Source organism: Marmota marmota, unplaced genomic scaffold, assembly GCF_001458135.2.
Source record: "Marmota marmota marmota unplaced genomic scaffold, marMar, whole genome shotgun sequence".
NCBI lineage: Eukaryota > Metazoa > Chordata > Mammalia > Rodentia > Sciuridae > Marmota > Marmota marmota.
This window is the reverse complement of record NW_025999949.1, coordinates 23,371,763-23,515,941: the sequence shown is the minus strand read 5'-3', so window position 1 is coordinate 23,515,941 and position 144,179 is coordinate 23,371,763. Positions and strand designations below refer to the sequence as shown.

At 47.5% G+C, this 144,179-nt stretch overlaps 2 long non-coding RNA genes and 1 pseudogene across 2 annotated transcripts; 1 reads left to right on the top strand and 2 right to left on the bottom strand.

Moving 5' to 3' along the window:
- Nucleotides 1–29,011: 29,011 nt before the first annotated feature.
- LOC107142788 lies at nucleotides 29,012–35,845 on the top strand (annotated as a pseudogene).
- A 62,623-nt stretch (nucleotides 35,846–98,468) lies between these two features.
- LOC125616549 lies at nucleotides 98,469–105,409 on the bottom strand. The gene is made up of 2 exons (XR_007347199.1): nucleotides 103,651–105,409; nucleotides 98,469–103,519 (listed from the first exon to the last, which is right to left on the bottom strand). It is a non-coding gene; the product is annotated as an uncharacterized LOC125616549 (long non-coding RNA).
- Nucleotides 105,410–133,436: 28,027 nt separating this feature from the next.
- LOC125616548 lies at nucleotides 133,437–137,306 on the bottom strand. Its single transcript, XR_007347198.1, has 2 exons — nucleotides 135,655–137,306; nucleotides 133,437–135,186 (listed from the first exon to the last, which is right to left on the bottom strand). It is a non-coding gene; the product is annotated as an uncharacterized LOC125616548 (long non-coding RNA).
- Between the last annotated feature and the right edge of the window lie 6,873 nt (nucleotides 137,307–144,179).

Genomic DNA, 144,179 nt, shown 5'->3' with positions numbered 1-144,179 from the left:
TGTCCCTTGACACAGCCTCTGATGGGCCTCTTCAACCCTCCTCCGTGTCTGGCCTCCAGAGCTCACTGCAGGGGTCACACCATCCCAATGATGTGAGGATGGGGAGGAGTCTGCACTAAACCCGTTTGGTAAGCTGTTTAGTGCACGTTGGAGAAATTTATGGTTTATTCAGAGCACACTGAAAGCTTGCCAGTGGTATTCATTTGAGGTTTATCTATTATTCTTTATCACATTCCCTGGGAAAATGAGGCATTATTCATATTAACATTATTACTGTATTCCCATGGACAAGATAAAAAAAAGTCAAGAAAAGCCAGCCTCTCCAGCCCCCACTGAGTCACCGTAACTTTCCTTCCCATCCCAGAACTCACCATTTCTCCATTAGTTAGAGTCAAATTATTCTTTCTGAAACACATTCTGATCATGTAACTTCATTAAAAAATAAAGAAAGATTTTAAAACCTAGCTAGGTGTGGTGGCCACACAGTCTATAATCCCAGCAACCTGGGAGGCTGAGACAGGAGGATCCAGAGTTCAAAGCCAGCCTCAGCAATGGCGAGGCACTAAGCAACTCAGTGAGACCCTGTTTCTAAATAAAGTACAAAAAAAGGTTGTGGGTATGGCTCAGTGTTTGAATGCCCCAAGTTCAATCCCTGGTACCCAAAAATAGATAGATGATAGATAGATAGATAGATAGATAGATAGATAGATAGATAGATAAAACAAATTAAAAAACTAACTCCTGGTATGTTCAGCTATGGTAATAGGAAGAGGTCAGCAAATCTTCTTCAAAGCAATGTATATATGAACAAAATCACTATAAAAAACTATTGCCATATTTTGAAGATCAAACACAACTTGAAAAGCATGTATTCATGAAAAATGCTAAAAGTTTAGGTAAGAAGAGCAGGAGTCTTTGTCCTTATTAACTGAAGGGCTCCTGGTCTTTTCTAGCTTCACAGAAATGGCAGTTTTACCAGGGAGGGGGAAAAACATCTTCAAATCCGGCAGCCATTCTGCCAGAGAAGGCAGACTTGATTTGGGACCCAAGGCAACAACCTCAGCAGATGATACCGAGTGAGAGACCCACCAGCTCTAAAGGCTGAGGTGAGAGACCTAATTAGAGTGGGCAACACCTCGGCAAGATATCTAACAGAGAGGAGGGAGAAATGAGACAGAAACAGAATGACTACAGCATCTCTCAACACAACCCCAACTGGGGCCAAAACTACAAACAGCCCAGGCAAAGCAACACAGACTCAATAACTACCTGAGCTTTGAACATGTCCCCCATGCCTAAAATACCCGTCAGCAGAAGGTGGGAACTTCAGGGACTGGGGTGGTCTGAGTAAAACCTCTTCCCAAAACACTGATTTACCACTAAGCAATACAGACACAGGGGTAAACCCATGCCCCACAGACATAAAGATAAGAACAAAATGTTGAGCAGACACACACAACCACACACCACAAGGAAAACAAGTTCCAAAGCTTAGGTCCAGGCAAGTTACCAAAATTATCAGATTTTAGAGCTGCTGCAACGTATTTCTAAAATGCACAATGTGCCATCTTTTTAAAAAGGCACATCACCTTCAAAGAAATAAGAAAGTGTGACCTATTCTCAGGGATAAAAAGAAAAGTAAATAAAACTGTCCCCGAAGGGGGCCTAGATGCTGAATTTAGCAAAAACGACAAAGTAGTTCATTCATACACATTCAAATAAGTAAGGAATTTACCTCAAAAATTTTAAAGAAAAACATGACAGTGATGAGTAGCTAAAATAAATCCAATTAAGAAATAGACACTATTTTAGAAAAGACCAAATGGAAATTCTAGAGTTAAATATTTCACTTTATGAACTAAGCAGCAGATTTAAAATAACAGAAGAAAATAATCTGTGAACTTGGATGCAAATCAATAGGTATTATCCAATCTCAAGTAAAAAAAAAAAAAATGTTGAAGAAAAACATAGCCTCAGAGACCATGAGACCATGCTCACAAGGACACCATCAAGTGCAACAACTGATGTGTCCCAGCAGTCACAGAAAGAGAAGAGAGAGAGAAGCGTGCAATATATGAAAAACTGCCACCCAAAGCTTTCCAAATTCTATGAAGGTTTATTAACCTATGGATCCAAAAAGCTCAACAAACAACAGGTATAATAAACATAAACAGATTCATGTCTAAACTGTAAAGATAAAGAGAAGATCTTGAAAGCACCCATCACCTGTGCTAGTTTCCTTTAGCTCCTATAACAAGGTATCACAATAAATAGTGAGTCTTCAGGAAACACAAAAGTATCTCTCACAGCCCCAGAGACCGGAACCTGGAAATCAGCAATTCATATCACTGGGCCACAATGCAGGTGTCAGTGGAACCACACTTCCTCCAGAGGTTCTAGGGGAGAATTCATCTCTTACATCTTTTAAGGATCTGGGGCTGACTGTGTTCCTTGGCTTGTGGCCAAATCACTCCAATCTTTGGACCAACAGCTTCAAATTTCTGTCTGATTTTCACAATCCCTTTCCCCCACCCTTTCTCTCTCATCTCTCTCTCTCTGCCTCCTTCTTCTTTTTCTTATAAGGATAACTGTGGTTTCATTTAGAGCCCCTCAGAAAACCGACATAATCTCTCCATTTTAGGACCCTGGAAAGAGTCACCTCTGCAAAGACTCTTTATTATGATCTAAAGTAACATTCTCAGGTTCCAGGGTCTCAGACATCAAGATCTTTTGAAGAGCCATTTTGCATGACCACACTACTCAATTCCAAAGCTGAAAATAAAGCTACAGTAGTCAGTACAGTGTGGCATTGGCATTAAAATAGACCTGAAGACCGTGGAACAGAATAGGCCCCAGAAATGACCCTACACTTATGGTCAATGTATTTTCAACATTTCCAATGAAATTCACTAATGAGATACAGACTTTCCAAGAAATGGTGCTTGGGATAATTGACTACCTATAAGAAATGAAAGAATTTAAGAAAACATAGACTCTTAGCTAATGCCATAAGCAAAAGTCAACCCCCAAACAGACAATATTGTAAAATGGATAATAGACTTCAATGTAAATTTATTTTTCCCGTCCCTGGCTAAAGTTACAAAGCCGCCTGAGCTGGGTCTTCCTGGCAACACTGCCAGGGAAGTTCATCCTTGTTACCTAAAGATATTTTCCTGAAAATCCTAACTGTGGCTCCAGTGCACATTTCTTCTGAGTATCAAATTGTTCTCACTTCTCTTAAGGAATAAATTTAACCAAAAAAAAGGGGTTTCCTAAAGAAAATAGACAGTATAGGAACAAACTGCTAAGAAGCAAAACCAAGAAGCAAAAAAAGAAGGCATGTGGACTTTAGTACAGATTCCAGCAGCCTAAAAGAGGTGAGCTATAGGACCATGGAGAAGGGATGATTGAATTACACTTAGAATAGTAAAGGAGGGAAGAGAAGTCAAGAAGAAAAAAGAAAAAAATATACTTAACACTTCAAATTCCCCCAAATGGGGCAGATTTTGAAGTGTTAAGTACATGCAGGACTTATTCAGTACAACTTTAAGGAGGAAAAAAAGAACTCACAATTATTTTCTCTGACGTGAACTTTGCATATGATAGCTCATCTACTTTCTGTATAACCCTCTGAAGCAGTCATCAGGATCATGGTTTTCAGGATGAGGAGGCTGAAGCCCAGATACCATATGGTAACAGAGCTAATAAATAGAACTGGAATCATTTCTAAGTATGCCTGACACGTTTTGCCTTCCTTTCAGATATTTGTGTTAATTAAAATCATGAACACCCATAAGCAAGAAGCAGAATGCCTGATATACCAAAATGCTTTTAAATCACACTCCATTTGTTCAAGACTGATACAGAATGCTTAAAGAGGCCATTTAGCAGCTACATCTTGTTGGTCACTATGCACAAACTCAGCCTGCAAATGCTGCTGCCCAAGGGGCACAGGGCAGAGAAGCGACCTGAGGCTTCAGAGGATTTGTCGTCAGGACAACAAATCCCTTTCAACAGAATGCATAGACCTCGGTGCACTGCAGAGGGGTTCTGTGGAATCACTATAATGCACACAAGAAGGACAGAAGTGGAAAGCAGATCAAAACATAAGGACAAAAGAAAGAAAGAAATCATTGACCTAAGGAGAGTCGATAGCCCCCAGAGGAACCAAGTTGAAATATTTAGCCCAACTCTTTAGCAAATCTGCATATGTTTATTCAGTCATTCCTGTTGATGTGAAGCTCCAATCAAAGACCAAAAGTGCACTAATTAATATAGAAATAGGAATCACGAGTGGCCTGAGAGGGACATCATTACCCCAAGTACATGTACAAAGACATGAATAATGTGACTTTGTGTACAACCGGAGATATGAAAATTTGTGCTCTATATGTGTACTATGAATTGCAATGCATTCTGCTGTCATGTATAACAAATTAGAATAAAAATATTTTTCTGTTTAATAAAAAGAGAAATAGGAATCACTACATGACATGCTGGTGATGAGACAGGAACGGATGGAGAGGCGCAGCAAGCTGCCTACCACTGCAGGGGAGAGACCCACAGGGAGAGCTGGGGCTGAACGGTGCTGGTGACTTGTCCTCAGTGACTGATAAAAGGAACACAGAGGCAATGAGGACAACTAACCGACACCTGACACTGGCCGCTGCTCTCCTGGTTCAGTTACTCATTCATTACTCAGTTTTAAGAGACGCCATGATCATCCCCATGAGAAAACGGAAGCTGAGAGCCACGGTTGCCTGTGTAGAGCCACACAGCTAGTAAACGGAAAATGCAGAATTAGAACTGAGTCTGTTTAACCTTAGAAATTAAGCCCCCAGCCGCAGCTCAACGTGTACTCTGATCCCCGCAAAAGTGGCCAAAGAACGCAACCTTCCTTCCTTCTCCTCCCAAAAAGAACCTGGCAGAATCGTGATACATAAATAATACAAATGTCTTTTGACTTTTCTGGCATTTCCTTAGAGGAGCTGCTGTTAGAATATTACAATCCCTCTCTTGAAAAGTGCATTAGTCACTATGGAAACAGTTAATTCATTGATAAGAAGGGATATCTTTTATTAATAAGGACACCACCAGTATATGTGATCCAGAATTTGTAGTTCTGCATACAGAGACATCTCAGGAGGAAATGTCTAGCGTTAGAGTATTACAACCTTCCCACAACCCACTACAGGACGGAAGTGCAGGACAGCAGCACGTGGGGAGTCCATTTGGCAAAGCTCCCGGGGATGATTAAGTACTGGTCTCCTCGGACCTCATTTTCCAAACCTGCCGCTCGCACAGCAGCAGCAAACAGCCTGCTGGGCACAAAGTGGCCCTGTGCTCTCCACCCCATCGTCCTGGAGGGCTTTCAAGCTAAGGTGAGGTGGCCAAACAGTCACTGGGCCTAATTAGTGCCCCCACGGACTGGAACACTCCCTCCCCTGGCCTTCCGCACAAAAGCTGCAAGCGCTTTCCAACCTTTGAAGCCTTCCCACCAAGCCCCAAGGAATAGCTTCCTAGCTGAGGCTTTAATGCCTGGCACCCTCTGATCAAAAGCCTGGGCAAAGGGCAAGAGAATCAGCCCCTGATGGGCAGGAGCTTTGGAGAGGGAGATGATGCCTGGAGCTAATCAGAGCCCGCTGTGGGGAGGACAAAGCGCCAGTGTGTAAAACCCAGCCTCGGTGTGCTTTTGTGCATCAGATGCAAGTCAACCCCAAAGCCAAGGGCCTAGATGCTCTTCCTCCTTCTCCTCCTTTTCCTCCTCCCCTTCTACCCCCAAGAGGCTTGGCTTTCATGCTCAAGAGTAGCAGAGTCAGGAACGGGGGAGCTTTCTGCATCAGGCTCAGTCCTGCATCTCCACCCCACCACTCCTCCTTGCACTGGGACTCTGGACTCTGGACCTCACTCTTGACTCGCTAAGCCTCAGCAGACCACAGAGTCTGCATACTAGCTCCTCTGCCCAATAGCTGGAGGTCTTGGGAAAGGAACTTCTCTCTGCACCTGGCTTTCCTTTGCCAAAGGAGGAAAGGAGTAGCCACTGTACTGAGGCAGGAGCTGGAGCCCCAGGGGGGCTACCTGTGATTCAGGGACCATGGTGGTAGAAACCAGCTCCATGAAAGAGACCCAGCTACTGCTGGTGACACCCCCTCTGGCCTGGCCGGCAGCCAGTAAGCAAGACGCATCACAGATTGCTGCTTCCTACAGTCAGTGGCCAGGTCATAACAGCTGCCATGTTGACACAAGTGGTGGCAGAATGCAGAGAGCCAACCTGGAGTCGGCGTGGTCCCTATCAGTCCTGGACAGCCTCCTCAGCCACTGCATTGCTGCCCTCCCAGGCCAGACTGCAGGACCCCCTCCCCAGCTCCAGCTGCAGTTAACCAACAACCCACAAGCCCAGAACATCCTCTCTCTAACTTTTTTCTGTTCTTGTTCTCAAAGGCCAAAGTATTGCTGAGAAGTATCACTGAAACATGCCACCAGGGTCATACAAGAAGGCTGCCACACCATGTGTCCCGAGACCATTGTTCTCACTGTGGCCTTCTCAGCGGCTCTTTCTCTGTATCAGGATCACACAAAATTCTTCTCCCTCTAACTCAGCCATGAGGGGCCGAACCGTGGTTAAGGGGACAAACCCTGCCATTGAACACTGAACACTGGTTCTCAGTGGACTGTCTGGGTGACCATAAACATGACTCCTAACATCGATGAGCCTCAGATTCCACATCTGTGACACAGATGATTCTAAAGATTAAAAGAGGGGATGCACGGGAAGCAATTAGTACATGAAGTTCCAAATAACGGTTAGTTATTATGCCCTGTGGTGTATCTGTGCCCCTTACCTGCCTGTCCTCTTCCATGCTTCTGTAAAAGATGTTCCTTCATCTTTACACGTGAAAACTTCCCTCATGTCCTTTGAGAGATTTTAAAAAATTTTTTTATTTGTTTTAATTAGTTATACATGACAGTAGAATGCATTTATGCACTTTGATATATCATACGTAGATGGAATATAATTTCTCATTTTTCTGAGTGTACATGCAGAATCATATTGGTCATGCAGTCACATACATACATACAGTAATAATGTCTGTTCATTCTACTATCCTTCCTTTCCCCACATCCCCTCCCCTTTCCTCCTTTCACTCCCCTCTACCTAATCTAAGGTAACACTATTCTTCCCTAGTGCCCCTGCCTTATTGTGAATTAACATCCGCATATTAGAGAAAACATTCAGCCTTTGGTTTTTGGGGATCGGATTATTTCACTTAACATGACATTCTCTAGCTCCATCCCTTTAAAGGCAAATACCATAATTTTATTCTTCTTTAAAGCTGAGTAATATTCCATTAAATCTATATACCACATTTTCTTTATCCATTCATCGATTGAAGGACCAACATAGGTTGATTTCATAGTCTAGCGATTGTGAATTGACCTGGTATACACATTGATGTGCCTGCATTACTTTAGAATCCTGATTTTAACTCCTTTGGGTATAAACCAAGTAGTGGGATAGCTGGGTCAAATGGTGGTTCCATTCCAAGTTTTCTGAGGAATCTCCATACTGCTTTCCTTATTGGTTGCACCAATTTGCAGTCCCACCAGCAGTGTTTGAGTGTGCCTTTTTCCACACATCCTTGCCAACATTTATTGTTGCTTATATTCTTGATGATTGCCATTCTGACAGGAGTAAGAGGACATCTTAGAGTAGTTTTGATTTGCAATTCTCTAATTGCTAGAGATTTTGAACACGTTTTCATATATTTGTTGATCAATTGTATTTCTTCTTCTGTGAAGTGTCTGTTCAGTTCCTTAGCCCATTTATTGGTTGGGTTATTTGTTGGTGTTAAGTTTTTTGAGTTCTTTATATATCCTAGAGATTAATGCTTTATCAAAGGTGCATGTGGTAAAGATTTTCTCCCAATCTGTAGGCGCTCTTTTAACATTATTTATTATTTTCTCTTTTCTGAGAAGAATCTTTTTAATTTGAATCCATCCCATTTATTGATTCTTGATTTTACTTCTTGCATTTTAGGAGTCTTATTAAGGAAGTCAGATCCTAGGCCAACGTAGTGAAGATTTGATCCTACTTTTTCCTCTGTTAGGCACTGAGTCTCTGTCCTAGTGCCTAAGTCTTTGGTTCACTTTGAGTTGATTTTTGTGCAGGTGAGAGATAGAGGTTTAATTTCATTTTGCTACATATGAATTTCCAGCATTGCCAGCACTATTTGCTGAACACCTTTTTTTCAGTGAATACAGGACCCCAAAGGTACAAAATTACAGCAGACCCATACCAAGACACATTATAATGAGAATTACCAATATAGAGGATAAATATAAAATCTTAAAAGCTGTGAGAGAAAAAAAGTCAAATTACATATAGGGGGAAACCAATTCAGATCTCAACTGATTTCTCAACGCAGACCCTCAAAGCTAGGAGGTCCTGGAATAATATATTTCAAGCTCTAAAAGAAAACAGATGCCAACCAAGAATCTTATACCTAGCAAAATTAAGCTTCAGATTTGATGATGAAATAAAAACTTTCCATGATAAATAAAAATTAAAAGAATCTTCAAAGAGAAAACCTGCACTACAGAATATTCCCAGCAAAATGTCCCATGAGGATGAAGTAGGAGGAAAAAAGTGAAAACCAGCAAAGGGAGGACCCACACTAAAGGAATATTCAATCAAAGGAGAAACTAAGTCAAATTAAAAACCAGAAAGAAATCAAATGACAGGGAACACAAATCAAATCTCAATAATAACCTTGAATGTTAATGGCTTAAACTCACCAATCAAAAGACACAGATTGGCAGGTTAAAAAGCAAGACCCAACAATATCCTGTCTTCAAGAGATGCACCTCATGGGCAAAGACATACACAGGCTGAAGGTGACAGGATGGGAAAAAAACTTCTCTCTCATATGGATTGCATAAACAAGCAGGGGTTTCCATTCTCATCTCAGATAAAGTAGACTTCAAACAAAAGTTAATCAGAAGAGACAAAGAAGGACATTTTATACTTCTTAAGGGAAGTATATATAAGCAGGACATTACAATTTTAAATACTTATGCCCCAAACAATGGAGCATCTATGTACATCAAATCCTTCTCAAATTCAAGAGTCAAACAGACCACAACACAATAATAATGGGTGACTTTAACACACCTCTCTCACTACCGGACAGATCTTCCAAACAAAAACTTAAAAAGGGAACTATAGAACTAAATTTTACAATCAATAATTTAGACTTCACCCATCAATGAGCAAATATACTTTCTTCTCAGCAGCACATGGCTCCTTCTCTAAAATAGACTATATCTTATGCCACAAAGCAACTCTTAGTAAATACAAAAAAAAAAAAATAACAGAGATAATACATGAATTCTATTGGATCATCATGGAATGAAATTAGAAATCAATGATAAAATAAAAAATACAAGCTACTATAACAAATGGAGACTAAATAATACACTATAGAATGATGGATGAATAGTAGAAGAAATCAAGGATGAAATTTTAAAAATTCTTAGAGGTAAATGAGAACACTAATACAATATATCAAAATCTCTGGGACACTATGAAGGCAGTACTAAGAGGAAAGTTTATTGCATTGAGTACATTCATTAAAAGAATAAAAAGTCAAAAATAAATGACCTAACACTATATCACAAAGCCCTAGAAAAAAGAAGAACAAATCAACACTAAAAGCAGTAGAAGACAGGAAATAATGAAAATCAGAGCTGAAATCAATGAAATTGAAACAAAAGAAACAATTAAAAAATATTGACAAAACAAAAAGTTGTTTCTTTGAAAAAATAAATAAAATAGATAAACCCCTGGCTAACGAAGAGAAAACTCAAATTACTAAAACACGAGAAGACAAAGGAAATATCATGATGGACATGTCTGAAATACAGAAGATAATTGGAAACTATTTTGAAAATTTATATTCCAACAAAATAGAAAATATCAAAGGCATAGACAAATTCCTAGAGACATATGACCTACTCAAACTGAATAAGGAAGTCATACTCGATTTAAACAGATCAATTTCAAGTAATGAAATAGAAAATTCCATCAAAAACCTACCAACCAAGAAAAGCCCAGGACCAGATGGATTCTCAGCCAAGTCCTATAAGACTTTCAAAGAAGAATTAACACCAATGCTCTTCAAAGTATTCCATGAAATAGAAAACAGGGGAACCCTTCCACACTCATTCTATGAGGCTAATATCACCCTGATACCAAAACCAGACAAAGACAAATCAAGGAAAGAAAATCTTAGACCAATATTCCTGATGAACATAGATGCAAAAGTTCTCAATAAAATTCTGGCAAATTAGATGTTGAGAGCCACAGCTGAGTCAGAATGGCCCCTGGCATTTTGCCAGAAGTAATGGTTGAGAGGCGAGCCATTAAGATGATGCTGGATTGATTCAATTGTATATAGATCCCTGCTGTCCGCCTCTGGCGCCCGCTACTTTGGAGTTCTCCCAGGGGTTTCCTGGGGAGTTCCCGTTGGTTGGGGAAGTTCTGGTGGAGGGAGTTCCGGTTGGTGTGGTGCTGAGAATCCAACCCAGGGCCTTTCACGTGCGAGGCGAGTGCTCTACCGCTGAACCACAAACATACTAAAACATATTAAAAAGATAGTGCACCATGATCAAGTGGGGTTCATGCCAGGGATGCAAGTTTGGTTCAACATAAGGAAATTAATAAAAGTAAAATCATATAAATAGACCTAAAAACAAGAATCATATGATCATCTCAATAGATGCAGAAAAAACATTAAACAAAATACTGCCCAACTTCATGTTTATAACATTAAGGAAAAAAAAAACTAGGGATAATAGGAACCTACTTCAACATTGTAAAAGCTATATATGCTAAACCTAAGGCCAGAATCATTCTAAATGGAGAAAAATTGAAAGAATTCCCACTAAAAACTGGAACAAGACAAGGATGTCCTCTCTCACCATGTCTATTCAACATCATCCTTGAAACTCTAGCCAGGGCAATTAGACAAAAGAAAGAAATTAAAGGGATACAAATAGGTAAAAAGAACTCAAACTATTACCATTTGGGAACTTTCTTGATTACTTTGTATCAACAATGTCAGCTTTTTTCTTTTCTTTTTTAATACTCAGGGATTGAACTCAGATTGACCACTGAGCCACATCCCCAACCCTATTTTGTATTTTATTTAGAGACAGGGTCTCACTGAGTTGCTTAGTGCCTTGCTTTTTGCTGAGGCTGGTTTGGAACTTGCAATCCTCCCATCTCAGCCTCTTGAGCCACTGGGATTACAGGCATGCACCACCATGACCGGCATCAGCTTTTTACACTATTAGTATTTACTGCTCTCTCCTACCTTCTAACTAAGGATAGCAGATAATGGACAGAAGAAAATACAAAGAGGAAACACAAGAAAATCCTCTTCCACGCTAATAATTAAAGAAATGGGCACTAAAATATTTCAAGCACCTACTTTGTATCTACCAGCGTCATCAATGTATATCCACTGTTTCTTTTTTTCAAATGGCAAAAAGCTATCAGGAAAGTTGAGAGAAAACAGATGTGGTGGTGGTGGCACTATAGAGTGGCATAATCTTTGCAGAAAGCAATTTAGAAGTGGTGACAAGAATCATAAAAAAATGTTTATACTCTTTGACCCAGGAATATCAGTTTGGAGAATTTATCCCAAGAAATTAATTCTCAGAGAGAAAAACACCAAGAGTGTGTGTGCTTGTGTTTTAGTTCTGCAAAGATGTTTATAGCCACCCTAAATATTATCACTTGAAACTGGAAACAGCTAGTCCTGGGAGACTGACTAACCTGCTTCAGCTCTGCACGTTCAGGAAGAGGACGCGGTCCTCAGATGGAGCAATTATGTCGGAGAAAGAAGAAAGTATTTACTGTGCATCACTGTTGTCATAACTGCCGCCAAGAACCCTGCACAGGCCTGAAATGGACCACACAGTGATGTGCGGCAAAAGGAGAATTTAGAACCAAACAGCCATAAAAACAACAAACAGTAAAACATTTGTCTTTTAAAGCTGTAAAATGGAAACAGGCAGTAGAATTTTGAAATAGTGCCACAACTGGCTGTGTTCTTTGCTCTTGCTTCATTCAGCTGATAGAAAATGATTGCAGTTCTATTAAGAGTCAGGCTAAGGAACCAGGACAAGAGACTTAAAAGACAATGGGCCCTGCCATCAAAACCTCAGCATCTAGAAAAGTGGGGCCCACAGAGGGAAGGGCAGACTGCTTGGAGGGCCTCCCAGTGGCTGGGTGGGGAGGGCTTTCTGGAGGAGGCAGTGCCTACACTAAAAGGAGGAGTTATCCCAGCAGAACGGCAGAGAGAGAGGAAATTTCAAGTCGGGAGAACAGTGCTAGGAGGCAGGTGATTTGTGTAAAAGAACCCAGTGGCTTCCAGAAGCTGCAGGTGGTTTAATAGCACTGAAGCCTAACATCCTAGAGGGTAGGTAGAGTCAGGGCTAGAGAAATAGGCAGGAGCCAGGTCAAGGGTGGTCATGTTGTGAACTGTAAACTGCTCACATAAAGTTCTGCAAAGTCCTGAAAGATTTGAAGAAGCAAGTGGATGTAGTGACACCCATTACAGAAGAGGGGCTAAGACCCTAATATTTAGTGACTGATTGCTTTATAGAGTGACTGTGTCATCAAAGAGAAAACAATCTGTGCTCAAGTGAAGTCCCTCAGCCATCGGTTCTGTACCTCAATAAACAATAATGCACTCGTTCATTTGTGCTGCCTATTTTAGCTGCTGCCATCCAATTTCTCGAACAGGTGCCTGGTGGGTCCCACTTCATTTCCATCCCAGACTTTCTCCTGAACCCACTTCAATGAGACTTCTGCCCCTGTGACCTTACTACACTCGTCCTCTCAAATACACACGTCAAGTAAGCCCTGTATTTATTGTCACTGTCAAGTGCAAACCACATGAGATTCTAGAGGTGGAAGGCGATAGAGTAGTCACAGTCTTTATTCCCCCAAAACAATATGGAATAGGAGAGAGGACACAAAACTCAGTGGTCAGTTGGGGCATGCCTGCCTCAGGAACAGTTAGATAAAGTGAGCTCCACAGACTCTGGAGGTTCAAATCCTCACCACAAAAGTTCTACAAAAGACTCCCCAGATCTCACTCCAAAATCATGACCTCTTCCACTCCCTGCAGCTCCAAGTTGTCTCTGTGCCTAGGTCCAAGGGGGCTCCCCAGATGGGAAATGACCTGTTTTATGAGACCTTCTTTTACCCAAAATAAAAAGAAAAAGAGCACAGGAAAGTTATGTTCAATTCATTCTACTGTCTTTCCTGTTCCCATCCCCCTCCCTTCCCTTCATTCTGTTTTGTCTAATCCACTGAACTTCTATTCTCACCCCTACCCTTATTGTGTTAGTATCCCCCTATCAGAGAGAACATTTGGCCTTTGGTGCTTTTTTTGGATTGGCTTATTTCACTTAGCACGATAGTTTCCAATTTCATCAATTTACCAGCAAATGTCATAATTTCATCCTTCTTTATGGCTGAGTAATATTCTATTGTGTATATATACCACATCTGTTAAAGGGCATCTAGGTTGGTTCCATAACTTTCTCATGTTCATATGTGAATACAGCACCAGCGAAACTCCACAGCATGCACAACCACAAGAATGAGATCCTAATTAGAATAAATTATATTCCATGTACGTATAATTTGTCAAAATACACTCTTCTGTCATGTATATCTAAAAAGAACAAATTAAGAAAAAGAGAAACTACTCAACACCAAGAATTTTCACATGGCATAAAATTCACTGCAAATGTACAGGGCCAGTAGGGCAGCCACAGTGTTGACGTGCACGTGTTTAGAAAATTAAAATGGGGGCAGGTGATGCAGGAAAGGAGGAATCTCCCTAACTTTCACGGTGTCTGCCCTCTGTATTTTATCCCTCTTCTAACTTCTCCCTTAACTTGCTCCTTCCCTGGGAACTCCCAATTTTTATTCCTCCATTAGGCAGAACCTTTCAACATTCCACAACATCCCCTTGAATTCAATGGCTGGTTCCGAGATTTCAATCTTGCCTCTGCCATTTATTAGCTGTGAGCTGGGAAAGTCACTTAGTTTTCCTGAGCCTCAGATTCTTCTTCCATAAAATAAAGATAATTATCAGGGTAATATTTTAAAGCCATTAATGAGCTTTTCTCTTTTGCATTTCAGTGTACATAATCTGTGTAATCAATCTAAATCGCCCATCTGCCTTGCCTGGGCTGAAGGTAAGAACATTAAGATACGTCTTCAAGGAATAAAGAAATGAATTATTATTGCTGGGTGGTTATGCAAATCAGGAATTTGCAACCAGGCAATAGTATCAAAATGCAGGTTTGGTCAAGGAAGAGATTTGGGGAAATTTCTTTCTCTCTCTCTTTTAGTATTATCTAGAGTCTGTCCTAGCATAATTGAGATCATGCTTTTGCACAAAGGAGATCACAGCCCAATAAAGAAAAGAATTGAAGAAACTTGTCCTTTCCATCCAAGTGGAACGCAGAAAGTAGAAAAAGGGGAGGGGCTTGTTCATCAGGAGGCTCCCTGTCACCTCTCCCCAAGCCAAAGGCCCAGAGCAGAAGAGATGCATTCACCAGGTTGGGGTGTTTCTGGAGACCCTTGGTAGTAATTTAGGAAGAGTCCCTGAACACCTGGACATTGGTGACAGTCGATAGGGATTTAGAGAGAGAGATGGAACCTACAAATGTTAAGGGGGTCGCAGGACCAAGACTTGATGGTTAATTAGGTCTCTCCTCAATTTATCAGTTCATTCTTTGACACCTGCTACATGTGTTATCTTTGAGGTCTTTTTCCTACAAGTCTCTCCTCACCTGAGCTGTATGACACTATTCTACAGGACCACTCTGCCCGTCTCTGAAATCTCTGCCATGCTCGAGTTGGCGACTGTTCATAAAATAAGTGGCTCAGGAGGTTCATAGAGGGCTCAACAGCCTGCTTTACTTCAGGGCCATGTCAGTGTCTGAACCCACAGGCAATGAATTTTGTGTGATTTGTCATTAACGTGAAAATAACTGATAATGCTGTCCTACCCTGGTTAAAAATAAAAAATAAATGACTACTATACCTTCATCCAAGGCAAATAAACTAATGTAGAATTTTCAGTCGACCAGTCATGCATGCGAGCTGTAAAGTGATGGTGAACACTTTGTCATTAGCAACCACTTCTGATTCTAGCTTGGCAACAAAAGGGGCTGTAGCTGTTTTCAGTTTATTGTTTTAGTCAATTTAATGATGATGGCAATGGCTGGCCCGTCTATGGAACGTGATGCCATGCGATGCCCTTTCCAGTACCTCCTGGCATCTCACCAGGATGAGGAAAGCAGGGAGGTGTAACAGGATCTGAATTTTACAAAGAACCTGAGGATCAGGCAATATGTGAATTGGAATGCAAAGGAGGAACAAGGTAAAGAACCTCTCAGTGTCCTGTTAGGAGACACATTTCCATTCCCCATGATCTGACCCCTCCCACATCCTCCACGTTGCTGGAGGTTGCTGGCAGAGAGCTCTTCTCTCCCCCACATGAACTCTCAGTGCCCTGGATGGAAGTGCTCTGGGTGGAGACATGAATACTTTCCAGTCCTTTCTCAGACTTTGCTTGATCTACTCTTGCTTGATCTACCCTTATTCACATAGGGGTCCCTATCATTTCTAATGTATTGATCATTTCTAATCATTTTCATTAACAAGTGTACTGGTTAGGGTTCTTCTGGTTGTAGATAACAATCCACTCCAACTTTGTTCTGCGAAGGAAATGAGGAGGTTAGCCAACCAAGTGGGGAAACGCTGCAGTATAAGGAGCCTGAGAACCCTGGACCCATGGACTAGAGCCGGCCTGGACCCCAGGCTCATTTCCATCTCTGGTCCACTCCCCACCCCGGTGCTGCCTTTGCCTCCACCACTGGACACTGGGTCTCTTAATGGGGAACATGAACATTGAATGTTCCTACACTTTCTGTCTTATATAAGGATCTGGTCAATGGATTGTCCCAGTACCAAAAACTCCAATGGCCACCTATGACCCAGGAGTTCATTCTTAGACCAATAAACTGGGCCCGAGAAGTTATAACCAGGACAAGTTATAGTTTTTTGACAACTCTCATGTAAATAGTTTGGCTAAAGATACTAGAAAAGGGAGTTGGACAGAAAATTTCACACACACACACACACACACACACACACACACGACAAAGAAGTACTAACACATTCATTTCCTTCTGTCTATGTTCCTAACAAATGACTTGGCCAAAGGTATAGAAATGTGTATTCTTTGTTATCTATCCTATTTTAAACATAGCTGAACTACTCTTTTTATTTCTCTTAGCACATTTACAAAGCCTCAGCTTACTCTTTCCAGTGTTAAAGTGTTAATTCTTATACGCGTCTCCCTCGCTGGCTGCATTGGGATCATTCGTAATTATGCAGTCAGTGGCCATTCTGCACACCTCCTCTAGACAGTGCGGTCCATCTATCTAAAACCATTAGTCAGGGGTCATAACTACATTTTCTCTGGAATTTTTACCTCCCCTCGATTAATGGTAAAAGGTGCTTTAACAAAATAAATCTCCACCTCTGTTCACTTATTCTGAGATCATCAAAGTGCCAGTTCTCAGCCACATCCTAGAAGTGAGACAGGGGCTGCAGAAGAGGGACAAGATACCCAGGGATGGATCCTCTCCTCCCTAGGAGAGCCTACCAGGAGAGGCGGTCCCAGGCACAGATTAAACAGATCCTGTGCTAAGTGCTGAAGGTGTGGGGCAGTGGTGGTGTGTGGGAGTTTCAAGGAAGGAGGAACCAGTTCAGGGGAGTAACTAAAAAAGGTGAAGTTCTCTGTACCAGTATTTAAATATGCACCTTCCCCTTTCCATCTTATCTCAGTAAAGAGATGGCCAGAGCCATAGATCATAGAATCACTAACCTTGGAAGTAGAGGTTACCTGAAAGATCATTCTGCTTAAACTTCTACTCATGGCATAAGTCTCCCCTGTCCACCTATCTCTGTCTGTCTTCCCAAAATAAAGACCTCACTGGAATTATAGGAGAACAGGTTGGCATAGTAGAGAAAGTAAAGGGTTTGGAGTCAGACAGAGGGGCTTCCAAATCCAACACCCACTCTTTATGTGACTATAGACTGACATCTTAGCCTATCTTAGACTCAGATGTCTTGACAATTAAATGTCACCACATTACCTACCATATGTGGTTATTGTGGATGGTGGCCCTGACTACAAACCTCCCTTGAGGCAGCCTGTTCCACTGTGGGACACATGGAATTGATAGGAAACTTGTTGGATTAAAGAAGAAATCGACTTCCTCTGCATTTTATATGCATTGTTCCTGATTTTTGCACCCGGCACCAGGTTAAAAAAAAAATCTTTTTCATTCTTTTACCTAATAGTACTGCAGACTGTATTATAATAACACATGAATTCCCTTTATCTGTGGAGGTCCTCTCCCTCCTGAAGCCAATTCTCCTGGTATATTGCATCCCCTCCCCAAATCTTTGTGTTTGTGTTTTTCCAAATTCAGCCATTTCCATCCTCAGAGATTCAGACTAGTAGCCCTCACAGTGTCTGCTTATTACAATAAACAGGCTTTAAATTAAATCTTAGGTGCCACAATTCCCTTTCAATACAATCACATAAAATGGAAATGTCAAAAGTTGGAGGAAATATAAATGTTTGACAATTGAAGATAGAACCATGAGCTAGAAGAATTCAAACTGGCTCACTGGGTCACACAATAGATGTTTCTGTTGTAAGAAAAACAGTGTGTGGGATCTCCTGCCTCTCCAAAATCAAATTCATTGTGTCCTGATAAGATGCCAAAAAGAATCCCATTGATAGATCTAAAATATTCAAACCACAGGCTCTGTGGCTGAATGCCAAGCTCTCTGCTCCCTTACACACCATCTTTAGCAATGCAAAGCAAAGAAAATGAGTTTCCTTTCATGAGAAAATGACAAATTTTTTACTGATCCTTATATAATGCAAACTCATCTGGCCAACGATGGACTAACAATTATTTCCATATATTTGCAAATCATACACCAAAATGATATGCAATCTTATATAGTCAAATTTTACTTGCTGGCTACAGTTCCAATTATGTTTTGTGGGGATGTGAAGGAGAAGACTCAGCACAACTAAACATCATCTTAAAATTTTAAGAAATGCAATATTTAGAAATAACTTCAGTCTTCATTTTTTCTCCATTTTGCCATTTATCTGTCATTGTTGTATATCCCAGCATGAAAAGGTATGAATGAATATCTTGTAATAAGATCTGGAGTCATGGAAGAGATCCACAATGAAAATTACATTGTGTTTTAATGTAGAGATGCTTCTTTGGAAATTATATATTCGTTTGACATTTCCCTAGGAAAAATAATGGAGGGCTTAAAAAAAAAAAACATTTTTCAAAGCTCTTGGGGCAGCTATTCAAAAACCAAAGTGCTAAACAGACCTGTGCCGAGGGAGAGCAGTCCTCTGTGGCTGAGAGAGAGCCGGCTGTTCATGCCATTTTCAGAGTCAGCCCACTGCAATGACACATGCTACAACCATAATTAAATGTTTGAAAAGGTTCTTTTGAATGTGCAAAGATATTTGTAAGTTGAAATGCTGTTAAAGAAAGGGACTACTTTGGAGGTCATCAATGAGTTAGATAGTGTTGAATATTGATGCAAATCAGACCCCTAATGGGGGAAAAAAACAGGTAAGAGAAATTTCTGCAAGTAAGAGTTTAAAGGGCAAGTGGAAGGAGGAACTCGAGATAAAGACAGAGGGCCTAGGGGGACTTCTGTCTGAAGCACAGAACTTTAGCAGAGTTGGTTAGAGCACAGACTCCACACAAGACCACCTGAGCAAGCCAGACGGTTCGCATGTACGTGCCACTTGCATCCATAAAATCTGATAATAGTTGTATACACCTCACTGTAAGGCATTTAGCATGGGACCTGTTATGTGTGAAAAGCACAATAGTAATGAGCTACATATGTAGTGATAGCAATTGGTACCCTTAGGATCAGGCAAAGGGACCCCCATGAGTTAGGTAGCCACATTTCTCATTTTCTAAAGACACTTCCAGGGCCTCACATGGGTCTTGAACTAGCAACATTATTGGGCAAGGTATACCAAGTCTGAACCAGAACAGCCTTCAAGTTCTGTTTCTCCCTTTGGGGTTGGCTCTCAACTTATTTTTTTTCCTTCCCTTACTATGTGGTTGACCAGATGTCCAACAGAGTTTGGGCCTTGTACCTACTGAATTGTCTAGGAGTTCCATGCTGGACCTAGTACCTGACAAGTGGACTGACAAGGATTTCCTCCTATTTCTTTTGCAAAAGGCATGCAAGATTTGGCCATCAAAATAGTTCTGAAATATTGATTAGAGTTGACTCAAATTGCTCATATGGACAGAAGCTGTGTCTACACGAGCAATATACATATATATCTCCCTGGGACTCCTACAGCCTTAGGGGCAGCTCTGGTAATCAAATGCTATTCATGGTATTGGCTACCCTTTTTCTACTCCCATTGAGGAAGAGGACTCAAAAAGTTCAGGCGGAACATAACCAGGAAATTCTACGTGACCCGAGAGAATGCAAAAGCAAATAATGTCAATCCCTTTAATTATTTCCAACCAGCAAACAGCTGTAAATTTCCAGGGCTACAGAGAAGCTCCCATCCCAGACTCCTATAGCCCATTTGGATAATTGCTTCAGAAACTCAGCCAGTCCCAGAAGATATTTGATGCCTATATAAGATTTTTCTAAAGGTTTCTACTAGCCAAAGAGATGTGGACAGATTTCACATTCTTCCTACCAGAAAAGAAAAGTATTTTAAATAATAATTCCAGAATACTGGCCAACATGAAGCGAAAGAAGCCCTGGCCCATATTTTCTGGTTGTAGTAAAAAATGCTACAACCATTTGATACAGCAATTTAGAAATTATTGTGGAGAGAATTTGAAATGCTGGTGCCCAGTTTTATATCTTCTGGGAATGTAGCCTAAGGAAATTATCATAAATGTAGAAAAAGCTGCCAGCTTTACTGTCCGGAGCAACTGGCCCCATTGCCTTTATTTTGATTTCTTGTCAGAACTTCTGGAGAACTAAGTGAAACATGAATCACACCTCAGGCTATCCCCAGTGACAGATATAATGGACCTAGTCATATTTTTATTAAAACTAACCTTTATTGATTCTTCAAATGCCAAGCAGTGCGTGAAATGTTCTATATAGGCTAATTCATTTACTATCCACCATAACACAAACAAAACTGATGCCTTCAAGCTCAAGAAAGAGAAACCCCAGCTCAACTGGCTTAAACCATGAGGAAAGTCATAATGATATGAGAAATCAAAAGGGAGGTGACTCCATAATCGATAAACTCAGTGGTGGCATTAAGAAGGACCCAGGAGCCCAATGTCTTCTCTCATATGCAGAAGCTGATCAAAATCAGGGAGGATAAAGCAGGGGGAGGGGGATAGTCTATGAAAAAGAAGAGAGATCAGTGGAGCAGAGAAAAGGGATTGGTGGGGAGGGAGTACAAGAAAGGGAGGAATTGTGGAGTGGAGTCTACCAAACTGCCCTATGCACGTGTATGAAGATGCCACGATGAATTTCACCTTTATATCTTTATAAAGCACTAATTTTTAAAAAAAAGCTATAAATAAATAGAAGGAAGACCAGTAGAATAGAAGAGAGGAAACACCGGATGGTAGAAAAGGAGGGAAGGGGAAATTGCTAGGGACTGAATCAGAGCAATTACATTGTATGCTTGTATGATTACATCAAAATGAACCCCAATATTATGTATTACTATACTACACTAAAAAATATATGTCTGAAAAATTCTATTTACACATGATTTTTCAGGAATCCAACTACTGAATGACATTGGATTTCATCATACCATTTAAGAAATTACCCTATCAGCGCCTTGATTCATGTTAGGGTTTGAATTGGATTATTGTAGTTGTCATAGTAACAATAATAACATAAAATATATGGTGTCTCATCTGTGAGAGCTTCTTCCACAGGTTTTAAATCTATTGATTTACATAGACCCAATACTATGAGGGTTGTTTTTGATTATCCCTGTTTTACAGTTAAGAGAATGGAGATGCAGTGTGGTAAAGTTTGCACAGTAAGGAAAACCTTGTGTAAGAGGTTTCATGAGCCTTGGGCAGTGGGATGCTTATGGATTTTGGGTAACACATCATACTAGGTATTTATTTCACTCAATATATCACATAAATGCAACCCAATCTCTGGAAGTTTGTACTTACCATTGTGCTTTGATGAAATGTTTCTCAAGAAGAACGTATATATCTCTATCTTAATAAACAAAAAGATTTGGTGAGCGGGGAGGACTCAGGTGCTTCCCTGATCCTCTCGGCCATCCTCACACAGCCTGTTCCTTTGTGGTCATAAGATGGTCACCATATCACCATACCTCCAACCCTCAAGTCCAGAATTGTTTTTGTTTTTGTTTTGGTGTGGGAGGGATGTACCAGGGATTGATCCCAGGGATGTTCAACCACTGAGCCACATCCCCCGCCTAAGATATATAACCTCTAGGATTTGATGGAGAGGATGGGCCTTGCACTCATGGCTGATTTCTGCCTCAGGACCTTTACATTTGCTTTTTTCCGTTTGGAGCACTCTTTCCTTGGATAGTCACATTCGTCTCTCCCTGGCCTACTTTAGATTTTTGCTCTTATGTTACTTTATCAATAAGGTCTTCTCAGACCACCTTACTTAAAATTGCAACTCTCTTCCAACTGGCACTCCATCTGCTTTTCTGCTGAATATTCTATGACTCTTGTCACCATCTAATATGCAACATATTCATTTGTTTGTCATCTGTTTCTCCACATCAGAATTTGTGTTCCATTCAGAAAGGGTTTTATTCATGGCTGCATCCTCAGCAATGAGAACAGCACCTGGCATGTGGCATGGGCTTAGGAATCACTAGTTGAATGAATGAATAGGAGACTTGGCCATGCAGCCGAGCCATCCGCCTGCTTGTAGCACACATGAGATGTAGAAATAAAAGTGCTGAAGGGATTCAGAGAGGGGAGAGAAATGTGCAAGATAGAGTAATTAGGAAAAGGCTCAGTGGGATGGGGGACATTACTCGGTATCTCAGAGAATGAGATGGACTCTCCTTTCTAATGTTCTCTAAGCCAGCCACATGGAGGATGAAAATGAGCTCTTCATTATTTTTCCTTTGAGGTTTTTTTTTAGCCGTGAGGGTGCTGTGTCCTCTAATATGAGCTTTAACTGAGATTGGACCATTTGAGTCACTGAAATAATGAGGGTTAGAACTGAGACCATTCTGTATGCTCCACTCTCAACACCTGTAATGCACAATTCCAGCTGTTAGCAAATCACAGCTCTGGCAGCCACTTACCCAATGTCTCTGAAATGCCTCCTTGAAGTCAGGGGTCTACTGAATCACAATTCCTGGGGTAGACGTACAAAAGCCTTCTGGAAATCTCCCAGAGGCATTCAAAACGGAGTCTCAGTGATCCATAGTATTAAGTTGACACTGTTTTCCAATAAAGACTTAAAGGTTTTAAATGATCTGGATAAAGCATGTTATTTAGCAGTTGATGTGGAGAGATATCAAACTTTTACCCTTTATGACCCAGTGGCAGTCTAGCTTGACAGATGTCCAGAAGTAACTCTCACCTCGTCACTCCCCGGCTCAGATGTTGCACATGGGGACATCAGCAACCACCTCACACACAGCCTCCGTTCATCTGCAACCTGGGGAGATCCACATGAAGCAGGAGAATTTCACAGAAACACGTGCCCTCAAGAAATCACGTCCGTCTTCTCAAATCACCAGCCTCGCTCGCCCTCTGCAAAGAGACCCGCTGTGATTGCTTGGTGACTTTGGTGGACATGGTTTAAATATTAGAGAAAGCTGTTCCCAAACTCCCAGATGTTATTAGGCACCCTGGGAAGAGAAGCCAAGGAGAGAGGCCTGACTTTCAAAGAAGCAGAATAAGACAGACGCCGGGCATAGCAGGAAAGGGACAGGGCTCCGCTGCTTGAACATTGTCATGATGCTGACACATTAGGGCGCCATCCCACTAAGAGCTTTACTACTCTAAGATGTACTCATCTCTTGACCTAGAAATGAGTGCCACTAGCTATAAAATTACCTTTGTAGGATTCTTTAGAAATTGTTTAAAGTCTTCACACATACAAAGTGCCCAGAATAGTGTGTGATATCCCAAGCACAATGGTGTGTAACCCGTAATCCAAGCTACTCTGGAGGCTGAGGGAGGAGGATTGCAAGTTGAAGGCCAGCCTGGGTAACTTAGTGAGAGCCTGTGTCAAAATAAAATAAAAAGGATTGGGAAGGTTATGAGGTTTTAGTTCTCAGTACCACCATAAAAGGATGGTTCATTTCACTGTCCTCTCCAGTACTGTTCAATGTTATAAAGCCTGGCACAGCACGGGCCCTGGACAGAAATTCAAGTCTAAGCTCTCTGAGCCACCGACGAGACCACGCCCAGGGTTCCAACAGCCAGTCGTTCAAAGCCAAGTATAGCTAGGTGAGGTTAGAAAGGTTGCAGGTTGAGAGGGCTGGGCTCTGGTCCTGCTTAGCCACTCACTATTTCTACCTACGGAGGCATGTCCCTGTATCCATGTGTGACTTGGTTCCTGTAAACTAGAAAGAGCATGGCCCATTCTAACCTACGGTGCTGTGGTTAGCATCCAGATCAAATAAAGGAGTAAGTTTGAAAATGCTAAAAGGAACTAAATGTAACCTGATTACTATTATTATTGGTAAAGCAAGTCATTGAGACTAGATCATCTCCAAACTGACCGCAGGCTGCTCGGGGCCTTTAGCTTACTCCAGGATCTGGTCACTCTGTCTTCCCTCCTGGGTCCCCTGTCTTATCTACTTGGACTTCTATAACACAATATCTGAGATTGGTAATTTATAAATCAAAACTTGTGGCTCCAGATTCTGGACGCTGGGAACCCAAGATCAAGCCTGACAAATTCCGTATCTGCCGGGGCCCCTTCCTCATGGGGGTGGGGGGCGGCTCTGTTTGTCCTCACATAGTGGAAGGCAAGAGAGGAGTGAGCATCTTCAGGCCTCTTTCATGAAGAGCCCCATTCATGAAGGTTCCACCCTCCAAACCTAATCACATCCCAAAGGCCCTACCTCTTAATGTCATGACCTTGGGGATTTGTTATGGTTTGGACGTAAGGGATCCCCCCAAAAGCCTCCGTTACCATAGGAGTTCTCAGAGGTGACGTGGTTGGAGTGTGAGGGCCGTAACCTGATCAGTCCATCCTACTTTGAATGACTGGCTGGTAACTGTGGGCAGGTGGGGTGTGCCTGGAGGAGGAGGGTCCCTGGGGTTGTGCCCTGGAACAGTTCGCCTTCCCCAGGGCCCTTCACCCTCTTTCTCTCTTCTGCTTCCTGACCCTGCCACCAGCTGAGCAGCTTTCCTCCCCGGGCCCTTTCCCTGTGATTTTCGCCTCATCTTGGTCCCAGAGCATCGGCCATCTGGGGACTGAGACCCCTGAGACAGCGAGCCCCAAATAAACTTTTCCTCCTCTAAGTTGTTCCAGTTGGATATTTTAGTCACCTCAATGCAAAAGCAGACTAAAACAGTGTTATATTTCAACATATGAATTTGGAGGGGGGACACAGACATTCAGACCACAGCACCCCCCTGCTTTTACTAGATAGTAAACCCAGGAATCATATTATTTCAAATGTGGGCACCCCATTTTCCTCCAGGACAACAAAGCCCTATGTCTAGAGACATCCAATTATAGTCTACATTTATATCACACGATAGCTAAACCAGAGTCCAAGTACCATTTATTAGATCTGCTTGAACTGCAAATAAATGACTGATTAAGCACAAACCCAAACTTTAAGCTGGGACAGACATTTCCAAGAGAAATTTCTAAATCAAACTAGAATTATTGTCTCTCACTATAGGCCAATCAAAGTTTGAAATTGGATAGCTGTGGTAGATTAAAAATGTCTGCAACACTCTTCTACCTCAAAAAGAAACTCTGGCACACGCTGCAGTGTGGGTGAACCTTAAAACATTAAGCTGGGTGAAATAATTCAGTTGCAAAAGGATGAACACTATTTGATTCCACGTAAGTAAGAGTCAAATTCACAAAGGCAGAAAATGGAGTGATAGCTGTCAGGGGTTGAGATGGGGGGAAGGAGGAATTATTGTTTAATGAGTAGAGAGTTCCACTGGGGGAAATTAGAAGAGTTCCTGAGATAGCTGGTGCAACAGCGTAATGTACTTAAATCCACCAAACTGTAATCTTAGAAATGGTTAAATTTACACTATATACATTTATCACAATTAAAAAAAAAGATGGTGGCAAACTCTTTGATACTCCTTCCATTAAAATGTGAAGTCTACTTTTCTTCCTCCTTGAAATTAAGCGGGGCTTGGTGGCTTTCTGAGTTCTTGCAGAAGCTGCAGATCTTCTTAAGAACTTCTTGGAACTCTCACTCTGCATTCTCCGTGGGAAGGGGGAGGATTTGTCCTGATGTGCTAATTTCACAGTGTTGGAGCTACTTTGGTGTGGGTAGAGTCCAGGGATGCTACCAAACATCCTACATTCAACAGGATACCTCATTCCAAATAAAGAAAGGTCCAACCCAATAAGTCAAAAGTGCTAAGACTGAGAATCCCAGTTCTGTTAGCCAGCATCCATGTAAGAACACTTCTGCCCTGAGATCACCATGGTGTAAGTAAACTCAACCTGTCTATGTGCACAGATCATGTGGAGAGAGAGAATGCCTGGACATTTGCAATTGCACAGCCTCGTCAACCTAAGACCAGGCCTGAGAGTAAAGACAAACATTCCAGTCCCAAAAGAACTGATATGGAGAAGATATGACAACCCAACCCTGTGTGGTCACCTCCAGTGGACCAATCCAACACCACGAGCAGTGGGTGCTGTTCCATCGGAGTTCCCTCTGTGCATTAGGGAGCTATCCTTGCTATTTCCTAGCCAAAAAATGGGTGAGCAAGTAGCACAGTTTTTATTTTATGTCACTTAATTTTGAAGCAAATGCTTTCCCAGCAATAGATAGTCAGAGCAACAGCCTTATGATCTCATAGAAGAGATTCGCCTTTAAACCTTGGACTTGGTTTCAGGAAGACTGGAACTAAGCAGATAGTGCAGGATTTATGCAAGATTAACTTCAGTGACCTTACCTGTAAAATGGGGATGTTACTCTAGCCTGCAAAGTACTGAGAAAATGAAAAAAGATCAGATATTTAAAAACACTTAGGATAATACCTGCCCTAATAGGGCTACTCAGTAGTAAGTTTAGATTGGATTTTATCTGGTTTGTCTCACAAATACAAAGCAAAGATAACCTTTTTCTCACACTAGTCCTCCTTCAATATTGAGTAAAATGGTATGAAGTGTTTTTGTCTCAGAAACCCTCATGTAGAGATCCCTTGTAAATCTTTGCCAAGGAGACCTGGGTTGGAGTCCCACTTCTAACCCTTGCTAACTGCCTCCCCTAACATGGTTAATACCTGCTCTGATCTGAAGGTTTGTTTGCATCCTTTGGCATTAGTTGGTTGAAATCCTAACCACCCCCCAGCTGATGGCACTGGGAGTTGGCACTTTGGAGAGGTGATTAGATTATAATGGCAGAGCCTACCTGAATGGGATTAGTGTCCTGAAAAAGAGGCCCCAGAAATCTGCTTTGCTCCTTTACTGTGTGAGGACAGTGACAAGACACCATCTATGGACCAGAAATGGGCCTTCATCAGACATCAAGTCTGCAGGTACCTTCCTTGATCTTGGACTTCTCAGCCTTCAGACCTTTGAGAAATAAATTTCTGTTTCTTATAAACTACCCAGCCTACGGCATTTTGTTATAGTAGCACAACCAAGTAGAACATTATCTCTAAGTCCTCAGGCCCTCTCAAGTATGGTCAAGAGAATAATATATTATTATCCATTTCATAGAGTGATTGGGTGGGTTAAATGAGATAAAGGCACATAAAGCCCCTAGCACAGTTCCGGGCACAAACCAAGCACTCAACAGCATTCTATATCCTGCGGCCGCTGCCTGCCCCACCAACTTACCTGACATCTGGGTATGCCAGCTGCGGGAATGACTTAGACTCTAATTGGTCCCTCCACAACAGTAATAAAATAAACTTTAAATCTGAATTGGTGCCTAAGGAACTGTAACTAGGAAAGAAAAGACAGAGCCATTTCTCCTCCTCGGTAATAATCAAAGCATTTTTTTGCAGCCCAAGGATATTTTCAGAAAGTCAAAGAGGAAAATCCCGTGGCTTCTCCTCAACCAGGACAGGAGCGAGTGTCCTCTGTGAACATGCAGCAAGGACATCCATCCTGAGGCATTGGCGACTCCACCAGCAATTTCACTTCCAGTTTCATCACCCAGAGTTTCAATCGACACAAAAGATTGTTCTGCAAGGTAAAGAGAAGTCTCCATTTGAATCCGGATTTTTCTAGGTTTGAGAAAAAGTATGATTTTAAAAAAAAATTGCTACAAAACCTGTCAGCAAGCAGTCAGGCTGGTCATTGAGATGCAAGTGCTGTTCCCTCTCCCCAGGCTCGTGGAGTAATTATGACCCATGCCCATGCCCTTCTGTCCCCGTGCCCATGCCCTTCTGTCCCCGTGCCCATGCCCTTCTGTCCCCGTGCCCATGCCCTTCTGTCCCTGTGCCCGTGCTCAGGTATTCCTGCAAAACTCTGATCCATGAGACCGGAAAGCAAAAGGCTGCTTCTCCAAGCAAATTGTCCTGATGAAAACCCCAGCAGTGGGATTCTCCAGCCCAAGAAGCCTCCTTAGTGCTGGGGAAAGTAAATGAATGTGTGCAGACGAATTTGATTGGGTTCCTTTGAGAACTGTGAAATGAGGAAGAAAATTCTCGGCATTTTTATTTGAAAGATGGATTCCTGTTCTGGGGCATCATATTTGTGGTTGAAAATGAACCTCAGAATCTGTCTTAAGGAAGATGGCTGAGTTCCACTAATATGCTGCCAGTTCAGAGGAAAATCTCTCTCTCTCTCTCTCTCTCTCTCTCTCTCTCTCTCTCCCTCTCTCTATCTCTATCTCTATCTCTCTCTCATCAGCCACCCAACTATAACCCTACTTTTTTTTCCAGTATGACCTTCATTTAGAGACCTACTAATTCTATACTTTCTTTGGTTTCACAAAACCCCAAGATGCCCAAGAAATCTGTGTTATGAATGAAACAAACAAAAAAAAATTCTGCTATTTTGAGCCATGAAGTATGTGTGTGTGTGTGTGTGTGTTTATATATGATGAATTGTACTGTGTAAACTTTACAGCTTAAAAGGCAAACCCCAGCCAGTGTCCCCATGCTTTCCCCTAATGTTCTTCACTGTGGCACTTGCCACTGACAGACCATGTTTTCTTCACGTTTGTGCTTCTCTTGGGTTTCACCTGATAGAATACAAGCTCCATGAGGTGCGAGTTTCCTGCTTCATTGCTGCTTTCTCCCTGGGGCCAGAACAGTGCCTGCTCCATGGGACCCACCTGCAGAAGTCAGGCCCAGTCTGGAGAGAGACCGCACACTTGCTGTTTAAACAAAAAGAACTATAAAACTTTACTGTAACTCGTATGTTGTCTTATGATGAAATAAACACAGCCAATCTATCAGGTCTAAAAAAAAAAAAGAAAGAAAGAAAGAAAGCGCAAAATAGCTCTTAAGTCAAATTGATAACTTTAAAAAATTTTTAAAGATGATTCCAAGTAACCACATAGGACAAAGGTTGAGATGATTACAACTCAGGTGAAGCTGAGACTCAGACCTCTGCAGAGGGTACACGGCTGGGAGTACGCGGGTGTTTCTGAGCCCAGAGAAGAGCTCTTGAGCTGGGGACCCAGATCCCAGGTCCTCCTGGTGCAATGCCATGGCACCTGCGCTAGAAGCGCTGGAGACTGCAATCCGCATCCTACTGCGGCCGCCAGAGGGAGCTGCTGCACCCGGAGCAGGGGAGCGAGCCAAGTCCCCGGGAAGCCCCAGGAAGCCGCGGGAGGAGCCAGAGTCTCCTCCTTCCCAGAGTCTCCTCCTTCCCCGGCCTGGAAGGTGGGCTGCAGAATCCCAGCCCCAAATCACAAGGCTGACAGTGGAAGGGACTTGTTTGTGCTTAAAATTAATAACTAAAGACAGTTATCAGTAAATAGGTGGAGAAGGAACACCGTGCCAGGAAAGAATGGGGGAAAGAAGAAAAAAGGAAGCAAGAACAGCAGACGGTGGGGCCAGCCAGCCGGGACCCACGGGATTTGGGAAGAAATATCTGATGCCTACCATTCCTGAGCTTCTACCGTGTAAGCCCGATCCACATCTACCCTCCTGTCCTCTGAAGCTGTTTGAAGCAGGATTTACCATTTGTGTTTTATAGATGAGAAAACTGGCAGCCAGAGAGGTTTAGGAGATTCCCAAGGTCACAGTTTGTAAGTGCCGGCGCAGGGATTTGAACCCAGGTCTTTTGAGTCTTAAAGCCATCTCTTCCCATTAAAAGTCAATGGCTAGTGAGTGTTTAGAACGCTGGCATTTCAAAAATTAGGGTTAAAGCAGAAAAAGAATCTTGCCCTAGTCAACTTAAATTTCATCTGCATCCCAGGGTTGATTCTTTGAACTCGTTTCCTAAAGAATGGAAATGGCAGAACCTGCTCTGGTGGGAATCAGTGGGCGACTTATGTGAAACCGTTTTGATGATATCAGAGACATGCAGACGGGGTTTCCCCTGCTATTACCCACAAGTTCTGTCTGGCTGAGGAAATCTCAGTTTTGCTTCAGGAATTGGGGGCTGATTCATGGTTGCTCCCCAGTCCCCAAATGAACATTGACACATCTAAGTTAATCACATTAACTCTATTCTCCTTGCCAGTGTTTGGTTTAGGTATGAACATATATGAACATGTGACATAGCCCCCGTCAAAATTGCTAAAGAATCACTAGAGGGATCCTGTACCCATTTTTCTCACTCTTAAAAATAGGTAATGCATGGACTGCTTATTTTCTACCTGTGAATATGGGAAGGTGAAAATGTGATGCCTGGAGCTGATGCTGTCAACTTGTAACTCTGAGGAGAAGCTATCATCAAAATCCTAAGATCATCATCCTACCTATTGTTATATGAAATAATAACCCCTTTCTGGTTTAAGCCGATTTTAGGCATTCAGGTATTTACCATTATATTTTGAAAAAAGCATTTAAACTGATGGAAAGGATTCTGTTTGGCATATCTTCACAAGGCCAAGGACAAAAGGAAAGCAGAAGCCAGGTTTTATTTTGTTGTTGTTTTGCGTATCTGCTATATCAGCATGCCTAGCCAACCACCTAGAACAAAGTAGGACCTCAGTAAGCGTTTGCTGATTGAATGAATAAACTAATCAATCCTTTAAGACCTAGTTATTGGGTATCACGTGAGAGCCCAGCTCCAACTGAGGGTCCTGGTGATTTCTAGGTGTGCCCTCTACCACTGAACTACATCCCTAGACCAGTCATGGTGATTTTCTGAAGATACAGAAAACCTAGATTGCTCCCAGAGAAACTTCCAAGCTCAGTGGGAAGCAGAAGCATGCAGGGAATTACTAGAGACCAAGTAAATTATGCAAATATTTCCTGAGTGCCCATGTTGGGCCAAGTCTCATATTGAAGGCAAGAAATAACATATGGTATTGGGCAACCAATCAGATGGTTGCAAAGTGTGCATGAAAGGATCGTTGTAGACTGGGATGACCAGGGACCTTCATGGACGAAGTATGTATGTCCGGAATGGGGAGAGCCCATGGGTACAAGAAAGTAAAATGTGCTGTTTTGTATTATTTTGGATTTTCAACAAAGTCACCAAAAGTTGAGGGGGAAAAAAAAAACAGTAATTGACAAGTACTGTCACATCCTAGCAGCAGGTACCAGATCGTCTACACAGGACATGTAGACAGAGTAGCCTCCACTGTGTTCTGATCAACAGTTTCTACTGTCCATAAGGACTGAAGCTGAAGAGTAAAGGGGCTGATTTTTTTAAATTTCATGACAATATATTGTGTTCTGAGAAGACCAGCATCTGTATCGAGAGGACACTGCAGGAGACCCCTGGCAAGGCTTCATAAGGAACTCAGAAAAGCTCCCCATGAGAGAAGGAGCCAGCCACTCTGCAGAGGTCACGGGAGAACACCATGTTAGGAGCCCTTTCTCCACGCGTCCTCTCCCTGCTGGCCGAATACGGAGGGACCAAGAACAGGAGCTAGTCCCCAGGGAGGAAATAAAAATGAGGTGAAGTCTCCTGTTGACAAGCCTCAGTCTCCTGGGGACAAGCTATCCTGAAGTGCAGAGAGGGAACTTTAAGCAGAAGACAGAGAGTGAGTGACTACACTGGACTGTGCCAGAATTATATTATTACTCCAGACTCTATCAGACTTGTGTGACTTTTTATTGACCGGAGCTTTTTAATCTCAAGTTAAAGGGGATCTTTATTTACTTTCTAATTCTTACTGTAAAAACTATGGGAACTGCCCACGATTTGTTTAAGAAGGGAAATGTGACTCAGAAGGAAGGTCAAAGAAAACAGGATGCCTTCCAATCAGTAGTTAGAGGTGAGCTCACCATACCAGGGCCAAGACCAGGCCTCCACGGGTCCAGCCCCACGAGCCCCAGCCCACCTGGGCGCTGCCCAACGACCCACCATTCCTTCTTCCTTCATCTTCCTCTGTGGTCTGTATCCACCCTCTTCAGGTCTTGGCCCACCATCCACTAGACTTGCTTGAGATTCTCAACACCTTCCTTGGTCAGCCTTCTGGTTTGCAGGCCAGACCCATCACTTTCCATCTGGTCCATATTGGGCTTTGCCCCTCGAGCTCTGGGTTGGTAACTTGGAATGATGGCGGGCACCTTGAGGCCCTCAGCGGCTGTCCTCCATGTTCCCTCCCTTCGTCCACACCTGTCCTTCCCACTGATGCTGCATCTTTCTGTGCTGTCTGGGAACAGAGGTCCTAGAGTGGTTGTGGGCGCCTCTCCTAAGACTCTCCAGCAACCTCCCACTCTCTCCCTGACTACTGCTGTAGAAGTCCAGCCTTTTAACATGGTGGACACTGAATGAGACCTCACAGAAGTGTGGTGAGGACCACTGCACAGCGAAAAGGAATGCTGGCAGGCATTGGACCCCTCGTGCAGCCAAGGACTCTAGAGTCTTCCTTTCGTTTACTCCTCTTTCAGGAGAGGAGTAAAGTTCAAGTTGTGTCCCTGTGAGGTCAAGGTTCAAGGTTCCCAGAATCTAAGCAACCTGCAAAAGTCCAGGTAACTTGCAGACAGTGAAGCTGAGTCAAAGCCCAGGTCTCCCTGACCTAAGTGCCCTTCTCCCTTTTCAACTGATTGTGCAGAGGAAGTTGCAAGAAGAAGCCAGGTAGGAAGATGGAGAAGTGAACACAGTGTGCAGGCTCCTGCAGACCATCATGGTGGGCACCAGGCAGAGCAGCTGAGATCCAATCAGCAGGCAAATGCATGTTTGGGGGCCCTTATTGAAAGTAGGGAGTATGGAGTTGGGACATAAAAATTAAAAATAAGTCCCCATTTTTAGTGATGGTCTTTGAAGTGGCAGTGTGCCCTGGCTGAGCCCCGTAGAGCCTGGTCATCTGCCTGAGCTCAGTGTCATGTGGAGTTTGGGTTATTGGGCATATTTTGGAATACGGCAGGGGGCAGGGAAGAGAGACAGTGAGACACAGAGATATGCAGAGGAGAGAAAAGAGGGGTACCTGGAGGACAGGAGGGGTCTAATCCTCCATGCACTAGGGGACCACATCCAACTTTCCATGACGAGGTGCTTTGACACCTGAGAGCTCCTGCCCAGGGTGACTGAGCTGAGCAGGCCCAGGGCACGAGGTGCTCCTGGGGTCCTCCCCTCCCACCAAGGAAGCCAGCGGTACTGACCACAGTGAGGTGCCCCAGGGAGCCCAACAAGAAATGGAGTTCATGTGAGGACACCCCTCCGAGTAGGAAGGACGTGGCAGACACCGCAGGAGAACTGGCTCAGAGGTACCTGTGAGACCCTGGGGACTCCCAGGGACACTGGGGGAAGAAAAGGACTCGACCTCACAGGGACACAAGGGCCTGAAAGAGAATTTGGGGTGTGTGTGTGTGTGTGTGTGTGTGTGTTGTGTAAGCTGCAAGGCCCCACATTCAACTGTGAACCCAACCCTATCTGTACCCATGGACTCGTGAGGCCTGGGGACATTAAGTTCCATTATTCCACCAAAGGTTTTAATAAAGGAAAGAAAGAAATGAAGACAGAATGAGAAGAGGAGAGGAGGGGGAACGAGGGAGGGAGAGGGGCAGGTGGAGGGGAGGGGTATGAGAGGGACAGGAGAGGGAAGAGAGCCCCTCCTGCTTGTTCCCCTGGTGTGGCACTGAGGTCCCCCCATACAGATGACTCCCTGGGAGATGCAAGGTTTCTTCCCTTCTCTCAACCAGAGCTAAAGGAGCTGTAATGAGGTTATTAATTCCCCCCAAGAAGCGGAGAGTAATAATTCCCCTGGCTGGCTGCTTGTAGGCTCCGCTTCCACACAAATACATGAAATGCCCAGGCCCCACGATCTGCCCGGCTAATTGAAATGCCAACTTGAAGTTCACTAAATGACTGCCGCTGGGGTCACAGTCATTACCAGCGATTAAATGTTATCCGTGAGGGGACCAGGTGTCAGCCATGTGCTTTAACCCTACACCCACTGCGGGGAAAGAAAACCCCAGACGAATGCTGGTTGGGAAAGGAAGGGAGCCAGGACAGGGCTGGGCTCTGGGCTGGAGCAGGAGGGTGTAGGCTGCAGGAGGCCCAAAGCCCAACTCTCCATACCCAGGACCTCTCTTCCCTGGGCTGGTATAGAACACAGGGATCCAAGGTAGGTGTCAGTGTGGCTTCACTCTTTCTTTCTTCTCACCTGTAAAATGAAGATAATAATGCCTAAGTCTTGGAATTTCCATGAGAATTAAATAAATAAGTCATTTAAATGCCGTGATGAATGTCTGACATATAGCAACTACGAGATGGATTCTGCAACAACAAATCAAAGTCTCAACCAACACACTCAGCCAATCTTTGTGAATTTTCCTATCGAGGAACACTTACAGGGTGCAAAGACAGATATGACCCATAGAGGTAAGCGAAGGGACATTTGTCAAACACACGCCGGGTCCCAGTGGCTGTGCTGTGTCCCATGTAAATCAGAAGCTCAGGTCTCCTTGAGGACCTGAAACTCACCAAACTGTTCCAAACTGTTATTTGGATCAAGGAGCAGTGCACAGCAGGGGACAAGAAGCTGTGTTTCAAAGCCTGTCAGTCTGTCTGCAGGGCCACGTCGTCTCTACCATGGGGCTTTCTATGAGGGAAACATGAAGAGGGTTCAAAAACAATCAAAGAGGAAACTGAGCTCACAGTAAACAAGGTCTCCCAGGGCAGTGCTCATTCCCCGAGAGGCAAGAGCCCCACACTTTGAGGAGGAGGGAGTGTCACCTTGGGTTGGGCATGCCTGTACTGGTTTCCTAGGGGTGACATACCAAATGACCACAAGCCGCGCCCTAAAACAACAGGGATGTGCTCTGTTGGAGTTCCAAAGGCCGGGAGCCCTTTGACCACTTTGCAGCCCTGCTGACCACTCCCTCTGGGGACTCCGGTGGCTCCCAGCAGTCCCTGGCTTCCTTGGGAATATCAGTCCAAGCTTCCCCTCCCCGGCCAAGTTGCTACCACATGTCTCTCTTCTCTCCTAACTTTTATGAGAATGCTTGTCATTGGATTTGGGGTCTACCAAGTATCCAAGACGATCTCATCCCAAGACCTTTCACTTCATAACATCTGCAAAGAACTTTTTTCAACATCAAGTCACATCATACTCACTGGGTCTGGGTATTCAGATGTGGGCTTATTTGGGGGATCCGTGTAACCCACTGCAATGCCCTAAACCTCTGCTAGGTCTGGGACACCCTCTAACCAATCATTCCCTCTCTCTCCCATACCAAGCTCTCTCACTGGCCTGCCCATACCCATGAGCAAGATTCTTCCTTAAAAATCAACCTCCTGACCCTGCCAGAGCCACGCTGCCAGGGACGTGTTCAGGGTAATTCAGAGGGCCATGGGGCTGGCCTGGGCCTGCTCGTCCTCAGAGTCTATGCAGCACCAAAAAAATCCGTGAAAGGTGATGAGCTTTCACTCCACTCAGCTCCCAGGGTCAATGTGAATTTGTGGAGGAGCCAAGGACTCAACTCGAAGAAAGCTTCTCACAGTCCGCCACCATTGCAGGCCGTATACAAGTTGGTGTCAGGAAACATACTCCCCAACTAAGCCCAAGATGCAAAGCTTGATTCACTGGGGGCTAGATAGCTATGAATAGCTCCAAAATGCACCTCCTGGGTTTGTTCCAAGACTTTGGTTACTGGTTTGGCTGGCCTTGTTGGGATCCTTTTCACTAGAGGTTCAAAAATAAAGAAGCTTGTGTATCCCCCTGGTTTCACCAGATTAGCTGCCTCTATCTGTGACCCACAACAAGCCATGGCATTTGCCCGGGTCGCTGGGGAGAAGTTATGTGACTGGGGCTTACAAGGATACACAGTATAGAAGATATGTGGAAGGAGAACAGGAAAATGTGGAGAATTCACCTGGAAAGAAGTAGACAACTCCATGTTCAGCCCATGTTAATCAGTTGTAAGTGAACAGTGGAAACTCCAGACAGCAAATCCGTATTGCTACAGAAAAATGGCAGAGAAGTCAGCATTGGATATAGTAAACTGGCCTTGGTCTGCAGGAAAATCTATAGTAGGCCTTTTCATTATCTTGGGTGATGCCAAACTACAAGTTGAGTGAGCTGAAATCCTTTCACCTAGATATACTGTGCAAGCCTTAGAACTCCTGGTTCTCACATCACTATTGATGGACATAATGAAAATCCAAATTAAAAAAAAAAAAGAATCAACCTCCTATGCGTTTTCTTCATTCTGTAAGAGTTGTCTACACCTCCAGCTCCAACTTCTGCCCACTTGGATCTTGACCCCAGGGAACCCGGCTTTCGCTCTCACTGCTGGACGAACAGTTCTCTCAAAGGTCAACAGCAGTACTCAGATGTCTGTCTCCAGGCTTGTTCTGACCAGGCCTCTTGTCTGGCCACGTCCCCCTCCCATGCCCAGCTCCGGCCACACCAGTCTTCTTGCCAACCTGAAGTCCCCATTTCATCTCCATCATTATTGCTCCCTCACCTACATCACTCCCCGGCCTGGTATCAGTCAGGGTTCCCCAGAGAAACAGAGCTAGTGGAATATGTGTGTAAATAAAAAGAGATTTGTACTTCAGGGAATTGTTTCTTACGACTATGGAGGTTGGAAGTCCCAAATCCACAGGGTGGATTGACAAGCTAAAGACCCAGGAAGAGCCAGTGCCCAGTTAGAGACCAAGGGCAGGAAGGCTGGGGAAACAGAAAGACCCAGGGTGGCAGCTCAAGTCAAAGCCTGGGATTCTGTGTGGCTGGGGAGGCCAGCCTGGCTCTGCTCAGACCTTCAGAGGCTGCGTGTGGTCTTCACACCACGGAGGGCAACCTGCCTTCCTCCACATCCATCTATCAAAACCTCAATCCCATCCAAAACACCTTCACAGAAACACATCTAGAACAAGAACGGACCGTGTATTTGGGCTCAGTCAAGTTGACACATCAAGTTAACCACCAAACACCCCAACTCTTATTATTTAAATAGCTGATGCGTAACTTTTGGTCTCCGGTCAAACATCACCATTTCAAAGGCCCTCTCACATCTCCCAAGCTAGAGTAGCCTCCCTGGTAGGGTTTCTTTTGGTGTATTGCTAGCAAGTTTTGCTGTCTAAAACTAGCCTGTTATTTATTTATCTGTTGACCCACTTGTTCTCTGTCATCTCCACCACCGTCACCACTAGCTGCATGATGTTAGGGATGTGTCTTGGTCGCCCTTAGACCCCAGTACATCTGCATGACACCTGGTAGGCACTGTGATAGTTGGTGTTGGTTCGGATCTTCCAGGAAGCCATTGCCAAGATGGAGTTAGATACGCAGTGGAGACACACCTGTCCAATGCAAAATGGGCAGTGCGGGGAGCGCCTGTCCATGCAGCTCTGAGCTGCGCAAACAGGAGGCCCGCGAGGAAGGAGGGAGGGCAGGGAGAGGCTGAGCCTGCAGCATTGTTCTAAGGATCTTTGGCCAGGCCAATGGGGAGTCCCAAAGGGAAGACCTGCCTCCAAAAGGAGTAGCCCCCCACACACTGTGTTCAATCATTGTCTGGGGACAGTCCAGGCAAAGCGTGCTCCCAGCCACAATGCACAGGCAACTCAGAGGTCACAGGCTGCCTAGCCGTTTACACTGTCACCCCAGGTACTCCGTAACTATCGGGTGATTGGATGCATGTTTTCCGTCTGTAGTCTGCTCTGTCTCTCCTCAGCACAGGACAAGGCTGCTGCCACCATCCTCCTCCACCATCCCGGAAGCCCCCCCTCTGCCCCCGTGGGCTCGCACTGCATCCCCTGGGTTCCCTCCTCTCTCTCCAACCCTTCCATCTCCTCTGTCACCTATTCTTCATCTCAGGCCTCATAGAAAAGTATCCCCAAAACATCTACCCTCTGCCAGGTCTCTCTTCTGCCACAGTGTCCTGTGTGGCTGTGCTGAGCTTGGGAAAGGAGAGAGGCACAAGGGCACTGTCTGGGTGGTGGGCAGTAGCTGCTGTTGGAGGGCTTACCATGTGCCAGGCCTTGGACTGTCACTGTTGGTTATCCCACTTAGCCCCTAAGGAGGTACTAATATTCCATTCTAAAGATGTGGAAACTGAGGCTGGGGGACAACTTAAGCCCAAAATCACATAGTTTATAAATTGCCATGATTCAAACTCAAGTCTATGTGACTTCAATGCCTGTGTTCCCATCAGACTAGAGGTCTAGAGGCCACAGAAGCCAGGGGTTGCAACTTCTGATATCTGGGTGCTCCTAGTGTAACTGAGCACACAGTAGGTGCTTGGCGACTGCCTGGTACACACTTGGCTGCAGAGGCACTGTCAGCTGCGATGGGGTTAACAGCTCTGGTGGAAGGGACCTGGCTTTGGGCAGCCTCTTTTAAATAATGAGCCTCTGGTATTCTCGCTAATGACATTCTCCTCTCACCGCTGCAGGTTTTACTCACAGGAGTAATGAATTAATTAGTGAATATGGGTGAGAAGCTCTTTGAAGTTGCAAAAAGCCCACAGAACAAATGCTAAGAAAAGGAGCCAAATAGACTAAATCGGACACCCTGTGAGTGCTGAAGAGCTCATTGTGGAGAAGGCACCAGCTCCCTGAGGACAAGTGCAGACAGAACAAAGTAAAGGAAGCAGAGGTACCCCGGGGCCGCATGAATGCCCCTGGGCCCAGCCAGCCTCCAGAGGGTCCTGGCTCCTCCTGGGGTTTACCTGGCCTGCCCCCTGCCACCGACTAACAGTGGCTGCCTGCGTGGCTGTGCAGGGGAGAATCTGAGGCTAGCTGGAGGCTCAGTGGGAGAGAGGGCCATGTTATCAATGTCTGCCATGGGTGTCAATTCGCTTTCTCTAAGGCTACAAAATCATGGCATAACCAGCCACCCTGAAACCCAGGGCCCTACAGAAACAATCATGTGTTCTTACAAACTTGAAGCCAATCAAGGGTCGGCTGGTTGATATGGGTTTGCCTGGTGTGGCTCATCTCTGCTCCTTGTACTTCTTGTTCCCCCCCTGGGGTCAGCTGCCAGGCTGGCTCATGCATATCACCACGTACCTAGTGAACAGCATCATGGCCAAGGCACGGGTGCAAGGGGACAATCATCAGGAGCACCCCAGTCTCCCTCTGTGCCTCGTCTGCTAACACGCCACTGGCCAAAACAAGTCATAAGCATGAGAGGAACCCAGGGACAAGAAGTAAGGAAATGTCCCTGGCCACCATGGGGGACACTGCAAAATTGTATTAAAAGGATAGAGAATGGGAGCAGTAATGCAATCTGACGTAATGCAATCTGGCAATCAGGTCAGGCATTTGGCGATCACCACCAACAACCCAAACTCCTTACCCTGCAGTTTCTGCCAGGTCACAGCCTGGAGCCAAGCAGTGGCCACCTGCTTCAAGAAGGACAGGAGCTGTCTGGCTTTCAGTCCCAACCACATCTGCCTCCCTTACGTATGCTACCTGTCTGGCTCCAGAGTGGATTGGAGGCACCATCATAAAAAATGCTTTACCCTTCATATTGCAGGTGACACGCAGACTTAATATCACCTAAAACAAGGTGTCTGCTGCCAAGAAAAATAAGGATTGCTAGCTCAGTCACCATGAGATGAAGAGCTAAATCTTCATCAGGTGGCCTGCGTTTGCTCAGACCTGACCTGCTGAAGCACAAACATGGAACCTTCATTCCCTCCCATCACAGCCTTCAATATTGCTGTGCTAAATCTCCTTTCCCAACCTTCAGCGACATCCTGTCACTCTTAGACATTAAAACCTGGTCTGGTTCACTTGGAAACACAGTGTCACGATTTATTTGGTGTCCACATACCCCCCCCTCCTCTCAGCTCAACTCATCTTGGCCTGGAGAACTTGATGCGGAGGGCTATGTTCAGTCCGTTCTTGGTCCACCTCATCCATAGACTTATAGCTTCTCCAAGGAAAGGATGGAGAGAAGAAGGAATGGCAGGGAGAGTCATTTTACTTAACAGGTGCTTTTTGAACCACTTATGAGCTCCTAGTAGTTGGCATCAACAGCTGCCTCATGGGGCTCAGGTGGAAGGCCCTGAAGGATCTCTGTGCTGCACAGGGTACTCATAGGAGAGATGCAGTCTGGGATCATTTCTTCCAGGTCTTCCTTATCACACTCAGATCTCGGCCTGCAACCCAGCGCCACAGCCCTCTTGGACCAGGTGCCAGCAAGATAACTGGGTCAGATTCTTGGATCTGCATTTCTCACCCGCTTCGCCCCCAGTTTGCCTCGGCCATCGATGTAACCGCTAGCTACAGCTACACTGGGCATCTCTTGCTCTCTGCCAGGGCCCCTCACCTTATAAGCTTCATGCTGGGGTCTGCTCAGCCTTTCGGATGCAAACCAGAGCACAGGGGGTAATGGAAACAGAAGCACAGGTTTCCACGTACCTAGTGAACAGCTTCAAGGCAGCATCCCCACAAGATCAAGGTGGCAGCAGTAACACAGCTGCCCACAATGTAACCTGCTCAAGAACATACCCATGGGATTGGCTTTCCTTCTTCCATCTCACTGTCCCCTGACCATTCACTGCAAATCTCTGGAAAGTGTATAAAAATTCAGTGAGTTAATATGAATAAATACTTAGCATAGTTCTTGACTCATAATGATCAGAAATATTAAATATTATCACAATATTCTGGTGTATAAATGTTTTGCATTCTACTATAGAACTTTGAAAATTGCAAGAAAATATATAATACATGTACTACATAGATGCTACATATATTATATGTGTTTCTTAATGTTTGTGCCATTGTAATAAAATACCTGAGACTGGATAGTTTATAAAGAGTAAAGCGTTATTTCTTACAGTTCTGGAGGCCAAGGTCAAGGGGCCCACATCTTACAAGGACTTTCTTGCTGTGTCTTCCATGGCAGAGGGCAAGAAAGCATTCTTGGCAGGTGGGTAGACCCATACTTTCATCAGGAGTTAGTTCAATCCCTGCATAACTAATCCACTTCTGCAATAATGACTTTGATCCACTGTGAAGGCAGAGTCCTCATGACTGGTTTATCTTTTAAAGGTCCCACCTCTCAAACACTATTGCTTTTCAGCACATGAACTTTTGGGGACACATTGCAAAGGATAGCCTTGGTGCAGATGCCAGCCATTAGCTATACCTAGCTTTTGAGCACTTCTTGGTGCCACAAGTTGAAACGACAATGTTCTAGGTGTATTGGGCTAAATAAAAGTAATTTCAAATAAAAGTTCATTTTAAATAAAAGTAATTTATTAAAAGTAGTTTCACTGTATTAATGTGAACATTTTTGCTATTGTTGATGTTAACACACGTTATGTAATACATGTTGCATACAAAACTAATATAACAGTAAATTACTTAAGTCACATATGTAGCCTACATTATGTTTTCACTGAACAACATTGCTATTTAGGGTTCTTAACACAGGACCCAGAACAGAGTGAATTTTCAATAAAATCCTAAGCTTTTTACCAAAGTTATCTCATCTAATCCCTTAAGGTAGGAGCTATTATCCATTTTGTAGATAAAGAAAGGTGAATTTAACAGAGAAATGGAGGATGCGGGTAGCTGGGCAGTGGAACAGAGCTGGGAGCCACCGCATTTCCAGAGCTATGGCCTCTCTGCTAAGCCTTGTCTGCTATTTTGAAGACATAAGCCATTTGCTTCTACGTGGCCCACAGCAAAATCCAGAAACCCAAAAGGCCCACAGCTTGTCTGTGGGGAGCATGGAAATGGAACCTGGTTTGGCCATGGCAGGTTCCTCTGCTGGGCTTGGGGGAGAAAGCACCCACAGGGCTGGGGCCCCTGGAAGTGAGGATGGCACCTGAAAGGGGCAGGGGGGGGTGGGCAGTGAGTCCCAGCAACTGATGCCAAGACAGACAGGCAACCTGGGAGCTGCTCCCACCATGGGAAGCACTTCCTGATGTAATTGTGCTCGTTCACACGCCTCTGTCTTTGCAGACAGCTCCATCTCTGTCAATGTCACGTGTCTCAGAGAACGTGACGTTGATTGTTGTTATGAGCAACAGTATGGCTACACCATCCAGATCCCTCTTCTTGTTAATGACAGGACACCACGACTGTCTCCGGGGGAGAGACAGCTCAACCCCACCCAAACCCAGGCAGGAGAGGACCCTTGGCCACAGGTGAGGTCTGATCCTTCCAGCTGCAGTTGCAGGATGAGACCTGAGAGTGAAATAATGAGGAACAGATCCAAAGGCAGGAGGCAAGAGGGACTTCAGTCATGGGGGTCTGGACTGAGTGGGGGGGAATGGTCTTAGGAGTCTGGTCAAGGCCACACACTGTTCCTGCCAAGGCCCTGACAGGCCAATCTCAGGTGTATCCTCCACCAACCACAGTCCACGGTGCCAGTCTTCAGACCCCCGTCATGCCCATGCCCGGAAAGGACCCAGGGCCATACCCTCCCTCTGTGAACTTGAGCTTGGAGATAGAACAGTACATACCAGTTCTGAGACTAAGAGAGCTGGACCAACTGCATCCTGAGTTGGCAGAGCTGGGAAGGGGCGGGGGGTGAAGAGTAGTCAGGATTTACAAAGAGACATCCATCCCTCAACCTAAAGCACACATCCAGAGCATCTCAGAGATGCCAGCCTGGGTCTCCCAGAACTCGCAGCAAAGGCAGAGCTCCTTGTAATAACATGAAGGACTCAATAGCACCACCTTCTGGCAAAAAGAAAAACATAAACTGTGGCACTTGAAGCCAACATGGAGCAGTTCAAAAATCATTTCCTGGGTTAAGGTACTGAGAGGAGAGGCAGTTTGCAAAAGACCAAACAGAGGGTTAAAAGCAGAGCAGAAGCTTGAATTTGAGACTCCCAACTTCTCACTGAAGGTGCTCTGCATGAGGCTATGCAAAACAAACATGTCCCTAGTTATTAAAAAAAAAAAAAATGTGTATATGGGGATGGGGCTTAAAGACCCACAATCACTGAGCTACTGTGACAAGTGGCAGGCTGACATGGGTTAGCACTGCCCCTACTCTCCAAAGAGCCTCTTTAATTGGGCTCAGGTTTTGAGGACTGTCCCCAGGTGGGCAGCTAATGTTTTCTGACTGCAGTGGGTGGCACTGGCCCCTGGGAATGACAAACTGAAGCTGGGGAGGTTGCGGTGCCTCCACCTCTGCATCTCTAATGACATTCCCAAAGGCAAGCATGGGACTGCTTTATGTTTCCTGGCTTTTTCAAAGACTCCTAGGTACCAGACAGTTGAACTTTTAGAGTGTTTAAGACCAAATGGTGTCTGATCCCTCCTTCTCTGTGCCCGTACAGAACTCCACAAGGACCGTCTGCACAGACTCTGGCCTAGTGATTCATTTAGAAGTGGGACAGTCCCCTCCTGGTCACATGGAAAAGCTATATAGGGCTCTCTAGAAATAAGGGAACCCTGGGCTCAGTTTTCAAGCAAAGAGTTGTCCCTCAGTGAACACGTGGAGACCAGTGAATGATTTGAGAGGGCATCCTCCTGCTATCCACTGTTTCCTGGGACAAACTGCACACTTGACTTCCTGTGCTCATTTATCCCTGTCTTCCAACTTGTTAAAGTCGATCATGCGTGGACCCTTCCCTGTCACTTTCCATTCATCCCACCAGGACTCCACCTCCATCTGCACACACGCCTCCTAACCCCCAATCCTCATCCCCAGCCTCCCTGCGGGACCGCATTGAATGGTGTTATGACTTCCCCTATCGGTTAGGAATGCAGTCGCTCAATTCATCAAAAACCCTATGTCCCTTCTGATTTAAACAAATGGAGCCTCGTCTTGTTCACATCAGGTTGTCTGGAGGTAAGCAGTTGCTGGTGTACATGCAACAGCTCAATAATGTGTCAAGGCCAGAATCAAAGCTGTTTCTCGACTTTTTCCCTTGCTTAATGCTTCAAGATTTCATAAAGCTGCTGCATATGAGGGAATAAGAAAAAGGGAAGACACATTACCTGCTGTCTGCTTCCATTACAGCAGGAGAAGCCTGCAGTCTCCAGGAGCATCCAGCAGATTTAGAGCACAGTGGTGGAGCCACCCTCTCTGCCACGTGCACCCTGCACTAAGGTGCTGCTGGTGTTGGGTCAGTCAGTGTCATGGCTCCACTTCCATCTGGACACTGGTGGCCTCCAACCCTCAAACACCAACCTCATCCTCTCTGAGGGGTGGATGTAGTGGTGTCACAATGACCATCCTGTATCAGGAATGCATCCACTCCATATATCAGAAAGGCTGATGGAGACCCCTGAACTAAACAAGCAAGGCTTTATCTTGATCCCACGTTGAGTAATCCGCAGGTAAGTGGCTTGCTAACATTAGTTCCCTGGCTCAATAATGTCTTGGCTGGTGTCCAAGCTGTTCTCTTGGCTCTTTGAGAAGGTTCAATACTAATTTTGAATTAACTGATAAATAAGGTAAAACTGTTAACTTATGAAGAACCAATGTATTATCTATTTACAGATAGAAATTGACACTGGGGAGTGTATTTATGAAGGAGGGGAAGTGGGATTACAAGCCTGAAGCCCGGGAATTAACAGCCTACCCATTCTGTTTCATGGAACTAAGGCAGGCTCTAGGTCCACCCCATCTCTGCAGGGACAGAAGAGAGCCCCCCAACCAGGGATATACCCAAAGCAGCCCCTCCACATGGAAGGGAATATGGGTGTGGGAGGAAGCCGCATCCTCCACAGCCCGTGCAGAACTGCACCTCTCATCTGTTCTCAAGCTGTTTCCAGCTCTGACCCCTTCACAGTACACATTCCACGTATCTTGCTCCACGCATCCTGCTCCGCACATCCTTTCTGCACTGTACTCCGGTGGTCTTCCAAAAATCCCACAGCTAATCACATCACTCCCTGCTCCTAGTTACCCAGAGGAAAAGGTACTCACAGCTGAGCATGGCACACAGATCTCACCCCAGGCTGGCCCAACCCAGCTCACCTCCACCCACACCCACCCCACCTCCTATATTCCAACCACACCCAACTCCCCACCTTCCCTGGACTAGCCACCCCCTCTCTTGCCTCTTTCTCCTCATCCCTGCTGTGCACTTGGCCAGCACCAAGCATATCCTTTTAACTGTGCTTCTACTTACTATTCACCCTTTTCAACTAAGCAGAGCTTCTCTCTGAAGCCTTCTCCTAACACCTGCCCCAGAGCAAGATCCCCAAGAACTATCTGCAGTGTAACAGGAGCTCCATAAAAACTTCTGGAATGAAGGTATGATTAAGTGAATATGCAAATGAAGAAATGAATGAATGCCGCAGTCTGGCTGGGCACAATTCAGGAGCCACTTGTCAAAAGAAACGAACTTTATTTTTAGAACCACACACGCCAAACAAAACAGCTCCTCAGGAAAAACCTTCAGAGCCCAACTGCCACCACCGGCTTCCCACAAGCCTCTCAACCTCCCCCACTCCTCCTGCTCTTGAGGCCGATTGGCTGGGTCGCATGGGCAGAGCCAAAAAAGTCCCCCAATGAGCAGCTCCATGGTCTGAAAGGGCGGGGAAACAGCCCAATGAGCATCACCGCAGAGGAGCCAATCAGCTGGCAGCTGGAAGTTTGCTGGGGCCCTTTCTGGCTGTGGCTCGCAACAAATGAATATTTTATTTACCCAACAAGAATAAAAATAATAATAAATGCTGTTGAGAACATGGGAGAAAATGTACACTCATTGTTAGTGGGACTGCAAATTAGTACAACCACTTTGGAAAGCAGTAGAGAGTTTCCTCAGAGGACTAGGAAGGGAAGCACCCTATGACCCTGCTAACCCAGTCCTTGGTATTTATCCAAAAGAAGTAAAAACAGCATACTATTGTGACACACCAGTGTTTATAGGGGCAGGATTCAAAATATAATGGAATTGTGTGAAATTATGTCATGTGTAGGAAAATGGGTGGAACATAGAGAACATCATGTAAAGTGAAATCAGCCTGACTCAGAAAATAAAATGTCAGATTTTCTCCATCATAGGTGGAATCTAGAGAGAAATAAGAAATTTTTAAAAGGGTAGAACCCCCTGTAAATAGAAAGGAGATCACTGGAGTAGAGGAAAGGAATCAGGGGCAGCGGGTAGGGTTAGGAAAAAACTATGGAAAGAAAATGACCAAATGATTCTAAGTACATGTGTAAATGTATCATAGTTAAGATCAACTTCATGTATATTTTTAAAATAATAAAAATATTGAAGAAAGGCCAGTAGAACAGTGAAATGGGAACGAGAAAAGGAAGGAGAGAAGGGAATGTGGAAACACCGGGAACTTAAACGGAGCAAATTGTATATAACCCCATTATATATATCAAAATGAACCCCATTATTATGTACAACTAAATAAACTAAGGAAAACTTTTAAAAAAGATTCTGTATTTCTTCCAAGTAAGAGCCATCCCTTATACTTTTGAGACATAAATGTAGGTATCCAATAATTATCTAGAGTGTAACAAAAGTTAAATAAAAACTTACAGAGGGAAGGCAACCTTGAGGTGAGCATGAGGTTGGATGGATGGATGGACAAAAGGACCTACTTGTCTACCCAACCAGACTGTAAATCCGTACAAGCAGAGTGCCTGCCTTATGCTCTTCCATATCTCATCACAAACAAAATTGATGATGATGATGATGATACCAACTGACCATGATAATAATGTACACCATGAAGTCAGCATGTCCCTTGTCCCTTTTCTTCTTTCCAGATGTACCATGCATTTGAGACAGCTCTCCAGTCCCGCTGAGCTATTGAGAGAAATAAATGACAACATGTCAGAGCAACATTTTGCAAATATAGAATGCTCTCCACCTGGTCTTACCCGTGGGGCAGTCCGTGGCTTAAAAGGAAGGCGCTGCCTCACCACTTTTGCAAAGACTTGTGTTCTGGAATACACCCGAGGCCATACCTTGTCATCTGCTAAAAGGTTTCAGAGCAAGAAACATCCAGCCTAAGCAGAAATATGGGCAACTTCAAAGTCTCTGGCAGAGGTAAAGCTCTGATTGACACTCTCCCCGGACACAGTGTCTGTCCTCCCTTTTTGCTCAGGACAGGCCATACCCTGCAAGACAGTGAGGTCTTCTGTCTCTGGGACCAGGACGATGATCTCCCTGCAGGGCTTACACCTACCAGAAAGGAGCTCTGTAGTGGACTCTCTGGCAGAGATCAGGGTCCAAGCCCAACACTAGCCAGCTGTCCTGTGTGACTCTAGGAAAATCATTCACCTCTCTGACCTCATTTCCCTCTAGTCACTAAGTCTTCAAAGGGCAAGGAATACATGTTTATTTCAAATTAATGCAATGAAACGCTTCCCCTTATTTACTTTGTTCCCAAAGACACTGACCTTGGTGCTATTTCTAGGACATTCTAGATACAAGCAGGCTTGGGGGCTTTTATGCTACCCTCCCCTCACATTGCAATTTGGTTCTCTCTCAGGGCTTTCAGACTTTGCTGATCACCCGATTTATAATTACAGCCCCCTGCTCACTCCCTGGGGCTGCCTTCCCTGATTTATTTCTCTCCACAGCACTTGCCACCTTCCAACATGCAATGTAACCTGCTCATTTAATTATGTGTCTCCACCTCCTACCCCAGAAGGCAGGAAGCTCTGGGATGGCAAGGTTTTGTCTGTTTTGCTCACTGTTCTGAACAGTGCCTGTCACACAGTAGGGGCTCAAAAATATCTGCTGAATAAGAAAATGAACATAATGCAAGTTTACTGAGCACCTACCATGAGTCGGACTCTAGAATCTAGAAACGGAGAAGTCCACCGTCAAGATGCTAGCTGTCCAGCAGGAAAAAACATTAGAGTAAAAATCCATTAATCAAGTAAATAGGGGCAGAAACGAAGAGATGATGGGCTTGAATTATGCATCAAAGGCGCTATAACTCAGTCTCCCGGGAGGAGAGAAGAGTCGGAGGCTTCCCAAGGGACTGATCCTGAACTTACCAGGTAAATAGCTTTTCCTGGGGTCACGGGAACCAGAAAGCCTGCTCCAGTGCAGAAGATTTTTCCCAGAAAGTACGAAAGGCAAGAATGTTATTTGTTGAAAATGTTCTATTATGAGCTGTTATGGTCTGGATGTGAGGCATCCAAAAAAGCTCATGTGTGAGACAACAAAAGACCACCCAGAGGTGAAATCCTTGGGTTGTGAGAGCCTTAGCCCAATTAATCAGTGAGTTAGTTAATCCCCTGATGGGATTAAGTGAGTGGTTAACTGAAGGCAGGTGGGATGTGGCTGGAGGGGGCGGGGCATTGGGACGAGGCCTTTGGGGCACATATTTTGTATCTGGCAAGTGGAATCTCTCTCTCTACTCTCTGATCATCATGTGAGCTGTTTCCCTGTGCCCCACTCTTCCACCATGATGCCCTGCCTCATCTGGAACCCCAGGAATGGAGCCAGCTGTCAATGGACTGAGACCTCTGAAACCATGAGCCCCCAGATAAACTTCTCCTCCTCTAAAATGTGTTTTTTTCAGGTCTTTTAGTCACAGCAGTGGAAAGGCTGACTAAAACATGAGCAGATCTGTGTTTGATAACTGTGCATTGAACGGATGAAGACATAAGTCGCTTAAACAAAAGGAGACCACTCAGGGCGTCTTCCTCTCCTGCTACTCTGAGTCTACAGTGCTGTGACTAAGCTCTCCTTCCCAACAAGAGTGTCCAACAAACGGTTGGGTAGGGCAAGACTTTCCCTCTGCCCGATGAGGTCTGATGACCGAGTCTGTGAAGCAAACTGACAGCAGGGCGAATCAGAGGAGAAAAGGCATGCGGATGTGTCACACCCAAGGCAGAGTCACAGGGAGCAGCAAATATGCCAAAGGAGAGTGAGGCTCAGCAGGCCACACACCTTCTTCCCGCAGAGGGCGGATGAGATGCAAAGGATGTTTAGGAAAGATGAGCCGGCCTTAGGGGAACACATGGAGCTGTGACAGTGTGACAGTTTGTCTGGGTGTGGCGTTGACCTCCAGTCCCTCCTGACGCAGCTCAGCCTCCTGGTGGATGAAACTCCAGGAGACAGGTGAGGACTGAGTTCCCGTGGACCAGCTGTCTTCAGATAGATGAGCTCCACTCAGAGGCTTCTCCCTGCACCTGCCCCTTTCCAAGAACCTTCAGCCCCAAATCATCAGGATGCCAAAGTGGCATGTCTGGGGGAGGAGGGTGCATATCCTGAATTCCTTCAACCCTCAAGGGAAAGTTGCCCATTATGACATTTTTTGAGGAAGAATTCTCAGCAGACACCTCCATTTAAATGCACAGTTTCAAAGGATGTGCTGGTGTCTGAGTTACCCGATCCTTTTATTAAAAACTTTAATTAACACCTAGAAACAGGATGCTGACAGAGTAAGAGACAGGACAGGGGAGCTCTGATAGAGACAGAGCAGGGGACAGCAGCATGAGGTTGGTGTGCCAGGTCTGGCCCATTCCTGTTTGGTATGGCCCATGAGCTGGGAATAGATTTTACATTTTAAATCTCTAGAGGAAAAAAAATAAATCAAAATAAGAATATCACTTCGTTATATGTGAAAGTCACATAATATTCATAGATTTATGTATCTATTTATTTCCTTTTGGGGGTGGGGGTCAGGGGATACTGGGGATTGAAGCCAGGGTGCTTAACCACTGAGGTACATCCCCAGCCCTTTTTATTTTTTATTTTTCATTTTGAGGTAGGGTCTCACATAAGTTGCTGAGGCTGGCTTGTGAACTTGCAATCCTCCGGCCTCAGCCTCCCAAGCCATTTGGATTACAGGCCAGCACCACCCCACCATGCTTTGCTTAAAAGTCTACTTCTGTCCCTAAGGATTTACTGGGACTTGGAAGGCAGGGCACAGAAGTTGCAGCTGACCATCTGGCCTCTTGTGGGAAAGTAAGCAGGGAAAGGGTCACGGCCCAGCCTGTCAGCACATCAGGATCACGTGGGTGGGTTTCACGCTTTCCGAGTTCAACTCTCAGAGACTTTGTAAAGTCACCCAAATCAACACCATCCACACCAGCCTCCCAGAGACATGGGCACAGGAGAAGGGGTGACAAGGGGACCCTGGGGCAGATCCCAGGGCGATGAAGCACAGCACCACCAAGCAGCTGCTCCCTTCCCTCTTTGACCCTTCATGTCCTTGACAACATGAGCCTGCGCTCTTCCTTCATCTCATCAACAAGGAATGATAAAGAACGTGCAGCCTCACAGAGGCCATCTGGCACCATGGTGTGGGCATCTGCTTGGCCACTTAAGAGCTGCGTAACCTTGGGCAAGTCACGAGTACCAGAGCCCCAGATCTTAACCAAAACCTGAGTTGACAACATGTGCAGAGTAGCGTAGAGTTCAGGGAAATCATGATCCCACTCATCCCTGGATGCCATAAACTGATGGCTGACAGTTGGACTCCATAAGCCAACTGAGAAACGTACAACTCTCAGGTTCTTTTTAGTAAATATTGGTTCAAACCCTACCAAAGGTTAAAGCTCCCAGCAGGCTACACTCCTCTCCTACATGTTCACTACCAGGTTATGTGGAAGGAGGACTCAATCCAGAGAGTGCTTATAGTGACTAATTTTATGCCCTGATGTGCCTAGGCCACAGTACCCAGACATTGGATCAAACAACAGTCTGGAGATTTCTGCACAGGTATTTTTCAAATGAGTGAACATTTGTGTCATCAGACTTTGAGTAGAGCACACAGCCCTCCATAATGTGGATGGGCCTCATCCATGGGTGGGAAGCCTTTAGAGAAGATGGACAGAGGTCCCCCAAAGAAGAGAGAATTCTGCCTGGAGGCTGCCTTTGGACTCGAGCTGCAAAATAGCTCTTCCCTGAGTCTCCCGACGGCTAGACTGCCTGAAGATTTTGGACTTGCCACCTTCCCCCGTGGTGCAAACCAATTTGTTAAAGTAGAGCCCTAAATCCCTTTCTAGAGAGATACGTAGTGGATCATTGATAGAGCAAGCATGGTGTAAATGTCTTTGTCCCCAAAATTCACATTGAAATTTAATTCCCAATGTGACACTATTAGGAGGTGTGGCCTTGTGGTGATGATTGAGCCCTGAGGGCTCCACCTTCATAAATGGGTAAAGGGCTTCATGGTGAAGTTTGCCATTTCTCCCTCCCTTCTTCCCCCTTGTGAGGACAAAGCAACCAGGGCCTCACCAGGCTCCCAATTTTGGAAACTTCACCTTGGACTGCCCAGCCTCCAGAACTAGAAGAAAGGAATTTCTGTTCTTTATAAATTTCCCTGTCTCCGTTATTTTGTAAGAGCAACATGAATAGAAAAAGAGAAAGAGAGTTGACACGGACACACACATGCGTGCACGTGTGCACACATACTCACAATTGGCTCCGGGTCTCTGGAGAGCCCTGCACAATGCTGCTCATATGGTGATTGATTACATAAGCTTCCATTAGTACAGAGGCAAAACAATCCAGGCAACTTGATCTGTAAGCTCAATGAAGACCCAGCTCTCTGTCCATTATATGACCATTCTGCATGCCAAAGTAATATTCTACAAGGCAAGATTAGATTGTCTTTCTAATTGGCGTCAGGCAGCCTGAATCAAAAGCCCAGCTGTTGGAGGACCCTTTGGAGATCAAGCATGGGGGCCAGCCCTAAATACACAGGCTCCAGGCCTTGCTAGATTCTTAGGTTTCATCCTTGCAAGTGTGGGCACTTTCTCTAAAATACTTAGTTCAATGCACATATTGTGTGAAGCACTAATTGTGCCAGTAAGAGTCCCTTTTGAACACCCATTATGCTAATTAATAACCCACGAATATCACCAGCGAAACCCATTCCTTAATTCACTGTCCTAATTGGCAAAGTCCTTGGTATTAATAAAAGAAGAGGTAACAAAAGGGATTGTCACAGCCATTTCCAGAATGTGAGCTCTCTGATTATATTACTTGCTGTCCATTCCTGGGAGGCAGCTTCCTGATTTATGGCAACTGACTGCACCTAGGGTGTGGTTGGAGCTAATTGGTGCACACATGAAATCACACTGTGATGCTGAAGTATTTAAAAGTAAATTACGGACACTGTAACCATGGGGTATAAAAAGAATGTCGAATTTTAATCTGCTTTAAGTCAACCCACTGGGTGGCAGAAAATTCAATCCAATCCCCAGTAGAACCCTCCTCCAAGGACTCTCCTTTGCAGCCACAAGAGGGTCCCAGAAGTCTTACAACCCTAGCAAACAAGAAAGCCCCAGAGGTCTCGCTTCTTCTGCTGGTTCCCTGCAGAGACCTCCTCAAGCCCAGCATCAAGGGCCTTGTCAAGGTGGGCCTAGGTGTTCTCTCCACACCCTGTAGGCCCGGGACAGATCTGTTCCTTGAATCCCCCTCCATCCATCCTTATGGGGAAAAAATCTAAGGGCCACTGGGGTGTGTGACAGCTGTGACCCATGAGAAGAAAGGGTGACTCCTCGAGAGCTGGAAAAGGAAAGAGAGAGGAGAAAGATGCAGGTCTGAGCCTACATCAAGAAAGGCCTGTGGGGATGCTCAGGAGTCAGGAAGGCTTTTCAGAAATGGTGAATCGGAGCAGGGCTGATGTGGGGATTTACAAAGATCTGTGAAGTTCAGAAATAGAAGAGGAAGGATAGGGAGTAAGAAAATGGGAGGAAAGGGGGAAAGTTTTCTAAAGAAAGGAAGGAGAAAGTGGCTGGCTGCCAAGAACAGCTCTGGGTCATTCGGGGTCCTCGGGGAAGCCAACACCAGGAGGGTCCGCCACCTGGGAGACTTCTTGGAGGGAAGGCCTGTCTGAGTTCAAGGGCAGAGGGAGGAGCAGGCAGGGAGAGGCTTCAGAGAGAGGCTTCATGCACAGAGCTGATGTCCCAGCAGGGACGGGGGAGACCCAAGATCAGGGAGGAAGAGCCTCGGACAGCAGCACAGCTCTGAGGAGGGCACAGCCAGCCCCGTGGGACGCTGCAGAGAGAAGCCTGTGGAGGAAGGAGTGGCCACAGAGCCCTGGACTGCTCCAGCACAGCGGTGGACCCCAAGGGCCCCAGCCCAGCCGACCCCACATCTCACAAAAGACTCTCCTGAAGGGACAAACTGTCACACTCCCAGGCTGCTTCACACACCCTAAACTGAACACTAAACTAGTCATTTGCTTTCAGGAAGGACACATGTATCAATATGCTGCCCAGTGGTGTGGGCCATGTCTGAGTGGGCTTCACTGTGGGAAGGGGTGGTGTACCCAGGACCCCCTGGAAGGGTCCCTTCTCCATCATGCCCCACCGTGCTGTTCTGGTGGTCTCATTCCCACACTCAAGCCTCAGGAGGGCTGATCACCTGGTTGTGGCAACCAAGACATTTCAGTCTCGGCCTGGCTTAGACATACAACCCAACTTCAGCCTTTGTCTAGTTAAGATGTAAGTTAAAATTAAACACAAATCCTAAGCAATTAGAAATATATAATAACTTTCAAATGATTAGAGAGGGGGAAACAGAGATTAAAGAAAATGTCATCAAAGTAAGGCAGAAAAAGAGATACATATTCCTTGTCCAACGGGGTCACATTCTAAGACTGTTTTTTCCTATACATATATACCTCTGAAGAAGCTTAATGTACAAATTAGACACAGTAAGAGGTTATAAATAACTAATAAGAGAGAACAATTATAATAATACATTGGAATAAAATTGTCAGCACCACTACTATTGCACTCTGGGACAATTATTAGATAAACTGTTACTTATCAGAAGCACCGTGATTCCACAGCAGTGGCTCTGATCATTGACAGCTGTCAAGTGGCTGACGGGCAGGCAGGGTACATGCATACCCTGCATAAAGGAATGAACCACATCCCAAGGGATGTACGGGGGTGGTGCAAGGTTTCGTCACATTTTCCAGAAGGTGTGCAATTTAAAACTTGTGAGTTGTATAATTCTGGAGTTTTCCACTTAATATCTTGGACCACATTTTACCATAAGTGACTGAAACTGCAGATGGCAAAACTTCAGATGAAGAGGAATGACTGTTCAAGAAAAAAGCATTAAAACCACACCCAAAGTACAAACTTAAGGGATAGGAACAAGCTCGAACATATCAGTATCCACAATAAATGTAAACCAAACCCTCCAGGAAAAAGATAAATTGGTTATCAGGCCTCAGGGAATACGCACTTGGGCTGAGCCTGGAACCTGTTATCATACCAGCAACCAAGGAAGTTTACAAAGACTGGAGAGGACTCCCTAAAGGACTGGAGCCAACTCAGAGAGGCGCCCACTGGCCAAAGTTGGGACAATCTGAGCATCATTGAGGATAACTGCAAAGGAGAGGAACGTAAAAAATAGATATTCACAATATCAAAATATATATAATCTGTTTACAAATATAGCAACATTTGATACAATGAAGTGAAACAGAAAATATGTCATAATAGCAATTTTAACTGGCAAATTTTTAATATTTTAAGGAAATCAATTCCTTTTTAAAACCTGGTCAATAAAATGGGGGGTGGGGGACACGCACACCCCCTGCTCCTCCTATGCAAGCCATCTATCAGGGCAGCCACATAATTGGTAGGGAAAGCGTCTCTTTAGTAAAGCACTCCATCTCTTGAATGAAGAGGGGTCTGCAGTTAGAATTCTCAAAGAAGGAGCATAGAATCACCAGTTCACATCCTACCAAAAGGATGGTCCAAGGATCAGCAAACTGTTTCATGAAAGGCCAGATAATATTTTAGGTTTCTCGGCCCGTGGTCTCTGTGGCTACTTCTCACTCCTGCTATTGTAGCTCAAAATGAGTGGCTGTGGCTACATTTCAATAAAATTTGATGTACAAAAGCAGGCCAAGATTCGGTTCAGCAGCCTCTATAGTTTGCTGACCTCGATGATGATCATCAACGGTTTGCTAATGTCATATGAAGAGAGGTGACCGCAATAACCAAGCACTCTGCAGCACAATGACACTCATTTAAAAATCAACAACAACAAAAAACAAAACAAAAAGCAGAAGAAAATCATCTTTGGAAATTTTTGAATATATTTCTAAAGATTAAAGCATAAATCAAAATGGAAATTAGAAAATACTTAGAACTAAATGATAACCAAAACATTGTGCATCAAACTTGGAGAATTCATCTAAAGTGGTACTTAGAGGGAAATTATAGCCTTTAATATTACATTAGAAAAGAAAAAAGATGGAAAATTAATGAGCTAAGCTTGCAAGCAGGGAAAGAACAACAGAATAAATCCAAATAAAGTAGAAGAGAATATATAATAGAAAAGTTAGTAAATTGGAAACCAAAACACAAAACAGGGAAAACAGAGCCGAAAGCTGATTATTTGAAAAGAACAATGAAATCGACCCAGCAGGAACCCAGCTGCACCCACCCTTGCAGACAGACAGAAGGAAGGGAACTGGGACATTCACATTCACAAAGCTGCAACACAGCCCAGCATGGCATCACAGGCTTGTGATAGATCCCAGTGACTCAGGAGCTGAGCAGGAGGATAGCAAGTTCAAGGCCAGCCTGGACAACTTTGCCTGCTGGTAAAATGTCCTTGGTTCAATCCCCAGCATCTCCCTCCCCAAAATGCTGTAAATAGCAGACTAGAAAGGAGGCTAATGTTTTGTTAACTAAGGACTGCCAACATTAGGGTTTATTCTGGGAGTCCCCAACCTTTTACCTGGGTATAAGTACCCAGATACCTATAGTTTTTTTTTTATAGTTTTTTTTTTTGTGTGTGTGTGTGTGTGTGTTTTATTCAGAATCCGCCAGTTTACACCTGATCCTGCCTCTTTGGTTCTTTTCCTCTGAACTTCTCCCCTGCCTCTCAGCTGATTGATAACCTGACCTCAGTGTCATGGAGGAGATAGAAATCCCTAGGTGGCTGCCCTTCCTCGACTCCCGTGCCTGAACCCATTCACCCACTTGCCCTGCACCCATTTTGCTGCAAGTTCCAACCCCTAGGGCCATATTTATGGTGGCTTTTCCTGGCCTGCCTTCTCATCTCCACCAGAGCTCCAGAGCTCCCTCCACCAACACCCGCATTAACTCGCAAGGGAGCTAGCACAAGCACCTCTCACCCCAACTCCCCATCCCTGTCACTCTCCCCTGATCACCAAGGCAACCGTAGACGGTTTAATTTCCCTTTAAAAAATTAGCTTAAAAAAAACTAATCAAGATTTCAAGCTCTAAAACCAACCACGACTCCCACCACCTGTCAGATGAAGACCCAGGCTGGCGTTGGCCATTCAACCTTTTAGCTTCCCACTCGGCCCCTGGCTCCCATCCCACTCCTGCCCTTCCAGGACCAGCTCCTCGCTGCAGCTCTCCTCCCCTTTCCCTACCAGGACTCACTCCTGGGGTCCTCCTACTTACCCAATTGTTCTCCCAAACTCTGTGATTTCACCCAGGATAAAGGATTTAGGGGCTTCACTTGCAAAACACTTAAGAGTGATTTCTGCAAGTAGGAAGTCATTATTCTTTCATATTTATGGAGTATTTTCACCTAAAGACTTTTGTTAGAGCTTATCAATTCTGATAGGCAGGTAGATAGATAATAACCAAAAACTAAAAATAACCCAAATAAATAGAATGGACAAGTAAATGTGGAATATGTTTAGAAATGCCCTGTGGCACTGAGAATAAACCAGCATCCATATATAGAGTGAATATATAATTGCATGCATACAAAGTTTAAAAAGAAGCTTTGGGGTTGGAGGTCAGGATCATAGTAACCATTGGTGGGAAATCAGGAGCAACTTGGGACCAGAACAGGGCACTGAAGAGTCTTCTGTGCCACCAATAGTTCTGCTTTGGTTCTGGGTGCTGGCAACAAGCGTGTGTCCATGTGTAAAAATTCATCAAAGTATAACTTTATGACGTGCACTTTTTTGTGTGAAACTTAAACAAAAGGTCTGCAGAAAAAAAAAACTGCAGTGAGCACCCCCTGAATGCCAGACTCGGGATTAGAGACACTGGGAACACAGACAGTGGGTCCCTCAAGGCCTGGGAGTCCTGTGCAGGATACAAATGGGAAACTGTGAACAGCATCTCAACACAGGGATTAAGCAATGAGCAGAGTGAATGCAGAGCCTCGGTTTTATCATCGGTGAAATGGGAGCACAGTTCCACCTTCAGTGATCCATAGAAGCATCCAGGTAGAATCCCAGGTGTGCGGTAGATGGACAAGCCCCACAGAGAGTCTGGAGCTCGGAAAGTGCTCAGCAACATTACTTGACTCTGAATTCTATTCTCAGCATAGATGTTCCAGGGGTACTCCAAGATAGTGGCCTGACACTCTGCGCCCTTCCCCATCCACACAGGTTCACGCACACACTCGACACACATCCACACGCACACGGACACACTGCTATTCACCACTTCCTGAATGAAGCCATCAGAAGAAAATTCATACTGAACTTCAAAGGTGTTCTCGGCCATTTCCTCTCTTATTTCTAAAAATTCCCAGGCTCCCATCTGCAATGTCCTGCCCTGCTCCCGGTCAGAAGGCACACTGAGGTCCTTTGCAATTCAGCGCCCAGACAGCAACACAAAGGGCTACCAGAGTCCCATCTGAGGCAGAGGAACTAACGGGGTGGTAACTGTAGGCAGGTGGGTGTGGTTGGAGGAGGTGGTCACTGGACTGTACCCTGGAACGGCGCGTCTTCCCCGAGGTCCCTCCCCCTTGCTCTCCTCGGCTGTGCCCTTCTGCCATGATGACCCCCCGCCTTGTCCTGGAGCAATAGTCAGCCCACCTTGGACTAACCCCCTGAAACTGAACCAAAATAAACTTCTGCTCCCCAAGTCCTTCTTCTCAGGTGGTCACAGCAACACTAGGCTGGCTGACTCATCGCATGATGGTGACCAGGTGCAGGGTACTCCTTCCTGATGCCACTTGCCACTTATCACCTGCGAGATGTGAGCATGAGCAAGTGAACCGTGGTGGGAAGGCAATCCCCTGCGGTGGCTCAGAAGCCCTCGTGTCTGTGCCAGGCCTCTCGGTTCCCTCTCTCAGGTCTCTCTACAACCCCCCTTCTTCCCACCTCCCGGGCCAAGACCTAAGCCCCAGCTTCTCTCAGCTGCCTCCTCTTCCATCTCCCTGATTTCTTCTCATCCGCAAACCACCAAGCTCCTTGCTCAAGGCAGGTTGTCCTGAAAACAGTTTCTTCAAACATCATAGTCACATTCCACACCCCCTCTTCTTCTTGTTCCTTTCTGATGTTACCTCCCTAGAATCCTTGCAGACCCCCTCTCCAGTCTGCACTAGATTCCTGGCCTGTTGTCCCCACTGCCGTCATCTCCACTGTTTGCAAGGATCTGCTGATGTGCTCATTTGTTTGCACGTCTGTCTCCTCGTTGCTGGACCACAGACCCCGTGAGATCAGAAACAGCTTCACTCACACTCCACCCTCAGGGCCTTCCAGCAGAGCCTCACACATAGTAGGTAGTCAATATTAGTTGACAGATTGAAGGTTTGATTGCTCGATTGATTGAAAAGGCAACAGTGCCAAACAACTTTAGTTTAAAAACTAGAAGGGCTGTTTCCTTCATTTACGAAAAAGGGTTGGGAGAATCGTGCTGCTTTTTTATAGCTAAAAGTTATGTGGACTGTGTGTGCTGAACACAGAACTGGACAGACCTGCTGTTGCTACACACAAGCTCTGTGACCTTCAGAAAGAGACTTTACCCCCTGAGCCTTAGTTTCATCTTATCCATGGGTAAATTAATACAATTTTTAGTTGTTGATAGAATTAGAATAAATAAGGGACAAAAAAGTCTGTAAAAACTCTTAGAGCCCTAGACATTTGTGGAGTCTGAGCAGTAACAGGGGAGGCACAGGGTCCTATAAGTGTGGAGAGCCTGTTGGGGACACATTCCACACAGATGTTCACTTGCTGTTCTGGGTTGAATAATATTCCCCTATAATCCACAAACACCTAGAACATGTAAGTGGAACCTTACTTAGAAATAGGATCTTCGCTGATATAATTGAAAGATGAGGTCATAAAGGATTAGGATGGACCCTAGCCCACTAACTGACATGTTTATAAGAGAGAATTTTGAACACAGAGATAGAGGGGAGAAGGCCATGTAAAGATTGAAGCGGAATTGGAGGAATGAATCTACAAGACAAAGACACCAATGATTGTTAGCAGCCAGAAGCCAAGGAGAGGCCATGGGGCCTTGTCCACAGGAGCCCAGAGACCAGCCACCACCACGAGAGTCTTCAGAGGGGTCACAGCCTCTGTTACCTCCAGAGGGGTCATGGCCCTGCCAGCAACTTGATTTTGGATTTTTAGACTTCAAAAATATAAAGTAGCAAATGTCTGGGCTGAAAGCCCCTCTGCTGTGCAACTTCACCCTGGTGGCCTAAAGCACTCACACACACACACTTGGAATCCGCCATTTTGAACACCTCCAGGTGACACTGGCAACCCACCTTTGCCCTAGTGAGACTTTGTCACCAAGGAGACATCTCTAGTTCTTAGCCTTTAAAAGCTACCAAGCAAATCTTCAGCAAAAGATAAAGAACAAAGAAGAATTGTTCTCTCCCTGATCCTTGGACGACACTTGTCAATCTTCATGCCCCAGTTCCCTGCTTGCATAGAGTGCCTGACTAGGTGACAGTGGCAGCAGCCAACAACAGTTCTCCCTGTGGCCCGAGGTCCTGATCAACAGCTGGTGTCCCCTCCTTCTTCCTGCAAACCACTTAGGGATCAACTCCACCACAGATTCAAATTCACTGGGGATAAGTAGCCAGAAATGATTTTGATTTGCAGCCATAGGCCTGTGATTCTAAACACACAACCTGTAAGGGGAAACTAGCCAGAGAGGGCCACCAGACTGGGATTGCCTTTTCTTAAGTGCATGTTAGACATCAGACACCAGAGCAGCAATGGGCACTTAGCAGGGACAGGAAAGAAGCCCCCGCTCATCCCCTGAGTCTGGGACTGGACCTTCTACTGCCGGTGTTGGATGGGAATGCTCCTTCCTTCCCCAAACACTCGGGCCCCTTGCCACTTAATCCTCTCTGCAGAGACAAGATGAGGCTCCTGATCCTTGTCCTATAGTCACTGGTTCGTATTTCCATCAAAGGCTTTAAATCAGGGTCATTGGTCCCTTTTCCTTTCCCTGTCCTCCCAGACGGAAGGGCAGCAGTGACTTGAGAAAGTGCGTGTGCTTTGCAGAACAAAACCTCCCGTGAGGCTAGACTGTGGGCAGAGATAAGCCAGCCCACCTGGGGCCTCGGCTGCAGCCTCCACCATCTCATCAGTATCATAGGCAGCATCTGTTCTCCATATCCTAGTCATTTGTGTTATTTCTCAATTGGCTCATAATCTGGTAAATAGAGGTGCTCTTTCTTGGGCCCTCCAGTGACCCTGAGATACAGCTGACTCTCGCTATTCACAGTAGTTGTCTTGTGTAAGGTCATTGCAAAACTGAATCAGCCGATTCTGACTCCTCGATCCCAGGGGAAATGTGCGCTGTGTTACACATTTCCATATCCAGGCGGAGAGAGGAAAAGGTTCCGTGGTTTGGATGAGATTCCCCAAGTGTCCATGAGTTAAAGGCTTGGTCCCAGGGTGAACCTTAAGAAGTGGGGACCCAGTGGGAGGTACTTAGGTCAAGGGGGCATACCTTCAAAGGACATTGTAGAACCCAGTCTCCGTCTCTCTCTAGTCCTTGGCTCATAAACTGATCAGTTTGCTATAGTGCACACTTCCTCCTCCCAGAGACCTCGCCAGAGACCCAAGGCAGAGGGGCCACCTAGTCTTATACTAGAACCTCCAGAATCATGAGTGAAATGCAAATTTAGTCTTTTTTTTTTTTTTGGTACCGGTGATTGAACTCAGGGGCACTCGACCACTGAGCTACATCCCCAGCCTTATTTTGTGTTTTATTTAGAGACAGGGCCTCACTGAGTTGCTTAACGCTGCCTGGCTTGGAACTCATGATCCTCCTGCCTCAGCCTCCCAAGCCGCTGGGATTACAGGCGGGTGCCACTGAGCCCAGCAAAACTTTAGTCTTTTTTTTTTAACATAAATTATCACCTTTATTATTAATGATGCCTAATGTGGCTAAGTATGAAAGTCCAGATGGGTTTGTAACTTTATTGACTTCTTAGGGCTGCAGTAATAAATTACCCTACATGGCTTACAGCAAAGGAAGCATATTCTGTCACAGTTGCAGAAGCCAGAAGTCCAAATCAAAGTGTTGATGGATCCATGTTCCCTTCAAGTCTCTAGGAGAGCGACCTTCCTTGCCTTTCACGGCGTTGGCTCCAAGCACCTCAGCCTGTGGCTCTGTTCTCTGTACTTGTCTCCACCTGGCCTTCTCTGGATGTCTGTCTTCTCTTCCATCTCCTACCAGAACAGTTGTCAATGAGCTTGGGATTCACTGGGATAATCCAGAATGTCCTTAATTCAAGGTCCTTAACTAGATCTGCAAAGACCCATTTTCAAATAAGTTCACTTTCATAATTTTCAGGGGTTAAGACATGGACACAACTTTTTTTGTTGGCGGGGGGAGCATGCTTACCATTCAACCCATGACACTAACCAAACCCCAGAATTAGACATAGCTACTCAACTAATCTCACACACACACACACTCAAACAAAAAAAAAAAAAAAAAAAAAAAACAGTAGACTTTGTTTCACATGGGGAAGACTTTTGTCTTGGACCCAGGGATCTCAACCAGGGACAATATCCCCAGAAACTATTTGGCAATGTCTAGAGACATTTTTATTTATCACTCCTAGGGGTAAACCTTTGCTTTTTATAAGCAAATTGCCTCAGATTTTGTTACAGGAATACAAACCTGAATAATACAATAAACACATGCTCACACATATCTCACATAGATTATAATCTTAAATCATAAAAACAATTTCATCCTGTTAGATTCTAGTTTCTTTCTATTCTGCAAAAAATAAATAAGGTCCAGAAGTGTTAAATAACTTTCCTGTGGCTATCACACAGACAGGTGCCATAGTTGTGCTATGAACCCAGTTCAACGGGTCCCGTGTCAGAGTTCCTTGTCCTGAACTACACCACCCCCTGCAGTGCCCGTCCTTCACTCTCTTCTGTAGAAGAGTGAAAGGAGGCAGAGCATCTCTTTATTACGCCTCAGCTTGGAATGTGCACACCGGAAAACCCCATTGTTTCACTATTCTGTGCATGTATGCAAATGAGATTGATTTGAGGATTACAGATAAATTTTAGCAGGTAGAAAGATTCATAAGTACAAAGTCTGTGAATAATGAGGATCAACAACATGTTATGTTATTGCTCCTAATAGTTCACTCTTTCCGTCAGTTTTTCATTGCTATGACCAAAACATCTGACAAGAAAAAACAGAAGAGAAAAAGTTTACTTTTGCTCATGGTTTCCGAGGATTCGCTCATGGTCAGCTTGTTGGGTGCAGGACAGGCTGAGTAAGCTGTCTGCAGGTCATGCCAAACAAAGTTAGCTGCAGGATGACCTGGCCGCTCAAACCCTCTGTCTGATTCTTTATCACCTGTTTGCTTCAAGCCCAAACGCCCAAGCCCCGCTCAAGGCTGAGTGCTTCGCCCCCCTGCTCAAGGCTGAACAGTAGCCCGCCACTCAAGGCCGAACACTTAACCCCCTTGTGTGCCAACAAGGCAGCTTGCAAACCCAGAGACCCTGTTAGATTCAGGCAGCACAGCAGAAGGGCTATAAAAGCCTTCCCCAGCTGTCCCCTCCCCCCGCCACTTCTTTCCTTCTTTCTTTTCTCTTTGTTGCACTGCTGCAATAAAGATGTCTTGGTTGCTCTGAGTGTTGTGGTCACTTTTCTTTCACAGCTGACTCCATAGCTTTTGACCCAAGGTAAGACAGAGCTTCATGGTAGAAGGGCATGGAGGAGAAAAGCAGCATGTGACAATCAGAAAGCAGAAAACGCTCCCCTCACCAGGGACAAAATATAAATCCCAAAAACATGATCCCAGTGACCTATTTCCTCCAGCCACGCCCTACCTATAAAGAGTTACCACCCAGTTAATCCATACAATGGATTAATCCTCTGATTACATCAAGACTCTTATAATCTAATCATTTCACCTCTGAACCTTCTTGCATTGTCTCACCTATGAGTTTTTAAGGGATATCTCATATGTAAACCATAACATTTGACCCCTGGCCCTCAAAAGCTCATGGCTATCTCACAATGCAAAATACACTTGGTCCATTTTCAAGAGTCGCCATGGTCTTAACAGTTTCAGCATTATCCAAAAGTCCAAGTCCAAAGTCTCTTCTGAGACACAAGGCAAACTCTCAGCTCCTTTCTCCCCTGTAAAGATCAAAAGAAAATTGCATACATCCAGTAAGTAATGGCGTAGAGTAAACTTTTCCTTTCCAAAAGGGAAAAGCATGCATAGAAAGAAAAGATGAGACCAAAGCAAGATTGAAATCCCACTGGGCAAATAAGTCCTGGAGCTCCACACTCAGCATCTGGGGCACAGGGCACATGAAGTGCTCTCTAAAGCCATTGTGCGGTTTTGCCCCTATGGCCTGGCTGGTTTCAGCCCATGTGGCCTCTCTCTTGGCTGTTTTTTGAACCATTACTGCAGCTTTCTTTGGAGACATTCCATGTTACTGGCATCACTTAATCTCAGGGTCTTAACTGCAGCTGTAGACTTCTTCTCACATCGTTATGCATCACCCCTTCTGTACACTCTGCAGGGACTTTACCCTGCTACACTTTGCCCAGCCTCCCAGGTGTTCCTTTGAGATCTCAGAGGAATCCTCCATGACTCCCTGACTCCAGAATCCTGCAGTCCTGCACGGCCAGCACCACATGGCTAATACCAAGGTCTACCATCATCTTGATCAGTGGCCAAGCCTCCAGGGACCATGGCTGCAGCAACCTCTGAGTGCCTGGGTGTCTGAGTATGGTGAAAAAAACTTCCTAGACCCCACTGTGCAAGCAGGGTGCCCCCCTAGTCTGTTCTCAAAGGAACTTTTACTTTTACACCCTTGAGCCAATCTCTGCAATGCTCTTAAGCCATCTTTCCCACTGTTTCTGGGAAAAGTGCTTAGCCTTTCTTTAGTGGCTGTCATCTCTTTAATAACCACACCTGCCTTGCACTTTTCTGAGCAAATTTCAAATTTTTCAAGTCGTTCTGCTCCTGATTATCAGAGTAAACCTGGTTAAAAGTTGCCAGCAATGCCATGCCACCCTGAATGTTGTGCTGCCTTGAATTTTAGATTGATTTAGTGCATCATCTTTAAATTCTGCCTCACAGAAAGTCTCAGGACAAGGGCAAAATGTAGACACCTTCTTTGCCAGAAAGCAACAAGAATGGCCTCTAGTCTGAATTCCAGTAGCATCCTCCTCCTCTTTCCTCTCTGCCTTTTGGTCTTTTGAGTTCCTACCAGAATCACCGATTCAGCTCCACAATATTCAAAAGTTTTTTTTAGCTTGTGTCTCTAAACTTTCCAAAATTCCTTCCACAAACCAAAAAATCTTCAAAGATTTCTGGAACACATGGTCAAGTTAGTCACAGGAAAAAAAAAAAAAAGCCCTCTCTCTGTACCAATTTCTCTTTTTTCCTTTTTGTCAGCTTTGTCATTGCTGGTGAACAAAAGACATGACAAGAACAACTTAGAGGAACCAATTATTTTGACTCATGGTTCTGGAGGTTCAGTTCATAGACAACCAATTCGTAGCTCTGGACCGAAGGTGAGGTAGAACATGGTGGTGGAAGGGCATGGAGAAGGAAAGCAGCTCAGGAGATGGCAATCAGGGAGCAAAGAGAGCTCTGGGCTCCAGCAACAAAGTACACTTCCCAAAGGCATGCCCCCCATGAGCGAGCCCTCAGCCACACTCCACCTGCAACAATTACCACCCAGTTCACCATATCAGTGGATCAATCCACTGATTATGGTAAAGTTCTCATAATCTGATCATTTCCACTCTGAACATTCTTGCCTTGTCTCACAAGGAGCTTTTGGGGGACACATCATATCTAAGCCATAATACTAACCATCCTTGAGGTAAGGGGATTATACACCCCACCACTGCTATGTCACTTACACTGCCTCCCTGGGGGACAACTGTACCTCTGTCCACTGTTATCAGGTTTGGTTCTAGGACTTGATTAAGACAATGAAATGCAAATAACAGTGATATGCACCACCCCCAGGAGAATTGCTAAGCACCGTTCCATGCTGTTGTTGTTGTTGTTTTGGTCCTTTTTCTCCACCACAAGAGCAAGATCCTGGGATGAGGAAGAAATGTGGATCACATCTGGCATGTAAAGTAAGAGCAAGGCACCTCTGGGCTTGTCAGCCACTGGGCCTTTGAGGTTTGAACTGCCGCATCATCAAGCCAAAGCTGACTAATATGGACGCAGTATAATTAGACACTCTTGTAGTCACCTGTATCCTGCGGACTGAGTAACAAATCCCCTCTTGTTTAAATAGCTGACATTTGGAACTTTACTATTTGCTTTCTGCAAACCAATAAAGAGGAAAGTCAGTCTGTGTGGTCAAGAAAACAGACAATGGTCAAACCCAGGCAGGACTTGATCCCACAGTAGCTTGGGATGCCAGTTCTGGTCTTCCAAGAAGCATGGCCAAGACAGTATTAGAGATTCCCTACCAGTGCAGGATAGAGGGAAGGAGCAGAGGAGATGGAGGGCATTCAGACAGGCACTCAGGTTGATTGCAGAGTGACAGGAGGGAGAGAAGGAGGAGGTAGGGAGGAAGTTCTGAGAACGTTTCAACCAAAATAAAAAATCGCAAAAGCAGAGCTACTCCTTGGGAAAAATCTAGAGTTGAGCAGGACACCTGCCAAGCCCAGTCAGTAGCTAGAAGCAGCCTAGGAAGGCACAGCTTCCGAACTCGCAGGGCCACAGCTGGGGACTGTCAGTCCCCTGAGCTTCCTGTAGCATGATCTCTTGAGAGACCTGAGCAGCCCAGCTCTGTGAGTGCCACACCATCAAGAGTGAGAAGAGAAAGATTGTGCTTTAAAAGAAAAGCCCCTCAGTGGGGTCCAAATTGATCTGGAAAGTAGGTCAGATGAGAGATCTATTAGAGATAAAATCAAAATGACATGTCCCCCGATGTCCCTTTACTTGCCACCTCTAACACAAGGAATAGACTCAACACCTGGAATACAAAGTTCCTGAGGACCACGCCGTCCCATTACCCATTCAAATAAATATGAAAGACACCCCTTTGAAAGAATAACAGTGAAGTTCAGTCACCTCTTCACGATGATGCAGCAGGTCCAGGCAGGCCCAGCAATTAGGCTCTGATCATGTAATCCCTAGACAGCCTCAGATTTCTTCTCAGGAGACTCGTGCTGATTCTCTACCCAAATGGCACCAAGTGACCGCACCTGCCCATGCTCACTCGGTTCCTCCTGACTTGGAGGATGTGTGCATATAGAATACTTCCAGGGTCACAGTATCCACACCCAGCTCTCCATTTCACACAGATAGTCAATGACACCCAAGAGGAGGGTGATCCCCAGGCCCACAGGACCGAATGGCGACAAAACCTCAGACTCTCCAAGCCTGTCCAGGATAGTGAGGAGGCAGGCCTCCACTCAAGACCTCCCATGTGTCATGCTCACTCCACACACGCTTATTGCACCACTACTGTGTGCCAGCCATCGCCTTCAGCCATGGAAATAGGAATAGAACAGGCACTGGAGATTGGCCCTTGCAGAACTGACCTCTCCAAAGGTGCAGCTCAGAAACACAGCTCCAGGGCTCCCCGGTTTGGTTCTAAATCCAGCTGAGTAAGAACACACCTTTGCCGCTGCGTGGGAGCTCCTGGCTTTCCTCCTGTGCCTGTGAGGTCAGTTACTCTCCTGAGCTCTGCATAAAGCTTTTCCAGACTCACCAGCCCCTGCTCGTATTAATTACTGTATCAGCTGTTTTACATACCCTAATTATCTCCCCATGGCACAGACAATGGCCTTTCCTAAGATTTTTTTTTTCTTACTCTGCCTGGTAAAAATAGAAAATATGAATATGTATTGAACGCTTAAACCTTTTTCAGAATTTAAACACAACGTGAGTGCCACCTGCTGGACACAATGAGAAATGCCCACATTGATGTCTACAGCTTCCACCTTGAGTATTTCCACTAATAATAAAACGAATGGTAATCAAAGTAGGTAATGATGTGTTTTTAAATAATATTTTAAAATACCATCTAGGCATCCACCCCATTCTCCTACTAAGTGGAATAACCCCTATCGTATAATTAATTGTTCTAAAATATTCATGATGAATATCATAGCTAACACTTGGCAAGAATGTGTTACACATGGATCATCTCGTTAAATCCTCATGGTGAGGCTTCTGTTGGTCCCTGCGTTTTAAAAAATTTGGTGACACAGAGAGGAATACATCAGGACCGGTGGGTAGCTACCAAGAAGTCAACTTCACCTCAGAGAGGAAATAGATGGAACAACCAAGGTTTGAACTCCTCCTATTCTGCACCTGCATTGGATAAAAAGCTAAGCAAAAGGAGCCAGAGACAGTCTATCCCCACTCCCTTCTGCATCTCCCATGCCTCTGGTCTCCCCAGTCCTCAGTGGGGACTCCCAGCCTCAGCCAGTCCATCTCCTCACATGCCCACACACTGCCCAGCCCTGGACGATTCTGCAGTGTTTCCTGAATTTCCAAGGAAACTTTGGGTATCATCACCTGACCCTTCCTGGTGCCCCCGCTAAGCAGCCCTGTGCACCCATTGTCGGTAATTCATTGATGTCCAAGGAACAATTAAGAAGGGAGAAATCCCAAGTCCACAGCCACTGGAAGCCAGGCAAGTAAGTTCAGGCACAATTCTAATCTTTTCTGAAAGTTATTAAATCTTTGTGAACGTCAGTTTTCATCTCTAAAATGAGGACAACACTCCCAAGCTTTGAAAAGGTCAATGGTATCTAAGGGACACCCCCTTGGAAAGTGCCCATGGGGTATTAAAAACCTTTGTGTGTGCTATAGAGAGGCCTTCCTAAACAGCACGGCTTTGTGAACTGTCAACTCCTCCATAACCTGTGGAGCTGGTTGGGAGCTACAGAGATGTAAAGACTAACTTGCTGCCTGAGTATACACCTCCCTACAATTAGACAAGAAGAAGGAGAGTTCCACAGTGACTTCTCATTTCCACCATTGATTGATTACTTCTGTGCTCCCGGCACCATGCTGGGGGCATCGAATGGCAGAGTGCTCATAACGCATCATGGCCCAGGGCGTGAGGCAATGACTACCCGGAAAAGGCTGTTCCCCTATCTTTCCACCAAGCTGACACACCAGGACCAGTGGGTGGCTACCAAGAAGGCAACTGCACCTCAGAGTGGGAAGGAGGCCAGTACAGAAGTGAGAGTGTGGCATCAGAACAGCTCCAGGTCTGACTCAGCTACATGCCCTGCGTGTCCTTGATCAAGGTCAACCATATGAGTATCAGCCCTGACAATGGGCATGAAAGTGATAGGTAAAGTACTAACCAATGCTGTAGCAAATTCCATTACTATTCCTCAGTTTCATTTCCTCCCCTTCCATAGCTGGAATCATGGCTGTTCACAATATAGACTACATTTCCCAGACTTCCTGGCAGGTAGGTATGGTCACATGACTAAATCCCACCAATGGTAGATGTATAAAGTATCATATGGTAGGTTCTGGGAACTTCCTTTAGAAACACTTGTCAGGCCCCTCCTTCACCTTCCTCCATGCTGTTTTTAGAAGTATATGTGACTACTCAAAGTACAACTTGGGCCAGGAGCACACTGGCTAAATGAGACGGAGTAAAGAGGAAGGTTAAAATGGCCCAGGTCCTGAGAACTGTGGAGCAGAAGCATCATAGCAGTCCTGGATTGGATTGTCTAAGGACATTGACATAAGAGAGAAATCAATATTTGGCCACTGCCATTTTGAGATTTCTACCATCCACATCTGAGCTTAGTTCTAACTGATATATAATTTGTTATCATTACTGTTATGGCTTTTCTAACAAAGGCACAATAGCAGAATAGGATGGATGAATAGAAAGTCACCTCTAACCACAAATATCACTCAAGGAGAGACTGTGTAAACTTCTGTTATTATAAAGTAGAATCTTCCATCATCTAGATTCCAAGGACCAGCAATTGAGTGGGCATGCGACCATCACAGAAATCAAGCCATATCATGAATCATGCATGCAAAATGCAGGTTCAAAGCACTGACCATGTGCCAGATGTTCAGACTACATGGGAGCTAAGATATGGTCCCTGCCCTTAAGTGGCTCACAGTCTGGTAGAAGACAGATGGTGACCAACCCTGGGGACTATACTATAGAGGAACTTGAAGTGCTGCAGGCACCAGAGGGTGGAGAGGCAGGCTTACTGGTAAGGACCTCAGGGAGAGGCAGGAAAGGTTTCTCAGAGCAGACACCTGAGCTCAGTCTTCATGGGTTAATGGGTTATCCTGAAAGGGAAGGAACAGGGAGGGAACATTCCAGGCAGGGCACAGAGTGCAGAGCCCAGCAGAGGCCGCCCTGCCGTAGACCACAGCAGCACCTGGGGGCGGGGGCAGCCCAGGTGAGCCCTGCTGACCTCTCCGGGTTTCACTTGCCGGGTGACTCAGAGGATGATGTGGAAATGCTCTGGGCTCCCAGGTGGTTTTTAACAGGGACAGCTTCTGCATTTCAGGTCACCGGTGGTGAGTAATGAGACAGATGGGCTCTACGGATGGAAAGTGAGACAACATCAAAGTGCTCAAAGCAGGAAGAGAGAGATTTGGGTTAAGCAAGCGTCATCAATTTCATTTTTGGAGAAAACACTAGAGCCGGGCCTGCCACCTTTTGGCCTGCCCCTCGATGAACACCATCTTATTCCCGCAGTGGTAAGAACCCGAGGGGCCTAGTAGAATTGTCACAAAGCCTCCCTGGACATCCCTGTCCTTTCTTCCACGTCAGAAGGAAAGCGTCCCCTCTACAGAGTACTTGGACCAGGCTCTACAGGTTCTGAGAGCTATTTCCTGCCTCACCCTGCTGCCCCCAGAGTCTGCCTTCCAGAAGCCCAGGACACAACAATGTCACCTGGGACCTGCTCACACACAGCCCCTGGCCTGGCTGGAACCCAGCCGAGCACCTGTAGAAATGGTCAAGGTGATAAGAAGGCTGATGCTTGGAAGAACTCAGCATCCCAGTAATCTCCCCTGGGGGCTCGTCCCCAACCCGTGGAAGGAGTGTGTGTCCAAGGCGATGTAATCATGGGGCTCCTGCTCACTCAGTGGTATCCTTTCCTGACCCCCCACATCTCATTTTCACCTGGCACCTATGACTAAGGACAGTGCCATCAACCTCTGGTTTGTCCCTTAGGGTCACCCCATGCTGCGGCCACAGGAGATTAGAACACACCTGAGGCCTTGTCCTTAACCTGGGCCAGTCCTTGGAGGAACACCTGCTGAGCCCAGGCGCTAACATCAGCCATGTCACCTCATCCTCACCACGACCATGATGAGTCGGGATCATTAGACCTATTGTACAGAGAAGGCGACTTGGGGAAGCTGAAAGGTCTCATAGGAGACCCAGGAACCAGGAAGTAGAAGATCCAGTCTCAAAACCTGTGCCCTCTTCCCACACCTGGGGTCCCCATGGCGAGCAGTGCGGGTCTGGATCGCCAACAGGCCTTTAGAAAGCCTTGGCTCCCCACGGGGATTTTCCCATGGGCAAAGTGTGAGGACAGTGTCTTACATGCTCAAGTCCAGTCACATGGGCAACGGTGCAAGAGCAGTGTGACCAGGTGGCTGGCAGCCAGGGGCCAGGAGCTTGGTGTCTGGAGCCAGGGGGCTTGGGTTTGGAAGTGGCTCTGCCATGTACCAGCAGCAGTCCTGCGGGCAAGTCACGCAGCCTCACGGTGCCTCGGTTTCCTCATCTGAAATGTCGGTGTCGGTTTTTCCGTACAGACCTGTATAATTGAGGGATCAAATGAGTTAAATTGTGGGGAGTCCGGAACCGTGACCAAAATGGTGGTGTCATCTCTGATATATGATTATTGCCAAAAATGACACCGAAAGGGGGAGAATACTTGGAAGTATCCCTGAAGGAGAGGCCAAAGGGCCGGTTTGGGTGGATCCAGAGAAAAGAGATTAAATAACCAGCTCTCTCCGGTTTCCAGGCTGGTTCTTGAGCCGCTGTGTGTTGTTCCTCAGGAAATGTCACAAGAGCAAGTCACTGCTGTGGAGAGAGGTCATGAATCATTCTGCAGGGCTGAATCACAGCCACAGCACACCCCTGGGACCCGGAGATGAGAGAGGTGACCGCTGGTGTGGGAGCTGTTGCCTCTCCCCAAGGAGAGAGCTGTGTTTGCTTCTGGCGGCCACCAGGGGGAGACAAATGGAGCTTATTTGATTAGGAAGTTTGAACAGGTTCGAATTCCTTGATTGGCACTACTTTACCTTGCCCTGTTTTCACCAGTGCTATCCCCCTTCTAAGAATGGCCCCACTTCAACCCATCAATCTGTTGTCAACTTCCCAGATGGCTTTTTCCTAATCAAACTAACTCAAGCCCCAAACTATAGTGGGACCATGCACAGGCCCTGCCCTGGCCGGCAAGGGCAGCTAGGAAATTAACATCCTCTGTGTGCTCACACTATGCTGGACACTAACATAGAACCACTTATCTAATCCTTACAACAACTACAATGAGGCAGGATTCGTATGATCACTGTTTAAGGCTCAGTTCATTAGGAATAATACTCATGGTACTGCAACCAAGTGTCAGGCACTAGGCTAAGCATTAGTTCAGTTAATTCTCAGAAGGACCCCAAAAGTATTACCCCCATTTTACAGCAGAAGAAACTTAGGTTTAATAAAGTTAAACAACTTAACCTTGCCCCAAAATATAGAGCTGACATGTATTTTGACATGGACCCATGAACTCTCGTAATAAAGCCAGTTTCCAGCCTGGTCACCACTGGTCCTCACAAAGCCCTTGACTCCTGCCCACAAGTCTTGTGCACTCTCTTCTCTGTATTCTGAGCACATCTGTAGCCAAGTGCCTAGGGATTTAACCCACTTCTCTCTTGCACACAGGATGGCTTCCACTCTGTCCCCTGAGCACCTGCTGAGTCTTGCCTGACAGAGGGCACTTTAATCCTTTGGCTTCTCTGTCTCTTAGTCTCTCAGTGACACTAAGTGTTATTATCCAGTTTTCATAAACAGAAAGAAGATGAAGGTGGCTCTAGACCAGGCCTCTACTTAGCAAGTAGAGAATTCAGGACCCTAAATCCTATGCGTTCCTCATGGTCCTCAGCAACTATGTCCCTGTCCACTTTGCACACAGCTTCTCTGAGTGAAGGGAGGCCTCTGAACACGAACTTGAAGAGACAGTCAGCTTCCCCAGTCAGTGGCTGACTAGTTGTGGGACTACAGCCTGTCATCTCACCTCCCTGAGACTCAGGTCAAATGCATTATCTGTCAACTCCTGCCCTGTCCAGCTCCCTGACTGTTTTCAGTCCTGCTTCTGCCTCTTTAGAGTCCATATTTGAAAACACTCGTGTTAACCCTCCTTTAGGACAGGAATCTCGTCAAACTCACTATCTGGTCCTGGAGCCTAAAGCCCAGTACAAAGTGAACACAAGTCATGCTTGACGAATAAATGGTCCAATAAGCAAAGAAAAAAGTTGACACATACAGTCCCGTGGGCATCCACCGATCTGGCTTGACTTTCCACCAATCTTCTGCATGCAATTCCATTATGCAAGTTTGGACAACAGAAAAAGTCCTTTGTGGGACTGGGAGTGTGGCTCAGTGGTAAAGTGTATCCCTGAGCTGGACACTGGGCACTGCAGGAAGAGGAGGAGGAGGAGAGGGAGGGAGAGAGAGAGGGAGGGAGAGAGAGAGAGANGGGGGAGGGGGAGAGGGAGAGGGAGAGAAAAAGAGAAGGAGAGGGAGAGGGAGAAGGAGATGGAGAGAGAGAGGGAGGAGGAGGAGAGGAAGAAGGAGAGGGCGAGGAAGAGAGAAGGAGAGGACGAGGGAGAAGGAGAAGGAGATGGGGTAGGAGAGGGAGAGGGAGAAGAAGAATGAGGAGGAAAGGGAGAAGGAGAGGAGGAGGGGCGAGGAGAAAGGGAATGACGAGAAGATGGAAACAGGTCCTTTTTTTATTTTAACAGGATGTGAAAGGCTCTGGTCTCCCTCTCCCTGCCCCCTGCCCCCTCCCGCTGTCCTTCCTGATAGTCTGAGGAGAATTCCACTAGTCCTAGGCTGTCCGGGTCAGTCTGGAGGCCCATGGAGGCGGACACTTGATCTATCCCAGTACTGAGTCTAGGGCCCTGGTGGAGACCTAGGAGTCGTCATTCTCTTGTGGCCTCTGATGCGGCACAGAGATGCAGGAGGTGCTGGACGTCTTCCAAAGCCCGGGGGGTGTCGGGAGCCCACCCACAGCTGGAGTCCGCGCTGTTAGGGACGCTGCTGGTGCCGGTGCACTGTCCAGCCCTGCCGGGTCCCACCCTGGTTTTCAGCCTCCCACCACTCTGTGAGCCGCCCACAGGCCTCCAGTGGGCTTGAGGCTTAGCAGAGCCTCCTCTGCAGCTTGCCAAGGTCCTGGTCAGATGCGCCCCAGTCCCGTTTCCTCTTTTTTCCTAGGGATGCCAGACTGCATTTCTTGCTGTCCCTTGCAGTCGGGTCAGTGGGATTTTGGCCAATGGGACGGTCACAAAACCCACGGAGCTATTACCACACTTTCTGTTCCCCTTCCACAATGACTTCAGAAGCCACTTGGTTAGGAAAACAGTGTCACAAAATGGAAGGAGCCAGATCCCCAAATGACCACTTGGATAAAAATATACCTCAAACAGTCACCCGGCCAGGATCCGACCACAAAATAAATACTTAACTGTTAGGTCACTGAGGTTCAAGCAGTGTCGATGACAGGACCTACAAGTCATCACCTGGGCTAACCCACCAGTGGTGACCCTGACTAATTCAATCACTGGGGTCACTATCCTTGGGGACACTATCATTAGCACAGCTATTGATCGTAGCAATTCAATAAGTACTTCATTGCTGGGAAATTGTTCCCTATTTAGGTCATCAATAACCACTTCCTATGAGGTACCTACACTAGGCACTGCCATCTATCAGTGCCCATGAGGCATCAGCTCCAGGATCCACTGCGGATACTAAAACCTGCAGATGCTCAATTCCCTCATGTAAAATGATGCAGCATCTGCATATAACCCATGCACATCCTCTGAAATACTTTAAATCATGTCCAGATGACTCACTATACCTGATACAGTGTAAAGGTTACCAGAATGGCTGTTATTCTCTATTGGCTAAGTCTGTATATATTCACTACAGACAGTTTTTTTTCCAGATATTTTTGATTATTGGTTGATCTGAGGATGTAGAACCCATAGGTGCAGAACTCGTGGGTCTGGAAGCCACCTACATGTGAAGCCCAAGGACTGTTGGGGGAGCCACTCATGAATTACTTGAGGGTCTTCTCTGGGTATGGCAGCCAGGGAGATTTTAAGTTTAACCTTGAGAATTATCCTTGGCGCTTCCACGCAATAGATTGCCCAAAGCACATGACTCTAGCTCTGCCCTACTAGGAAGATCCCTCATAGTAGCTGCAGAGATGGGCGTAACCTGTTGGGAACTGGACAGCCCACCTATAACCTTTTTTGGTGAAGAACACTCTATGGAAGGCCTTTGATATTCCCCCATATAAATAAAGCAAGTGCGGGTTCCATTTTGCCTTTCTAATATAGAAGCTTGATCCGTATGATTGGCTAGCCAGTCTCACCCTCACTTTTTTGAAAATATTTCCTGTCTCCTGGGGTTTTTCCGTTGTTATATTTTTCTTAGCTTTTATTTCGCAGCTAGCTCATTCCACCAAGGGGAACCCCATTTCCACGGAATGTGAGAGAAACTGTGATGGGGAGTGTAAAAGGAGCCCAGGGGTGGGTCTGTGTACCGCCCTGCACATGCCTAGGGTGAGTGAAAAGCAGGGCGTTAGCCTTAGTTCACAGCAGGGCACCGTGGAAAAGCCCACGGTCTCCAGAGTAAGACTGACCTGGACTCGAACCTCAGTTTCTTCACTCTGCTTCCTTCCTCTACTCCTCTGTAACCAATAGGGTTTGATTTCACCAAATCCAGAGAACTTCACTAAAGGTCTTTTATCTTCAAGGATAATATCTGCACATCACGAGCACCTGGCCTTGAAGGACACAGCCAAAGTCCTCACATGCCCAGGTCTGTGCCACCACCATTTGCCAAGTCATGTATCTGTAAAATGGGCATGATAAGACCTGCCTCACGGTCAGGATCGAGTATCGAACACAGCACAGGCCTAGGCACAGGGAGGCTCCCTGAGTGGTGGTTCTGTCCCTTCTCTTATGTCCTTCCCTGACATGAAGCCAAAAGAGTGACAACCCAGTGTTACACCAGCCAACTGGCAGCTGTTGTAGTTGTTGTTGTTGTTGTTGATGTTGTTTGTCCTGGGCCTGGATAAGGACGGGGGTGTGGGAGAGAGGTGTGTCACAGCTTCATGACATGCAGGAATGCCCTGAGGAGTTTGCTATAAATGCAGATGCCTGGACTCCACCCAGAGACGTCTTATTCAACAGCTCTGGATCCTTAGCCAGCTTCCAGGGAGCGCTGACGGGGGGTTCCCGAGCCCTCTGACACTTGACTCCATCCCACACTGCCTGTCATGTCCTCCTGTCATCCCAACATGTTAAACTTCACTTTGATACCCAATGTTTATTCCGACCCATGTGTTTTCATAACTTTAAATGGATCCATTTTTATGAGAATACAGTTGGCCCTCCAGATGTGTGGGTTCCACAGCCATGGATTTAACTATCCACAATAGAAAATATTCAGGAAAAAAATGTGTCTGTTCCCTATCATTATCCCATAAACAAGGCCGCATAGCAGCTATTGACAGCACTCACATTGTATTTATTAGGTATTGTAAGTAATCTAGAGATGATTTAAAATATGGGGAGTATATTCCAAGCTAATGTGCAAATAATATGCCATGCTTTATGAGGGGTTTGAGCAGCCACAAATTTTGGTATCTACAGGACACACTAAAACCAATTCTCCGCAGGTACTGAGGGAAAGCTTTGTATCACTACCATAAATGCAAATATTTCAAAGAAAACAGGACAGGTGGTTAACAAGAACCAGGGCTTCAGTTCCAACACAAGATTGATTGATAGAAATCCTGCCTCTGCTGCTTACCACCTGTGTGGGTTGGAAAGTTTGCAAGGCTCCTCAAAGTCTCTGCATCTCAACAGATCCTGCATGCAAAGGGGGTAATAAGGATATATAATCACAGGGCTGCTGGGATGATTAAATGCTGTCCTGGGAAGCCCTTAAAACAGGGCCCAGCACATAGTAAGCACTCCATCAATGGCAGTTGTTCTTGTTATGAATGGGAAAAAAAATAGCATCACTTGCTACAGATAGAAAATAACCACAAAAATGTGGGAAGAACGATGAAAATTTATTAAAAGTTCATCCATGGACCATCTAAAATAATCTGCATGTCATTCATAGGGTACATTCCACACTTAGGCAAACATGGTTCCAGAAAGTTCTAAGTAACCATGTCAAGGGTGCTCTCACTGGACAGGCTACTTTGGAGTTACTTGATGCCATTTTAAACATGAACCTGAGAGCTGCAGAGGTCTAGGGAAGAGTCCCCTCAGAATCCACTGTTTTGGTTCATCTGGAAGCAGCTGGAAGCCACCATCTGCCAGAGGTTAGGCATGGATTCCTCCTCTGTGGGAAAGAGAGCCGCCTCTCCGAGGCAGTTGCTCAACCACAGGCTCATTAGCACTGAGTTCTTCTTGAGGTTCGTTATCTGCAGATCTCAACGTGCCTCAAAACACTCATTAATACTCCCAGCGCCCTGTCAGCCAGAGTCGCGGTCCCCATTCGGCAGATGGGAAAATGGATAGAAAGGGCTATTAGGTGACTGAGCCATTAAGTGACTCTTGAGCAAGTAAGGAGTGTGGCAAGAAGGAAAGTGATGACTCCTGAAGGTCCAGGCCTGCCGGGCCGCCCCCAGGGTCAGGCTCCTGTCCAGCTTAGACCCACACACGGCAGAAGGCCCCATTGTTCCCTTGCTGTTCCCAAGCCGGGGCGGAAACCGACAGGGACTCGGGAGAGAACTTCAGAAGTCTGCCAGGCCTGCAGCGTGCACTTCCTAAGACTCTATTGGAGGACAAGGCAGAGGAAGTTTCCAGAGGGCCAGCTTCTCCTTCAAATCCAGCTCCCACCCAGGAGCAGAGGGAGCGCAGCAGGCCTTCAGCACAGGCCAGATCTGGCTGGGAGATTTGTGGCCCAGAGTAGCAAAGAGGAATGAGGGAGAAGCAAGAGAGAAGGCCAAGAAAATGGAGCATCAGATCCAAGGAGCAAGGTGGAGGACAGAACCAGAAAACAGGACAGCAGCCCAGGAGCAACAGAGAAGATCTCAACGGAGCAGAAACACAACACGTGTGACAATTCTCAGGATGATCACGTCTTTCGATTCAGCAGAGTTTAGGAATCTGCCCAAAGCAAACAGGAAAATTATGTGTTTCTATAAAATCGCAAAGAATAACTGTGAATACATGACTTTTAAAGTGTAATTTATATTAACAAAAATAATAAATAATACAAATATTCAAAATTATGGGTTGGGTTTTCTGTGTGTTTTATGGTGCTATAATAGAGTATCACAGTTTGGGGGTTTTATTTGTTTGGTTTGGGTTATTTTTGTTTTTGTTTTGGGAAGGGTCTTGTTTGTTTTGTTTAGCTTTTCCCAGATAGCTAAAAGTTAAATGGGCCTCTACTCTGCAACCTTGACAAAGTACTTCGTCTCAGATTCTTCAACCAAAATGGCAAGAACAATGCCTACCCTGACAGCCCCACAGTGGCATAGGTTATTAAAAGCATGCTCAAAAAGGAGGGGTCATTCCAAAGGGGATCAGATGAACAGCATCCTCAACTTGACCCAAACATTACATCCAAGTCCATCTTTGGTAGGATCTGTCCATCCATCCATGTGCACCCTCTCTCACTATGGGGCCACCCACCAAGAACAAAATTCACCATTGTGTGTTGGAGACACATCCAGCTCCTGGAAGACCTTCAGAATCATCCAAGAAAGACTTAATCTGGAGTGGAATTATTGAAAATGTTCTCCATGGTGGTTCTCACTGAGTCAGGATATTTTAATTAGCTGTATCATCCCATTCCTGCATACAACTAGAATAATAAGAGAACCATTGGTCGCAGGTAGGAACCATATTGGCTACTTTGAATAACATTATCCATATCCAACTATTAACACACATTTATATTATGAGGAACTGCACCTTCCTGTGAAGCCCTTCATCGAGGAGTTGCACTAGATTTATCTTTTTATGTTGTGCAATTTCTTCTCATGAAGTAGGCAGTGCATTTCTGACTTTGTAGACTACATGCTAATTCATCTCTAAGCTAAAGTACCTTAAAACACGAACAGCAGAACATTAGCTACAAAGAACGGTGATTACAAGAAAAATCATCCCTTCAAATCAATTGGGGAAATAAAGCTTCAATAGAAAATACACAATAAATCTCCTAAAGTTACCATGGTAACCACGGAAAGTCTTTTCATGACCCATCACGTGGGACTAATGGCCGGGGGAAATTTTGGTGAACACTGCTTTGAGGTCCTGTCGTGTCTGATAGCTCAAGCTGGCCTTGTCTTCAGATGGCTCCCATTTAACTTTTAGCTATCTGGTACATATTCTTCAAGGAAATGTCTTTGCAACATACTCTGCATTAAACACAGTCATGGTAAAGCCCTGGGGATGCCAGGGACTTCTTTATCCACCTTTCACCCAAGAAGCCATGATTCTCGGGCATCCCTGACAGTCCGCGCCTCCACCCCACATGCACACAGCTGCACTCATTCGTGGAAAAGAATGCCTGTTTTGTTTTTTTGGTTTTTTCTACTTTGTACAGCTTTCTTATGCTCACAGAAGCCTACATATTTGAGGCTTATAAAAGCTCAACAAAAGCATCAAATAATGAAGCAATCATAGGTTAAAAAAAAAATCAAGACCTCAGCACACAGGAAAAATGGCTGCCCTCAGATTGTTCATTTATAATAGAAGGAGGTGGGACTTCCTTAACTTTCCTCAACTTTCTCCATTTTCACTGAGCAGGGTTAAAAAAAAAAAAATCCTCATGGCTAAAAGCAAAGGAAAGGGTTGTCCCCATATGCAGGACCACAACAGGTGCGGCATAGTCCCAACTCCAAGGAACCTGAATGTTCTTCATGATGTCAGATTCCCACTTTGCCAGTCCAGAAACTGAGGCTGAACACAAAGGTTTGTCTAAATTACAAAACTGAGAAGAGGAAAAACTAAGATGAGGACTCAGATTCAGCAATGACATCATGCTGTGTACACTAGAGTCCAGAGGCCATAGGCACAATCACCAGCCCATCTCTGTGGTCCAGACAGTAGTGTCTGCTCAGCCTGTAGACACAGCATTTTCTCTGCTCTCTTTACCCTCCTGTTTAAGGATCTTGGTAAGGTCCCCACACTTGGGGAGCTTATCTTATTGAGATTAAAATATCAGAACTCTGAGAGGAAGACACCAGTCACACATTCCAAGGATCTTTGCTGCCTCTCCCTCCAGAATGCAACGGTCGACATCTCCCACACTGCTTCCAGCTAAAGACAGGAATCTCTGATGCCTTCAGGGCCCGGGCTCTGAACCCAGCCCTGGTTCTCGGCTCAGCCCTAGGAGGAAGACAAGGGGTGGCCTGCAGCATATAGAGGAGGACACTCAGGAATGACTGAGCATGCGCCATTGGTAGAGATTAGAAAGATGGAGCGGACACGTATGATTACCATTTAGTCACTTTCCTGAAGCACAAAATTGTGAGCTTGTGGAAACTCCAATCACAGTCTTCTTTTGTCTCAATTGGAAAACAAAGGGACACTTTTCCTGTGATCTGCTGATGGAAACATGCATATCAAGAGGAGTCGGCAAGCAGGATTCCTGTGGAGGGTGCCTTCAGCAAGGAGTTGTTCCCTGGCTGCCCTTGTGGTTGCGTGAATGACCTTGAGGAAATGGAGCTATGGACAGCTTACCTGGCTTAATAACAATGCCCTAATCTTTCATCTTATCTGAGACCCCTCAAGAAGGGGATCTCAGCCTTCCAGGGATCTCAGGCTTACTCATTTGAGGACTTTCCCAAGGGTCTGCATTAAAAGGGTAAACATCTCTTCCTATCAGTGTCCATCATTTAGCCCAGAAGGGCATCCAACGACCCTCCAATGTGCCCTAAGCCAATGCATTGCCTTTATACCGGAACTCAATATCTGTGATCCCAAATCTTACTGTCAATCAGTTAGGAAAATTACCTGTCACTCTACCTCCAATTTAAAGGTTTGTTTTCCTGCTGACTTTTTGGAGGGTTGTCTGATTGTGTTACGAGTTGGTCTACTTGTGTTCTAGAATTGCGCACTCCACCTCTGAGCTCACTGCTTCAACCCATGTTTACCCTTAGTCAGTCTCTGGCCCCAGCTATGGAGCCCAGGGAGACAGACACACCCAAACCACGGCTGGGAGCTGTCCGTTGGCTCCTGACTCTTCACACCACTTCTAAGGGTGTGATTTCTTCTGAGTGGGGCATTGAGCCCCAAAAGAGGATGGAGAAGGGAGATGTGGTCATTTTAATTGAAAAATCCTGGATCCCTCGTTGCCTTGTTGGTAATGTTGTTTTGCAAGACAGAGTTTCATTAAGTGTCCAGGTTGTAGGAAAGCCACCAGAAACCTCAGCCAGGGTCTGGAGCGCCAACAAATTCAGATCCACTGCATGTTTGTAGCATCTGTGTGTTGGCATGACCTTTATGTACAGTGATGGTCCTCTGGTACCCGAAAGGTGCTTGTGGACTCATGGTCTGCAGTTACCCAAGCAGTGGAAGGAGAGGCCCAGCCTGACTTCTTAACAAGTGAAACCTGAGTCCTCCAAGGTCGAGTATGGGAGGAAGGTCTCTGAGAGCCGAAGCGGGGGTTGAAAAGAGCCAGTATCTCTGTTTTCATGAAGATTTTCCTTTCACTGAAAACACTGAAGAGTCTGGGTTCAACTTCAGCAAGGAACTGGGGGACTTTTCAACTAAAGCCCAGACTGCCCACCCTTTCCCTTTTCTCTCCCATCCCCTCCTCCCCAGCATCCTCAGTGGATCTTTAAGGAGGTGGATTTGGGGGGAATAAGAAATTATTAGCGTTCTGGAAGACTTTTGAGATGAGTTTATTAAAGAAAAAGGAGCCGTGGGCCAGGCAGATCTGGGCTGAGTCCAGGCTCTAACTCTGGCTAGTTATCAGATAAGAGTGTAGAGGGGCTCTCTGGCCTTCGTTAATAACATAAGAAACTAACACCTACCTATGGGATTATTAAAGATAAAACCTGCATGTAAAACACTAGCACCTTGCCTGGATTATTCTGTAATCACTTAAGAAAAAATAAAAGCTAGCAATTGTTTTCTGCATGTTTGTTCTTTTGGTAGCTTGTAGTGGTGTCTGTTTGTGGTTCTGGGGATTGAACCCTGGGGCACTTTACCACTAGGCCACATGCCCAACTCTTTTTGTTTTCATTTTGAGATAGGTTCTTGCTAAATTGCTAGAATTTATGATCATCCTGCCTCAGCCTCCCTGGTCATTGGGATTGCCAGGTGTGGCAAAGCTAACCATTGTTAAGTGCTGACTGTATTCTGGACACAGTCCTAAGGACTTTACATATATTAAGTCACTTCATTCCCAGGAGACTCGGGATGCATTTGCTCTTTTACCCACAGATCACAAAACGAAGGCACGGAGAAGTTAATGAAGTGTCCAATGTCATGAGAGCAGGAAATATTAGACGTAGGACTTGAACCCAGTGGTCTGGGTCTAGCATACATCATTAGGCACCCATTTTATTGCTTCTGGGTGTATTTAGTTAATACCCACCACGTTTTAGGCACAGGAACACCAAAGACTAAGATCTAGTACCTTCTCTCAAGGACCTAGCAGTTGAGTAGAAAAGACAGGAGTGTCATCAATTAACAGGAACCTGTCATGAGGGTAAAGGTAAGAATGTGACCCAAGCAGGATGGGCCACGGAAGCATCTGGTGGGGAAGACAGCTGAACTAGAGGACCAGAAAGAACAGCACATGCAAAGAGAGACAACAGGTTCCCTTCAGGGAATTGTCAAGGTTTATCACCGTCAAAACCTAATGGCAGTAGGGGACAGTGGCACACACCTATCATCCCAGACTCAGAAGGCTGAGACAGGAGGATCAGGAGTACAAAGCCAGCCTCAGCAATGGTGAAGTTCTAAGCAACTCAGTGAGACCCTGTCTCTAAATAAAATACAAAATAGGGCTGGGGATGTGACTCAGTGGCCGAGTGCCCCTGAGTTCAGTCCCTGGTACCATTAAAAAAAAAAAACAAAAAAAAACTTAATGGCTACCTGGGAATAGGAAAACTGGTGCTAAGGAGGAGGCAGGGTTGCACAGGGACCTTCTGGGCCAGGCAGAGGTCTGGATTTCCTTGGTGACAGTGGAGAGTCTTGGAAGAATACAAAGCAAGGGAGGAACACAAGGATTTAGGGTTTGGGCATAGTACTGAGAAAAAAATGGAGGGTCATGACTGGAATCAAAGAGACTGTCAGGATGCTGTTGGGACAATGCAGAAATCAGTGCTGGACCTGGACCACAGGAGTGGCCGTGGGGAGGAAGGAAAGGAGGGCAGTCAAGGCTGAATGGAAAAGAGAGGCGATCAGGATGGCAGTGTGAAAGGAACAGGGAGCTCAAATCAGGCTTCAACGGTGTCCCTTAGAGGCGAGTACCACTCCCAGGAGACAGAAAAGGGGACAGGAGGGTCCCGGCTGCAGCGAGACCCCTGAGCCCCAGTTTTTTCACCTGTAAATGAGTACAGTTAACCCTCCCTCACATAGCTGTTGTGGAAATAAATGTGCCAATTCATGTCCCACAGGTTCCCGTAGCTGGAAAGAAAGGAGAGACTGGACATTGGCACTTGAAAAAAGAGCAACACAACAATGACCAAAAAAAAAAAAAAAAAAAACTACATCAAACTATGTCACTTCCTCTCTCAAATATTATCTGTGGGTCCCCAGTGCCTAAAGTCCTAAGGGTAGAATCCAAGACTCTCCCCCTTCAAGCCCAGGCCACCTTGCAGTCTGTGTCCCACCACCAGGACCCCATCCTCTTATTCTACTCTCTGATAATACCCACTCATGGCTATTTCCAAAATGCCCTTGAACCTCATGCCCCTGTGATTCTGAAGTTCTGGTCTACAGATCCACATAGTCCTGTGGGGCCTCATCCCAGCTTGTCATATCAGGCCTTTGTTCTAGCAGGTTGGACTTCCGAATCTGTCACTCATGATACTCGGTCTCTCCTTTCTCTCTGGCACCCTCAGACATGAAAGGCAGGGGCTCTCTACGTTCACCTGAGCCATTGTAGAAGTATGGACTGTCAAAGAGCAGAGATTGTGTCCCCAGAGCCTCAACTGATCTGCTGATCAGCTCTTTCAGGGCAAATGCTTATTCAAGCAGCTTAGCATCCACATAACTATTTTATCATTCATAACCCTTGACCCCAACTTATCCAGAAAAAGACTCCAAGTTGTTCATGATGTATCCTGCAGAAGATTGTACTGAAAGCCACATGTTCCACTCTTTTTTTTTTTTCTTTTAACAAGTTTCATTCACTTTATTTTTCTTGTATTAAAACCCTGTATGGTAGCCACAGCTGGAGCCTGGAGCCTGCCCAGAGACTCTGCTGTGAGTTTTCACAAGATGACAGTGGCTTCCTAACAGGGATGCATGGTGAACACAGTCTCTTTCCAGAGATCGGTGTCAGGTAGCTGGAGGTGGCATCAAAGGTGGCCTTGACAAAATTGCTCAAGGTGACAGTACAGTCCCTGGCAGAAGTGTGGCAGTCGTCAATACCAGCCATAGCAGCAGCTTCTTGGGCACAGGGGCTGGCACCCTGCAGCACCTCTGGGGGAAGAGATGAGGGGGGCCAGCACAGCAGACGCTCCACTCTTGAGGATAACACAGGATAACTCTTCCACCCACCGTGTTTAAAAGGGATGGGTAGCTTCGGTGCAGTGACAAGTCAGGAAATCTCTGAGGCTTAACAGAAGACAACTTTGTTCTCATGCATATGAAGTCGGGCATGGGACAAACCATCCTATTCTAGTATTTTGTCCCTGAAATAGTGTCCTTCAAAGCTGTCATGGCAGAAAAAGAGAATGCCAGAGGAGGTTACCAGTACATAGTCACATGGCTCTGCCCTGACCCCAAGAGCTCCTGTGAAATATCAAGGAGAAAATGAAGAATTGGTGGCACTAACCATCTCTGCCATAGCTGGGTGTTCCTCTGTGCGGTCTAGTGACCATTTTTCCCTCCTCTGTGTTTAGAAACCTTCATCATCCACCTTAGCATATTTAGCCTTTATAGAATCCTCCACACTGAAATCTGGACCATTTCCAACACCATCAACCAGTTTAATAATAAATGCCAGTCCCATAACCCAGATGTTCCCAAATATTGCTTAAGAAGTCCTTTCATGTCTTTGAAAAAAAAAATCTAATCCTCTGACCACTTCAGGAAGGAACTCTCAGTTCTGAACAGTGTGCTTGACTAAGTCTGATTAATGAATTTCTGAAGTTATTTTTGTTGATCCTCCCACCCTTGACGCCATAATTTGCCTGTGGTAACATGTGAGTAGATTAATGAGGCTTTAAGCAGCTAGTGGAAAAGTGTTCATTACCTTAATTATCCACACCTTCAATTGAGGGCAGCTCGGGCTGTCAGGACACAGCAGAGCATCAGGCTGGAGAAGAGCCCAGGCTGGACCACGTGGGTTGTCCTTGGAGATGCAAGGTGAGGAATGAGAGAAAGAAGAGGATGTCCAGAGACAGAATGACACAGGAAGATTTAGCATGGTTGCCTGATTGCATGCTGAATATGCACTCATTTATTTAGCATTGGGCCTGGGTAAACCTGCAGGACCAGGCACCTTCCAAACATTTAGCCTGCTTGCAATTCGAGGACCAATTCTCTCCATTGGGAATGGAATAGACAGTCTCATCAGGATTAATCACAAAGCACCAAGTCCACCCTTCCCCTGGACCTATCTGATCTTATGTCACAGTTCTCATCTGGGACCTATGTCACAATGGTTCACAGACTGCCCCGTGTGCCTAGCACCATGCTTTGCCTCCAGCATGCCTTTCTCACTCCCCAGGGACTTCTGAGTCCCGACTGAGGGGGCAGTTCATTCTTCTCGTACTATCCTTCCACTTCCAAGTTCTTGCCTTGTCCCTTCCCACCTCTCCCAGTTCCCCACTGTGGTACCCTGCCTACTGGGACCTTTTGCTTCTATTACCTGCTACGGAGGTTTCACCTCCGCCATTCTGCTTCCCATCACCACCCAGTGGCTTGTAGAGTTTCCTACAGACCCTGTGGGGGACAAGCACATCCTACAGGAGTTCATGGAGCTTAGGAGATGAGACTTGTCCTCAGAGAACAATCCTTAGAGGAAAAAGGGCTACAGTAATTCCTGGATCTGATTTTCTCAAGCTCACTTGATCATAAGAATCCTGAGACCTTCTAAAGTCACAAATTCTAAGTCCCCACCCAAGAGAATCCGAGATGACACCTAAACATTTTCAACAAGCACCCAGGAGATCCATAGTATGAGGCAAGTTTGGAAACACTGGAAAATGACTGCGTGACTACAGTAGTGGTCTCTGATTCAACTTCTCCTAGAAGTCAAGGTGTTAAGATACTTACACAGATTGACCCACTGGGTGATCTCACCCAGCTATTGCAGATAGGCACTGATACACTAATGAAAGAAAGAAAAACCCACATCCATTGACTCATTGCTCAGAATTGTATATTTAGTACTTAACAGAGCCAGGACTCAAATCCTCCTCTCCTTGCTCCTTATTCACATCAGCTAAGACAGCATGTTCCTGAAGTCTAGGTGAGGGTAGACTAGCAGTCTCTGAGCTTTTGGGGATCTGGTCCCATATCAGTAACTGTTCACATCGTGCACCACCTATATCGGCCTATGTGCTGTTAATTTATAGATATACACCATTATTCCAACATAGATATTAGATAAATTAAAATAACTATTTTTATAAGTTAAAATCAAGATGAATTAAGTTTTATTATATTGGGTTACATCTTACTACATATTGCTTTCCTAAAAAATGATAATAATAAAAATTACTATAGTTACAGCAATATGATTTTGAACATGGTTTCCTAATTTTTTTCCATGTGGTTTAATCTTTCTCACTTAATAATTGATGGTTTGATTCCAAATTCAGTGGTTGGTTTGTTTTTTTCTGAAATTTTTTCTGCAAGAGATGCCTCAAACAAATGCAGATCTAAATGAAAGAAATGTAGCACTGTTGCTTATTCATTCAAAATACTCATTTTTTAGTTCCAATTATGCAAAGGCTTTGGTAAAATTTGGCTAGTGAATTTCTAACTTCCCTGACAACATTCTGTTTTTCCCACGACTTATTAAAAGTCATTTTTTCTTGAACAAATATATTCCATATACATATGCACTGAGACATTTCATTTGGTTCAAACAGGCTAGAATATTCTATTTCAATATTTTCAGAAAAAGAGATATAGGTTGCACTCATTACTTTCAACAATGTTAACACAGAAAATGTTTTAAATCTTTAGTGCTCAAACAGTGTTCATAGAACAAGTGACTTTTTACTCAAGAATAATATGCACACAGAAAAACACACATATTACAAGAGAACAGATCAATGTAATTTCATGATATAAACACACACTGTTCAAGAAGCAGAACATGACCTTCATCCATAGGAGTCGTTGTGCCTTTGCCAATTATTGCCCCAAACTTCAAGGGTAGCCACTATCATAATTTCATCAGAGTTTTCTTTTTAACTTTTTTTCTTTTTTTTTTTTTTGTCTGTTTGGATTTTGTTTTGTTTTTGTTTTTGTTTTTTGGTGCCACAGATTGAACTAAGAGGTGCTTACCCACTGAGCTGCATCCCCAAAACTTTTTATTTTTAATTTTGAGACAGCATCTTCCTAAATTGCTTAAGGCTTCGCTAAATTTCAATGCTGGCTTTGAACTTATGATCCTCCTTCCTCAGCCTCCAGAACCACTGGGATTACAGGTATGCACCACCATGCCTGGCTTTAACTTTTTAAAGGTAGAATCACATAAGAAGCACTGTTTTGTGTGTGTGTAACTTCTTTGGCTCAAAATTTCATTTGTAAAATTTTCCCAGATCATTGAGTGTGGTCATAGATCATTTGCCCAGTATTCTCTTGTGTGAATGCACAATAATACATTTTGGTGAGCATTTGACTAATTTCCAGTATCAAAGTATTAGAAAAAGCACTGCTGTGAACATTTCGGTGTCTGTCTTCTGGTGAACACATTGTATGCATTTCTATTGGGTCTATGTCTAGAGTGGAAATTGCTGGGTCATTAGATTTACTGATGTAAACTTTCCTGGAAGCTTCCAAGCTGTGTGATTTATGATTACTCTGGATTCTCTCCAACAATTACATTGTCTGCATTTTTCATGTTAGCCATTTGGGTGCAACAGAATGGTATCTCATTATGGTTTACAATTTCCCTTTTTTCTTTCTTTTTTTTTTTCTTTGCACTGCTGGGGCTTGAACCTAGGCCCTTGTGCATATTAGGCAAGCTCTCTACCACTAAGCCACATTCTCAGCCTTCATCCATAGGAGTCGTTGTGCCCTTGCCAATTACTGCCCCAAACTTCAAGGGTAGCCACTATCATAATTTCATCAGAGTTTTCTTTTTAACTTTTTAAAATTTTCTTTGTTTTTGTTTGTTGTTTGTTTGGTTTTGTTGTTGTTGTTTTGTTTTGTTTTGTTTTGTTTTTGGTGCCAGAGTTTCCTTTTTTTTTTAAACCTTCATGCTCTTTTTTAAAATTTTTTATTTGTTCTTTTTAGATATGATGACACTAGAGTATATTTTGACATAGTGGTTGTACTTGTGGTTGTACATGATGTGAAGTTTCACTGGTCGTGTATTCAAATATGAACACAGGAAGGTTATATCTGATTCATTCCACTGTCTTTCGAATTCCCATCTCCCCTCCCTTCCCCTCATTCCCCTTTTGTCTAATCCAAAGACTTCTATTCCCCACCCCTACTTTGTGTGTTAGTGTCTGCATATCAGAGAGAATTGACTTTGGGGGATTGGCTTATTTCGCTTAGCATGATAGTCTCTAGTTCCATCCATTTACCTGCAAATGCCATAATTTCATCATTTCTTAAACCATTTATCTGTTGAAGGTCAGTCCTACAAGTTCCTTTACAAATTCAGTGAATCAGTTACTCTCTTACTCATTATTAAATCATGACATTGAGAGACTACTGCCCTAAGGGACAAGTTAAGGCTGTGTTTATGAATGTTCAAATGTATCTTCTAAGGCTTACTCTCAATAGTCACTTGTCATCCTTAAAAAGATTGGATTATTTGGAACCCTTAATTTTATGGTCCCTTGCTGTTTCAAATGCTTTTCCAAAATACAAAGAGGAAATCTATGATTGCACAAAAGATTTTCGGATTCGCTGTCTGCCTAACCACGAGGATTATAAAGTCCTGCTATATTTTAAAGACTTTGCCTCTGTGCAATGATTTGCCTCAATGACATCCCATTGTGCTCTGTGTTCTTGTGACTTTAATTTTCTTTGCTTCAATAGCTGGCCACAGACAGTGCAGCAGATCAATTCCACATGAAGTGCTAGCTCAAGAAATTTATCTATTTTTCCATTCTAGGGAACATAAATACCAAAAGCACTGCTTTTTATTGAGGAGTTCATTGACTATTGAGAATATATTGCTTCTGCTACATTTTTCCTCTTAGGGTCACAAGAAAGGGCCTTCAAACATTCATCATTATTGAAGTGAAAAAAAAAATAACTGGCAATAGAATTAGCTGAAATGCGTTATTTTAAAGCTCTCCTACTAGGTTGTTTGTTTTAATAATTGTTCCTTCAACTCTTTGGCAATAAGTTCTATGCATTCTCCAATAGTAGTTAAAGGCATCTATTTTAATGTGTTGCCCTGCCATTTCCAGATATTTCTTTAGCCACTTTCACCATAGCAAGGAGCAAGTGTTTGACCAATCAATTGTAGCCTTGTATTTTTGCTATAAAATAATAAATACCAAATTCTCAAATTTAATCAGATTTTCTAAGGGGCTGGATAAATACCTTAGTACTTGACACAATCACAAAATCTTAGTTTTTTTTTTTTTAATGTCTTGCCAACTACAAGGGCTTTACAGTCCCATCAGCTGTTTTAAGAAATAATATTCACTCAAGAAGTCTCACTGTGACCATGAATAAAACACCATAATAATTTTCTGGGTCTTTTGATCAATTTTATGACTGATGTAATTAGATTGCCATTCAATTCCCCCTGCAACCAGCTGGAAAGCTGTAGCCCCAGGAGTTGCAGAAGTGTCAATCAGCATTCTCTGCTTTCCTTGAGCTTGCATCATTAAAGAGGATCTTCAGCTAGCAGCCTCTTAGAGGAATCACTCAAATTGATCATCCATTGTTTGAGGATTGGTTAAATCACAATGTGATGCTATGAACTGTAAATCCACTTATCCAGGAATATAGACAGGCAATGTATCACAAAGAGACATGCAGCATCTCACAAATGGATGTGCAGTGTATCACATATAGGCCACATGGGTATAGGAGACATACCAATTTCCATTTCAGAATATTCTCCTCCACCCAAGGGTTCCTGTGACTCCAGTGTCCCCCTGTCCTTACCAAAGGAGTCTCGAATGTCTGCGCTCAAGAGTTTCCAGAAAGCATCCTCTCAGCTCCTTGTTTGATAGATGAGGAATCAGAAGCCCTCAGAGAAAGGGTAGAGGCCTTGTGGGCTGGTGGCTTAGCATGCAAGCTCTAGCCATGGACAATGCAGGTTCAGATCTAGGCCTTGCCACTTCCCCCCTGTGTGCACTCAAGCAGGTCATTGTACCTCTCTCAGCCTATCTCCATGGATACACCTATATGGGTTAAATGGTACTAGATCACAATTATCGCTCAATAAACCAGCCTCAGGAAGGCAGGGAGTAATGGAGGGAAGGAGGAAACTTCAATGCCAAGGCTGAAACTAAGTGGAGATTTCCAAATGAGCCTGGAGTCTCCCAGGTAGCATCTCTGTATGAACCATCTCTGCACCCCTGCCATGCTTAACCCAGTGCCGGGCCCATACTAGATGTTCAGGAGTTATGACTGGTTATAAGTGGATTGAATAACACCCCCTAAAAGATATGCCCCCCCATCCAAATCCTCGGAATCTGTGAATTGAATATGACTAATATGGGAAAAGGGTCTTTGCAGATGTAGTTAAGAATCTTGGATTATCCAGGTAGACCTTCATCCAATGACAAGTGTCCTTGTAAGAGACAGAGGAGAAGACATGGAGACACCGGGGCATGGTCATGTGAACAACCAGGGGAACTGGAGTTCTCTCTCAGTCAAGCGAGGTTGGGTCAAGGATTGCTGGAGCCGAGAGACTCCTGAGAAGAAGCAGGGAAAGAATTTCCCCTGAGATATCTGGAAAGATCATGGCCCTGCTGAGTTTTTGATTGAACTTCTGCTCTCCAGAACTATGAGAGAATAAATCTCTGATATTTTAAGCCCCAAATTTGTGGCAATTTGTTACAGCAGCCATAGGAAACTAGTACACTGATCCTGTTGGCTACACATGATCATACAAAGTCCAGTATTACCTGATTCATGATTTCCCTATTTAAACTCTACAGAGTCACATGTTCCCCATGATATAGTAACAGGTATGGTAGCTACTTCTAAGATTTCTTGAAATTATTTTGCAGTTTAAAGAACTAAATTAAAGAATTAATCCTAAATCACAGCCAATTCTAAAGGCAAACCCTGAATATCAGAGCAGTTGCACAGCTTGCCTGAGTTCTCCAGTGGGCAAGAAGCAGCGCCCCAATCTGCACCCCATCTTCCTACTGCTGGTTCGGGGTTCACTAGACACCAAGCAGCCTCCAGTAAGTAACTGTCCTAGTAAAGGAGAGGAAAGGCCCAGCCACATTCCCATTGTAGTCAAAGACAAGACAAAGAGGCCCTTGTGACCAGCACCACCCGACACTCTACCAGGCCCAGCACGGGGGTAAGCTAAGACCAGGGAAGGAAGTGGAAAAAGAAAATGGAAGGAGAATTCAAGTGTGTTGGGTGGGGTGGATTCGGGGATTCAGAGGAGGCTTTGGGAGAGCACTCCCAGCTCCTGCACCTGCAGAGGTAGAACTTCTTGCTCTGTGGACCAGGCCGGTGGCTCAGCCTAGTGTTGCTTTGGAGTCAGACAGAAGCAAATTCCAGCTGTGGTCCTGTCACTTCCATCTGTGTGACCTGGAGGAAGCCTACCTTCTGGGAGCCTTGGTGTTCTGAAGACACAACAGCAACGCTCTCCTGCTAGAACAGAGGCTGGCAGAAAAGTGCAATATGGGCATTGGAAAACATACCTGCAGAAGAGGAGGATTTCTCTAGCCTCCTCACAGGAAAGGACTTGCATAGAATTTAGCTTTAAAAAAAAAAAAAAAAGAAGGTGATTGCATCATAATGCACCGAAGTCAGTTTCAACAAGAAAAGCTTTGTTTTCCTGAGCAGTGCTCCATTCTGGGGATTCTGAAAGACTGAACCTCTCCTCCCCTGCCCGAAGCTGTGTGGCCAGAAAGTTCGATGAGGAAAGTGAGACCCCAAGGGCTTCCCTGATTGGCCAACAGTGTTTTCTTTCTGGTGAAGAATTGCCCTGACATCATGGGCCTGAGCGAGGGGCGTGCAAACACGTCAAGCCCCTGGCACAGGACAGGTATTGAGCAACCCCTTCCTGTTTCCGGTGCCTCCCTCTGAAAGGATAAGGATTATTCCAGGCCTGGGACCAGCCATCCCCAGGCGATGGCCATGTGCCTGGCTGACTCATGTCTAATTCCTGTAACACTAATCTGCAGGTCTCTAGCTTACATCAGCTCATCTCCGAGTTCTTTCATTCCTCCTGACAAAAAAATAGTGATAATAATAATGAGCAGTAAGCGTGTGTCAGGCTCTCTGCTGCTAGGCACCAGGAACACCGAGATGAGCTCACGGGGAAGGGAGATGAACACATAGAACATCATGAATCTCGTTAGGTGGGAGCACAAAGGAGACAGCACAGCTCAACCAGGGGCAGGAAGGTGAGTCTAGAACAATTAGGGAGCCATAGTGTGTGCTCAGCACAGCCCCGTGTGTTTCCTCTCATGAACACCTTCAACCCTTACGACCACTCTGAAAGGTAGATGATAGACAGAGCCCCAACGAGGAAAATGAAGAACAGAGAGATTCAGTAACTACCCTATAGCCACACAGCTAGCAAGAGGTGGAATCAATGTGCATCCAGGCAGGGGGACTCTGGAACCCATGGTCTCTGCCATCAGATGGGACAGAGGTATCACACCTGCTTTGGGTTCCTAGTTCCTTTAACTCTAGAAAAGAGTGAGTTCTACCTAGAATACCAATGCCATATTCCCTTCAGAAGAGGGGCACTTGTCTGCCCTCTGAGAGACCTGTCACTCAAGGTAATTAATTGCTCAAAGTCAAATGAAGTTGCAAGGGACAGGCTTTGATGATGTGGACATGGATCATATTCTAACAGATCAGTTGCAGTTGAATTTGGCCTAGTGAGGCCATAAATGAACAAGCCTTGCATCTGATAGCATGTCCCTGTTCACCCCAACTCTGAGAGTTAAGTCCTCACTTCACAGACAAAGAAAGCAGAGGATTGGAGAGGGGGCCATGGTCCGATGGAATCACACAACAGACGTGAGAACTCATGCCTTTCCTGTTGTGCATTGGCTGTGGAATCACTAGGAGCCAGATCATTTAGAGTTTGAATTGCATACAGGAGCCAAAAGTGAGAAATAATAGCAACAATAGTGGCGGATAATGTTTACTAAACTCTTGGCAAAACCACGCCGAACATGTTATCTCATTTAATCTTAATCCTCTTAACGCCGATATGACGTAGGTCATTCTTTATCCTGATTTTCCATAAAGAAAAATGAAGCTCAAATGATAAATAATTTTTCCAATTCAAATCCAGCAGGAATTCAAATCCAAGCAAGTTGGAACACAGAGCCCATATTCTCAACTGCTCTTGCTCTTGCAGCCAGAACTGAAGCATCCAAACAATTCCAGGCTCCACATAGTCAGGTACTCTTGAACATTCATAACCTCTCTGAAATCTTGACTTTCTCAACAGCAAATGTGGGACTGTATTAGTCAGAGCTCTGTTGCAATAACAAAATACCTAAGGCTGGGCACTTTACGAAGAGAAGAGTTTTACTTAGCTCACGGTTTGGGGAGTTAAAGGTCCAATATCAGGAGCACCATCAATTTGGCCTTTGGTGAGGGCCCCCTTGGCTGTGTCAAAACATGGGGAATGACATCCTGACATCTTGCTCCGGTGCATGCCAGAGCAAGAAATCATACGGAGAGACCGGAAGCTGGAGGGATTCAGGGGCCAGGCTGCTCTTTTTACAAAGATCCACTTTCCTAAGAACCAGCCAACTCACTTTGAGAAACCAGCATTAATCTTGCTGGAGGGCAGTGTCCCCAGGCCCCTAATTACGTTACTTTAGGCCCCACCTCTTAAGGGGCCCACCACCACTCATGTCACCAAACTGGGGAGCAAGCCTACTGGGGCGGGGGAGACAGACTCAAAATCAAACCACATCCAAACCACAGCAAGAACCAATAGCATCCACCCTCTGGGCTGGCCGCACGGAGTGATTGGATCAGGATCCCCGGGGCCCAGGGACTGGGCATCAGAGTTGAAAAATCCCCCCAAGTGATTCTAGTAAATAGTCTAACTATGAGGCCTGCTGTGGTGTAGATCTTGTACTTTTTGTTTGCTCCTTTGTTTGGATCTTAAACGTCCCCAGGCCCGATGTTAAAGGCTGGGTGCCCAGCCCATGGCACAATTAGAAGGAGGTGGCACCTGTAGGAGGCGGGGCCTAGTGGAAGAAAAAAACAAATCACTCTTCCTTGTTACTGGAGGTGTGGCCTTGGGGGGACAGGGGGGCTCCAGGCCTTTCTTCTCTTTGCTTCCTGGTCACCATGTGGGAGCAGCTTTGGCATCACACTCCCTGCCAGCACATTCTGCCTCATCGCAGGCAGAAAAGCAAAGGAGCTAACTAACCATCGAATGACACCTCTGAGACCATGGGCCCAAACAAATCATTCTTCCTTGTAACTTGACTACCTCAGGTACTTTGTCACAGCAACAGAAATCTGACTAACACACAGCCCTGATAGGTCTTCAGGCTTCTCACACTGGGAACTGTTAAACCACAGCTTCTGAGCAGCAAGTCAGAGGGTGAGGGCTGAGATCTTACATTCCTTTTTTTTTTTTTTTTTTCCCTATTTGTTCCTTGCGGTACAGGTGATTGAACCCAAGGTAGGATTGTACCGTACCACCAAGCTACAGCTCCAATGGTGCTTTTTTCATTTTTTATTTTGAGACAGAATCTCATTAAGTTGCCAAGGCTGGCCTCAAATGTGAGATCCTCCTCCCTCAGCCTCCCAAATGGTTGGGATTACAGGTGTGCACCATCATGCATTAAGCCTGCTTCCTCACCACCCCCCACTCCCTCAGCCCCCCCCAGGCCGTGGACCACACTTGGAACATCAAGACTGCAGGGCCTGACGATGATGTGGATTTTGAGTGTCAAGAAAGTGCCTGGAGAGTTTTAAACAGGGGGAATGCTGCACAGAAGAACCCTCTGGCTGCTCCCTGAAGGGCAGGGAGGGCCACAGGGAGGCGCCATACCTGTCGTGGCCCACAGACCACAGAAGAGGCTCCTAGACTTGCTTCCAAGCAGCGGCACAGGTGGGAATCCAGGCCTGGCACTCGGCACAAAGGCCAGCAACTTACAGGAGAGGGGGTTGCCTTGCCAAGCCTGAGAGTGGGCACTGCCTCTGCCTCCGTGGCCTCGAGAGGAGGAAGCAGGCGTTGGTCCTAGGTAGACAGCTTCCTCTCCCAGGCTGCTGGGGGCCATTGGGCCCAGTGGAGAAGGCCTAGCCCCTCCGGGGGGAGCAACAGACATTTTCCTGAATTCTATGGTGCGCCAGAGCTGGGCACTTCCCAGCCAGCCCTTCTGAAAGACCCAAGGCACCTCCACCTTGGTGCCCCTTGTTTGGGTGCCCAGATGAGGAGCATTCTGAGGGCTACACTGTGGCACTTGGAAAGGCTCCTCTCACCCAGTGTTTCCCTCCTGGCCAGCTGGGGTGAGACACCCTTCTGGAAAACGTTGAGCAGAAAGAGACAAGTGACTCCACAGACATCAGCACCCCTGGCAGGGCTCGGAGGCCCCACAGCAGGCAAGAGGCTGTCCTTGGAGAAGGCACTGGCTGTGAATAAGGGATCCACAGAGATGCTCTGTTTTGTTCTCTCCCATCCTGTTGCAGACAGCATTTCACAAGGTGTTTTTCCACTGAAGCTGTGGAAGTCCACCTTCTCCAGAAAACATGGCGCCCTCCCCAGGCACAGCAGCCATTCTCCTCCAGAGGACTGGGCTGAGTCTCATTTTCTCCCTGAATCCTCCTTCAAAATGACTTGGACCTTGGTGTGTGTGTGTGTGTGTGTGTGAGAGAGAGAGAGAGAGAGAAAGAGAGAGAGAGAATCAGGATGTCTGGGATTCATTTTAAAAACTCTATTCTCACCCTAAAATTCTTGGGAGGTGACAGGTGAAGTTAAAAGGGCCAGATGTTGACAGTTGTTGAAGCTGGGCATTTGGGGTTCATTCAAGCATTCTTTCTACTTTTGTGCTTTTAAATTTCTATAATGGTAGCCCTTTGTCATTGGGGGTGTGCTCAACGGTAGACCATGTGCCTGGCATGAGACCCTGAGTTCCATTCCTAGCACCACAAAAGGAAAAAACAAAACTTTGTTGATGCCAGCGTTAAGATTTCGGACCCATTTTACCTTTTAGAACACCCAGTCCTTGCTGGGAGAGTCGGAACACCTCACTCTTCTTCATGGACCTCAGTTTCCCCAGAAGTCTGGCCATCTCTGAGTAAAGAGGGTATTGGCTCCAGTGATCTCTGGACCTTTTTCCATATCTGCCTCCCTATGAGCTGATGATCGTATCAATTCCAGCCTCTTACCACCCCAACCCAGTGCTCATGAGCAGGCTGGGGTGTGTGTGCATAGAACTGTGGTTAAGGCAGAGACTCTGGATCCCAATACCTTGATATGAATGTGAGTCTTCCACACATCCCTAGGAAACCTTGGACAACTCATTCAACATCTCAGGACCTCAATTTCCTGATTTGAAAAATAGGGATAAATATAACCACCCAGTGGGGCCATTACAAGGTCTCGATGACGTCATATTTGTAAAATGTAGAACAGTGCTTGGCATATGGTGCTACAGAAGTAATGTTAAATAAGGAAAAGATCCCAGTTCATGAATGAGCTACACTCGTCAAGAATTCATCTGATACTCACACTTCCCAATCTTACATCTGACTGGTTCTGATGGATTATGAGTGGAAGTGACATGAGTCACATCCAAGCTGAGGCAACTTGAAACTGATATGCCTCTTCTGTCTCTCCATGTGAGGTTCTAGTGACCTCAGATGCTGTGTTCCAGATGGAGTCACTAAAATTTAAAGAGAACACACAATATTCATTGTATTTTGGCAGAGTAAGAGATCAACTGTTATTGTGTGAAACCACTGAAATGTTTGTGGTTCATTTTGTTATTGCATCAGAGCTTAACTAATACATTATTAGTGACATTTGGGATCATAAAGAATAAAGTTATCTCCCTTTCCCATATCCATTCCAAGTTATGCAACTTTTTTCAGTTTGTTTTTTCTGTGTGTATTTTATTTTGGAGGTCTTCATATGCATCATCAAATTCCCTCACTATGTCAGCTGATGTCTTCTAAATACCTTCCTTCCAATCTCTGTGTTCTCTTAAGTCAATGCCCAGAATCAACCATGATTTCCCCTGATGAGTCTGACTTGCAACAGAAGGGACGCCTCCTAGACCCACTCACAAGAATATCACCTAGGGTCACATGACAAAGGGAGGTCAGATCATATTGACACATCCAGAATTTCTCCTGTTTAAACCCTCGCGTGTATCCTGAGTGCCTCTTCCAAACACATCTTCTCAAACGGTCTTTGTATACTTGAGACCGAGAGGCCCTGTTACTTTTCCTCTTAGGCTATCACCCAACTGAAGAGAACTGGACAAACTGAGAGGAACAGTAAGAAAGCGGTAAAGCAACCACAGTTCAGTGTTTCTGAACACTGATGGTCTCAGGTCCTTGGGGGAATTCTGAGAAAGGAGGACTCAGTGGGAACTATAATTATGGTGACTGATTTTCCAAGCTGAAAATCATAATATGGATCAGACTTTTAAATGTATGCCATTTGTGCAAGGAGTCAACTGGGGGATTGATTTGGATGCTAACATTGGGGGAATTTGAAGAATATTGGATGGTCTTTGGGTCAAGAGAAAGGGACCCTTGAGTCTGGGTTGCAGAACTTTCTAGGAGACACAGTTCCCCGAGGCTGGGGCTTCCACTTTGCCAAAACATAATTTATGGCTGTTACGATGAAAAGCAGGGAATGAAAGAAGATGTGTCGTCCCTCTTTATATCTCGCTGTGAATTCCAAGCCTTTCCGTGCTGGCTGCTATAGAGTAAGCCTATTAGAAACCAGAGAAAACTGAGCACCTGGGGCCTCAAATTCGAAAGAAGAAATAGTAATTGAACATCACCGTTGTCAATTACCTAAAGCATAAAAGAGAGGGGCAGGTCACTTTGTCTCCAGGCAAGCAATGACCTGGCTTGTCCCAGGAACTGAACCTTGGAGAAGCCGCTCTGTCTCTTTCTCCTACAGGAGGGGTGGATGAGAATGGAGAGGGGTCAGAGAAGGGGAAGGAAACTCACTGTTCAGAATCACCTGAGCCAATCTCTCCAGCAGAGAGCTGATTGGATCTCGGTGTCTCCATGAGTGGCAGATTGAAAGGGGCTTGTTGAAATTGCACTTGCTGATAGATTCCCTTGGACTTCTCAACTTCACACTCTGCCTCATTAGTTTTATGGTGTGTGTGTGTGTGTGTGTGTGTGTGTGTGTGTTAATTAATTAAAAGGCTGGCAAAAAAAAAATCACCTCTGTTCTTTGGCCAAGAATTTTCCTAGGACACCTGCAGAGAGTGGGGGCAATTAAAGCATGAAACGTAAAAGTGCAGAAAACCAGTCAGAGCTCAGGCAGCTCTAGAGGAAGGAACGGCCACAAAGGCCTGCAGTATCAACCTTGCTCAACAGCTAAACGCAACCCAGCGAGCATCAGGCCTCCCTGGGGTCCTCAACTGTGGCCGCACCTCTGCTCTACCATGAGGAAACATGAGGAAAGCAGAGAATGAGGGTTAGGGAAGCCTTGTCCCTAGCACTTCAGTAGAGGACAAATACGCAGATGCAATTTCACAGCTCTGTGAGCCAAGGCAGGATGGCGGGGGCATCTGTGGAATATTCTAGAAGTCATACTGGTCCTATCACCCCAAGGGCAAACTCTCATCTCATTATTCTTCATGTTCTCCTTCAATCTTTATTCATGCAACAAACACTTTTATGTTCCAGGCACACAGTGGGAGTTCCAAGAATAGAAGGAAGGTAGAAAAAGAAACTGACTTCCACAGGTGCTGAAAAGATTCTTTCAACTTCATGGTGACCCTATATCAACAGGAAACCGGGGCTGGGTGCCCAGAAACAAGGCTGCCCTCTGCTTCAAACAACCTGAAACTCTTTTCATGTTGCAGACAACATGAGTCTCTGCCCCAGCCTGCAAATGCTCCACTCAAGTCCTTGGCCCGCCTTCAGGTTGCCCACCTTCTCTGTACCTCTGATTCCTCGTCAGTTAAGATAAAGATGATTGCTCTGCTGCCTCCTGAAGTTTCCGTAAGAGTGGGGTATCTAGGAGTGCTGTGCAGTGGTCTGTCAGATGCATGCAGATTACACAGAATGGCCTGAGGGACAAGGAGGTGGGGATCTGTCCTGCACCCCATCCAAATGTCAACAATAAGGAAGAGGAGGCCAGGGAGCAGGAGAAGGCACTGTGGGTGACGATGGTGATGATAAGGGTGGTCGTCACTGTGACAAAGACTCTTGTACTCATGGTCTGTATTCTGTGCACAGGCCAAGCAGCAGCCAGGTAGAAAAGGGGGAACACTCATTGGCAGATGACAGTTTCTCTTCTCCCTGGGAGCACAACTTTGTTGAAGGCATAATCCTATACAAGAAGACTCACATCCTGTAATTTTGTGTTTTGCAAATTACTTTCAACATTTTCTCTTTGTTTACATTAACATGAGGATTGCACAGAAGATGTCAAAGAACTGATCAGATTAGAATGGGTGGCAACAGCTGCCGGTGTTAGCCAAGACTCCGTGCAATGGTGTTTGTCTTCCGCCTTCTGCCTGGTACTCAGCAAGCCAGTGCAGATGGGATCTTGTTCATGCATCCAACACTTCCCTGGGCCCATGGGAAAAGTGAGTATCCCTCCCTCAGAGATGCTCTGCCCCGTATTGCAGCAATCTCTCTGAGCCAGAGACCAAAGGAAGGAGGAAAGCAAGGAACGTTTATTGGGTGTTAACTGGGTACTTGACTTAATCCGCACAATTATCCTATGCAATAAATATCATTGCTCCCATTTTATAGATGAGACAACTCAAGGTCTCAGAGATAAAGTGACCTGTCAAGATCACACAACTAATGAGCAGTGGGAATGGAGCCGGAAGGGGGTGGGGCTCAAAGCACTGCGTGCTAAGTGCTGTGGGAACCAGAGGAAAGTGTCCTAAGGAGACAGACAAACGTGGCAAATGGAAAGTAGAGGCAGAATGTGATAAAAGGTAACCTACAACAAATAGACTCTGGAGTGTTCAGAAAGAAAGGCTCTCTCTGGCAGAGGCCTAGGCGTTCCAGAGCTCCTGGCCAGGAGCCAATCCAGGACATGGTAGCCCCGTCGAGTCCCAGCTCAGGATTGGTTTTCCTTCAGAATAAAGTCCAGGCCTCTTAGCATGGCTCACCAGGGTGCTCAGGACCCGAGCCTCTTCCCAAGCCATAAGGTGCCACCAATCCCCACTTCCCAGGCCCCTCTCATATCTACGCCCTTCTTGTTGGAACATTCCGGCCGTGACTTCCACTCCCACTCCCACGGCTGGCTCTTTGTCACGCTGCATCCTAATCATCCTTGGTTGCTGGGCTTCCTACCCTCTCCCCAGGCGGACCCCTGCAGACCCACCCTCTCGCGCAGCATGGCCCTTATCAGAAGCCATGCCTGTCTGGGAGCAGGAACGATATCTCGTTGCCCAGAGCTGAACACAGCTTACCATAGTACTTGGCACACAGGAGGTGACAACAAACTTAAGTGAAAGGACTGTCTACATTACAGAAGATGGGAAAGGAAGAGAAGCAAACTTGCAACCAGACTTTGAGTTGGGGGCCAAGGTTTGGGAGGCCGAGTTACTTGTTCAACTTTCCTCCTGTGGACCATGCAGGGACTCTGGTGGTTCCCAGGAGGAAGCAGTGTGTTCTGTTGGCCAGACCGCAGTGTGGTGAGCATGGACAGCCAGGCAGGCCGGAGGCAGAGACTCTTCAGAAAGCTTCATGCTGGTACCAAGCCCAATGCTCACTTCATCCTTCCAAACACCGGACCCAGAGGGACAAGGCACATCCAGCTTGTCACAGAAGTGACAAAGGTCAGCAGTAGTTCACAGCTCTAGAAATGACTGCTATGGACGGGTTCCAGGAGGAGGGAGAAATTGCCATGTGCTCATAGGAACTCTCAGAAAATACCACATAAATACATGTGGCCCTGGCCAAAGCACCCCTGGGAAGCCACCTATTAGGTGACTCAGGCTCTGAGAGATCTCTGCTGATGGACTGGCAGAAGCTTTGCCCGCGGAATCCATCGCTGAGACCCTCTGAGGGCTTCTGGAGCCGGTAGATGATGCGCTGTGGGAATCTTGGGTCATAAAACTTTCGCCCAGCTGCTCAGTGCCTGGCCAGGCAATTAAGGAGGATTCTTTTAAGCACATCAAAAGGCCCCATAGGGTGCTCTCAGGAAGCTTTCCTGCCCTACCTGAGAGGAAGGCAAGAGTCAGGGCTCATTATCCTCATTTACAGATGAGAAAAGTAGGTTCCCTGGTGACTAAGTCCCTTGCCTGAAGTCAAACAGCCAGCAAAGGGTGGGACCCAAAAAAAGCCGAGCAGTTGCCGGAGTCCCCTGGACACCACAGATCCAGAGCCTCCTGCTCAGCACAGATGACTGTCCCTGGGAAAGTCTGGGCCCACCTTTGGAATATCAGGGCATGGGGGTAGCCCACGGGCGCTTCTCCAACCACGTAGCAAGCACAGACTCTTTCCCACACACACAGACACGTGGTGTCTGCCCACCACATCCTGAAATGTAGTGACGAACTCTTCACATTAGCATTCTATTTTATTTTATGAGCAAGGCTTCAACCAGTTCACTTCTTGTCCTTCTTTATGCAACATATGCATTCTTAGCAGTCATTTTATAGAACGTCACCCCGAGTTCTTAGGGTGTGCCCAGCTACCAACTGTAGTTCTACTCGTACTGTTCCTGGGACCTGGGCAAGTTACTTAACCTCTCCAAGTCCGATACCTCTCTCGGGGGGGTGTTGTGAGCATCCAGTGAGTTCAGGCTTATAAAGCACACCACGGTGCCCAGCATGTCGTAACTGCTAAAAAAATCAGCAGCCATTAATAGGATTCATTACACACATGATCTGAGTTAGAAAAATCAGTCTGCATTTTCTCTCTGCTCACAGTCTGGCTACAAAGTAGTGAAGTCCCGGTCTTAGTGTCAGACCAGGTCCCCCCGTTCCAGGCCACGCAAGCACATTTTCACTCCACAATCTCCACCACCTGCCAGTTTTGACACCAGAGGTGATGGTTTCCTCTCAAAGGATATAGTTACTGCAGGAATCACCATGCACCTTGTGGGTCCTCCTTGCATGTCCCTCCTTGTCACTGTTGCCTGGTCATCTGTGGGTCCAGGGTCCCACTGGGTAAAGGCAGCCAACACAGAGAGGCCAAAGGCTGGAATCCATGCAGGGAGACATACCCAAGTCGGCTCCTGAATCCAGTGTCTTTGAGTCTTGTGGCGCATCCAGACCTGGTCACTCCACGTGCTTAGAAGAGCGTGTCCTATTCTAGTTATTATTCCCTGTGGGTATTAGCTGCACTTCATGCTTGTTAACGTCCTGCCCTTGTCCCATCAGCCTGCCTCACAGCTCACCTGCAGTTTGGTGACAGCTCCCACACTCTCCTCTACCTTCTTACTCCAAGCCCCTGCACCTCTTGTTCTGAGATCTTTGTCCACCATAGGAAGTACTTGACTCTCTCTCTGGGCAGGAAGGGACATCAGGCTTTTAAGGGTAAACCGCAACTAATGAATGACCTGAAATACCATATATATGCCCAAGTTGCTTCACTCCCCACGTGAGGCAATTCTGAGATGGGCTCATATTGTTTCTCCAAGGATCCTCAGAACAATTAAGTCCCAGGTGCCCATGCTATCAACCGACTCTGTCATTCGCCCTTACAGGTGGCTCCCTCCCTTCACTTGGCTCCTTTTTGTACTCCCTACTGAAGCTTTCGGGGGTCACCTCCAAATTAACTGCTGGCACCTAGTCCCTGACTGGGGTCTGCTTTTGGAAAAACCCAACTGAAGACCAATAAAATATAAAACAAGGCTGAAAAGAATAAAACCCTGAATACAAGGCAGATCTTTCTCTCAATAGACCAACTACCAGGTAAGTCTTTTATTATGTTTTGTGGTCACAGCTAAAACTTCCATTTACCTGTAAAGTTCCAGGCAGCAAGACCTGCACCATGTCCCCAGGGTTGCCACTGGCTGCCTGACCATTATTTATAGACTGGGTCCTAACCACTCAAACATCTCCCTGTGTGGACAGTCAGGGTCAGGATTAGGACCAAGGCGGGATCCTGTCCCTCTTTAAAATGTTGATAACTTGTTCATTGTTGTTTGGCATAATTGTTTAATCTTTAAATATTTCATTAAAATTTTATTTATCTTGATTTCCAGGTTGAGGGCACCCTTTAAATTCAGCATCCAAGGCTAGTGCCCTCCACAATTTAACATACTAGTCCCAGCCTAGAGGAGGATAGGGGTCCTAAAGACTCTACGGTCCACCATGCTAACATCTCAGGGACAAAGTCATTCAACTCCGGGAGCAAGAGGAAGCTGTGCCTGTGTCTACTCAGTATCAACTGCCCACTAACCTTTTCCTTCTGACTCACCAACCTAAAGGCAAAAAGGAAATCTGAGCATTCCACCACACTCTTCCTACACAATCTTCATAAACCCAGAGTTGAGGCAAAGCACCCTCTGAGTGACTTGTTCCACATGCCCCCTGCTCCTTCGAGCCAGACACCTTGTCTCACCCAGCAGAGTGTCCTTGACTTAGTCCTGCAGGTGTTGCGTGTTTCATCCTGGCTAAGATGGCTCTGGCAGACCTTGGTTTCCACCAAGACGCGTTCAATTTGGTCTTGAGAGCTTCATCCTTGGGGACATTTTATAAATATTTGGAGCCTAAAAAAAAGACAATTAGTGAAAACAAAATTATATAGTCAAATTTGTTGTACCTTGAAACACTTTTTAGATTTTCACACGGGCCTTCTGGTAGGTATATTCATTTTCTTCTATTGCTGTGTAACACCTACTGCAAACTGAGGCTGAACGCAACACACAGGTATTCCTCGGTTTCTGCAGGTCAGAAGTAGAGGCATGGCTCCACTGGAGTCTCTGCTTAGGATCTCACCAGCTACAATCCAAGTGTCAGGCAGGCTGCACATTCACCTGGGAATGAACTGGCTTCTAGCCTCATTCAGGTTGTTGACAGAGCTCAGTTCCTGGGGCTGTCTCACAGAGGGTCCTGGGTTTTGCCAGTTAGAGGCCGTCTTCACATCTTAGGTACCACCTGCAGTTCCTCACCACGTGGGCTTTCTCCCCCAGTCTAGATTCTTGCTTCATCAAGCCCATGAGGAAAGATCTGATGAGACCGGATCTGATACAGCATTGTCTAATCATGTGAGTGACATCCCACTGCCTTTGCTATATTCTGTTCATGTGGAGTAAGGCACAGCTCCTGCAGGCCATCAAAGGGAGAGGCTTCTACAATGGCGTGAACACCAGGGGTAGGGATGACAGGGGCCTAAAGGAGGTCCACCACACAGGCACAGGTAGGAGTCTGCGCTTAAACTCTAGCAACTGCGCCTCCTCACATTTTTCTATCAGAATCCCTCACCAGCAGCTAGTGATGGCCTCATACCCTTCCTGGGCACCACAGGGAGGATGAGGGATATAGACGGCTTTTCTGCAGTCGTATATTTTTTATTTTAAAAATTCTGGGGACATTTGCACTTAATTCTTAACCAGGATATGAAACACACAACACCTGCGGAGCTAAGTCAAGGACACTCTACTTGGTGGAGATGAGGCGTATGGCTCAAAAGAGCAAGGGGGACATATATCTACATCCATTTTTGTATAAGAATTTTTTTAAAATATTTGCTGGTCAGATATTTTAACTTTTCAACCCAACATCTTTAAGTGAAACCAGCACTCAGGAAGGTCGCCATGTTTTCTCATAGGGAAGTATATACCTCTTTTTGAGAGAGTCAATTTAAGCTGTATTCATCCTAATTTTCCAATCCCTTGGGTGTTAGAGAAGACTCACCACAAATGTTTTCATGAAACATTAAAGAGGGAATCTAATCACTTTTGCCAAAATGCATTAATTAAAAAACAATTTGGCAAAAGTGACAGGACGTCCCTACCAATATTAGGCTGTGAGACCATGACTTGTGGCTCCTTTGCATTCTCCCTGTCCTCTCACCAGCACCATGCTGCAAAACACTCTGTGGAGAGGCCCACGTGAAGGAACTGAGGGAACCTTCCAGCCCCCAGCACATCAACCAGGAAGAACTGAAACCTACCAGCAGTAACATGAGGGAACCTTAAGATGACTGCAGCTTCATGAGAGACAAAGGACCTGGAACAGAGTCCAGGGACCTTCTAAGTCCCTCCTGGGTTGCTGCTCCAGAAAGGCTGTGAGATACTGAAGTATGCTCTTTGAAGCCACCTGAGTGTTCGGGTTATTTGTTACACAGCAATAGATAACTAATGCAGTCTCCACCAATGGTCTGTTCCCCACACTTCAGAAGGCATCATCCAAACGGATGGTGCTCCAGTGGGTCACTGTCCACTGGGGCAGGGTGGATGATGACAGAAAACATGGGGAACACTTGAGCAAAGGGCTCAGAAAGTTTCTTGATGTACTTCTTTACACCTGGCTTGGAGCTTGTACCAGAACCTGTGGGAGTAGAACCTGAAACAGAATAAAACAAAAACATATTTATTTATTAAAATCTCCATGAGTTACTGGAAAGCAAGGTGAGCCTGATTTGGAGCAAATATAAGCTGACAAGATACAAAGAGAGAGAAGCGTTCTCCTTGGGTCCCTATGGAACATGATTCACACTGGATGGAGACCCCAGCCCAACCCAGATACCAGCCACATCTGCACTGGCAGGAGCCTCCTGGATTACGGACATCAAGGGGCTGGACAGCAGCTTCCCCAGGGCTTGATTATGGACATTAAAGCGTAAGGCTGGGCTGGGAAGGAGAAGAGTAAACACTACATGGAAGAAGGAAGGATGAAGTCCACTTCTACACATGAGCCATCCTCCAGGACTTCCAGAAATAACTCGGGGGAGATCCTTGGCTAGGCGTCTGTGATGGTGGGGTAAGAGACTGGCACAAGGTAAGCACAAAATGCATGGAAATAGTGATCAGTGACTGATGAAGTGGAGGATATCATGGATATCGTGACCCTGATCCTCTTCAAAGGCTGACTTGAGAATTTAAAATGTACTTGTTTCTAATAGTATGAAAGTCCATCCAAGACAGGGATCCTCCCTGCCCTCCAGCAGGGCTGCACACTGGACATTCAGTGGAGAATGTAGATGGACAGATAGACACACAGGTCTTTCCTATTATGGATGTTAGTATCAATAAGCTTGGGCTGCACCCAAGTACCTGGAGACTGCGTGTTCAGTGTTACACTAGCAAATGCCAGTCAGCCACCTTCCTCCTCATCACCACAGTCTGACCCCAGCTCAGACTGTTCTAAAGTATAACCTCAAAGCCCTCCCTGGTTGACCCATGCCTCAAGCTCTGGGTGAGCAATCATCTCTCAACATGTGTGAGCGGAGAAACATCAGTGAATTGGGGACCATTTCCCAATAGCCAAGGATGCTATTTTACACCACTAAGTATTAGGGTCATTTGTTACACAGCAGTAGGTAACTAATACTCCCCTGACCAGTGTTTCGGGTTCTACTCTATCAAAACCCACCAGCTGTGGGAGTTGAGTGAAGTCATTTCCTCTTCTATAAAATGGAATTAATGATAAATGCCTTTCTTACATCATATCGTTATTGTGAAACTCAAATTACAGAACCCAAGTGAAAGCTTTTGTAATGTGCGAGGTTACACACCAAATAAGGGTCTATGACCACCAACCTTATCATCGGCATCTTTACTGCTGGCTGTTATAAGGTAAAACCAATAAAAGTTTAAGTGCATCAGCCAAAGTCCAGCCAAGTAAACAGAAACCACTCCAAGTATCTGAGACAAGAGGAAATTAATGTGGAGAATGGGAAGGACAGGCAGCCTGAAAAGACACCCAGAAAATGGCCAGGCAACCCAGAGGCGAAAGGGAGCAGGAAGCTGCTGTCCCTGCTGAGCTGGCGAAACAAAAGATGGGGGCAGATGGTGGCCATCCAAGACCCAGGGTTACCCTTGGACAGCTGGAGCCATGGCAGGCACTAGAAATGAGGCAGAGATGTATCTCTGCCAGAGACACCTGCCAAGGTAGAAGGAAGGAGAAGCACCCAGGTCTCTCCTTCCTGATGCCCTTTGAGCAGGGGGGGCTGACACAGCCAGAAAGGAGTTGACACAGCATGACAGATGGACCTGGAACCAGCACACCCTGTGTCAAAGAAGTCGTCTACTTAGCTGGAAGTTTAATACCATGCTGTGGGTGAAAGTAACAGTGAAGAAACCCGAAGCCCCAAAGACTCAGAGCTGGAAGGGGCGCACATCTAGTCCCACCCTGCGTTCTGCAGATGAGGCCCCCACAGGGAAGGGGATGTGGCTTCCCTGGGACCCTATTGCAGCTGGCCGGGGCAGCCTGGCACAGAGACATCAAGATCCCCAGTTTATATAAGGCTCTTTACATCACGTTAACTCTACAATGACAAACAGCAGAGCTCCCCCAGAGTAACCAAGATGGTCGACCTGCAAGTTGATTTCTAGGGTCATTACTTGGGTCTTAGAACTCGTTTTTCCACAGAAACAAGGTTATATTATTAAGCCCAGAACTTGGCAAAGAAAATAAATATAATACTTCAAATTCATGAGAAATCACGGGGCTGGAGAGCATCTTCCCCAGGGCAGACAGGGGCAGAGGATTCTCACCTTCAATCCTCCCGCCTCCACACACGGCTGGGGTTCCCCTCGCTGGGATGTGGAGGGGAACAACATGCACTTTGCTTTCCACCTCTATGACCACCCTTCTCCCCTACGGCTTGTCCCACAAGGGGAGGCTCCAGGTGTAGACCCCCTGGGGGGCTGGGAGCAGGACTTAGGTTGGCCTGTTGCCTTCTTTCCCTCACATCTGCAAATCCTGCTCACACTTCTAGTAACCGGCACATCCAGGGCTGAGATTGTCACTCAGGGCCACGCCCTCCCTGCACAGGCCTGAATTAGTGTCCTCAAGGTGTGCTGTGAGGGAGGGCACAACCATCCTTGTTGTACAACCATATTATATTTGGGAATTGAAAAAAAAAAACTCTTGTTTTCTACTATAAGTTTTAAATTAAAATGCACACACACACACATACACAAGTGTTCTTGGCTGGGGAGGATATCTAGGGGAAAGGTGAGAGTCCTGTGGGCGCTGTGTGAATGCCTGCATGTGGCATTTGCCATCTTCCACGTTAGGCATCTGTGTGATGGGACTCCACCGTCTGAGGACTTCTCTCTGGTTTTAGCAGAGAAATTCCTTATGCGACCGCAGGCTGTCCACACTTGATCCTCCGGTTTGGGACATGCCACCTGCAGTTGCTGCACTCTAGTTTCAGGAACAAACTACCCCCAAAAAGAGAAACTACCCATTGACCCCCCCAAAATGGAGAACAAGGGCAAGATTCCTGGGAACTTAAAAGAAATGCAACTTGGTAGCTAATGCAGAAATAGAAACTGAAGTCGATTTCCTGCCCTTCAGGTCAAAACACAAAAACACATTTCCTTAAAATTTGCCAAAGCCTTGAAGAGAAGAGGAAATCAAAGCCTTGACAACATTAGCAGCCCCTGTGCCCTTTCTGTGATGCCCCACCCCCTCCCCCGCAGAGAAAGAAGAAATTGTTCTCTTTTCCCTGATCCATGTCTCCATCCCACTCAGTCAGGGACACCACGTGCAGTCACCTCAGGACGTGTCATCTCACAGCAGACCTCCGGAGGTGTCATCCCCGTCAGTAGCACTGTGACAGCTCACTGGAGTCGTGCACAGCTTCTGTTAGAATGGGCCTCGCTGCTTGCCATATGTCACACTCACACCTACAAAACTGTGGGCTCCTGTCAGAGTTACATTTGCTTCTCTGTCCCTGGCACCTAGCACAGTACCTGGTATATAGTAGAACCTCAACAGAAACTCTGAGGATTTAAGAAGTAATACATGTGAGAGTCCATACCACTCTCAGACAAGAGATAGAAGTACTTAAAATAGGAGCAAAATTCAATTAGAGGATGGATAGTTCTTGAGTCATCTTTTAAAGAATAAATATAACATGGTGATTAAATGCTCTAGCTCTGGGGTCAGAAGGATCTGAGTTCGAATCCCAGCTCCATAGCTCACTGCACCATGCACACAGGGTCCTAAAACTCCCTACGCCTCGGGTCCTCATCTGTGAGGAGCAACTGCAGTGCAGCATTTAGGTGGTGCCAACATGTGGTAAAGTCAGTGCATCTCGGTGGCGATTATGAAGGACCCTGTCAGTGACAATCGTGCAACAAGAATCCCAGAAAGCAAACTTTAGCTACCAGTATTTATATCCCACAAAGGATGCCCGCGATCTACTCCCCTACACAAGGAAAGATTGTTGAATGAGTAAACAGGGAGGGAGGATTAGGAGAAGGAGGAAGAACAAGACGCAGCAGAAGAAAAGAGGGAGGGGGAGGGAGAGGAAGAGGAGTCCAGGGAAGAGGAAGGGAAGGAGAAAGATGAAAGGGAAAGTGGGGGGGGAGAGGTACTGAACTGGAGTCAGGAGTACATCTTCCGACCTGCCATCGCTAACTTTGTGACTTTAAGTTCCTTTCTGGGTTCCATGTGCTTCTTTTTAATAAAGGTCTTTGGATGCTGCCTTTCCTGAGGTTCCCTCCCACCTGCAGCTCCAGCAGAGATCAGTGGCAAGTCCTGGCCATGTCTGCAGTTCCCCTAATGCCCTGCAGGTGGTGCTGCTGAGTCAGGAAGAAGCCCTCTTCATCCGCGCCAAGTCTCCGCAGCAACAGCACACCCAACTAGGGAAATCACTCCTGGATGAAGATGCCTGGGGCAGTAGACTAGTCATTCCATTTCCTTCCTAGCCTACCTGTCTGCTCCTGGCACCATGAAAGTGCCATGGGTGTGGGCGGCAGCTGGCCCTGGAATCCAAGTCCAGTTCCTGTTCCCAGCTGATGACCTTGGGCAAAGGCATTGTCCGCTTGGAACCTCTTTTATGGTCTGCAAAAGGCGGATAATAATGCTGCTGCAGGAGTGCTGGGAAGATTCATGAAAGAATGTACACCTGCACACCACACTGATTGAGGGTTACAGTGCGTGGCGCCTGGTGGGTATCCAGGAAAGGATGCCTGCCTTTCTTTCCCTGTAGATTGTAGCTAGTACCAGAAAAGAAATGAGCAGAGTGACTTGCTAGAGTGATGAGGAGGTGGGCTTTCGAAGAAGGGCTCATGGAGGAGGGAATATGTCCTCTGAGGCTGGAAGGACAAAGGAGCGGACTCCCAAGCAGAAGGCAGGCAGGGCCCCCCTCACACAGCTTCCTGCCCCTGCTCCTGATACCCTGATCTGCCACCCCTAGCTCTCCTGCAAGCTCCAGCTCCACTCCATTCATCCGTCTGGAACAGCAGGCATCTGTTTACGTCGTATGTTTAACACACCTGGTCATTTTTCTTCAAGAACCAGAAGTGCATTTTGTTGACCTGTCTCTTCAGAGCCCTGTGCAGTGCGTACATAATGAATGAATGACACTGGCTGCTTTGTGCTGTCCTTCCTGGTGGATCACCTTTACGTAAATGCATCCAACCTTTCAGCTGCCCTCTGTGTTTGCATACCCAGCACCTACTAAATGTAAATGCTCCCAAACGATTGCATTGTTGAACTGCCATTTAAATTTCATTTAACCCTATGCGAGCCACTCCAGTAAGCACTGGAGACACAAAGATGATAAGGGGATGTGGGACTCACCTTCTGGAAAAATAAAAGTAGCCAGAGTGGCAGGCAGCCGTTGCTGTGTTCATGCCTCAGGTGCCTCTCTGCACTCCTCCACTTGATCCTCACAAAAATCCCCTGGGGTAGGGACTTGGATCAGCACCATTTTGCAGATGGGGAACCTGAAGTTCACATGGACACTTGCACAGGGTGTCAGAGATAGACTGCCTGCCATGCATCTGTCACTGAATCCCTGCCACTCACCACTTGGTCCTGAGCATGTGTGTGTGTGGAGATGGTGTTTTCCACTTGGGAGAGCAGGGAATGGGGTGCAATTGGGAAGAAGTTGCCAAAGGAGGGTCAGTATGAATTGGTCTCAAAGGTCTCAAGGTCAAGAGGAGTTTCCCAGAAAAGATCCTGGCATAGAGAGAGGGGAAGGAGCATCCTAGGTGGACGGATGAGTTCTAGCCACTGACCCGCATGCTGGCTGCCCAGAGGCTGCAGACACGGGCTGCTTCCCAGCCTGGAAGCCCAAGAGCCGGGTCTAGATCAGGCCAGCTGAGTAGAAGACACAGAGCATTGGAGACACACCTGGAAACGTTTTTTAAAGATGCATTTATCACATAGAAACACGTATCCTCTTAATAGCTGATCTATGCAATTCACCTGCCTCTAGTCTTGGTGATCAAATCACACAAAAACCAAAGCACTATTTCAACATTCACTAAGCACTCCACGTGCCACAATTGTCACACAAGAGGCAGCAGGACAAATTGGAGTTTGACTTTTTCTGGGTTTGAATCTCACTTCTGCTTCTCACTAGTTATATAACTTGGCACAAATTATTTCACTCTTCTGTGCCTCGGTTTCCTCACTTGTAAAATGGAACTACTGGTGATCGCCATCACAGGACTACTGTATTAAATGAGCTGATTCCTACTGGGCTTAGAACACAGTCTGATAAACAGCAAGTGCTCAATACATGTTATTTGATGTGTGCTGCTGCTGAATGTGCACTCGGATGAACACTAAGTGCCCGATGCTGGGCTGGAAGCCAAAAACTTATGCATGGGTGAGAGCATGGCCCCTGTATTCCAGTGGATCAGGGTCACTGGGAGTAAGGCTTAGAACAGAATCACAGCAGACTGAACTAAGAGCCACATTTACAGCAATCAGCATCATAAAGAAGAGCCAGCGTCTGCCATGTGATTCGTGGGTGCCAGGCACCTTGCAAGGCTGGCTGTATATTTGGCACACACTACACACAGCTTTAAGGGAGACTCTCGTCCTTTATCCCTGTGGTTTATCTGAGAAAACACAGGTCCCTCAGCAAGGGGTGCAGCTGGGGTGCCTGACAGAGGTCATGCTGCTATGTAGGATGCACAGAGCCAGTGAGCCCAAGGAGTGAGGGACCCAGTCTTCCAGGGGGTGAGTGGGGAGAATACATGGAGGAGTTACAGCTGAGCTGTCTTCAATGGTGCTGACAGAGAAGGGGTTCCAGGCAGAGGGAAGAGCCTGTGATGAGTGTCTGGAAGCAGGGATGACGTGGTCACTGGCAGAGGAGAGTGAGGTAGTGATCCAACTGAAAAGAGGCGAGGATAAGAAGTCTACCCCCAAAAGGAGGCCTGGAGCGCCTCTTACCAAGGAGAGCTGTGGAGCTCAGACTTGCACCTGGAGAAGGCAGGGAGTCACCCCAGGCTCCTGCCCAGGGGACACTTAGCAAAAGGCAATAGCCCCTCCTCTCTTCTCTACACACTCCTACCCCCAGGAAGCAGGGCCAAGCAAGACTCGCAGCCTGCTTACGAACAAGCAGGCCAAGGACCCGTCCAGCCTCCACACGGTGCATAAATAATTCACAATGACAGAGCGTGTTTACGTGGGACGGCTGCCAGTGCCACACTTCTTCAGCCTCGGTGCTTCCTCTCGCTCCACTGGCCACCAAGGTCCCAGAAGGAATCTGTCCAAGTGACAGAGGTCCTGGAGCACCCAGACACCCTCCAGCACCAACTGTCCCTGCAGGAGGCAGGGAATTTACGGACCATGAAGGCCATGGAGGCCTCCTCCTCGGAAATCACGCCCACCTCAGCCTCGGAAGCCTGCAAGGAACTTCCAGGTTCCCCTAAACATGCCGGACAGGTGACGTGGCCTAGGGATCAAGGACAAGGTGGGGCACAGTCCTAAAGAAGAAGCAGGGCCTCCAAACTTAGCCTGCACCTCAGTGTCCCAGCCCACGTAGAGGGGTCCTGAAGGGGACCTCCTCAGGCCTGTGTAGCATCTTTCCCTCTACGGCAAAAATTAAACCCATCCACCAAGTGCAAGAAATCATCAGTACAAATACGGCAAAACCAAGGTAGGAGCCAATTGAAAATCATCTGTGACCCACACCAAGTCACATCCAGCTAGGCCGTGACACTCAGCTCTGTGAGACGTAAGTCATATCAAAATCAAGTCGGTGAGATGTAAGCTCGCGGGGGTACGGCAGCTAAAGAGAGCCAAGGAAGACTATGGCTCAAACCTGGGTGGGGAGGGGGTGGCTAAGGCGGACAAGGATCACCACCAGCTAGACCACAAGAAAGCTCCCAAAGCCCACCAGGTGTTTGACTTTCACTCAATTCTTGCTACAGCGGTGAACTGTCTTATTAAATAGACTAACTCGTAATACCAAGTGACAGCAATAGTCAAGAGTGGCTTAATGAGAAGATGAACCTCTGTGTATGTGTAAACATACACACAAACACACAAACACACACAGATGGACAGACATACACAGTCCATCATATGCCACTGCATCATACACCAGTGTGTCATACGCCACTGTGTCTTCCTGATGAGTGATAGCACCGGCCCCAGCACCCTGCTTCTGGGACCCACACAGGCAGCTGACGGCTCCTGGCTTAGCACATCCCTGTGTCCACATGACAATGCCACTGTTTTCTCCTCTGTCCCCACGATGACACTGCTAGGCCCAAATGGTAGAAGCTCCCTCTTCCTTTTCTATCCTCAGTATGGGGACAGCACTCAGTGCCCGGCAGCCCTGGGGTATTCTGAATCTCTGAAGGACAGCAGGAAGAGTAAAGACCATCGGCCCCAGGCCACTCAAAGGAACATCCGTGGACCAGTCAGAGTTTGTCGGAAATGCAGCTTTGGGGTCCTTCCCAGGCCTTCGGAATCAGAATCCCTACAGTGAGGCCCTGTCACCTACGGTCGACGTTTTCCCGAATATTCTTCTGCCTGCTCAACTTTAGACCCTCTGACCCTGTTCTACTCCCCACGCATGGAAACAGGGAAGGGGCACGTGGCACAGGAGTGTGTTTCGCCAAACTCACATGCGAGGCCAAGGGCAGAGGTGGAGCTGGAGTCCACCTCTAACTCCTGGACCCCCTCAACCAGGAGGCCAACAGGTCCCTGGCTAAGCGCTTCCCCTCCTGTGTGTCCCACGGACCACCAGCCCTTGTTCCCGCTCCCTCCTGCTTCTTCCTCCTTCTTTTCCTCCCTTCCCTCCTATCTCTTCCTCCTCTTTTCCTTCTGCCCCGGCCTCTCTGAGTGCGTCTCTCTGTACCTCCGTCTCCCTCTGTCTCCCGCACCCCATTTTATCTTGGGGACATAGCTGGTCCCCTCTGAGAGGCCACTGCCTTTGCATCATCAAGTGGGAATAATCACACACACACAATCCCACACACAATCCCACACACAATTACACAACACGGTCACACACACAATCACACGCACATACTCTCACACACGACCACACACACCACAACTGGTTCGTTTAAGTCAGTGGACACCTTTGCTCTCCAGGGGATGCATTTTGGGAAGGCCGGCTGCAGGAATGCAGAGGGGAGGACTCAGGAGCAGAGGGCTCTCAGGGTCATTTTCCAACTTCCTCTGTCAGGCTGGTTCCCTTCCTGGCCACCAGCCACCCTGTCCCCCTCAGCTGGAGCACAGGGGCAGCCTTCCTTCCCTGTGGGGGGCTCTAGGTTCCCCACACAGGCAGGGAGGTGCATGTTCTGGGAGGCAGTTAAGGGTTCTCAGAATGAGTCATTTTTTCTAAAATAACAAACCCTCTCGACATCACTGATTTCAGCACCCTGCTGGGCTCTCTTTTGCAACGCATTCCAAGCCCGCTGGCTCCTCTCTCAGGCCCCTGGTGAGTCTCCCTCCCAGTGGAAGGACTTTGCTGACAAAGAAACCAGGCCCAGGATCTGCAGGTTCTGGTGCAGAGTGTGGTGAGGCTGCAGATGGGGGTGCAGGGTGGCCCGGAGGCTGGAGGTGCAGTGGGCGAGACAGGAGTGGCTGGCCTGGCCTCTGGCTCGCACTCACCGGATCCTGCTGGACTTGGGCAAGCCCTGCTGCTCCTAGGCTTCCCTGTCCAGTTAGGACCAGAGAACCATCCTAGGAGCGGGGACTGAATCTGCCCAGCCTGTCTGTCCATTTCACCTCCATCCCTTCATTGTAGGGTGAGGGCTCCCAGACACCTGGGGAAGTTGAAAGCCTCCCCTGCAGGAGCCCTTATGGTGAAGAATGATGACAGTCCAGCCTTTTACCAGTGGCATCTCCTTTTCCCTTATTCAGGAGCACCTGCAGGTAGATATTATTCTCCCTTTTCTTGATAGGAAAATCAAAGTTCAGAGAAGTTAAGTAAGTTGCCCAGGGTCGCACAGTGAATGAAAGAGCTAGAATCAAAACCCAAGTGTGTGTCACCTCAAAGCCTCTGTCTTTTTCCAAAGCATGACATGCAAATACTGCTCTCAAAACATTTTGAACATCACACCATTGGCACTTAGCACCAGGGATTTTAACCAACACTTTATGAATCTGCACCCTCTAAGAGCCCCTCAAAGCAAGGAGAGTGGTTTCTTTATCTCTGCACCCTCAGCACATAGCTTAGCAATTGACAAATACACATGCAACCACTGTCAGATGACATCCGGGGTAGACTCAACTTGAGCCCTCAACTGCAGACCTGGGCCTGGCCCCTGCCACTCCTGCTCTCAGGCCCTTGGAGCCTGTGGTCCCCAAGGACCCCCAGGTCTCAACCTGACTCCCACACTCCCTAACCCTGATAAAGACCCCTCTCTCTCTCAGAGTCCCAGCTTCCCGCTGTGCAAACGCATCAATGGATGGAGATGCTCAGAGTCCTCTGGGCTCTCCCAGCTGACAGCTCTGGAAGTGTGTTGAGCTTTTCTCAAGAAACCGGATCCCAGAACTTTTGATGACTGAATAATACTTGTTGATGAAACGGTGGAACCAAACACATACACAGAGTTTGCAATCGTGTATGGCCCAAGGGCTGCTCTTCACCTTCACTTTTGTCTCCATGAGATCCTTCCACAAAAGGGGAAGCAAGACTCTGTGTTCTGGAGGAATAAACTCAGGCGTGAACCAGACCTATACATATACACTCCTGTCATTAATGTTTTTGTTACTCCTTGAAGACCCCGGTCAGGCATCCATCCCTCCTGCCCCGTGCCTTGCTGCCACCCCACCCAACCTGGGCCAATGGCTCCTCCATGCTTGCCTTGGGCACCCGTGGATTTCACACTGGCACAGGTGCTCAGGGATCTGTCTCCCAGGGGATGTGCAGCCTGTGTCTATGGATTCATTTTCTACAAGACTCCACACCTGTGGTTCTCTGCATCTCCAGCACTTAGCAGAAGGACGGCAGCTTGGAGCAGGGGCTCCAGAGACGCTGGGTGGTGGCATGAGTTCCAGAACCCTGCACTCTCACGGAATCCTGTGCCCTTCTCGGGGCATGTTCCAGTACCTCCTCCACAATAACCCAGAGAAGGAAGTTGTTTCTCTCCTTGGGCCCATTTAAAGATGTGCAGCTGAGACAGAATGCTGACCGGCTTCTCCGTACCACATACCCGTGAAGGGCAGTGAGTGCCCACACTGGGACTGTAAAATCAGTGTCCTGGTTCGGATCTGGAATGTCCTCCAGAGAATGGTGTGTTGGAAGAAGGGGACCCAATGCAGCTATGTATAGAGGTGGAGTTTGGGAAGGTGATTGGATCACTATCCAACTTCCTCAGTGGATAGTCCATTGATAACTGAGTGAGCTACTGGAAGGAAGTGGACACTGTAGCTGGTGGGACATGGTTGGAGGAAGTAGGTCACTGGGGCAGGGGCTCTGTCGGCCCCATTCTCTTACGCTATCTATTTCCTGACGGCAGTCAACTGAACAGTGCGCTGACGCCCTGCGCCGCCATGACGCCCTGCGCCGCCATGACGCCCTGCGCCGCCATGACGCCCTGCGCCGCCATGACGCCCTGCGCCGCCATGACGCCCTGCGCCGCCATGACGCCCTGCGCCGCCATGACGCCCTGCGCCGCCATGACGCCCTGCGCCGCCTTGGAGCCAGCAGACCATGAAACCTCTGAACCATGATCCAAAATAACGCCTTTCTCCTTTAAGTTGCTTATATCAGGATTTGGGTGATGGCAACCAAAAGGTGACACATAGACCATGAGATTTGGGGGAGACCTGAGGCCACCTAAAGCACTGTCTCAACCTGTTCTTAGCAAGGGAAACTTGTCCTTCCTTCCCCTGATGACATCTTGTTGAAGTCACAACATAAAAAAGTAGGATGGGGCTTTTTTTTAACCTTTTTATGGTTGTAGATAGGCACCATCCCTTTACCTATGTATGTAGGTGGTGCAGAGGATGGAACCCAGGCCTCGCACGTGCTAGTGAACCACAGCCTCGGCCCCCACCTATTTTTTTTTTTTTTGATAAAGGCAAAATAGAAACACTCAACACTCCTCAAGCCACCCCTCACCTGCCCTGGGAAGGAGGGCAGTGTTCCAGCAGCTAGCCACAGGAGCACCCTGACCGTCCCAGAGGGCCACTCAGCCAAATGGACATTCAGGAGCACCAGCGTGGATTTAATCTGCTGCCCCTTCAGCTGCAGCAGCCCACTGTCCTTACTGCCTTGTCTGCCTCACGTGCAAAATGGCCCCAAGAGTTGGGAGGAACCAGCGTCCCCGGCTCACACACGGGAACATGCCAGGCCTAGATCTCCTCGCCAGGAGACACTCCAGAGGCGCTGAGTGCATTGCCCTTCCAGGGCTTCTGCAGTGACACACGGACCACTGGAAGGATATGAGGTCACTTGGGTCAGGATATACACCATTTTTAATTTTCATAATTACTGTGGGGACTTGCTATGTCTTGTAAATGAGTTGAGTATATATACACAATGGCGATGTTTCTGTAAAAGACATTTAAGAATGAAGAAGGGGCTTGACTTCAAATATCAAGGCAGCACTGCTGCAGGTGGGAGGTGGGTGTGACCAGCATCCCAAGGAAACCAAATGAAGCTGGGAGTTCAGTAAACCAGAAAAATCCAAGGGATGGCCAAGCATGGTGGTGCGTGCCTATAATCCCAGAGTCTTGGGAGGCTGAGACAGGAGGATTGCAAGTTCAAAGCCAGCCTTAACAACTTAGCAAGGCCCTAAGCAATTTAGCAAGACCCTGTCACAAAATTTAAAAAAAAAAAAAAAGGACTGGGATGTGTCTCAGTGGTTAAGCACCCCTGGGTTCAATGTCTGGTACCTCACCCCCCGCAAAAAAAAATCCAAGTGAAAGGGCAAGGAGCAACCCGGTGATAGGCGGGCTCTGTGAGCGGCTTGCTTCTCCCTCCAGCAGGGCTGTCTGGAGGGGATGACAGGTGCACACGTTATCCTCTCAGGTAGGAAGCGCTGCATAAGCTGGTGGCCTCCCAGATCCCCCAGACCTCTAAGGAGAGAGACAAAACTCTGGCGGGGAGGAGGCGTGGGCTGCAGCCTTTCCTCTCTGCCTCGAAGACCTTCACCCCCTCTGAAGGCAGCAGCTGGCAGCACCTGGATCTGAGTGAGGCTTCAGGTTCCAGCTGCAGAGCCCTGTCTTATTTTTATCAGCAATAAGAACCCCAGCGTCCTCTCACCATTGCTATGCTGTCGTCTAAATCCTGCCCACTATGGAAGCTATGAGGAAACACGCATGCTGCTGGGGACCCCGGTCCCCAGAGAGCACTGGGATTGAAACCTAGGAGTCTTGACACCAAGTCCACTCCCCCTCCTAAAGCCCTGTCCTTCTAGAAACACATAGTGACCTGATGCCTGTAAAGAGAGGAGGCGGAGGGGAGGGATCCTTGCCTCACAGGCTTCTGGCAGGTGTGTGGCCTCCGTGCCTGCAGCATCTCCCAGGGCGTCAGAACCCCCAGGCCTGCTCAAGAGTACCTACATGCTCTTGGCCTGGAGCTTTGGCCTTAGTGGATACACCCAGGCCCCTCCCTTCTGTGGAGCCCTGGGAGGCAGCTCCCCTGAGCATCCCTCACCTTTCCCTTTCTCTCTGGTGCCCACAGACTGAGCCAAGTTCAGCAGTCTCCATGCCAGGCTGGAAGGTCCTAAGTGGGGGCAGAGTTTGAAGTGGTGGGAGGCTGGGGTTCAGCATCACCCAGGAGCTTGCTTGAAAGACACACATGCCCACACTTCCCTCCAGGCACCTCATTTCTGGCCAGCTGAGCACGTGCACTTTGAAGTGGCTCTCAGCTCATGGCCACTTGCTCTGTGAGCACAGAGCCACCCATTCTATAGAGAAGACACTTAAGTCCCACACGGGAGAAATGTTGCCAGGGATGTTGGCACGTGTGCACATGCACTTGAAGTGGACGGTCTGTGACGCTGTGTCCCAAGGAGTGTCCTCAGTTTCCACACCAGGGCGATAGCATAGGTCCCTTCCTGCCAGCCATCTGCTTCTGTGAGGTGTAACTCCAGTCTCAGTCTCCCTCATGTCAGACAGAGGCTCCAAAGGGAAGGCAGAGCCCTGAAGGTGCAATTCTGCAGGGTCCTGCTTCAACAGAACAGAAACCAAGGTCTCACACCCCCAGCCCCAACCCAACCTGAGATTCCTCATTATTAAAATCAACACAGAGCCAGGCATGATGGCACACACCTGTAATCCCAGACAGGAGGATCCCGAGTTCAAAACCAGCCTCAGCAATTTAACGAGGCCTTAAGCAACTCAGTGAGACCCTGTTTCTAAATAAAATACAAAAAAAACGGGGGGGAGGATGTGGCTCAGTAGTTAAGTGCCCCTGAGTTTAATCACTGGTACCAAAAAAAAAAAAAAATAGAGGGCAGAGGAGATAAAATGATGAGGGAAGAGGTGGAAAAGCACCCTGCAAAGCATCCGGGACACAGTCCCCTCTTCTCCATTCCTGCTGATTTCCCTACAGGATTCAAGGAAAGTGGACTCCACCCAACCCCAGATCCAGGTGTGACCCTGGCTAAGCCAGTCACTGAGTTCTACCTGCCTGCAAATAGGGTAGATGTGTGACCTAAATGGGCCCAATCAGAATGTTTCTTACAAATAAAGGAGAAAAATTATCTTCTGTACCTGATGAGGAATGAGAAGCACACGACCAAGGAGCTTCTGGCCACCATCTTGCAACCTTTACTTCAGGTACAGTGAAGAAACACAAAACCAGGTCACTGGAGTCATCTTTGTGTTACTGGAGCAAGCATTGCCTGAAGCACACACTCTAAGGATTATTTACTTAAGCCAATAAATTATATTCATTAGAAAGGTTAGATTGAGCTTTCAACCATGCGATACTGTCTATTCCTGATACCATCCCAAGAATATCTGGAACATGATACAATGGTTTTAGCTGTCTCTGGTAAAGAAGCAACTTCATATGCAGTGTCTCAGCTAAGATATCATTCAGGTAAATGTTGTTAACCTCATTAAGGCCCACTCTGTGTTAATCAGCTTCACATCACTGTGACCAAAATACCCGACAAGAACAACCTAGAGCAGGAAAAGTTTATTTCGGCTCTTGATTTCAGAGATTCCGTCTGTGGTTGGCCGATTCCATTGCTCTGGGCCCAAGGTAAGGCAGACCATCATGGCTGAAGAGAGAGGCAGAAGAAAGCTATCCACTCATGTTGCCATGAAACAGGGAGAGGGGAGAGGGCTGCAGGAAGATAAAGCCTTCCAGGACATTTCCCTGATGACCCACCTCCTCCGGCCACATCCCACCTGACTGCAGTTACCACCCAGTCAGTTCATTCAAACTAGGATGGACTGAGTAGGTGCAGTCACTTCACCCCTGAGGAACCCTGCATTAACTCAGGAGTTTTGGTGGGACACCTCGAATCTAAACCACACACACTCCCACCAGAAAAATTGCCACTTCAAATCATTTTGTGACAAGAGGTTTTGTTTTGTTTTGGTGGGGATGCAGTACCAGGGATTGAACTCAGGGGTACTCAACCACTGAGCACATCCCCAGCCCCATTTTGTATTTATATAGAGACAGGGACTCACTGAGTTGCTTAGGGCCTCTCTTTTGCTGAGGCTGGCTTTGAACTCAGATCCTCCTACCTCATCCTCCCAAGCTGCTTCTACTTGGTACATACACTCATAGTCAGTCTCTCTCTCTCTCTCTCCCTCTCCCTCCCTCCCTCCCCCACTTCACCCTTCTGTCTGTCTCTCCCCCTCCTTCTCTTGGTGCTTCTCCTGGGAACCTAGCCACCATGTTGTAAGGAAGCCCAGGCTCCATGAGGAGACTATGTGAGGTTCTGCTGAGGTCCCAGCCTATATCCAGCAGCAAATACCAGACAAGTCTTCAGATGATTCCAGCCTGTGCCTTTCAGTGGCCACAAACAATTGAGATGAGTGGCCCCCTGTCCTAATCACAGACTTAGAAGAAAAATAAATATTGTTTTAAGCCTTTATTATTCATCACTAGGTGTACAGAGCAAAGAGTAAAGCATAAAATAGCTATAGCGTGGTTATTTTTTTTAAGAGAGAGAGAGAATTGGTTTTTTAAAAATATTTATTCTTTAGTTTTCGATGGACACAACATCTTTGTTTGATGTGGTGCTGTGGATGGAACCCCGGCCACACGCATGCCAGACGAGCGCGCTACCGCTTGAGCCACATCCCCGGCCCCACGTATTTATTTTCATCTTGTCTGATTTATTTTCTATTATGTTTGTGGTGAAGTTGCTACTAATGCTTCCACTGTATAGAAGAGATTCAGAGACAAAAAAAATTCAGCCCAAACTTTCCTCAGATGACAAGTTAAAGCTGGAGTGAGCTCACACCTTCTGTTCCTTCAGGATCTCTGTCCTTTTGACAGGGCTTAGGAGACATTTCCTCATTTACTCCAGATTTTGGGGTAAATATCACCTGCCTGAGCCCCAGGACCCTGCCATCCCCAGATTCAGGAATCTCCCCTCATCCCACACAGAGGGTGGTCAGAGACAATGTGGCCAGGTGGCCAGTCTTGCCTTTCAGAACATGAACATTAGTCAGGCCACCTCCTCCAGCCATTTATAATGTTCATGGTGACTGCACCCCTCTGTCCCCACCCCACCAACTTCCAGATAAGCCAGCAGAATAACCTTCTGAAATACAAATGCCAGGACCTCCTAGTGTGGCACCTGGAGCCCACCTCGTCTGACCTTGTCCACCTCGCACCCTCCCCTCCAGTAAAGCCACACATCAACCAGGTTGAACTGACAGATTCCCAGGCCACCACCCCTCTCGCCACCACATGGCTCCTGCCCTCCCCCTGCCTGGTCAGCCCTTGCCTCCTCCATCTGGGGAGCTCCCACACCTCCTGAGTCTGCACATCCCCTTGCCCCTTCCTGAGGCCTAGGCTGGGTAGATGCTCTTCTTGGAGAGTGTGCGTGTGCCTGTGTGTGCGCACATGACTGTGTGTGTGCACATGTTTTCTGAGTGAGTGTGGAGGAGTAAAGCGGGGTGTATTTACAAGTGAGGACATAAATCCTAGCTCTGCCACTTGATATCTTTGTGATCTTGACCTTTCGAGATCTCAATTTCCCACCTGCAAATTGGGTCGCTGGCGGTTTCTCCTGGGGTCTTTGGTGAGATGGAATGCAGTGACCTATGTGGCCCATGTACTCCCCAGCTCCCATTTCTATGATTATTACTTATGACACATGAGGACAAAACGCATCTCTCTTACCACCTACACCTGCAGCTCCCTGGGCAGGGCCATTGTCTTTCTACCCAGTGTTCTCGCTGCCTGGGTCCTAGCCGTCACCCAGTAGATAGGTACCGAAGGAGGAGGAGGCGTGAAGTGGAGCTGAGCTGTGTATTCAGATCTCCCGGCTGGAGAGACGTGACTCCAGGCTGCTGTCAAGGTTTGGGCCCCTGGATGGACGACCTGGGGCCTGGAACCTCCCGACTCAGGCACAGTCAGCTAAATATCACCTGCCTGAGCCCCAGGACCCTGCCATCCCCGGCTTCAGGAATCTCCCCTCATCCCACAGGAATCGTTTCCTCTCATAAGAGCATCTCAGGAAACCTCTCCATGGCGAACGAGTTCTGATTCCGTGGCCTGTGGCCCTCAGCTCCTCAGGTCCAGTCTCATCCCTGGCAGGCCTGGGGTGTCCCCTGTCTCAGCGGAGCCAAGGAGGGGCTTGGGTGGGAAATCCCATCAGGGGTTTCTGGAGAAGCTGAGGGATAAGGAGGAGGGGGAGGAGGGGATCCAAGAGGACTTGTCTGTTTATGAGGAAGGAAAAGAATCCCCGGTGGAGGGAAGAAAGGAAAGGAGGCAGGAGAAGGAGGGCTGAGACCATCTGAGAAGGTGTTTGGAGTGTGTCCAGTGTCACATGGCGGGCTGCCCCCCTCAGTGGGAGCCTGCTGCACAGAAGAACTGCAGTGACCAAGGGACCCTGTGTCCAGCTTCGGAACAGGGAGTCGGCAGGTCGGAGTCTGGCGTGTCCCCTAGAGCTCTGTAGTCTCGGCACCACCCGGGGCGGGCAGGTGGGTGAGGTGCTCTGTGCACCGTCCTGCGGTCCAAGCCTCCTCCCACCAGCTCCGCAAGCTCTTCACTTGGGCTTTGCTTCCCTGCCCCCGCTCCCCCAGACTTCTCTGGACGATGGCAGCAGAACCAGTATCTGCTCCCGGTTCATCCTGCCCGTCTGAAAATGTAAATCCCACCACACCTCCGCTGTCCTGCCACTACCCTCTGTGACTCCCCTTTGCACTGTACCCTTTTCCTTAAACTAATTAAGGGCTTTTGATTGTGAACGAAACTAGTCCAAGCACACTCCCCATTTTGGAAAGTGCAAAGGAAATACACAGGTTACACACCACCTAAGAGGAGTGTTTAGCTGGAAGTAAGAGAAACCCCCAAACAGTAGCAGAAGGGAGCTCTTCATCAAGTAGTCTTGCCTGATGTTACTGAGCAGTGTCTGGTTTGTCTCTGCAGTTCTCCAAAGCTTTCCCTCATGCTCATAAGGTATCTGCCATAGCTCCAGCCATCATGCTCACCTTCCTGGAGGAAGAAGGAAGAGGAAACAAATAGTCCAACAGACTCGCACTTGTCCCTTAACAGCTAAGTCACATGCCACCCTGGCTGCAAGGAAGTCTGCTAGTGGGCTTTGAGCCTTCCGCTTCCTGGAGGAGAGAAAGCACGGCTTGGAGGGAGTTGGAATGTGCACTGAGTGAACCGACCCACAGTACCTGCCCTGGGGAGTTCTTGGAAAGAAGGGACAGCTACGCGTGGAGCCAGGTGTCAGCAACTGTGGACCAATGGGCTCTGGCTGTGTTCAGGTCTTGGTCATGATTTACTCTCCCAGGGTCTGATTTCCAAGATGGGGCAAGTGCCCAGCCCTGCCCAGGGCACGCCTCCTAGAGTCCCGCTGTGGGGAGGAAGGTATTTCAAGAGGACAGTGGAGGCCATGGGCAGATGCAAAATAAAAAGGTCCTCAGCCTCCCCCAGGGGCTCCTCAGGACAGAATCCCCGAGGTCCCATCCACGAAGCCACCACTGTGCCCACCAGCAAAACAAAGTGCCCCATGAGCCATGTGACGATTCCACCCTCCAGCCAGGAGGCTGGGCTGTCCAGTCCTTTCTGTTCTGACTGTCGCATGACTTTTATCCTCAGAGACACCTTGAGTCGTGAAGCAGACAGACCAGGGTTGGAATCCAGCTCCACTCTCATCTCTCCGGTGGCTTTGGTCGAGTTTCTGTCCTCTCTGCCTCACTTTTCCTATCTGCAAATTAGGGAGGATTAAACCAACAGCCTGAAGTGACTGAAGACTGAAATGACACTGTGGGGTCAAGCACCTGCCATCACATCCGACCCGAGCAGGAGCTCCATCCTGGGGGGTCCCCGCTGTTTCAGGTGGGACTGCAGCCACACGAGTGTGACAACCGTCTCCCTACACCCCGCTGTCCAGCGATGGCCTTGTGCCTTCCTACACACTGCAGGGTTGATATTTGAGAAGAGAGCAAAGTTCTAATTCTTCCAGTTCGTGCTAAAAATAGTTAGTTCTTCTCCGCACATTCTGTGAGCTCAGCAAGTTGCATCTAGGGAACTGGCGGATTGTGAAAGGCGATCTTTCTAAACAGGGGTCAAATGTTCCTCATCCAAAAGGGACTCTCAGAGGATGCACAAGAAGATGCAGTGTGGGTCCCGAGGTGCAGGGTCTTCCCACCCAGCCCAGGGCTGCTGACTGCATTCTCAAGGAAAAGAGGAAATCGGGGAATCAGGCTTTCTAGAGAGAAGGGATATTTGCTTATTCAACCATTGAAATCACCTGCAAGTCATTTACTGAGAGAGACCAGCCCAGAAACTGTCAGGTGCCGAAGATTCGAGATAGTTCAGAGTGTCTGCCTTTGAGATCTCATGGCAAAGCTATCTGACGAATGCTGGTTTCTTCCAGCCTTTGGTGATGATGATGGTGATGACTACATTTCCTGAGTATTTATTAGGTATCCCCAGAGCGCCAGACTTCATATACCTCATTCACTCATCGTCCGTAACTTAGGTAGATATTTGTTCCCATTCTGCTGGTAAATAAAATAAAATGAGCTATCAAGTTAAATAATTCAAGTGGGCTTTTTAGAAACTCTCCACCTAGAAAGATTTCCATCAGTGATAGATGTTAGGGACACATCTAGCATAAGAAGAGTCACAGTAGTCACAGAAATGGCAAAAACTTAAATCTAGTGTCACTTCTGCTGACAAGCCAGTCACACCCTCTGGACTTTCTCGGACTCATCTCCTTGCTGGGGCAGCTCCGTGTCCCAGAAGGTCTTTTCTGTGGGGCCACAGCCCACATCCCTCAAAGCCCAGCTCATTTGGCCCTTCTACCAAAAACACCTGCAACGACCCTGTCCCAGCTTCCGTTAGGATTTCTGAACGTCTTGCCCTTGCCTGTCCCTGTTGACCCCTACCTTCTGCCAGAAGCTCTGATCAGCTGTGAATGTGGCCTATTCCTTGCTGAGCCAGGGAGCTCTCCTCCCCAGCAGAGAACCCACGTCAGGCATCTCTGTGCCTCTGGGCCCTGGGAATGAATGAATGCACGAGCAATGAGTGACTTCACACATGTAAGTGTGGATTATCACTGAAGCCACAGTGCCCAGCTCGTAGCAGGTCCAACATAGCTGCCTGGTGATCCCATAGAGTGGGACTAAACATGAATAGACCAAATGACACCCAGCAAGGAAAAATCTCGCCAACCAGAGTTAAAGGATGCAAGATGTCTGCAGGCACCGTGAGCGGAGCAGGCCAGCAGGGCGGATGGCCTAGACACCCTACGATTCAACACTGGACGGCACCGCCTGCCACAGGCCCGGCTCTGTCCTCTCAGACAAGCTCCTGGATTGCCCCCCAGAGGGGATGAAAAGCAGAAGTCATATTATTATTTTATGCAACTCTGGGGAGAAACCAACCGCTTCTATCTAATGGCTTCCATGCCCTGGTCTGTCTCCCCTTCCCTCCATCCAACTTTTTCCTCCCACCCTTAAAGGAAAAGTCCAAATATGTCTCTCTTTAAAGCCTACTTAACAAAATTGTGGATTCTCCAATCTGCTCATAGCGATTTGCTTTACCAGAAATCCTACTTCAGAAAAGATTCTCTCAAGGGCAAATCACCAATTTGGAAAGTGCAGTTTACTTTCTAGAAGCTCAGTACATAAGCTTGTTTTTCCCTGAACTCACACTGGGTATACAGCAGGATCAGTGATGTGGGTTATTTGAGGGATGTTTGGGGGAAAATTGGAATGGAGGAGGGAGGACTAGAGGGAATCTGGAGTTATAGTTCTTCCCCAAAACATCCTTCCCATCTGTGATGCTTCTAGAGCTGATTGTCACAGTGTGTACCTCAAGATGATTCACCAAAAGTAAAGAGCCCTCACGGTCAAATGAGTTTAACAAATGTGCCTGCTGTGTCCTGCTTTTGAAGATCTATTTGGTTTATTCAAAGACCCAGACATAAAGCAACGTGTTTGGTGTTATTTAAACCCACTGTCTCAAGCATATTTGACCATAGGACCCTTTGGTTACCCAATTTCTAAGAGCATTCCACAGAATTATTTCCCAGTGGAGGGTATCATCTTGAGAAAGCCCCTAAAGTGAAGATGGTGGGCAAAGGGCCTGGGTTTGAATCCCAGCAATGCCTCACAGCCTGTGCCAGATGGGCATGTTACCCTAGCCGTGTCGTGTGTTTCCATTTCCTTGTCTGCCAAGTGTGGGCCATAGCTCTCTGTAGAGCTGCTGTCCCTGGGAGCCTGCACTCTGGGAAGGGTCCCCCGTGTCCAGCAAGGACCCCAAGTCAGAGATCCTGACTCCAAACCCCTCCTCCAGCGAACCCCACCTTGACCCGGGGCCATTCACCTGGTATGTGGATGGCAACTCCGATGTCTGGATTGCAGATACAGCCCACAAGACAACTCTCTGCTGACATCCCTGCAACTGGTACCTCTAGTGCCTCTGTGACCAGCCTCGTCCACTCCTCTGAACACCTCTAAGGCTTGCTCTCTACACCCTGATGGACAGCTGCCAATCACAGCCTGACTCTAGAAGAGACTGTCTCAACAGTTCGTCACCAAACTCCAGTTCAGCCAGCAGCCCCTGTGCACCTACTATGTGCCGGGCACTGGGTCGGGTAACTTGCGCCACCAGTCTCTGCATTTCCCACAGCCATCCAAGGCCACAGGGCTCATGGTCTGCATTTTGTGCCTGAGAGGGAGGGCAGAGGCCTCAAGGCCTGAAACACTTTGCTGCATTCGATTTCTATTGTCACCAAAAGAAATCACCACACACGGAGCAGCCTCCACCCTATGCAGTTATCCCCTCAGAGTGCTGTGGATTGGAAGTCTGACCTAAGTTCACGGTGTCACAGAGCCGGGTTCTCTGGAGGCTCTCAGACAGAATCTGTTTCCAATCTCTGTCCAGAGTGCAAAGTCACCTGCATCCCCTGGCCCCAGACCTCCCCCTCCATTTTCAAAGCCAGCAATGGGCAGACGAGTCACGTGGCATCTCTCGGACCCGTCTTCCTTGGAGGCATCTCACCCTCTGACCACAGCCAGGAAAGGTCCCTGCTCTCAGGGATCATGTGATCAGATGGGTAACCTGTCAGGATAACCTCATCTCAACACCATCACATGAACCTCACCTGTGAAGTCATTTTTTGCTGCATAACAAAACATCACGGGTCCCAGAGTGGACATTCATAATGGGCCTTCGTCCTTTGCCTGGGCCCACGTGGCCAGCAAGCCCGGCAGCCCCAGGTTCCTCCAGACCCTACTGGATACCAATCAACCCTTTTTCCCTGCCTTATGCTACACTCTGCCTGCGGTTCCAAGTCAGCACGATTTATTCATTCAGTTGAACACATTAATCAACCAGTTAGCCCGTGCATGAATATTCTGACCAGGCTGGGTGCTCCACGGGATGGTCATCAGAGAACACTAGTCACGGAGTCCCCGGTTCCAGCCCTTACTTCTAACCTTCTTAGCGATACAACCTGGGGCACACTGCCTCACCTCTCTCAGCCTCCGTTTCCTCATCTGTAACATGCAGATGGGGATAATAAGAGCCTCCCAGGGCTGCTGTGGGTTTAAATGAGACACACGCACAGAACACTGCACAGTGCCCAACTCCAGGAAATGGGAACCAGACCGTGTCACTGCTGAAGACTCTTCCCATCCGCCTGCAGCCGAGAGAGGAACGGGGCCCAGGGGAGGTGTGCAGGGCCCTCCTGATGGGATGGGGACTGATTTCAGAGCCAAAGAGACAGAATCATCAACTTGAGGTTGTCAAGGAATAGGGACCTGGGCTCCCATTGGTCACAGGGGTCGGAGCCTGGAAGCCCTGTGGGAGAAACAGGACTCGGGGTGGGTCCACGCCCCGGGAACACGCCATGAGAGCTGAGGTGTGTCTGCGAATGTCTAGAGTCAGGCCGGCAAATTACCGCCTCAGAAACTGGACCTCAGTGTGCTCATCCCTAATGTGGGACCAACAGTTGTCTCTCGTTTTCTGTGAAGATTAAAAAAAATACCTGAGCAACATGCATGCTCACAGCACCCCAAGGTAGATATTATTACCCCCAGTTTATGGCTGTAGAAACTGAAGCTCACGCAAAAATGAACCCCTTGCACAGCCTCACACGGCTGCAGGTGGTAACCCCAGGAGCCTCATGCCCCTGCACTCCATCTGATGCGCTGCTGGTGGCAAAAGTGGGACCCTCGCTGTCCCTGGACAGGCCCCTCTCTGTTCCATTCCACTCTTGACCCCTCGTGTTCTCCACGACAGCCAGAGTGATTGACCCTTCACCCTTTATCACTTCTCTGCTTCTGCAAAGCCTCCCATTTCACTGAGAATAAGTTCCCAAGCCGTCCCATGGCCACCTTGCCAGACTGGTCTGCCCCTTCCTGGTCTCACACCTGCCCCACGCTCCCCATCCTCTGACCTCTTGTTTTCTGGAACATGCCCACAGGCTGCCACCAAAGGGCCTTAGCACCTGCTGCCATCCCCGCCCCCACATCCTTACTGTACATCTGGGGGACCCTCCCTCACTTGTTCCCAGCCTGTGCAAATGTCACCTTCTCCACATGCCCTCCATGACCACCCACTGCTCTTTATCTCCTTATTCTCTTTCCTTTCTCATCAAAACACACACAGCCCTCGAGGGATCAGGACGGTGCTTCCCTGAGCATCATCTCTCTATGCCCGAGGGGCACAGGTGCAGGTGGCAGGGCTATTGTCTAACTGCTGGGCTCTTCTTGCTTGGAGCAGGGCCAGCACACAGTAGGTGCTCTGTGCACATTTGCACAGAATGAGCTCTGAGGCCCCCTGGGTGTCCTGGCCGAGGAGAGAGGATGCAGAAGCAGCCAGCTGAGGGGAAGGCAGGGCCAAGCTGGAGGAGGAACTGCAGGCGCTGGAGCCGCGGGCCCTGGCAGGGCACAGCTGGGTGCAGATTCTCACCATCCCCTTCCCCTGCCAGCGGGGGTCAGGGACCCGGCACCACCCGAGCTGGCAAGAGAGGGGACGACGGACCTGGGGTTTGCAGGGTTGGAGCCTCAGTCTCAGGGTTGGAGGCCCAGGAAAAAGAAGCTGGGCCTCACGGAGTAGCTGACGGTAGCCAGAACCCGCGGGTACCCCAGGAGGTGCTGGCAAATAGCAGAATTAGCCCCAGATGGTGCCCATGAGGAATGGTAGTGAAGGGCGAGACCACAGGGGGAGACGGGTTGCTGCCCAGGACCACCACAGTGGGGGCCATGCCCACCGTTGGCTGAGGGAGCAGGAGGAGGTGGCAACCCTGGACACTTGGAAGGGGACCCTGTGGAGCCACGCTTGGGCAGGGCACAGCTGCCAGCCAAGATGTCGCTCTTTCTCCTGCCCTCTGGTCTGCTGGGACCTCCCTGTTCCACCAGACAGCAAGTGACAAGGGACTGGGCATGCTGTTGGCAGGGCCTGCCTCCAAGGCTCAGAGCCTGGTGGGCCCAGCAGACGATCCAGAGGTGAAGGCTAGTGTTTAGTGACCACTCAGGGGGTCCCCCGCTGCTTAGGCCAAACTCCACACTTGGGCCAGACCCACGGCACGTGTTTGTTGAATGACTTGAAGATAATTGCTTGCTGTCCCCCACCCCCACACCCGGTGTCCCCTGCAAGCCATGCACATCCTCATTTGTGCTCCCAGGCACCCGGCCCCAGGCACACCCCCACCCCACACACGCTCCTCTCGCTTCTGCTTCACCTGCTCACACCCAGCACACACCTCACACATGCACACGACCCCATCTCACACAACCAACACTCTTCCTCACATTTTCACACACACACACACACACACACACACACACACACACACGCACAACACAGGCACAGCCTCACAGACACGTCCCCACCCCCTGGAAGGGAGTTGGGAACCTCTTAGATGTGACCCCACACCTTTGCCGGGTCTCCCGCTCCCAAGACTGCAAGAAAGCTGAGGGCGGGGTGCTGTCCCCGACCCCTGGAAGCAGGCTGGCACGGTCCCGCGTGCACAGCGGGTAGTGAGCACAGCATGGCAGCGTCCCCTTGACCCTCGCGGTGGCTGAGCACATCTGTACCCTTTACCTCCGTGGATGGCTCACTCCCTGTGAGGGGAGCACTGGGGTCCCCCTTCCTCAGAAATGAGAAAACTCAGGCTGAGGAAGGTTAAGAGCTTCCTGAGGTGACAAAATCAGGAGGTGGGGGAGCCAGGGTCCCCGCAGGGGCACCTACCCCCCAGGCCACACCCCACCACCATGCGCCCATCACGGGGCCTGCCAGGCACTGAGAGGCCAGAGCTGACCACTGCTGGCCAGAGCCAACCCTCCTGAGGTCCTTGTGTGGGGAGAAGATTAAGAGCTCAGACCTGAAGGTCAGCTGTCCCCTGTCCAAAATGACAGATTGGAGATGGCTCCCACGAGTGTGCGGAGAGCAGAGGCAAGCACTGCGCACCTCGGAGTGCTCACCTAGGGAGGTCCTCAGCCCCCTCATTCCCTGCAGACCCATCACCCAGGAGCCACCAAGGCCAGCAGGGCCCCTGCACAGACTGACCGGCTGAGGCTTCAATTCTACAGCCCGAGTGTGGGGACCTGGGGAGGGCTGCAGAGTGTGGGCTCTGGAGAAACCCACTGCTCCAAGCTCGGAAAATGAACCCAGAAAGATCTCAGCCTCCGTGGTGCAACTTTTGCTGGCCTTCCACTTGACTTCTAGCAGGAAGTCTTCTTGAAGGGTACTTTTCCCCCTCGCCGGCCAGTTCCTCATTGAGAAATTCTCTTTTGTGACACTTGGACATTACGGCTCCCAAAGTGATGATGGGACTTTTTTTTTTTTTTTTTGATATCCACTTCCAGGTTTGGATTCACTTCTTCATTCATCTGGAAGAACAGAGCGGGTTTCCAGATGCTCACCAGACATGGCCGCTGAGCCCTGGGACTGGACTCGTCCCTGCACCCCGACTCTCCTGTCTTGGAGCCGTGGATGGGACCTCTCCACCTCCTCTTCCTCTTCCCCGCCCCCCTACCCCACACTCCGTGTGGCTTATCAGCCGCTCCCTGTCCCACCAGACGTTATGAAGCAACATGATAAAATCTCCAGTTGGGTTTGGTAAGAAATGGATGGTGACCAGATGATGAAACCTCAGTGGGCTTCGGGACGGAATGGGCCCATCGTACCCCATCCTCCCTGGGGCCTGAGAAAGCAGAAACCCATCCCTCCGTCCTCCATCGGCAGAGCGACCGTTCACCAGGCCCCCTGCACTCCGTCCTGTCGACGAGGCCTGACGTCGCCTGCCCTGGCCCCTGACCCCTGCCCAGCACTGAGCGCCTCGTCCCCCACTCAGGCTGACCTGCCTCACCCCCCACCTCTCTCCCGCTCATCCTCTCCCGCTGTGTCTGCGAGTTCCTGCTTATTATAGAAGGCTCAGCTCACCCTCAGCCTGGGGGTCTCCCGGGCCCAGGCAGCACTGTGTCCCCTAGAGCCCCTGCTCCCTCTGCCTCCTCACCCACACTCTTAGGTCGAAGGCCTCTGGGTGCCAGCCCCCCTCCCACAGGAGACTCCATTCCGGGAAAATTACTGGTCCATCCCCCACTCCCACCGCCCAGTGCAGGGCCTGGCAGGTGGTAGGTGCTTAAGAGGAGAACTTTCTCAGATCCGGCTCCCCAGCCTGCAGTTGTCCTCGTCATCTAAATGGGCAGGTGGACGTGCTCCGTTCCAACCCAGAGAAACAGGACTTGGAAGTGAGTACCAAGGGACTGAATCCCTCGGCCACAGAACTGGGTGGACTCACAGGTGGCCGAGTAGGCAGCAGACAGAGAGCACAGGAGACTGCTCTGGTGGGAGTCCCCAAGGTGAGACTGGTGGCCTGCACATGAGGCAGGGCTCCGGGGCACACATGGTGATGTGGTCTGATGCCCGCGCCACCCCTCCTGCTAGAAATCCCAGCATTAGAGCAACTTCCGTTGAGCTGAGAACCCACCCTGGTTAAATAAACCTACCTAGCTTCTCTGAGCTGCTTTAACTCTACAGCTTTGCTCATAGCTATAAAGCAACACCCAGAACCTGTGCCCACTACGTCACTTCATAACAATTCCATGAGACTGTCATTTCCCACACTTTTTGGATGAGGAAACTAGAGAACAGAGAGACTAAGCAACTTGCCCCACGTGACACAGCTCAGAGGTGGTAAGGCTGGAATGCACAGCTAGCTCTCTCTGGTCCCAGGGCCCTCTCTCTTCCTCAAAAGGTTAAACTGCCTACCAGAAAAAGGGGAAAAGTGTCACTGAACAGGAACCAGGAAACCTGCCACATGACCTGGGCCTGATCACAATCACTCCTGACCCTCAATTTCCTCATCATTTCCCTCTGAGCCCGGTTGACTCACAGCTCAAGACACAGTGAGCGTCACTTCCTCCACTCAGCCTGTCTCCACCACTCCATGTCGTGGTCCGTGGAAAGCCAACTCACCCTTCCTTTGTGCCTCCCGGGCCCCTTTATATCAGTTAGCAAGCGCTGTGTAACAAACCACCCCAGACTCAATAGATTGAACCCAGGGGTCAGCAAGCACTTTCTTCAAGGGCCACATAGTAACATTCAAGGCTCTGCATATCATGTGGTCTCTGTTGCAATACAAGCTCTGACTCAGTAACTCTGAAGAAGCTGTAGATGATACACCAATAAATGGTATGGCTGCATTTTAATAAAACTTTAGGTAAAATAAAAACAGGTGGCCAACAGGCCGCTGTTGGCCAATGCTTGCTTTAAGCAGTAAGTGTTGGCTATTGCTGGATGAACCGCTCTGCTCCTCTGGGGCAGGCTCGGCTGATCTTGGTTGAACTGGCTCGGGCTCCTGAGCTCCTCTGGCCACATACCTGGGGGTCGCTGTTCTAAGATGTTTGGTTGCATATCTGGTAGTTGTCCTTCCATCAGCCAGTGGGACAGAGGTAATTGGGCCATCTGTCTTGTTGTTAGGGAGGTTTGCCTGGGTTTGTTCTCCTAGAAATGGTGGAAGCACAGAAGGCCCAGGCTCAACACTGAACCGCCATCACTTCTCCAGGTTTACTGACAAAAGAGACCAGCCCAGATGGGAAGGGTAGGGACGTGGCCTTGGTCTCTTGATGGGAAGAGCAGGAAGTCCCATCGCCAGGCTGTGGGTATGGTACAGGCCAAAGCTACGGCCACTTCCCCTCCTCCAACACAGCCAGCTGAGTTTGTCACACGCCTCTGTCATGGTGTAGCTCCCTCTTTCTTCCCTTGGAAGAGGGTTTCACGCTGTACCCACATCTGTATTGCCAGTGTCTATCATAAACCTGGGACGGGATTTACCTAGGAAGAGCTCACAGATCCATCTCCATCACCCCCCACCTCCACTTTGGTCTCAAGCATGGTGCACCCTCACCTCTCCCAAGTCCATAGCCTCTGACTAGTCTCTTGAAACTAAGACCCTTCCCATCCAGTCAACAGCCTTGGGAATCCTTTAAAAATATAAACCCAATTGTATGAACTCCTCATTGTCACCTCCCAAATTAGAGCTTTCTAGTGGCTCCCCATTTCCTTTGAAATGGGCCTTTACTAAAGTAACATTGGGACTCTTGACACCAGCCCCTGCCTGTTCCTAGCCTCAACTCACATGTCCCTGTCCCTCTGCATTCTCACCTAACCAAAATGTCTCTTCCCCAGGGCCTTTGCACTTGCCCTTCAGTGTGCCTGGGAGTTCTGTCTTCCTCCTGCCACTAGCTGACTCCCACTGCCTCTCAGATCACAGCTCAAGCATCACCTTCTTGAGGAGGCTTCCTGACTCCCAAGTCAAGTTTTCTTCACTCCTCTCTCTCCCAAAACTCTTTCATTCCCTCAGATACCTTACCTCCATTTGTAACCGTGCATTCATCACAATGACTCTGGTTACCACGATCTTCCCTCTCAGACTCCAGTCTTAGGACTCGGGGGTGTACCTGCTGGGACTCACCATGATGTTGACCTCAGAGCCACCTAGCAAAAGGAAAGACCTGGGGAACCCAAAGGAGGTCTACAAACTGATCTCTCCCATGCTCGGGGGCCTGGGTGGGGTTCCAGTGGCCGGGCTATGGCCGTGCTCAGGGGCGGTCCCTATTCCCCAGGCGCTGGGAACACTTCAGTTAGAGCAAACAGGGCAGGCGGAGGGGAGGCTGGAGGCTCCACCAGTAGGGAAACGTCGAGAGGAAGCCCAGCGGCCCTGACCACCCGGCGGGGTTCCTGCCAGTGCTGGTCCTGGCACACTGTATAACCACTCGGTGTCGGCAGAGGCAGGCAGGTCCCAGCCCTGTGGCACAAGGACAAATGCACATGGCCTCGAGTAACACAGATTAGGCATCAGAAGCCCCAGGTCAAACCCCAGTTCTCCTTCTTCACTGGATTTGGGACAAATGGCCTCTCTGTGTCTTGCTTCATCATCTGTAAAATGGGAATAAAAATAAATAAGTCCCTCACAACGTGACTATGAAAGTGCTGACACTGTGACACTCTTGTCACTGGGAACCGCTCAGAACACTTCACAGGCGTTAGCTCTCCCCCCCCCACCGAGGGGCAGACCGACTACCATCTCCACTTTGCAGGCGAGGAAGCCGCAGCTCAGTGATGCTCAGAGACTGGCCCCAAGCCCTGCTGCTGGCAGGATGTGGAGCCGGCTGTGTTCATGCGCATGGCGCTGGCTGTCGCTCAGAGGCACAAGCAGCCACAGGGGACGTTTCGGGTAGGGTTTTCACACCACCCCTCAAAGGTCAGCCATGCCTTCCTCTTTCCTGCTGTCTGACTCTCCTGCCAAATGACCAAACAGGACCCTGTGTCCTGCTCTTACCTGGGCCGTTTCCTCTGCACCTAACCTTGTGCAGGAAGCCCACCCAGATGAAACTCCGGGTTTACCTTTTGTAAAAGACACCTGACCACCTGTGGCACCACTTGGGATCATGAGTTCTGACTGAGACACTGTTGAGCAGCAGGTTGCAAGTGACCAGGCAGTGCCCAGACTGAAGGGCCCGAAGGGCAGGGCATGACCTTGAAGCACGTGGACAGGAAGGGACCCGAGCACCAGGCATGGGGTAGCTCTGAAGAGTGGGCTGCGCCCGCCCAGAGGCCACCTTGTTTATGCAACAACCAACTCATTCTGAAACCCAAGAGGCCGCCATCTGCCCACAGAGCAGCTCGGCTCAGACGCCACTTTCCTGTTTGCTTCGTGGGCTTTGGATTGGGTCCTCCCTCCTTAAAAAAAAAAAAAAAGTTTGGCAAGGGATGCTAACCCTGAATTTTAAGTGGTTTTTCTCCCCCTCGCTCTGCATTTTTCTTTGATTGCATGTAACTTCAAACAGTGGTGTCATTTCAGGCTCCAAGCGGCCTCCTGCCAAGGGTCCCCCGCTGAGCTCTGCTGTCTAAATCTTTGGCCACTGCCACCCGGACTCTTAAACCACAGTTCTCCTTTGAGGTCGGATCATGTGGCATCTGAGGCTCCGTAGCCTTAGAGTGGCAGTGTGAGCCGGCCAGGATCTTGACTTTTTTATTCTAAACTCATCACTGGTTTTCAATGCCGGTGGCACATCGTCCCCTCTCCACCTAGTGATTCTCCAGGATTTCTCCATGTTTGACTTGGTTGGTCTGGCCCTTCCCCCGCCTCCTCTCCTATAAACACGGTGAATCAGGCCGGCGCGGGCTAAGCAGAGCCAAGGAGAACATCAGCGTGGACAGTGTGTGGTCCCTGCCCTCCTGGACTCCAGGCTACTCAGGACACTTCATGTTAAGGCATTGATTTTGGAGTCACATGGAACCCTATCAGTCATTTACACTCAAGTCTGAACTGACCTTCAACAGAAAGGAAAGACATTGTTGCTAGACGGTGAAGAAGGAAAAAAGGTGAGACTTTGAAGGACAAAACACCACAGAAGGTGAAAAGAGGGAAAGAACAGAGGACGGACACACTGAAAATGAACACACCTCTGTCTTGAACTTGCCTTGTGTTGGGACAATGCGAAAGCTTTGCCCCAGGAGGGAGTCAACCTCTAGGAGACCACCATGCTGTGCGTGAAATCTGCATTTTATTTACTTCATTTAACAATTTGTATTTCATGCTTCTATTTGTGTGGGGCTGCTCCAAGCACTTTTTTAAAAATGTAGACTGATTGTCACAACAACCCAGATGAGTTTTATTAGTACCTCCATCTTAGAGAAGAGGAGACTGAGACACAGAAAAATTAGGTGATTTTTCCCAGAGTCACTTCTGTCACTGAGTGCTGAACCTGAAAATCCATCCAGATGGTGGGAAAGTCCATTTATACTGTAGCAACAGAAGAATACAAAGCCATTTGTGTATTTCGATCCCTTTTTAGAACAGTAGATGAACATCTTCCTGTGAGCAGTTAGCCATTTTCAACATTCAACTTTAAAAAAAATATATATTCCACTTAGGAAGCATCATCAAGACTGTCAGAACCAGCGAGACCAGGTTATGGACCTGAGGATGACTTTCTTTTTTATTATTGATTTTATTTTTTAAATACATGACAGTGGAATGCACTGCAATTCTTATTACACATACAGAATAATTTTTCATACCTCTGGTTGTATATAAAGTAGGTTGACACCAATTTGTGTCTTCACACCTGTACTTTGGATAATGATGTCCATCACATTCCACCATCATTGCTAACCCCCTGCCCCGTCCCTTCCTCTCCCACCTCTCTGCCCTATCTAGAGTTCCTCTGTTTGTCCCATGCTCTCCCTCCCTACCCCATTATGAGTCAATCACCTTATATCAGAGAAAACATTCGGCATTTGGATGACATTCTTAATTCACCTTTTGACTCGTTCCCATAAGTGTCACCAAGTGCCCCCTCTGCCTGGAGCCAGACACTGAACACACCATCATTAACAAGGCAGGCATGGCCCTTCCTGGCTAGAGCTCACCGTTGGGACGGCAGCTGGAGCCTCAGCGGGCAGTTACTAGAGCACTCAGGTGACAGGTGGCAGGTGCAGGCCCCGTTCACTGTGGGAGGACAAAGTTGCATCTAATTCAGACGAGAGTGGGATGGTGGCCGGATCAGGGTAATGACACCTGAGCTGAGGCATGCGTGGCCCAGAGGTCAGAGTCAGCCCAGTGACCAGGCAGGGGAAGGGGGGACACAGGTGCCAAGTCCCAGGGGTGCTTAGAGCCGGTCAGGAAAGGAGACAGCTGGGGGGCAGGTGGGAAGAGGGCTAGAAGGCAGGTGGCGCAGGCAGAAGATGCACAGCAGGGGGTGAGTGCTGCAGGCTCCTGTGCACCCCGGCAGAGCTGGGATTCACGCTGAGGTCAAAGGAGAAGGGGTGAGGGGCCACCCCAGGACTTTTAAGCCAGGGGGGGGGCCAGGTAGAGACTCAAGTGAGACAGGGCCTAGAGGCAGTGGGCTTTCTGTGAGTGGAGGGAGCACAGGGCACACAGTCCCCTAAGTGGACCTCGGGATTTGTGCATTGATTTAAGGGAGACTGAGCCCAGTGACCTTGCTATGGGCTGATGCGTGGCCCCTACACACTCACAGGTTGACGCCCACCCCCAACATAATGGAACTAGCAGGTGGGGCCTGTGGGGAGTCCTAGGTTCAGACGAGGTCCTGAGTCTCCACCCGTGGGAGGCTACCTTCTCTAAAGAAGAGAAAAAACGAGCGGCCTCTCTTTCTACCACCTGAGGACATGCAAGAAGGCGGCCGCCTATGGGCCAGGAAGAGAGCCCTCACCAGGACCCAGGCCTGCCAGCACCCTGATCTTGGACTTCAGGGTCATAAATGTCTGTTGGCTGAGTCCCACTGTCTGGGTATTCGTCACAGCAGCCACAGCCGACCGAGGCAAGGTCAAGTGAAACCTCGCTGCCTACCCCGGCTGTCTGTGCTCGGCCACTTCTCCTCGAAACAAGACAGACTGTGCCAAGAAAACACACCCATCCGAGATCATCGCCAGTGACGAGGGGAGTCAGACTGAAACCTTTGCAGTTAAGGACCAACAGCTATTTGTCTCTGGTTAACTTTCGCTTCCCCCGGCCCCCAGGACAGGACGGGGGATGCCACACAGACCTGGGGGTGTCTTTGGCAGGAGTTTGCCGAGGCCCAGCCCTTGTTTTCAGATTGAAGGAGGGTGTGGGGCCTCTCACACCAGAGCGTCCTCCCCCTGCCTTCTGTGACACTCAGTCGCCTCCCCTCCACGGCCCACTGGGGCCTCCAGTCCCTTCCCTGGGGGCGCCATCTCTCCCTGGAAATGCTCCCACATTTTCAGGGCTCTTACTCCCGGCTGCCCACACAGGCTGCTCCCTGCTGCTCTTCCCTCCACCCTGCAAGTCAGCCGGTGTGAGAAACGCCTCGGGGTCGCAAAGGTGAGCAAGAGCATCGTCTTGGAACCTCGACACTTTTCATTCCACAAAACTCACTTGGAATGCTTGCCACTGCCAGACGTGGGCCAGAAGGATGGAGATATCCAGTTCTGGTCCTCAAAGACAGTCCAGGTGGGGGCCGAGGTTCTCATGTTGGGCTATCCGTTTGGGTGGCTTCTTAAAGCCTGACCCCCCTGACATTGCCACATTTAAGATGTCATCAGGTGAAAGTGAGAGGGACAGCATTATAGAAAAGGTATGGGCACAGCCTGGGCCACCATGAGGGCAAATCTTTAGCCCGGTTGTGGCTAAAGAGGCTGTTTTCCATCATGCAGCACCTGGAGTAGAGGGACAGCAATTATAACAGGAATGACCATCACCACAGGAAGGGCCAACCCAGGAGGCCCTGGCTACCCTCCAAGCATGTTTGTCCAAAGGAATCCCCGGACAGTGAAGTCTGATATTTGTAGATATTTGGCTATTTCTCTCCATCATTATCAACTAAAGCTAAAAGACGACCATGTCCCCTTGCTCTTCTGCCCTTCCCACCAGGACACCAAGGCAAAGGAAGAGATCCAGAGGTGTGGCAGTACCTGCCAGGTGACCTGGGGTCTCCTCGGAGCTCCACCGCGTGCTGGTGTAAAGTCATGGGGCCCACCATGCCAGGCAGGGCCTCGGCTCCCTTTCTGTCAAAGCAGAGTGTTGGGCCCACCTGCCTGTCATAACACACCTGCAAATGCCTGGGGGGTTGGGGTGGGAGCGGAAAGGAGCTGAGTGGACCCACCATGCGTGCACCAGCCACTTCTGTCCTGCTGATAGCCGCTGGGCAGGAAGGCCCACCACGGTGCCCACCAGTGGCTGGAGATCTGGAAATTTTTGGTAAGAAATCTCCAGTAGCAAACACATGGTAATTGTTGGCATCTTTTAATCTTATCGAACACCATACAGTTAAACCGAGGGGATCTGCCATTCAGATCCCAGCCCACAGCACCACTGGGGCCTGACTGTCCACCCAAGAGGCCGCCATCCCTGGGAGGCCGCCGTTCTGCGATTGGGGCCTGAGACGCTCCTCCACCCCGGGGCTCCCTGGCCTGCTACTGCGAAGACACATCTTTCAGGTCCCCTTTTCAGTTCCTTTGCTGAGGCACACGTCACAAACCCGTGGGGCCTCAGAGGGTGCCCTGCTCAGAGCCAGGCCTCCCAGAACCCTGGGCCAAATGCTTTCGGGCAAGTTCTCCTCCCATTTCCAGGAGCCTCTGCACCTCTCGGTTTTCAGTTCCAGTTGGTGACAATGGATTCTCTGCCCTGACCTCACTCCCCACTGCGTCTACGGAAAGGGCTGACGACATTGTTTCAGGCCCAGGAGAGCGGGCAAGAGTTCTGGGCAGAGCCGCAGCTATTCCTCAAGGACCACCACACGCCAGGCACTGTTGAGGGCACTCCGGGGAGTCACCTGCCACATGCCCAGGGCAACCTTAAAGGTGTCATCCTCGTCAGTTGCACGTGAGAACACTGATGTCACGTGGCCGGCCCAGGGTTGGCTGTCAGGGTAGAGGCCAGGCCTCTGGAACCGCCTCCATGGCCAGATGTGCCCAGCAGTAAAGAAAGTACACTCCAGCCCGTGACAAGCCTGCAGCAATTGACTTTCTCTGTCCCACAGCATTGACAAAGGAGCCTCCCACATACACCCCCGCTCTGCTGAGAGCCTCCCTGGGGGCCTGGGGAGAGCAGCCCATCTGCACTTGCACGCGATCCCGATAAGTAGCATGGTCACATTGCTTGGGCTCAAATCCTATCTCTAGAACTTTCTCTCTGTGTAACCTCCCTGTGCTGTAGTTTTGTAATCTATAATTCAGGGACGGTGATAATACCTTCCTTTTAGGATGGTTAGGTGTGTGCAACGAGTCGATGTGTGGAAACATGTAGAACACTGTCTGCAGCGTATCAAGCTGTGGATGCAAATGTATTTTGTTAGACAAGTGACATACATGCCCCCACCCTACGACACACAGACACAAGGCAACAAGCTTTCCTAAGAGCCCGCGAAACCCAAAGCACAGGTGCTAGCAAAGAAAAGCTGTGGATTCTGAGAGGTTTGACCCAGGCCCTGAGGGTGGGGAGAACCCCCAGGGAGGTGGGGAGGTTGAGGAAGAGGAATCCACACAGGGAGAACAGAGCAGCGAGACGCAGCCTCAGAGCCCAGGGCCCACTGGGGGCAGGAGGATGAGGGTGGTTAGCGGAGGCGGGGGTAGGCTGTGGGAACTGAGCCCGAAGGACCTGGGATGCTGGACTGGATGCTGGACGGAGGGAGGGTTCATGTGGACCACTTCTCAACCTGGGAACGCACCAGGCAACTGTGCTCGTGCCCCCATCTGGCCCTACTCATCCTGGTCCTGCACCCACCCCTTCCCACTCAGCCGTCGCTGAGCTCCACTCTGTCGTGGCTCATGCGAGGACCCCAGGACCACGGCTGTGTCAGGTGTAGGTCGTGTTTGTCCTAAAAAGAAGAGAGAGAGAGAGAGAGAGAGAGAGAGCACTAAGCATACAATATGAGGATGTGAGAGAGGAACGAGACCCCAGACAAAAGTGAGCTCCCGCTGATCACGGGGTGGGTGGGCTTTCCTGAGGGTCAGGGAACAAGTTGAGGGAGGACACTGAAGCCTTTACCTTGGGGGCAGTAAAGAAAGTACAGTCCAGCCCGTGACAAGCCTGCAGGCTTCAGGGGACACCCATGGGGCTTGGCCTGGCTGGAGCACAGGGCACAGGGCACAGGGCTGAGGGGAGGGAGGGGCAGCAGGGGAGGAGGTGCCCGGAGCTGTGGCCAGGCCGGGGACCTGGACCATCCTCCAGGAGTGAGTGGACTGCAGAGGAGGACATCCGGGTGGGAAGGGCAGGAACGGAGCTACGTTTTAGGAAGCGTCCTGAGGGTTCAACCAACTGCCGAGACAAGAGTGTCGGTGGAAGGGGTTTATTCGAGGGGTCACCTTGGAAGCAGCCACGATGGTGGAAAGAACCAGCCCAGCCAGGGAAGGCAGAAGGAGTAAGGTTGTGCGGCTGAGCCAGCTAACTTTATGGGCACTGAGGACCCGGGCCTGCTGGGACCCTCTGAGGAACCACTAATGAGCCTCATGTTGTCACCAACCTCGATCCCCCCAGCTTGAGAATTGTTCCCAGGAGACATTCACTCTCCTACACCCACTTCCTTTCCAGACTGTGTCTGGGCAGGGCCTGAGCGGCCTTCTGTGGCTTTGAACAAGCCCTACCTGCTTGAAACAACCCCAGCACGGTTGAGATTGGCCTCAGCTGTGCTGAAATAGTGGGCGCCCACGGCAGACATGGGCAGCAATGTCCCTCAGTATAAGACACTCGGTTAGAATTATGTCCTGCTGCAAATAACTTAGACGTGATGGCTCAAAGTTAGACATTCATCTCCCTTTGGCACTGAAGAGGTCCATACACAGTAGTAGGACTGACACACTCCCTAGAGGCCATTCTTTCAGTTATGCAAGACCATTGCCCACATAGTCCAAGATAGTTGCTAGAGCTCCAGCCCCCATATCTACGCTCCTCCAGTCAGCAAAAATAGAGTAAGGGGGAAACTGAGTGCAGCTTTTCCATCTTAAGAAGACTTCTGCTTCTATCTTCTTACAGAACTCAATTATATGGCATTCCTCACTACCAGAGAAGCTGGCGAATGTTTTTAGATCCTGGGCCATGTAACTGACAAAAGCTTGGGATTCTGTAACTAAGGAAGGGAAAGAGATCGGACTTGAAGAGACAAGTAATGGTCCCTGCCGCAAGGATGCGAGATGGGACTGGGAGGTGAGTTAGGAAGCAACTGTAGTAATCCAGGGAGAGGCGAGACGGACAGACCGAGGCGTGGGGCGGGGCTGGGAGAGGGAGATGCGCCCGTCACATCTCAGGCTGAGGCTCGGCAGCGCTCAGTGGTAGAGTCAGGAGGGAGTCCCAGCCCTGACCTGAATGCCCGGTCAGGGGAGGTGTGAGTCACACAGTGGGAACTGCAGGAGGCGGACAGTTTGAGGGAGGCCATGAATCCCACCAGGGATGGGCTGAGTTGGGGACAGCTGGGGGACAAGCAGAGGTGTCCAGTAAGTAGACAGGAGGGTGGGTGGTGCTCAGAGGAGAAGTCTGGGCAGAGAGAGCCAGCTAGGTGCCCCCACCTAGATGGAGTGGGAAGGGTCCTCTGGGACCTGGGTCCTCTGGGTCGGGGGCAGAATGGGAGGATGCAAGGATGGATGGATGGATGGATGGGCAGACGCTTAGCAGAGAGAAAGGGACAGATGGAGTCACAGAGACGGTGAAGTCACTGGGAAGCCGAGGAGGCGCGGCTGGGAGACAGGAAGGGAAGCAGCAGCCAAGGAGAAGCGCATGGCGGTGTCGAGTGTGACCCCCACGCTCACCCACCGCACTTGCCACACTAAGGTCAAGCATGACCTCAGCGGGAGCAGTTCCACTGTGCTGTCGGGGGTGGAAAGTGAGGGCAGATGGGGAAGTGGACGACCGCTTTCTCCTCGTCTCCACCGAAAAGCCCGGCTCACATGTCACCTCCTCCACACACTTTCTCTGGACCTCTCCCCTTCCTCTGTGCTCCCGAGCACCCAGTGGGCTCTCTGCCCAGCACTGATGGGCACGCTCCCCGGGCAGGGGTCCATGGCCGGACAGACACAGTGTTATGGAAAGGACCCTAAGCCGGGAGCCTCGCCCACGCCTCTAGTTCCTGAGAAGGAGCCCATCTTGTCCGACTGGCCAGGAGCCTCCTAGTCCTCTTGCCCCACACGAAGGAGGGGTGTCTCTCCAGGTGCCACCCAGCTGTGGCCTCCTAGCTAGTTGGCATCCCCTCCAGGACCACAGCATTTCCTGTCACTGTCCTCATCGGTGTCCTTAACCGTGGCAAAATGTGGCAGCATGCCATTTCCCTGTGGCCTAGTGGTCACAGACACCCCTCTCTCCCACCTTCTCTGGGTCTGGCCAAGGTCAAAGGCAACTTTTGTCACAGGCGAGGCCCCAAGCTGCTCCTGCCTGTCCCTCCAGATGGTCAGCTCGG